The sequence below is a fragment of the Papaver somniferum genome, chromosome 10, assembly GCF_003573695.1.
Source record: "Papaver somniferum cultivar HN1 chromosome 10, ASM357369v1, whole genome shotgun sequence".
Lineage (NCBI taxonomy): Eukaryota > Viridiplantae > Streptophyta > Magnoliopsida > Ranunculales > Papaveraceae > Papaver > Papaver somniferum.
In genome coordinates, this window is record NC_039367.1 from 70,729,991 (window position 1) to 70,874,169 (window position 144,179).

The window sequence follows — 144,179 nt, forward strand, 5'->3', positions numbered from 1 at the left end:
AAAGTTGGTTTTCTGGTTTTTTTCTCGAAGCAATTGAACATGCTGTTAAGGTTAATAGATAAAATTGTGCACTGCTTTCCATAGTAGATTAGGTTAGCATAATTATGACACTCACCCTGGGATTTAAAATAAGACCAGTAGGTGATTTGGGTGTAATTTTCATTTCTTGTGCTGTAAGTGATGCTAGTGATTGGTAAACTTTTTAATTTGTCGTTGTATTTTTAGTAAATAGGATTCGAACTCTAAGACTTGTTAAGATTAATTTTAAAGGAATAAAAAAAAAAAGTTACTGGGTGTAGGATTCGGCCAAACTCATATCAATAGGTTCAATTATTCATTCTCAAACAATTATCGCTCGACAAATAAAACAACATCGACTCTTATTCTTTCCAAGGTAGATTCTCCAAACATTAGTTATAAATCGTAAGCATGGGACATCAAACATCTAAGCAAGCATGACCCATCTAATAAAATAATAACTAATTTTCTCAAATCATAATTCTATTTTAATTAAGTGCAAAAGTCAAATAGAAACTAAAACAAATTCACCCATGTATGAAGTCCGGCTTCCTCCGTCGACCCAATGTTGGGGTCTAGCTTCTCATGATAAAAACACACTCAAAAAATATGATTTATAGATCAAATGGTGTTTTCATTAATAAAACAATGAATCTGCAACGCTGTATAGGTGTTATAGAAATCACTGTTACAATATTTGTTGCAAACTGAAGGTACTTGTTACAATAGACTGTTACAAAATTTAAGACGCTAGGATGTTGGAAAAATAAGACACTAGAAATAACGACTGCAGTTTGCAGTCTTATTTTCTTCGTGGCTTATTTTTCCTGCAGGTGATGATTCACTCTCCAACCTCCTATTTTACACTCAGTCTCTGCCCCAAACTCTCGATGATCTTCTCTGCTCTCAGGAAACTCTATTTATACTCACAGTACTTCAAAATCTTCGTAATACTCCACAATATCTCGCAATAACTTTCATTATTCTTCACGGGAATAGTTCCTTTATCTCATTCTCACGTCTGTTGACAGACTACACACTCCAAAAACGAAGTTGCACGTATCTTGATTGAGTGTGACTAATTACAGCGCACGAAATCCTCCAAAAATATCTTAACTGATAAGTACACTCGATATATCCTCGAGAAAACAATATCTTCCCTGTTTTACTTCAAGCCGCGTGGAAATCCCAATATTTTCAATTCGAACACCATTACCACTCCTGTTTAGTCAAAACAGGATATTCCAAGTCAACCCCAGCGATTTAATCTCGCCAAAACTCCCTGTAATTCTTCACATACGCTCTCGGATTTTAAAAAGAAACCCGTAACTCCCTGTGTGATTCAAATTGAAGTTCCAGCCAATTCTAATCCAAAATAATGATCATATCATTCCTGTAAAGCTTAATCAAGACGTCCCATGAAATTTCAGCGATTGAGTCTCAGTACAGCAGCTTCAAAACATCAACCCTAATTCTGTTCCATTAAAACCCATTTTCCCGCCAAAACTATGATGCTTCATATCCATGATTCTAGCCAATTTAAATCAAAACAGAGACCCATACCAGCTCTGTTTAGGTACTAGGAACAAACCCATTTGATTTTATCCATTTAGTCTCACCCAAACACCTCCAAAACCGAAGCCATAATTTTGCTGCCAGTTTTCCCGCCAAAACCGAATTTGAAATGTTGAAGATGAAGTGCCCTTAACCAAATCGTGGGCGCCTTTAACAGATGGGATGCTCTGGGGTGAAAACAGTAATTTAGGTGCCCCTTAACCAACAGTGAGAGTCCGAATAACACGTGTCCTCTGGGGTCCAAAAACCACTTTTCGAGCAACTTTCTCCATAAGAGCTTATTTCACAAAAACACCTACAAACAAGTTTATTAGAGATAAAATGAGTCCCGGCTAATGTATTTATGGGTGAAAATGTGTCGCACTTTCGTGCTCATCAAATTCCCCCACACTTATATTTTGCTAGTCCTCGAGCAAAACAGAAAACCGACCCGCTACACAGCTGGTCATATAATAAGAGACATAGAGAGACCCGCTAAACAGTTGGTCATAATTTATTTATTTTTAAGACCCGCTACACAGTTGGTCATATAATGCAAGAACAAAAAAAAGACCCGCTACACAGCTGGTCATAACCCTAACAATCATTTTCTTTATATAGACCCGCTACACCGCTGATCATTATTATTATTTTTTTTTGAGACCCGCTACACAGCTGGTCATAACATGCAAGGAAATTCCTGAAAAAGAAAAGTAAAACGTTAACCACTCCCCCACACTTAAATATTACATTGTCCTCAATGTAATTGAGTCATCCAATGCAAAATTTAAGATGGGAAATCCATAAGATGAAAAAAAAAGTAGACGAAAATATAAAAATAAAAATAAAATAAAATACACCTACTGGAATGTACAAAAAAGGATCCCCAAAAATTAACAACCTGAAAAATTGGGGATCGACCCAAAATACAACATTTGTAAATGACAGCTTCACACTTATGTTATAACGATGCGGAGACACTGAAACTATCAAAAACAAAGATTTACCCCTAAACCATGTTTTTACTGCACAAGGAAGTGCGTAAAGAACAAAATATGGGGATTCTATTGAGACTGGTGAATTATCAATCAGCTCATGCACTGTATCAGGAATAGGCAAGTCCTCTGGGTACTTAGATGAAAAGTAATCCAACGACACTCTAGAAGCAAGCAATTCTAACCCTAAATTAGGCAACTTTTGGAAGTCTAGGGGTCAATAAACATCCTCTAAGTTGGGTGAATTATCTTGTGGTATGGATTCATCTATGGAATTAGGCAAATCATCAACACAATCATCCATAGGGTCATCTTCAAATTCTGTCTGGAACAGAGAGTCACTACAAGACTGATCATCATCATCATTAAATAATTTTTGGCATTCCAATAATCTCAGTCTTTGTTCCAAACTAGGTGGTGTGTGTTTATAATACTTCTCATATATCTGTAGAGGAGATTCTTCACTTACCTCATGCGGAGCAGAAACTCCATACCATTGCCTACGCTTATATTCATCAAGCGTCATCGTAGATGAGGTTTCCTGATAATTTGACTTTCTACGCTTATATTCTGCCAGCGTCATCGTAGGTGACGTCTCCTCATAAGAAGTCATCATCCTCAAAATGTCCCTGAAAAGAAATACAAAAAGAAACGCATAAAAAGGAAAAAATAAAATCTAAAAAAATGAAAATATTGTACAAAATTAAAAAAAAAAAACCTAAAAATTAATCTAAAAACAAATCCGCGTCGGCGGCGCCAAAATGGTAAACGTTTTAATTTGTCGTTGTATTTTTAGTAAATAGGATTCGAACTCTAAGACTTGTTAAGATTAATTTTAAAAAAATAAAATAGAGAGTTACTGGGTCTAGGATTCGGCCAAACTCATATCAATAGGTTCAATTATTCATTCTCAAACAATTATCGGTCGACAAATAAAACAACATCGACTCTTATTCTTGCCAAGGTAGATTCTCCAAACATTAGTTATAAATCGTAAGCATGGGACATCAAACATCTAAGCAAGCATGACCCATCTAATAAAATAATAACTAATTTTTTCAAATCATAATTCTGTTTTAATTAAGTGCAAAATGTAAGTGTGGGGGAATTTGATGAACCCGCGAGTGCGACGCATTTTCACCCATAATTACATGAGCTAGGACTCATTTTATCACTAATAATATTGTTTTAAGTCTTTTCAAGGAAATAAGCTCTTATGGAAAAGTTGCTCGAAAAGTGGTTTTTGGACCCCGGAGGACACTTGTTATTCGAACTCACAATTTTGGATAAGGGTTAACCTATTACTATGGGGAACTCCACTGGCTAAGAGGCTACCTGATTTGTTATATACACCCCCACCGCTATGGGCACCCTTCAAATTGTTACGGGGCACCCTTCTTCATCTCCAAGAACACAAGGTTTTGGCGGGAAAAATGAATCTGTTTCTGCGAATATTTTTGGGATTGATTTGAGGAGATATTGTGGGGATTTACTCTCGGATACGGATAGATACCATCCTGTTTCGAGTAAACAGGGGTGGTAATTGCATTTGAATCGAGAAAGGAAGGAAATTATCACCGGTTAGAATAAATTGAGGATGAAGATATTTCATAGATTCTGTTGAGTTATTGTGGAAGATTTTGTTGCAGATTTTTGGTAAGATTTTGTGTGATTTATTCGTGCAAATGGATTTGGATGAAGTTATAGCGGCATGACAGCATTGGTAAGGTGCATAATTCCGAAGAAGGAAAGATATATACACGATTTTTATAAAAGAGGGAAAAAATATCTTCGGATTTATGGTTGGGTTTCTGGTGAGTTTAATACAGAATTTAAATGCAGTTAAGAGAGGATATTCTCCTAGGATCCATATATTTATCATATCAACAGAGTTTGGGAAGTTTTCAAGACAGTTAACGCATGAAGAGAAAGAAATAATCTTCGTGTAATGGCAGTGAGAATAATGGATTAAAGAGAAAATATTCTGCATTAAACTGAGGATATTTGGATGCTGTGGAGTATAAAAAGGTAGTTGGTAAACAGAGAAATGATATCGAGAGTCTGGGGAAGAAAATAGAGAGTTGCATAGAAACTTCTCTGCTGCTGCAGAGAGAAGAAGAAGAAGAAGAAGAAGAAGAGCTTTGACGCCTACGGACTGTCGCAAGAAACTGTCGTTTATTGACAGTACTTGTAACAGTCTGTCTGGCACGCTTAATTTGTATTTGCAACATCTATTGTGACAGTGATTTCTGTAACGCCGACACAGCGTTGCAGATTCATTGTATTATTAGTTTTCTTTAATAAAAACACCATTTGAGCTATAAATTATATTTTTGAGTTTGTATTTATCATGAGAAGCTAAACCCCAACACTGGGTCGACGGAGGAAGACGAATTTCATACATGGGTAAAATTATTTAATTCTTTATAAGACTTTTGCATTAATTTTAATTGAAATATGATTTGAAAAAATTAGTTATCATTTTATTAGATGGGTCATGCTTGCTTAGATGTTTGATGTCCCATGCTTACGATTTATAACTAATGTTTGGAGAATCTACCTTGGCAAAAATAAGAGTCAATATTGTTTTATTTATTGAGCGATAATTGTTTGAGAATGAAAAATTGAACCTCTTGATATGAGTTTGGCCGAATCCTAGACCCAGTAACTCTCTATTTTATTCCTTTAAAATTAATCTTAACAAGTATTAGAGTTCGAATCCCTATTTACTACAATTACAACGACAATCAAAAAAAATCTTAATCATTACCTAACTCCTTCGAGGTCATGCGTTCGAATATGGGCAAAAGCTTTTTATTAATTTTTTCAAAACGAACTTTTTAGCCACGCTATAAAACCGGCGTGTTTATAGAACGCACACTATGGACACATATATACTAGCGTGTCCAAAAAAGGAACTTTTTGGCCACACTTTGAATTTGGCGTGTCTGTAAATCGTACACTATGGACACGCATATACTGGCGTGTCTATAAATCGTATACTATGGACACGCATATACTGGCGTGTCTATAAATCGTACACTATGGACACGCATATACTGGTGTGTCAATCAATCGTACACTATGGACACGCATATACTGGCGTGTCTAATGAACCAACTTTAAAACCACACCTTAAATGGCGTGACTAACCTTTTGGACACGCCACAACTACCTAATGTGGCCATAGACTGGTCTATAAACACGCCCAATCAAAAATTTAAAGTTAACGTGACTAAACGGTTGATATTTTGACACGTTACTAGCCCTGGCGTGGCTGAAAACACTTATATTAACACGCCCATTGAACATGGCGTGTCTATAGGGTAGAAGTATACCCTATAGACATGCCAAAACCAAAAAGGCGTGACAGGGAAATTTATATCTGGCGTGGCTAAAGGCCATTTCTGTACTAGTGGGACTAGGTCCTGGGTTTTTTCTGCATTTGCGGTTTCCTCGTTAACAAAATTTCTGATGTCTGTATTATTTCAGTTTCCGCATTATGTTGTTTATCTTTATAATTGAAAAAATACAGGTTGTGCGTGTAGATCATCAATTGGTATAATCCAACCTTTGGTTGTTTGATTGTCGTTGATTGATCCTTGGACATTGGTCTTTGGTACCATCCAAGTTATTCCTTGTGTTTGATTAGGACTCACTGATTTCTATTAGCTTTAGTAAATCTAAACAAGAGAGAGATATTAACTCCTTGAGATACTTTTACCTAGATTGAGTCTGACTGTCTAGTTGATTCTCTAGAAAGTATTTCGAAGTTAGTCCATACAGATTGCTAAGCGAAATATTGGGTGGTGTTGTTAGACCCCCGCTTTTTCAATTGGTATCAAAGCAGGCAAACACGTTCAAGACCTTACAAGTCTGTGTTTGCAGCGATCTGACTCTATGGACAATAGTGTTATCTCAATAAATGCACCACCAGATCCAGGGATTTCAGAATTCTCTTCCATGACTGATTTAATAAAATCTGTAGAAGAAATTCTATCTAAACCTCCACCAGGTTTAAAATCCCTTGAACTGTTTTCAGGGCTTTAAAAGAAACTTGAGAGCTTATCTCTTGATGTTGAGTTATACCTCCAGAAAGAGAAAGAATCTCTTGACAGGCTAAATCAAGTTATGATGAATAATATTCATGTTGAGGTTGATATTGATTTACTAATCAGTGAGAGCAATGCTCCTCCTCTGCGTTACCCAATTAGTTGTGATAAACTAAACGAATTACAAGAGGAGTTTAAATCTCAGTTATCTGAGTGTATCACCTTAAAGCATGAATTGATTCGTTGCTCAATTCCTGATACTTCCTATCAAGATAGTATTATTGTCTTCTTTTATGAAGAATATAGGACGTCTCTTTTTATCAAAAGAGTTTCCCCTCGCAGTACTAAAAACTATCTGCAGAAACTGTTTTTTATAAGTTGGAAAACAAGAAATCAGAAACATAAATCTTTTTGGGTTCTCTTGAAGTTCTTTGATAGACTTATAAAAACAGTTCCTTGGGTGTTTCTCAATACTACAAGATTTAAGATTTGTTGGAAAGAAACTCTTTCTTGGTGCCATGGTGAGCAAGACATTGTTCACCTCAACACAACTTGTTTGTGTTGAAAGTGCATCATCACCAAGAAATGTCCTGCTATGCATACGGTGAGGGAAGCACAACAACTGGGGCGCACAAATTATATTACGTAAGGTTGTATAATTCAATTGGACTTTTCTAAAAAGGTATGTCTATAAACTTGAGCAAGTTTTATGTTTGAGTACTTATAATGATCCATGTACCTTGCTTATCGTTCATTTCTACCTAACTTGATCTGTGTTTAAGGTTCTTAAATGTTTAGGTTTGAAAACTTTAGTTAGGGATGTTTGGACTTAATGATACACATACCAAGTATGCATAACATCATTTAAAACCAAAATCCAGGGGTTTAAGTTCGCAAACCCCGTTTGCATACTGCTCCAGGATACGAAAATTCGTTTGCAAACCCGTATGCATATTTGACGTCGATATTCGGTAAACTTGTTTTGGCCGTAACTTCTTCGTACGAACTCGGATTGACCTCATTCTTTTTGCACTCTCTTCCTCTTTGGATTCTATTCAAAATGGACATGAGAAACATTGAATTTGGATGAGTTAAGATTGGTATTTGTCCTGTCTCTTGTGTTTTGAGTATTTTGCTCCGTTTCGTTGCACTTGTTCCACTTCTCTTGAACTTGGGCACTTGGATTCTTGGAGTACTACTCTTCTAAGATAATTTGTAGCTTTTACAATAATGTTTTTGGTGAATCACAAAGAAGGAATTTCAAGAATGGAAATAGTACGCAGTGTTATGGAATTCTTGAATGTTCACAATCATCCTTTGTGAACTATGGTGCATAGTCGTTATTGACTTTGTATGTTATTCTTTGTTAATAAAATCTTTTTATACGCCTTTGGTAGCTATTATTGGTGTAAATCCATGCGAAAAAGATTGATTCTACCCTATAAGGACAAATCATCTTGTATGTGCATTACGAGTTTGTCTTGTTGCCTAGGAAACTTCTTATGAGAATTTATTCTTATTTTTGAGAAGGATTACTAGAGTTTGGAATAGCCATTATTGTGATTACACATTGCTATGTCTAACGGTTTCATCTTCATGTTTTTAGATTTTTTGGTTTAAAAATTCTAAAAATATTTGGAGGATGATGTTTTTGCAGTATTAATCTTTATGATTTGTGATATTGCAACTTGTTACGGGATATGTATGTTTGAGTCCGTGAACTTGAAGGTCCCATACTTTGTCAAAAGTAAAGTCGTTCGTGTTCGGTATTCACGTACTGGTAAAAGGATGAATGGACTTTTGACAAATACAAAAGTTAAGTCTATATTGTCAATGATTTTGATGGAAGATAGGTTAAAATCTTTTGTTTTCAAGGATTATGTCTATTATTGTTGTTATGCAAATAATGATTGAAGATATAATGAATCCTTGTGTATTCCGCAGTATTGATCATCCCTGATCCATATTCGTATGTATTACTGTGAGGCTTTGTAATGTGTCTTATGTTGAGCACGATACAACCAAGTTGATTATTTTTGATTAGCTTTGTTGGTTGTTCTGTAAGGTACTTTATGTTGAGCATTTTGAACTAAATTAATCATCTTGTTTGATTATTTAGTTATTGCTCCGTAAGTTTTCTTATGTCGAGCAAAATAATTAACAATTAAATTGATTACTTTCGTAATTAGTTTGGTTGTGTATTCCAAATAGATTAATTACGGGTTCTTGTAATTAATCTAGTTGTGTATTTTTGTGTCTCCATGAGTTTTCTTATGTTGAGCACAAACAATTGAATTGATCACTTTTTGTGTTTAATTTGATTGCGTATACCGATTAAATTAGTCACGGGTTTTACTTGTGATTAATTTAATTGAGTTTTTGGATATAAAAAATCATTCTTATGGTTTCTGGTGTCCAATAAAATCCTTATTTTCTTTCTAAATTAATGTTGCTCTTGTTGTTCTTTCGGGAATGACATCAAATGGGGGAGAGTTCTTTTGAACTTGTGCTTAATGGTCATATCTTGAGGGGTGTGCGGCTATGGAATTTTAGAGGGGTTATCTTGTATCTTTAAACTCCTTGATGAATGCATTTAGCTTCAGCTTTATGATTGCATCTAAATTAGTTGGTATGTATTTTCTCTTTTAGTCATGAAATGTCTCTTACGAAAATTTCATTACGATCCCGTTCTTGTACCTTTGCCAATTTTATTGACAAAAAGGGGGAGAATTAATATGTAGTTCAAACTACAAATACATATGGTTTTCGGATCATTGTGTAAGGGGGAATGGTTTCCATGTGAGATGGAGTATTGACTAAGGGGGAGTGATACATATCACCATAGTATTGTTGTTGAAGTTGTGATACAATTGAATTTTGACACTGTGTAATAATACTACGACAATGTATAACAATGATCGAGAATTATGTTTTCTCATTGTTATAGCTACGGATTTTCAACAATGGTGATGCTAAACTTACAACCTTTGGGATCATTGGAGTACTTGGAAATGACGAAGATTTCGAGGAACGTTGAAGATTAGACATGTGGAATAGGAGCTACTAAAGTTTCATTATCTTTTTTGTATTCCATAGGTATTGATAGTTTTGTCACTAAAATTGACAAAGGGGGAGATTGTTAGGTCAAACTCGCATGCGTTGCTATCTCAAGCATGTTTGTCAATGTTAGTGATCAAAACTATAAGTCTTGATTTCTAGTCTCTTATAGCTAAGTCTCGGACTAGGATAGTAAGTGTAGTTGAGCTCAAGGACTTCATGGAGATTCATCATACAAGTATAAGGACTACTCAAGGAACCGGTGGAACTTCTCGACAAAAAGGTATGTGGAGACTTGAACTTATCTGTCACTCAAATGTCAATCTATTCTATCTCCTACTCTTTGAGACAAAGGTCTTATGTTATATATATATACTAGATCATACACATTTGGTATTTTGAGCCGAGTATACATCGCCTATCTATATCTCGAAATATGTGTTGGTAAGCTTTTCGCTTCGACCAAGTTTATCTTTACCTAGTGACGAAAGTCATGAATGTTTCAATCACTTTGAAAATTGCTTTGAAGAGAAATGGTGTAACAACTGTATAACGTCCCCTAAGAATGTTTCAATGATTGGAATGAGAGTTTAGATTAGATAACCACTGTATTCCTTGAACCGAAGTTCTCAAATTTTGTTGATCAAGAGAACCGAAAGTATGGCAAGTGCCAAGTCCGTGAACTCAGTCCGCGAACTGCCGAAGTTCTCAAACCCGAGAATTTCTGCTGGAGTTGACAAACTACTTGTGTGAGCCAAGTCCGCGAACCGGCGAAGTTCTCAAACCCGAGAATTTCTGCTGGAGTTTGTAAACTCTGTCCGGTGTCTTAAGTCCGCGAACCTAGTCTGCGAACTTGAGAAGGTTATATATCTAAAGATGATCTCTAAACTTAATCTTAAAAGAGTAAGGAATGCTTTTGCAAACCATGGCTATTAAAGTTCATGAACCGATTCTTGTGAATCAAATCATCTTTGCTTCAATTGTGTCTTGTGTAGTTACATAAGATTTCTTATAATTGAACAACTCTCTTAACTAGTTCGTTTGAGTCATTTGAACTAGTTATGGTGAAGAAGAACATGGTTGGTATGAAATGCTCTTATGGTTAACCTTTTTGGTAAACTATTGTTGAACCAACAATGTACACGTTTGGGTGCGGTTTACAAACCTAGAAGCGTACAGTCATTTTTGTATGACAAGCTAAGTTTTTGATCTAACGATTGAGAAATATTAGCTTGAATCTAAATCAGGTTTTCATCTAACGGAGAATACTGGTTGCTTTGTAACTAAGGCAAAACCCTGATTTGAAAGACTATATAAGGGGCATCTAGCAACTCTGCAAAACTAATCCCCACACCTTACATGTGCTACTAGTTTGCGTGCTAGATTCGGTTCTCCTTTAACCTTTGGTTTTCTTCTTTTAAAACAAAGTTAACGACTTGAAGACTTCATTGGGATCGTGAAGCCAGACCGATACTACTTTCATCGTAGTTGTGTGATCTGATCTTGCATCTTCTATCGTAATAGTACAATCATATTGATTGGTTAGAGATTGTTTGATTTCTCCGATAGGCAAGATATAAAAATTAATCACAAACACCTTCGTCTCATTGTTTGTGATTCCACAACATCTTGTTTCGCTACCATACGATTAAGATTGTTGTGAGGTGATTGATTAATATAGGTTGTTCTTCGGGAATATAAGACCGGATTATCGATTGGTTCCTGTTCACCTTGATTATTATCAAAAGACGGAACAAAAACTTTAGGGTTTTTCTGTGGGAGACAGATTGATCCTTTGATAGACTTGTCTGTGTGAGACAGATTTGTCTATTGTTAAAGCCTGCGATTTTGGGTCGTAGCAACTCTAGTTGTGGGTGAGATCAGCTAAGGGAATCAAGTGCGCAGTATCCTGCTGGGATCAGAGGCGTAGGGAGTACAACTGTACCTTGGATCAGTGGGAGATTGATTGGGGTTCAACTATAGTCCAGTCCGAAGTTAGCTTGGAGTAGGCTAGTGTCTATAGCGGCTTAATACAATGTGTATTCAATCTGAACTAGGTCCCGGGGTTTTTCTGCATTTGCGGTTTCCTCATTAACAAAATTTCTGGTGTCTGTGTTATTTTAGTTTCCACATTATATTGTTTATCTTTATAATTGAAATAATACAGGTTGTGCGTGTAGATCATCAATTGGTATAATCCAACCTTTGGTTGTTTGACTGTCATTGATTGATTCTTGGACATTGGTCTTTGGTACCATCCAAGTTATTCCTTGTGATTTGATTAGGACTCCCTGATTTTTATTCGCTTGAGTAAATCAAAACGAGAGAGAGATATTAACTCCTTGAGATACTTTTACCTAGATTGAGTCTGACTGTCTAGTTGATTCTCTAGAAAGTATTTCAGAGTTAGTCCATACAGATTGCTAAGCGAAATATTGGGTGGTGTTGTTAGACCCCCGCTTTTTCAGTTATGATTCTGATTGTTATTGAGTATCCATGTAAACCTTAACTTTTTTTTATTGTAGTCCTTTGTGACTTGAAATGGAATCGTTAAGTTGTATACTTTTTTATGTTCAATTTTTTGACAACTTTAAAATGGTTATGCAGCTACATAATAAAGATTGCTTATGTTATTCACCGTGTTGCCATAGTTTGTTCAGATGGATACAAAGAAGTTTCTTTTTTAATTAAAAAAAAATCGAAAGCTTGTTTGGTAACATCAATTAAGAACAACTTCTATAAGAAGAAAAGCTACTACTTTTTGAGCCAATATTTTTGGCTTCTGAATTCTCTCAGAATTGCTTCTGCTTATCCTCGGGAATCGTATGATATTTTATCTTTTTTTTGTTTCCTAATAAAACACTTTATTTTTTCATTTTTCCTTTCCCATAGTTAGAAGCTCAATTGTGAGAAAAAAATATACAAAGTTGAGAGAAGAAGATATAAGCACCATAAAAAGGTTAGTAGAGATGATCATAAAAAGATTGATGGAGTTTCTATATGTTCTTCAGGGTTTTCTTTTTTTCTAATTAGTTATCATAAAAGTACAATTTGTTGTGTTTTTGTTTTTGTTCTTAAAGGATGTTGTTGGGTTTATGTAGATCCGATGATCATTGAGCTTTTGTTAGTTGTTAATGTGTCATCTTTCCCATCTTTTTTATTTTTCTTTATTGTTATAATTTTTGATGTTTTTTCCTAGTTTCTCTTCTGTGATATGAAATAAATTGGGGTATAACTGATATCTGTGCATGTTTAAATTTTGGAGATTTTTAAATTTTTCGCAATTTCACACGGGTGTTAGCTTTGTAAATATTTCTTTATTGGAGATTCGGTGGAGCTTATTTATGTTATTGATATATTTATAAAATTATTTTTCTGTATGTGCATCGACAATTGTCTTACACTTGATTATCACAGTGTAACCATTTTTTTGTGGTTCATATCATGTTGGTTGTCTTTTTACTCTCCTTTATGATGACATTAATAATTAACATGATTTTAAATTCATTTATGCCTATCGGGGATCTTTTTTTCAGCTGAAGAGCTTTAGTCTCCCACCATTGCCGTTTATCCAGGTAATTAGAGTAATGGCTTGAAATATCCTAGCAAATGCAAGCTACGTGTCACAAATATTTTTCCAACTTTCTGTTTTGGTTTTACTAGATTGGAACTTGCGGATATATAACCGACTGGTATTAAGAAATCAAAATAGGTGTTGCGTACCATTATAAGCCCTAAACTGTAATAACCGTCAGTGACACTAACACATTTCACAATGTAATCGTGAGCTTGATATAAATGTGGAATTTTTACGAATTTTTATCATGAATTGATTTGGTAATTTGGTTCTAGGCTTTGGGAAATAAATGGAAAGTTATATCTAAATTTCTGAGTATATAATTCATTAATTTAAACAACGTTTGCTAAATATTTTATACAAGTCTTATGTTCAGAAGTATATATGATTTTGTTCTTATGGTTTGTCAGTTGGATTTTGACTTCAAGTTCAAACTAATCTTTGTTGCCTTTGTTTGAAGATGCTAATGAAGTTCTTGTTAATTGGCATCAACTACATGAGTCATATCTAGAGTTGATGTTAGATAAGGTTCGCATATCTGGTGAGAATAAGCAAACATGAGAATTCTCACAGCATGACGGGACTGATATTAAGAAGCAATAACATATGATGTTTAGGTTGAGATATACATTGAAGGCATCCAAGAACAAATTCACCAAGTTGAAGGAAAAATATAAATATCATAAGAAACTTATGGAATATTACACCAGACTAGGATGGGATCGCATTTTATGTACAGTAGATGCCTCAAATGAATGGTGTGATGTGCAAGTGAATGTGGTGTTCTTTTTCTTTACTTTACATATTTTTTTATCTATGCAATAGAATATTTTTTCGCTCAAATACTACTTTTTTTTAATTAACTTGCAGCAATTTCGACGAACAAAAACGTTTCATGTCTCTGATTGTCCGGAATATCCGAAGTTAACGACAGGGAATCTTAGACAGACGCATAACGGTTGTTTTTTATTCTACTGAGAGCATATCCAATCTAAGGGGTCAAGGTTATCCTAGGGGGAACTCTTATTTAACACTTTTTTTTGTGGTTCATTGTTGACCAAAAAAAATTAAAGATAAAAATTTTCTCATAGAGTTCAAGGTGTGATGCTATTTTAAGACCTTTACCCCTTGTATTGGAGATGCTCTGATGGTGGAGATGAGATAAATATTGAAAATGCGGGCGTACCAAAATACACACCAACTATTTTCTTAGGCAACCTCTATGAACTAAACTCAAATACAATTCTGAAAGTTACAACTTAATGAATCTCAATCATGAATTATATTAAGAGTTTATATCTCTTTTTCTCACAATCAATATGTAAACGGAAACAAGTCCGTGAACCTGATTATACCGTGAGAGTACTTGGACGATTCCAAAGATAAATATCCAAGATCAATCAAGTCGTATCCAACAATTACGATGGACGTATCTACTTTGATTGATATACGTACAACCTACGATATTTCAATTATATATATAAACAATATAATGCGGAAAAAGAAATAACACAGACACCAAAATTTTTGTTAACGAGGAAACTACAATTGCAGAAAAATCCCGGGACCTTGTCCAGATTTGAACACCAAACTGTATTAAGCTGCTACAGACTATAACCTACTATCAAGACTTCGGACTGGAATATAGCTGAGACCGAATCCACCGTCACAGTAATTCAGTGACAGTCGCGCTCCTTACGCCTCTTGAATATCGCAAGACTCCGCGCAATTGATTCCCTTAGCTGACGTTCTTTACAGCCTAAGAGTTGCTTCAACTTAATTGAAGACTTTAAACCAATTTGCCTCCCACGGATAAGCCTATATGTGATTTCTGTTTTGATCAGAAGATCAAGGTGAGATAGGAAATCGTTTACAATAGAAAAGTCTAGCAAACCTCAAAATCCGGAACTTATAACTCTAAAGAGCAGTCTAGATTATTATTCACCTCACAAGTAAAACCTACTTCGATTTCAACAAAAAATCGTTATATAGGAATATACTTGTGGAATCACAAAATATGAGACGAAGAAACTTTGTGATTTCTATTTATCTTGCCTGATCGGAGTGAGACTCAACAATCAGTAGCAAGATCTGGATACACGAATTATCAAGATAAAGATGGTCGGACTTGGCCTCACGAATTCTTAAGAGAAGTCTTTTTAGTCGCTAAACCTAAAAAGGTTTAAAGGAAAGGACGACTCTAGTTTACAATTAAGACACACAAAAAAAGTTTCGGGGAAACACTAGAATATATACGATACAACGGTTAGAGATACGATCTTACGACTTATAAACCGCTAACTTATTAAATTGTCCCGCGTGACCGTGCGGGATAGCACTATCCTGTATAAAGGGTTATGAGCTAGCGGGGTTCTTACCGTTAGATTATATTATCTAACCAACAGGTTAGCTAAGATCAGAAAGATGAGATTTGAGTTATCAAATTAAATAATTAATTATATGCATCCCCTTCGAGCTTTTTCCTTAAGATTGCATCCCTGTAACAAAACCACTCATTATTCCTTTTTTAGCATCGAAGGTGTTAGAGCATAGCTCGGTTGAACCCACCAAGCGTTGGTATGTCAAGTTTGATTGTAATATTTTAGTAAATCAAAACTCATTTATAGAGTCGCTTGATTATTTACTAGAGTCAACTTCGTATAGGTTAGCTAGAAAGTTACTAGGATATGAGACTTACAAGTATTACGTGAAGACTTGAAGAATGTGAAGAAGTAAAGAGATACAACGACGACATCATCCTTCCACTTGAGGTTGGTAATATTTGACTTGAACTGTTTCATTCCTAACGTATCTTTCAAGTCGTGCATATTGAAAACATAACTGCGAAGCTGTGAATGATTATACTCTAGTTAGACATAGTATTAAGGAATTACAATACGAAGTATAACGTCTATCTTTTGAACTTCGTACATAAGACATCGACATAATCGTATGAATACTATTGTGATTATGTATGGGTATGGGTGAAGATTTCGTCCTAGGAAACGATGTTTTACATTCGTTTAAAGGAAGTACAACTCATAAACTTGTTTTGTGAATCGAATGGGAAATCGCTAGGCTTATTGGTATTGTTATTCATTGCAAATCTTTGGATTACCAATATGTGTATTTAGTATAACCGCTCATAACTTGTTTATATATCTTGATAAAACTATTCACAATGCCTGACTTTTGTATTTGTATGACTTTTATTAGTGAAACCGATCTTAAGTAATCATCTGAGATGGTATGATCGATATTTTGTAATTAGTATGACCAACTCTAAACATTGGGTAACCGATCCTAGTAAGAGGTGCAACCGATCACAAGTATGTGGAATCGATCCTTGTAAGAGGTGCAACAAGTCTTAGTAATTGGTAATTGATCCTATGACTTGTGCAACTGATCAAAAGTAAATACCATAATTATGTGGTAACCGATCCTAGTACCTAGTCAACCAATTTTTGGAAAGCTAGTGTGACCGATCCTAGTACCCACATGGAGGTAGAACCGAAGCTTTATGTTTTGGTAGAACCGTGAAACCCATTAATGGTGATTTGATAGGATAATCAATCACATAATTCTTGGAAGTCAGATAAACCAATTGTAAACTTGTTTGGAAGTGTGGCTGTAACATTCCGTGTCTTCCTTTTGGGTTTAACCAAAATCCATTAACCCAATTCTGCACTTTGGATGCCTAACACTCTTTTTTTGAAATTTTTAGGCTGCCATAAGAATAAATGTCAATGTCTAATAGAAAAGTCTGCCTTATGTTAAACCCTTGGGTACTATAATAGTGGCCCATGCATCTGGACACGTGTCACATTTTCTCTAAGACATAAAAAGAGAAACGGAGAGAACGAGGGGGATTTTTATTGGGAGGGGAATGAGAGAGATCTGCTTCTACTTTCTCTTCTTCATTCATTTTCTCTTTCCCTTTCTGTTCCTCATCAGTTCGCATCCTAATGGTAAGAAAAAAATTAGGAATTTGATATGAGAAAATTTCGTGGAGATAAAGTTAATGTAGTTGCTGTTGTTATTTGGGTTTAGAAAAGGGAAGAAATTTGGATTCATACTGATTACAGGTTTTTGACAGAATTAGAAGATTAAAGTTCAAGTTCAAATGATAGTAAAGCATTGGTTGTCTTTAATTATTGTCAATCCCAACTATCAATTTGAATTGGGAAATTTATTAAGGTTTACCAACTATAGGAACAGAGTTCTCCATGTAAAATTTGGGGCTCCTCCAAAGGTCTGTTTACAAATAGGTAAATGATTTCGTAAGGTTTCAGTGAAACAGAAAGGGTTTTCCATTTTTATCAAATGGGTATTTTTAGTTCATATTGTGCATGATTAAAATGTTTGAACATTTTTCTCATTACTTAGTTGTTCGAAAGCGATCTCTTGAAATCATATTTGTTCATTTTGTTGGTTGATTTTAATTGTGAAGTTTGAATCCTGGCAGTATTCTGGTAGATGGGTTGTGGTTCGCCTTGAATATGCAGATTAAAAGGCCATAAAAGGAGCTCAGTGCAATAAGAACAGATGGATCTCTGGACCACCGCAAAATCGTACCACAAGTATTTGATGAAAAGCCCGAGAGAAGAGGAAAGGCGGTAAAGGTTCTTACTGCTTTCTTTATATATACAATAATGGTATGGGTGGTTTAACCTTGTGTTGCTTAACCATGACTAGTGATTATTAGAAGAGAAAATGAAATCAAAATTTTCACTTCACATAGTTTTATTGTTTTCACTTGACTAAGCATTAAGTAGTTGATTATATACATCTGTATGTATGTGCGTGTATCGATACTGTGATTGATTTAGTACTCCATTAATTTGGTTATGTTTGAATTAATGAGCCATGAAGTTAAAAGAGAAAAAAAGGGAGATTGATAATTTCTGTCATGTACTGTACATAAGGACGTCATAGTATTAGCCACCAAGTGAATCATTTGCATGGAATCATCTGAGCATTACACTTACTCTTGGTGGAACTAACCATTATAATAGATATAGTAGTATGACTCACGATTTGATCCTATTAGCTATGGTGGTGGTGCAATAACAAGGCCTCCTCAGTTTAAAATGCGTGTGGCAGTAGCGGTCTTAAATTTACAAATAAGGTTCGCTGGCTTAGCCTCGATGTCCTTCTACACTAATTTATTTTGATGACATTTGTGCCGTGTTGGTATCGATAATAGATGGATTTTTCTGGAGTTTATTCAATGATTTTAATCCCAAAGCATAACTTGAGACTTGGTTCTTATAAACATTTTAGTTTGATGTTAGTATATCTCATCTTTATGGACTGTTGGATTGCAACATTTGTGCAAATCGGTGCATCGAATAAGCTACCTTGCATTCAACATCAAATCTGACCTTGAGTGGTTTCTTAGAAAATGAGTGATTACTGTAACTCTATTATTTTTCTTCTGCTAGTCTATGATTTGAAGTATATTGGTGTGTATATGCATTTGTGATTTTGTAATTATGCAGTGTGGTGTTAAGTGTACTGTATTTGGTATGCCAGTATACCCACTAGTTGAGTGTTATGAGCCTAATTTGCAAAAGGTTTATGTCCTTGGTCATCATATGCGGTCCAGCAACTCTTTAGTACATTCATTTGCATCTGTGGCATATTTACGGGCACGACTTACTTATCTGGAAAGGCCAGATGGAACTTTTGTTGATTGAAAATTCTACCAATGGATTAGGTACTTGTAAATGTTGTCATGGTGGAGTTTTACTATTTCTTTTCACGCCAAGCCATCGTTGGTCGAGTCCTAAATATCAATGGTCTTTTCTAACAGTGCAGAGACGGGTTTTTGGAGTGATAGGCTCTAAAAGAAGCCACTAAAGCTTGTTAAGGCAACCGGACTAGAGAACTCACTTCTGCCTTAGTGAGCTTGTGAAATAGGATGATGATTATTGTTGCATTTGAACTGGAACATTTCCTATATACGTCAGTGATTTGAATTTTCTTAAGTGTTTTCATTTATATGACTTTTGAACCATTTGGTTTCTGCATCAACTTATGCTATCATTATTGGAACCTGATCATCCATCTTTGATAGTTAACATATTAGGAACCAAGTTAGTGGTTACGACTGTGCTTGGCGAGTTATGGTATGTATATATGGTGTTGTAGGATCTTGGGCTCGTCATTCTTAGTAAGAAGAGTCTATAAATATGGTGCTTGTGGTTTCGTACAGTAACTTTCATTTTGGTTAATTCGAACATTTTATGGCTAGGCAGTATACATTAAATAAATATATTTTCATGTATACCATTTAATCGAACTATAGTAGCATGTTAGTCCAAAGGTTATAATGCTGATACTATCAAATTCCATCTGTGTCTAATTATTGAAAGTCTTTGGACACATGTACTGTAACTACTTGATCTAACTAGGCTGATATTTTGGATTTAACATAGTGGCACATGAATGGTGTCAGCATAGTAATGCTTGTTTGTCCATTTTCTTCCTTCAATTGTGAACCTCGTGCTGCAAAAGTATTAGTCTTGTTTCATTTTTGAGATTAGATTTTGTTTGAGAACTCCACAACACAGTAAAGAAACTTACAATTTGGGACACTGAAAAATACATAGTTCTAGTCATTTCTTTATAATTTCCGGTGGAGCCAAGTTCTGTTTTGTGAATGTAATTTATATTTATCATTAATTGTTTTCTTTTTACTAAGAAATTTAAATTGTGGGGGTTTACAAAATATTTTATTAAATGATAAAGTACTAATGGTATCAGTTTATTTGATAGTTAATAAGAGATAATTACTGCTGTAGGTAGTTCATACTATCTCTGTAAAAATGACGAACTACGGTCGCGCTTGATCCCTTCGAGCAACGGAGAGGGTACGTAGGCAGCCACTATGCGGTTCAGCACACTTCTACGAGGTTGTTCATATCGTCTGGAAAGAGTTGGTTGCTGCTTGGCAGTTCATACCATCCATTCGGAGATGATTGCAACCTTGACAATACATATACTTGGTAAGAGGTAGTTGCAGTACTGACTGTTCATACTACCTAGTGAAGAGGTGATAGTTGTCTTTCTGAGATAATTCATATCATTTGATAATTGTCCATCCTTGAGACAAGAGATGATTATTACCGTTCGAGATAATTCATATCATCTGTCTCGGCTTGTGAGTTAAGCAATGGTTATTATCATGAGAGACAACTTACGTGATATGAGAGGGATGATTGGTGCATATGATGGTAGTACATACCGTCGACCTAAAGATGATTGCTAGCTCTTTGAGCAGTTTATATCATCCGAGTAAGATAGTCGGTTGAGCTTGAAAGAGTACTGTGAATTGCCAGGCCAGAAATGGCACCCCACCTACGGGTGGCAACCCGGAAGACCGTTAGCTGTAACGGTGGCTGGTATCGGACTACCCTGACATTGAATTACCGTTTGTTTGATAACGGCGCGTTCTGTCAGGCCTTAATTGGCACCCCACCTACGGGTGGCAACCCAGAAGACCGTTTGTTTGATAACGGTGGCTGGTATCGGACTACTCTAACAAGAGACATTGTGTCTTCACAGTAAAGATAATGGAAATCCATTGTCGGTTTAAATGACCATTCGAAATTTTGGTTTCTTTAGTGGCGTATCGGGAAGTCGAAGTTTGCCAAGCGAGTCGTAACCCGACCCGTTGGAAGCAAAAATTTTCTGATCCGTCACAGTGGCAAATCGGTTCCAAGATTGTAAATATGAAAAAGGATTTACAAAGTAAATATGTCGACATACTTTGAACATGTGCAATAATTCTTATCTTTTATTGTTCAAAGATATTCCTTAATAACTAAATAACTAAAGGAGGATCTCGGATCGAAATAAATTGAGAATCTTTTAATTAAGGTTTTTAGTTTTGATATGCTTTTAATATCCAACAATTAAATGCGTATCTTTAGAAAATAAAAATTAGTAATATGCATTTACTAATTGGATATTTTCTACTGAGATTTCGGTCAATATTTGGACAGAACATTTCCAAGAATTATGAAAACCGATTTTGTCTTTATTGGAAAGTACCCTAATTATGCGAAATCTCTTACGACCGCTGGTTTTAAAGACTTCGTTGGTATTGGGAAGCTCTACGAGTACCGTTGGTGGGAAACTAGATAATTGCAGTTTATTATTAGTTTTCGATTGATTTGATTGACTAACGGTTGTTGAACTTTGATTGCACCTAGTTTGTTTATGCTTGAGAATCTTCTCTTTTGATATAAGATTCACTCAAATTAGAACGAAGTATCGACGTGGATCTTTGGAACTGTTTGTAGATCTAAAGACGTTGTGTGGTAATCCATCGTTAACAGACTTCGTTCTGTGTGTGATTGATCACAAGAGATTCAAGTTGTTTGTGTACAGGTGTTTATTGAAGATCTGAGAAGATTTGAAGACAAAGAATATTTCTTATTTGAGTTCATAATCTTTGGTTTGCACAAAACTTGATCGGCTGGGGATCTAATTATAATCGGTTTATCTTTGTGATAACCTTGATTAATTAGTTGAGTAGATCGGGATCAATACAATTCTTTGTGATTCAAAGTATTGATTGCATAGTCTAGACAATTACTTTGGTATTTGTTGAATATATAGATCTCAGAATCCGACAAAGGAGTTTATTGGGATAAACGGAAGAGCCTTTTGTCAAAATCATATCAAGTTGGATGGTATCAAAGACCAAATCCAAGTGTCAATCAATTTAAATCAACAACCAAAAGGTCGGATATTATAATTGATCGAACAACGCACAACCTGTGATATTTCAATTATATAAACAAATATAATGCGGAATAGAAATAACAAAGACACCAGAATTTTGTTAACAGGAAACCGCAAATGCAGAAAAACCCCGAGACCTAGTCCAGATTGAACACACACTGTATTAAGCCGGTACAGACACTAGCCTACTCCAAACTAACTTCGGTCTGGACTGTAGTTGAACCCCAATAAATCTCACACTGATCCAAGGTACAGTTATGCTCCTACGCCTCTGATCCCAGCAGGATGCTACGTACTTGATTCCCTTAGCTGATCTCACCCACAACTAAGAGTTGTTACGACCCAAAGTCGAAGACTTTAATGAACAAATCTGTATCACATAGAAAAGTCTACAGTAATAGATAAATCCGTCTCCCACGAATATACCTACGAGTTTTGTTCCGTCTTTTGATAAATCAAGGTGAACAGGAACCAATCAATAATCCGGACTTATATTCCAGAAGAACAGCCTAATATTATTGATCACCTCACAATAATCTTAATCGACGCAGCGAAAAAGATATTGCGGAATCACAAACGATGAGACGAAGTGTTTGTAACTTCTTTTCTATCTTGCCTATCGGAGATATAAATCTCAAGCCAATTATTTCAATTGTACTCATAACGATAGAAACAACAAGATCAGATCACACAACTACGATAAAAGTAGTATCGGTCTGGCTTCACAATCCCAATGAAGTCTTTAATTCGTTAACCTGGTTTAGAAGAAGAAACCAAAGGTTAAAGGAGAATTGACTCTAGATTACACAACTAGTATCACACGTACGGTGTGGGGATTAGGTTTCCCAGTTGCTAGAGTTCTCCCTTATATAGTCTTTCAAATTAGGGTTTGCAATCAATGTTAGCTTGGTAACAAAGCATTCAATATTCACTGTTAGATGAAAACCTGATTAGATTCAAGCTAATATTTCTCAACCGTAGGATCGAAAACTTAGCTTGTTACACACAAATGAAATATCCAATTTTGGGTTTATGAACCGTACCCAAACATTAATATTTGTTGGTTCAACAATAGTTAACCAATGGTTAGCCATATGATCACTTTCATATCAACCATATTCTTCTTCACCATAACTAGTTCAAATGACTCAAATGAACTAGTTAGAGAGTTGTTCAATTGCAAGGAAATCTTATGTAACTACACAAGACACAATCGAAGCAAAAACGGTTTGATTCACTCGAATCGCTTCATGAACTTTATAGCCACGGTTTGAAAAAGCATTCCTTAGTTTATTAAACATGAGTTCAAGAACAACCGGTTTTAGATATAACCACTCAAGTTCGTGGACTGGGTTCGCGGACTTAAGCTCATGGAAGGAGTACACAAACTCCAACAGAAATTCTCGGGTTTGAGAATCTCGCCAGTTCGCGGACTGATTTCGCGGACTTGGCTCACGCCACTTCCGTTTCTCTTGATCAACAAAGTTCGCAAACTTTGGTTCAAGGAATAAGGACTTATACATATATGTGTTTCCACAACAATGCTTATATCCTACCAATGGTTATGTAATCTAAACTCTCATTTCAATCATTTGAAACATTCTCAGAGAACGTTATATAGCCGTTATTCGCAGACCATTTTTCGTCAGAGCAATTTCCAAAGTGATTGAAACATAACATGACTTTCGTCACTAGGCAAATATGAAGTTGGCTAAAGTGAAAGCTTACCAACACACATTTCGAGCAATAGATAGACGAGATAAACTCGGCTCGAAATAGCAAATATGTATAATGAAAGTCTATACCAAAATGACTTTTGTCAAAAGTAGGAGACATAGTAAATAGACTTTTGAGTGATAGATAAGTTCAATTCTCCACATACCTTTTAGTCGATGAAGATCCACCAGTTCCTTGAGTAGTCCTTTGTCTTGTATGATGATTTCCATGGAGTCTTGAGATCAACTATACTTTCTATCCTAGTCCGAGACCTTTAGCTATATAGGCTAGAAATCAAGACTTATAGTTTTGATAACTAACATTGACAAACATGCTTGAGATAGCAACGCATGCGAGTTTGACCGAGCAATGCTCTAACAAGAAGTAAAATACACAAACGTTAATTCCTATTTACTTGATAGAAATCCTATTGTGTTTGGTTAACTCCGAACCTATTATCAAGTATTCATACTTCGTTGTTGTATTGTCTCAGTCTTGTATCCATAGTGAATCACACAAGTTATCTTGTTGTCGTATTGTCTCGATCTCGTATCCATAGACGATCACATGAAGTGTGTACCGATTAGTTGTATTGTCTCGACTCAGTCCATAGACAATCACTTTCGGAGAAAGGACTTATAGGTGGAAAAGTTTTAGATTGAGGTATATTTGGGTACCCTCGTCTTTTCAATTGGTATCAGAGCAGGCAAATACGAAAAGATCTAACAATCTGTGTTTGGTGCGATCCAACCTATAAGACATGAGTCAAAGTAGAGTTACGCGAGTGCGAAAACTAAAGAAAGACTTAGTTAACGTATCGCAAGAGGTTATTGAACCACCCTCAGAATCTATTTGTGAGCAATTGCTTACTTACAAAAAGATATTTGAGAAAAATCGGGATGATTTTAAAAGCATTAACTATTGAACGTGAAAGGATGTGTCAAAATCACAAAAAGTTTAGGGAAGATGCTTCTCAACAAATACAAGGTCTTGAGGAAAAAGCAAGAGATAGTCTATCTCAAACCGAATTGTTAAAAAGGGAGCATGATGCTGCTCTTAAACAAATTCACTTGTTGGAAGATAAACTTGTTGAATCTGATGCAAGGATTAACTCTCAACAAAAGAGTTTTGAAGAGAAGGAAAGTGAAAATCTTTCACGAGAAAAATGCCTTAAGGCTGATTTTACTGGTGCTCTTGATAAAATCAAGATGTTGGAAGAAGAAAATTTGAACCTAAAAAAGTTCAATAATAACTCAAATAATTTAACCTCAATGTTAGAATCAAGTAGAAATCATCGTGATACACGAGAATTGGGCTATAAGGGAATAAATGCTTCAAATATTAGCAAAGAAGTAAAATTTGTTAAATCTACTAATTTTTCTCAACCAGAGGCTTCCACTGATGTAAAAGATGCTCATATTTCTTGTAAAGAAGTGAAACCAGTCAAGCCAAAGAATCATATTCAACAAGACTCTTCAAGTGATGCAACCAAAGAAGGCACTAAAGCAACACCACCCAATATTTCGCTTAGCAATCTGTATGGACAAACTCCAATATACTTTTTATGAGAATCAACTAGACAGTAAGACTCAATCAATAAAAAGATATATCAAAGAGTTTATATCTCAATCTCTCGATTTGATCTTTACTCAAGCAAATAGAAATCTGCAAGTCTTTATCAAAGAGAGATAACTTGGACGGTACCAAAGACCAATATCCAAGGATCAATCAACTACAATCAACAACCAAAAGTTGGATTAGAAAAGTTGATGATCTTAACGCACAACCTGTATTATTTCAATTATATAAAATATAATGCGGAAAAGAAATAACACAGACACCAGAAATTTTGTTAACGAGGAAACCGCAAATGCAGAAAAACCCCGGGACCTAGTCCAGATTGAATACACACTGTATTAAGCCGCTACAGACACTAGTCTACTGCAAACTAACTTCAATCTGGACTATAGTTGAACCCCAATCAGTCTCCCACCGATCCAAGGTACAGTTGTACTCCTACGCCTCTGATCCCAGCAGGATATCGTTCACTTGATTCCCTTAGCTGATCTCACCCACAACCAAGAGTTGTTGTAACCCAAAATCACAGACTTGATAGTAAAAAGATATGTCTCACACATAAAAGTCTATAAAAGGATAAATTTGTCTCCCACAGATAAACCCTAGGTTTTGTTCCGTCTTTTGATATGAAATCAAGGTGAACAGGAACCGATTCATAATCCGGTCTTATATTCCCGAAGAACAGCCTAGATTACTCAATCACATTTCTATAATCCTTCCTGACTACACAAGCGGGTTGTCGAGGAATCACAAACAGTGAGACGAAGATGTTTGTGACTTCTTTATCTTGCCTATCGGATAACTCTCACGATCTCAAGCCAATCAATCGATTGTACTCATACGATAGAAGATGCAAGATCAGATCACACAACTACGATAAAGTAGTATCGGTCTGGCTTCACAATCCCAATGAAGTCTTTAAGTCGTTAACCTGATTTTAGAGAAGAAAATCAAAGGTTAATGGAGATCGACTCTAGCGGGCGCACTAGTAGCACACGGACGTGTGGGGATTAGTTTTGCACAATGCTAGATGTCTCCTTTATATAGCCTTCAAATCAGGGTTTTGCCTTAGTTACAAAGCAATCCTTATTCACCGTTAGATGAAAACCTGATTTAGATTCAATCTAATATTTCTCAACCGTTAGATCGAAAACTTAGCTTGTCACACACACTTGGGTAGACGTTTTCTGGGTTCGTGAAAACCATGCCCAAACGTGTACGTGTATGTTGGTTCAACATAGTAACTCAAAAATTTAACCATATGAGCATTTCATACTAACCTGGTTCTTCTTCACCATAACTAGTTCAATTGACTCACATGAACTAGTTAAAGAGTTGTTCAACTGCTATGAGATCTTGTGTAACTACACAAGACACAATTGAAACAAAGATGATTCGATTCGATAGAATCGACTCATGAACATTATATCCACGGTTTGCATAATGCATTCCTTAGTAATTTAATGTTTCATGTTCAGAGCACATCTTTAGATCATAACCTCTTAAGATTCACAAACAAGTTCGCGGACTTAAGTTAATCGGTTGAGTTTTCCAAACTCAGCAGAAATTCTCGGAAAGAGAACTTCCGCCAGTTCGCGGACTTATCACACAAACGAGTTTTGGAAAATCCAGCAGAAATTCTCGGTCGACAACTTCCGACAGTTCGCGGACTTGGCAAGCCAATTCCACAATCCTCCCGATTTCTCTTGATCAACAAAGTTCGAAAACTTCGGTTCAAGTAATACATGGTTATGTAATCTAAACTCTCATTTAAATCATTGAGACATTCTCAGAGGACGCTATGTAGCCATTATTCACAGACCGATTCACGTCAGAGCAATTCTCAAAGTGATTGAAACTTTTCATGACTTCCATCACTACGTGAAGATAAACTTGATCAAAGCGAAACGCTTTACCAACACAGGATTTCTAGATAAAAGATAAGCAATGAATGCTCAGCTCGAAATATCAAATATGGATGATCTAGTCTATATAGCATACGACTTTTGTCTCATAAGAAGTAGGAGATATAAGAGATAGACTTTTGAGTGATAGATAAGTTAAAGTCTCCACATACCTTTTTGTTGATGGAGTTCCACGGTTCCTTGTATAGATCTTCGTCATTGTATGATGAATCGCCATGAATTCCTTGAGCTCAACTACACTTTTCTATCCTAGTACGAGACTTAACTATGTAGGCTAGAAATCAAGACTTATAGTTGATCACTAACATTGACAAACATGCTTGAGATAGAAACGCATGCGAGGTTGACCGAACTATGCTCTAACAATCTCCCGCTTTGTCAATTTAAGTGACAAAACTATTAATACATATGGAATACAAAAAAGATAAACTTTATTGGCTCCTATTCCATAGTCTAATCTTCAACGTTCCTTGAAATCTTCGTCCTTCCAATTACTCCAATGATCCCAAAGGTTATAAGTTTAGCACCATCGTTGTTGAAGATCCGTAGCTATAACAATGAGAGAAATCGAGATTCTCGATCATTATTATACAGTGTCATTGTATTATTATATAACATCAAAGTCCAATTGTATCACGACTTTAACAATAATACTACGGTGATATGTATCACTCCCCCCTAGTCAATACTCCATCTCGATCATGGAAACCACTCCCCCTTACACAATGATCCGAAAACCATATTATTTGTAGTGTGAACTACAATATTTCTCCCCCTTTTTGTCAATAAAATTGACAAAGGTACAAGAATGGAATCATAATGAAATTTCCACAAGAGACATTTCATGTCCAAAAGAAAAATACATACCAACTTAATTTAGATGCAATCTAATAGCCGAATCTAACATCATTCATCAAGGAGATTTAAGATACAAGATAACCCCTATAAAATTCCACAGCCGCACTGCCCGCAAGATATTACCATTAAGCACAAGTTCAAAAGAACTCTCCCCCATTTGATGTCATTCGCGAGAGAACAAAAAGAGCGACCGTAATTTTGAAAGAAAAGAAGGATTTTTTATTGGACACCAAAAACCATAGGAATGATTTTCTATATCCAAAGCTCAACCAAATTAATCACAAGTAAACCCATGATTAATTCAATTGGAATACACAAGTAAAGCAAACCACAAAAGTGATCAATTTAATTGAAAGTGCTCAACATAAGTAAACTCACGGAGCTACGACTAAGTCAATCACACGGAGATGACTAACTTAACCGTTCAAATACTCTACATAAGGAAAACCTTACAGAATATATGACTACATTAACCAAAGAACATGATAGTGTAGCCTCTCATATACTCAACACAAGAATTTGTGGAATATATGAAAACTCAACTAGATTCATTACAAGAGAACCTATAATTAATCTAATTGGAATACAAACAACCAAACTAATCACCGAATTAATCAATTTAATTATTTTGGGCTCAACATAAAAGAACTTATGTAACCCCGACTAAGTTCATCATAGAATATGACAACCTTAACCGTACATGTACTCAACATAAGAAAGAAAACTTATGGAGTACTAACTAAATAACCAAACTAGTTGATTAATTTAGTTCCTAATGCTCGACATATAACATCTTATGGAACAACCAACAAAGCCAAGGTAAATCAACTTAGTTGTAAGGTGCTCAACATAGGACACACAATGGAGCCTTCACGGTAAAACATAATAAAATGGATCAATGAAGATCAATACCGGGGATAACATACAAGGATCTATTATATTTTCCATCATAACGACATAATAGACTTTATCCCTGATGCTTTGGACAAAGGCCTTTTCAAACGCAAGAACAGACCAGTGACTAGGTGGCTTGTCAAGTGGGTGGGCGTAGACCTAAGTGCTCATATTGGACCCTTGGGAACCATCACAAGGACGGCCGATCTATATATTTGAAGGAGAATGCCGTGTCGTCCGCATCAATCGAAGGAAGGCCCTCCCTGAGTCACTTCCGCCCCGTAACTCCCATGCCTTTCTTGGTCGGACCAACCCAACCGGCGATTTCCGACAAGTCTTTCTGCATTTGGAGAGCGGGGTTGGAAAGCAAAGTGCTCCTTCCTCGGTCGCTGGATTCGTGCGTTAAAGCCCATTCATTCCTTACGGATGGAGTAGACCGATGGCTCGCTTTCGATCGTTGAAGCGCGAAGCTATGTGTGATAGGATCCAATGTGAACAAAGGTAATGAGCCAATGCGCATTGCCAGTTGATGGGAATAGTGTCTCACGTCGACTTTGAGATCTGATCTCGGGGAAAAAGCTGGATCGGCTGAGCTCCTTTTTAAACAATTATGATCTTACTCGATATAGCTCCGTGCTTAAAAGCTTAGGTGGGGGGTCTTACTAGCTCACTTCATACTATTACAGAACTTGGCAGAAACAAGCTAAGTTCCAAGGTCGGTGGCTTCCATTGACCAAGGCAAGCATCTCTTCAACCGATCCATCTGACCTAAGAAACAGAATTCCACCATGAAATGTTGCATAAACAAGGTCGCTCACTAAGTTATCAAAAGAAAGAGTTTACACATTCAAATAAGGTCCAGCATCTCGCGGAATAGCAAACAATGAAATATTTCCCATCAAATACATGATTGCATAGGCATAACTTTTGTATATGTCAAAAGTCTATTCGTCCTTTCATCAATACGAATACCGATTCATGAACGACTTTACTTTTGACTGCAATGTGGGACCTTCAAGTTTACGTACGTAAACAATACATATCCCATAAAAATATTGCAATATCACAAACCATTAAAATACTGCAATAAACATCATCCTCCAAATATTTTTAGAATTTAATAACAATAAACCTAAAAAATAACATAAGAAAATGAAAACAAAGATAGCAATGTGTAGTCACAATCATCGCTATTCGCACTAGTTATTCTTCCAACAAATCCAAAAGGAAGACATCCTAGGCATTCATGAACTTTTCAAAAGTTTCTTTAGAGAACTCCTTCTCATTATTGAAGAGTTCATTAACAAAGGGATCATTCAACTCCTCCAAGTCTTTTGAAAACACTGTCAACTTACTGAGTTCTTTTTCTAGTTTTCGTACAGTGTTTGTAGATTGAGACAACATTCGTTCATAGTGAACAATATCTTCTAGGGATGCAGAATTCCGAGATTTTAAGTTGTTTCTTTTATTGATGAAATCTTTTACCAGGTTCCTGAAATTTTCATCACTATGATATGACGACAAGAACCAGTTTAAAGAAGGATTTTTACCATTAATTGTAGCCTTCACTTTCTTCAAACCTGTGGAGGGTATCCCAGTACACCGACGTACGTTAGCTTCCAGGGTTGCATTCTTGCTTGTGTTGCATCTAGTAACGGGTGCCATGGAACAGAATCTTTTGAGATACACCGTTCGTGAACAACTGAAACAACAAAATCTTTTGTATTTTTAGAGATTTATATAGGTAAAGACAAAAATAACCAAAAATACACTTCTTGAGCCAAAAGACGCAATTCCCCATTTTCTCAAGACAAACATGGGGATGCGAACGTCTAGGGTTAGGAAGACATGATGGGATCAAAAAGCTCCCCTTGTTTATCCCATAGTGACTTTATAAGGTAAGGCACATGTGCTGAGATTCTTCTTATTTTGTTCCCTGAAGCACTTGTCACGTAGGACCTGCGACAATGAGTAGGCCGAAAAGCTAAAAGACATTCCATAGGAACAATCGTTTCCTTAAGTTCAAATTCTTCAACACGTGAGTGTCCTTGAGAAATGAGCCTGAGATTATTTCTGAAGGTGTTTAAACAATCTCCCTCATTTCTGGATACCCATTTAGACCCTTCATTATAGACATTGGACTTGCATGATACAAGGTTCCACACGACTTGTTTATAAAGCTGATCTAACTCATCATTCATTGATTTTTTCCAAGAGAAGTTGCTCAGAGTTACATCAATGTTTCCTGGTTCTAAATGAGACGAAAAGCAACCAGTTGAAAGAAGTCCTTCTATCTTGGTTGTAGAGTCTTTTTCACGTTTGGAGACGATAGAAGATACACACACGGAGGAATCGCCTAACACATGTAGAAAAATCCCACAACGACTGTCATTATACCATCGAAGAGAGGAAGTAGGACAAGAAGTAAGACTGCCTATACCATTGGTACTTTTCTGTACAAAATTCCTTGATAGTATTGTACGTCCCTTTTGAGTAACATAAGGTTGCACAGTATTATTACAAGGATTACTTGCAGCCTTCAGACTCTTTAAGGACGACGTAAAAGTCCGTCGAGGATGATCGGATGAGCATCCATAAAAGCCATACCCTTGGCATTTTCCTGAATAGTTCCTAGTCACATCAGTTTTCTCAACAAATGATCGTTGAGCATTATCTGAAAGATGACAATTTTTTAGAAAGGAACAACTGGATTCTCTCATATTCAACGAGAGATTTTTACTGGATATCAAATCCTTAAGAGTTGCAATTTCTGCAACAAGACCAGAATAGATCCGGATTTGTTCTTCCAATCTCTTTTGAAGATTAACCAGTTTATCAGACCTTTTCCTACGTTATTTTTTAAACCTGGTGAGGCGTAAATTGAAACTTTACATTCCATATAGTCAGATTGCCACAAACACAGACTGATGAGGTATTAAACGTGTTGGTCTGATCTGGTACCAATTGAAAGCGGGGTCTAACAACACCACCCAATATTTCGCTTAGCAATCTGTATGGACAAACTCCAATATACTTTTTATGAGAATCAACTAGACAATCAGACTCAATCAATAAAAAGATATATCAAAGAGTTTATATCTCAATCTCTCGATTTGATCTTTACTCAAGCAAATAGAAATCTGCAAGTCTTTATCAAAGAGAGATAACTTGGACGGTACCAAAGACCAATATCCAAGGATCAATCAACTACAATCAACAACCAAAAGTTGGATTAGAGAAGTTAATGATCTTAACACACAACCTGTATTATTTCAATTATATAAAATATAATGCGGAAAATAAATAACACAGATACTAGAAATTTTGTTAACGAGGAAACCGCAAATGCAGAAAAACCCCGAGACCTAGTCCAGATTGAATACACAATGTATTAAGCCGCTACAGACACTAGATTACTGCAAACTAACTTCGGACTGGACTATAGTTGAACCCCAATCAATCTCCCACCAATCCAAGGTACAGTTGTACTCCTACGCCTCTGATCCCAGCAGGATACTGCGCACTTGATTCCCTTAGCTAATCTCACCCACAACCAAGAGTTGCTGTAACCCAAAATCACAGACTTGATAATAAACAGATCTGTCTCACACAGAAAAGTCTATAAAAGGATAAATTTGTCTCCCACAGATAAACCCTAGGTTTTGTTCCGTCTTTTGATATGAAATCAAGGTGAACAGGAACCAATTGATAATCCGATCTTATATTCCCGAAGAACATCCTAGATTAATCAATCACCTCTCTACGATCCTTCCAGACTACACAAGCGGATTATCGAGGAATCACAAACAGTGATGTTTGTGACTTCTTTATCTTTCCTATCGGAGAACTCTCACGATCTCAATCCAATCAATCGATTGTACTCGTACGATAGAAGATGCAAGATCATATCACACAACCACGATAAAGTAGTATCGGTCTGGATTCACAATCCCAATGAAGTCTTTAAGTCGTTAACCTGATTTTAGAGAAGAATATCAAAGGTTAATGGAGATCGACTCTAGCGGGCGCACTAGTAGCACACAGACGTGTGGGGATTAGTTTTGCACAATGCTATATGTCTCCTTTATATATCCTTCAAATCAGGGTTTTGCCTTAGTTACAAAGAAATCCTTATTCACCGTTAGATGAAAACCTGATTTAGATTCAAGCTAACATTTCTCAACCGTTAGATCGAAAACTTAGCTTGTCACACACACTTGGGTAGACATTTACTGGGTTCGTGAAAACCATGCCCAAACGTATACGTGTATGTTGGTTCAACATAGTAACTCAAAAAGTTAACCATATGAGCATTTCATATTAACCTTGTTCTTCTTCACCATAACTAGTTCAATTGACTCAAATGAACTAGTTAAAGAGTTGTTCAACTGCTATGAGATCTTATGTAACTACACAAGACACAATTGAAACAAAGATGATTCGATTCGATAGAATCGGCTCATGAACATTATAGCCACGGTTTGCATAATGCATTCCTTAGTAATTTAATATTTCATGTTCAGAGCACATCTTTAGATCATAACCTCTTAAGTTCACAAACAAGTTCGCGGACTTAAGTTAATCGGTTGAGTTTTCCAAACTCAGCAGAAATTCTCGGAAAGAGAAATTTCGCCAGTTCGCGGACTGAGTTCGCGGAATTAGCACACAAACGAGTTTTGGAAAATCCAGCAGAAATTCTCGGTCAACAACTTCCGACAGTTCGCGGACTTGGCAAGCCAATTCCACAATCCTCCCGATTTCTCTTGATCAACAAAGTTCGAAAACTTCGGTTCAAGGAATACATGGTTATGTAATCTAAACTCTCATTTCAATCATTGAGACATTCTCAGAGGACGCTATGTATCCGTTATTCACAGACCGATTCACGTCAGAGCAATTCTCAAAGTGATTGAAACTTTTCATGACTTTCGTCACTACGTGAAGATAAACTTGATCAAAGCGAAACGCTTTACCAACACACGATTTCGAGATAAAAGATAAGCAATGAATCCTTAGCTCGAAATATCAAATGTGTATGATCTAGTCTATATTGCATACGACTTTTGTCTCATAAGAAGTAGGAGATAGACTTTTGAGTGATAGATAAGTTCAAGTCTCCACATACCTTTTTGTTGATGAAGTTCCACGGTTCCTTGTATAGATCTTCGTCGTTGTATGATGAGTCGCCATGAAGTCCTTGAGCTCAACTACACTTTTCTATCCTAGTCCGAGACTTAGGTTTGTAGGCTAGAAATCAAGACTTGTAGTTTTGATCACTAACATTGACAAACATGCTTGAGATACCAAAGCATGCGAGGTTGGCCTATATATGCTCTAACATATGGGATGTCTGATTTCGGTTTTTATAACCTCAATATTCGATCTCATATGGTGTGAACCCTTATGGTTTGGGTGACTTTTGGTTTAGCAAGATTAAGTTCTAGCCCATGTTGGTAGGCTTTATCAAAGGTTCATAAGGGGTTCTGATTGAAACTAATATGTGAAAAAGTCATAATATGTTGAATCATTTGGTTTAGCATAAAAGTATATGAGTTTCGGGGTTTCGACTTTTTCATCGTCTTAGTTAAAACCGGTTTTCAACCTTTCTCTGGTAAAATTGCCTTTTTGTTGTTGTTCTTTTGTCTTGCGAGAGGATGAAAACATAACGGGGGAGAGTTCTATGTGAACTTGCGCTTAATGATATATCTCTCTGGGGAGAAGGGGATGCGGAACTTGAGGTAATGAATTTGTTAGTTAATTGTTTTCCTGTTTAAGAAAAGCCTGATTTTATTGCATATATTTATTGCTTTTGCTTAACAAAATATCGGTACAATTGATGTTTATTTCATTATTTGTGTATGGATGTGTGTGTGATTCAATTGTTTCCGGTTTAAAAAAACTATTGCTATCTTTCTTTATGGTTTGGTATCAATTGTATAGGCTTACGAATTTCGGTGCAATTGCAGTACTATAATTTCTATGTTTGTTTCAATTGCTTCTGGTAGAGGTAAATAATTATGCAAGTTGATTTATTTGGTTTGTATGAATTGTTTATGGATAAAAAAAGGTTTTCGGGATCAATTGTTTAGTCCAATTCGATTCTGGATAAGAGAAACTAAGTTAATTCTGATCTTAGTTAGAATTATCAAAGTGGAGGTTTCGATTATTCAAGTCTAATCGAATGCCTTAACAAGATATGCTAGTTAACTAACCTAGTACTTGTCTTGTTTAAGAGTGAAAGGTATAAGTTATTATTTGAATAATTACAACCTGATGAGAAAAATAGAGTTAATTCTGATCTTTATTTTGGTCTTATCGAACAAGCGATTGTACTTGTACAATCGGTTTGGCAAAAGAACTAAGGTGCTTGGTGAATTTTTGATTTGCTAAACTATTAGGGAAAATTGCTTCGGGCAATTATTTCCTTGGTAACATATCAAAACCAAATTACTTTGTAGTTTCGGTTTTGATATTGGTTATCTAAAATGGTGTGTGGAACCCTCGTGCTTAACTCTTATAGGTTTTGCAAGTCTTTTAAGATCCTTTCGGTTTGTCCTTTATTTGCTCGTACCTTTGTCATTTTGTGACAAAAAGGGGGAGAAATATATGGAGTAAACAAGTGATTTGGTATCACTAAGGAAAGGACAATGGTGCTTAAACGTTATATCTAACGAAAGAGTAAAGCATAGACTAAGGGGGAGTAACATATCATATTGATACTTGTGGTTATCTTAACCACAAAGGGAATAACAAAGACGTGCGGATTGAAAATATACCTATCTTACCTTTAGGGGGAGTATTAGCTTTGTTATTATAATGTCAACAACGGCATTTATGGATTGAATGTATATAGGTTATTGTGCTGTTGAAACTTGGAATCAAGCGTATGTGTAATGAATTCTTGTAATTTGTTTATCCATATGATGTAAGAGTTTTGTCATCAAAATTGACAAAGGGGGAGATTTTTAGAGCATAGCTCGGTTGATCCCACCAAGCGTTGGTATGTCAAGTTTGGTTGTCATATTTTAGTGAATCAAAACTCATTTAAAGAGTCGCTTGATTATTCACTAGAGTCAACTTCGTATAGGTTAGCTAGAAAGTTACTAGGATATGAGACTTACAAGTATTACGTGAAGACTTGAAGAATGTGAAGAAGTAAAGAGCTACAACGACGACATCATCCTTCCACTTCAGGTTAGTAATATTTGACTTGAACTGTTTCATTCCTAACGTATCTTTCAAGTCGTGCATATTGAAAACATAACTGCGAAGCTGTGAATGATTATACTCTAGTTAGACATAGTATTAAGGAATTACAATACGAAGTATAACTTGTATATTTTGAACTTCGTATATAAGACATCGACATAATCGTATGAATTCTATTGTGATTATGTATGGGTATGGGTGAAGATTTCATCCTAGGAAACAATATTTTACATTCGTTTAAAGTAAGTACAATTCATAAACTTGTTTTGTGAATCGAACGGGAAATCGCTAGGCTTATTGGTATTGTCATTCATTCCAAATCTTTGGATTACCAATATGTGTGTTTAGTATAACCGCTCATAACTTGTTTATGTATCTTGGTAAAACTATTCACAATGCCTGACTTTTGTATTGGTATGACTTTTATTAGTGAAACCGATCTTAAGTAATCATCTGAGATGGTATGATCGATATTTTGTAATTGGTATGACCAACTCTAGAATGCCTGACTTTTTTATTGGAAAGTACCCTAATTAGGCGAAATCTCTTACGACCGCTGGTTTTAAAGACTTAGTTGGTATTGGGAAGCTCTACGAGTACCGTTGGTGGGAAACTAGATAATTGTAGTTTATTATTAGTTTTCGATTGATTTGATTGACTAACGGTTGTTGAACTTTGATTGCACCTAGTTTGTTTATGCTTGAGAATCTTCTCTTCTGATATAAGATTCACTCAAATTAGAACGAAGTATCGACGTGGATCTTTGGAACTGTTTGTAGATCTAAAGACGTTGTGTGGTAATCCATCGTTAACAGACTTCGTTCTGTGTGTGATTGATCACAAGAGATTCAAGTTGTTTGTGTACAGGTGTTTATTGAAGATCTGAGAAGATTTGAAGACAAAGAATATTTCTTATTTGAGTTCATAATCTTTGGTTTGCACAAAACTTGATCGGCTGGGGATCTAACTATAATCGGTTTATCTTTGTGATGACCTTGATTAATTAGTTGAGTAGATCGGGATCAATACAATTCTTTGTGATTCAAAGTATTGATTGCATAGTCTAGACAATTACTTTGGTATTTGTTGAATATATAGATCTAAGAATCCGACAAAGGAGTTTATTGGGATAAACGGAAGAGCCTTTTGTCAAAATCATATCAAGTTGTTTGAAAAGAGTTGATGCCGAACAGATTTGTTGTTCCTTTACATTTTGGAATACGAACAAAAGGAATTGTTCCAAGTGCGTGACTTATTACAAGTTGGAGGCGCATGGATACTGAGGGAACTAGGTGAACTATAGGTTTAGTTGCTTGGTCTCAACTATACGAAGTTGTTTTAGATTTTGTATAACGGCTTATTTCTGAGAGTATTCAATTCTTGACAAGGTCCCGGGGTTTTTCTGCATTTGCAGTTTCCTCGAAATCTTGTTGTGTCTTTTACTTTTCTATTTCCGCAATTATAATTATTTTATTATAATTGGAAGTAAAATACACAAACATTAATTCCTATTTACTTGATAGCAATCCTATTGTGTTTAGTTAAGTCCGAACATATTATCAAGTAATCATACTTCGTTGTTGTATTATCTCGATCTTGTTTTCATAGTCAATCACACAAGTTATCTTGTTGTCGTATTGTCTCGATCTCGTATCCATAGACGATCACACGAAGTGTGTACCAATTAGTTGTATTGTCTCGACTCAGTCCATAGACAATCACTTTCGGAGAAATGACTTATAGGTGGAAAAGTTTTAGATTGAGGTATATTTGGGTACCCTCGTCTTTTCAATTGGTATCAGAGCAGGCAATCACGAAAATATCTAACAATTTGTGTTTGGTGCGATCCAACCTATAATACATGAGTCAAAGTAGAGTTAAGCGAGAGAGAAAACTAAAAAAAGACTCAGTTAACGTATCACAAGAGGTTATTGAACCACCCCCAGAATCTGTTTGTGAGCAATTGCTTACTTACAAAAAGATATTTGAGAAAAATTGGGATGATTTTAAAGCATTAACTATTGAATGTGAAAGGATGTGTCAAAATCTAAAGATGGGGTACAACACAAAAGTGATACTTTCGTCTTGTATCATTTTTCCTGAAACGGAATGTGAAAGTATCACTTTTCCTAAAACGAAGTGAATGTATCATTTTTCCTGAAACGGAATGTGAAAGTATCACTTTTCCTAAAACGGAGTGAATGTATCATTTTCCCTGAAATGGAATGTGAAAGTATCACTTTTCCAGAAACGTAAAATTAGTCGATCCATAAACCAAAATTTGGTTGCATGATGTGTTATGCATCCTTTGTGGTGGTTTGCGTAATGGTTATGCATTCAATTTTCGAGAATTATGCCTAAAGTGAAAGTATCACTTTTCTTGAAACGAAGGGAGTACATCATTTTATTAGTTGCAACGGAAAATTAGTTAATGCATAAACCAAAATATGGCTACATAAAGTATTATGTATTCTTTGTGGTGGTTGCATAATGGATATACATTTGGTTTTCTAAAATTGTGCCTAAAATGATAAATACCTCCGAATTTTTCGTAAAAACTCTAAATTTGATATTGTTGTTTGTGTCGTTGCGTAGACTTTTTTATAACCTTTCCAACGAGATAAAATTTGTAAAATTTCAAGGTACAGATTTTTAGATATGTTATATTTAAGTTTGCTTTCCAATTATACCCCTAAAAAATAAGATACATAAGAAGTTATAGTAATTGAAATAAAAGGAAGGGACAATTTTTTCTAGTGAAAAAACGACCACTAAAAGTTTGGTTACACCAAATCCAATCTTTTTGTGTCAATTGATCACTTACAATTTACAAAAAAGTGGCCATATAAAGGTCCTCCCTCGCTTCGCTCGCTCGGCCCAATAACAAAGACGTGAAGCTTCTAGAAGTTGATATGGGTACTGGGTAGCCATGAAAGAACCAACAACTAAGGATGTGCAATGGACGGACGATTGCGAATTAGGGGTCACCCGCGTCCAAACCGTCAAAATTGCGGATATGGAAAATCCAACCGTGTCCGATCCAATCACCCGCAAATTTGACATCTACGGATCCGCAGATAATACGGACCGGATACGGATTAACCGCGGATGTAATAAAAAAAAAAGTTTCTTAAGCCTAAAATCTTATGGGCAAGTTATATTTATTTAATCAAAGTACCATGTTGCCTTGTATGTGCATAAATATTTATTTGCGTTAGCCTGTACGAATGATGTGTTGGCTCTTTGAATCATTAGGTGTTATTTCGTCTAGGTTTTGCAGAGCTGACACGCGCAACTTTGGGATGTCGAAATCCAAAGCAATATAGAAGAGCTATATACATGTACTTTCGTCCTTTTCCCACTATATTTAACACGGTTTTGGTCACCTCATGCGAAAGTGTGACTGACTGAGGTTTTGATGCACTCCCGTTTAGCTAAGGAGGAGTACTAAACTAAACTTTGTTGCCATATTACAAGAGTAATTTAGCATCATGACTAGTCGAGAAATCACGCAATCTCTTAAGAAAGTCGATAGTCTCGTCACTCATTCCACTAAAAGTAGTGAAAGCTAAGGTGCCAAAACCGAAACCCTGAGCATTACACTTTTACGCCTCACCCATTCTCACTTTTTTTTTTTTTTTTTTTGCTTCAATTCAAGCTTCCCCACCAAAAAGAATTGGGAGGATTTTTTTTCTTTTATTCGAAGGAAAATGGGGAAAGAAAAGGTAGAATGAATAGCTAAAGAAAAGACAGATTAGAAGGTGTTTATTTCTAAAGCTAACAAAGAAAAAGGACTTCGCAAATCATATTTTTGTTTTATAGTTGTACCGTGAGAGATGACATGGTCTCCTGATCCATCGGGCGAAAGGTTGCTAGCTTACCATACTTGCCCACGGTGTCGTGCGGGATATCATTAGCCATAAGAATAACCAAATGCTGGAGAGTGGAGACTGGTTGTTCCCCACTAAGGGGTAACCTAAACTGTTTGTTATCCCCCATGTAAAAAAGAAGACTGTAACAAGACATCTTCTTTGTTTGGTAAAGTTCCCAACTTTCCCATGGTCTTGAGAAAAACCCTCTCATTTTCTTATAGAAATCAAATTCCCTTCTAAGTATACCCAGTTACTGGTCTCTTGATCAGGGTTTATGAATTCTTGTAGTTGTTATTTATGATAACTTTATAAAATCATGAGTAGTTTGAGGGAAGGCAAAATTAGCCATTAATACAATCCGTAATCTGGGTTCTAAAATTTTAACCCGAAGCTGCAAGAACCCAGTGTGTTAAGCTAAGCATCAGTTGAAGCAACAATGTGTTTCTGTGAATTCACCATCAACTACTAATACCTGGAGAGTTTCTTGGCATTCAAAGTTTACTTCTTTTCACGTATTTGGAAAACAAACTCATCAAGGTGCACATCAAAATTTCATTCCCCTTAGTCCCAGAAATAGACTGATTAGATTTTTGGTTATTGGTGGAGTAGTTATTACTGTATGGGGATTAGAAAGAATTCCTTATTCAAAAAGATTTCATTTAATTCTTGTATCAATAGATTTGGAAAGAGAAATTGGAGAACGCAGGTTTAATGATCTAATGAAAACTTATGAAGGGAAAATTCTTCCTGAAACACATCCGGAAAGTGTCAGGGTTAGATCAATAGGCACTGAGATAATTGAATCTTTACTAAGGGGATTAAGGTATGGGAAAGTAGGGAGTGGTCTTGGATACAACAACCAAGTTCAGGATGATATGAGGAGGGTGAAAAAAAGTAGAGAAAAAGGTTTTAGAGTTGCTACTTATCATTTGGAAGGACTAAATTGGGAGATTTTGGTTGTTGATAAACCAGAGGTTAATGCCCTATGTATCCCCGGTGGAAAGATTGTTGTTTTCACTGGTTTGCTTGATGCTTTTAGAACAGATGCTGAGATAGCTACAATAATCGCACATGAGGTATTTGATTTTATGCTTCTTCCGTTGGCTTCTTAGAATTTTTTTGGTGAAATAAGGAGATAGGCCTTCAACCAGGACATGTAGGGGTTTCTTTTGGCAATGAAGTTGTGGTTGACATGGGAAACATGTATATTTGGCCCTGTAGTTTTTTGAGTTTCTTTTGTTTGGACTTTGGATGATGTTTTCCTTTGATAGTGATGGAATCTAATATTGCCTTCTGATATCAGGTTGGGCATCTTGTGGCAAGACATAAAGCAGAATTCATCTCACAGATTATGTGGCTTATAATTCTGAAACTAGTTCTGGACCCGTTCGTTGCCATTAGTGATAAGATGACTAAACAAATAATTGAGGCATGTAAATATCTCTATCTGCTGCCTTCCTCTCGAAGGTATTTATTGTGGTTTAGACAGAATTCTATTTTTTACACACCGGCATCAAGTTTGTGCTTATGTTTCTTGCTAGTGGAGGTGTTTTATTCTTCCTGCATGTTTTCTCTTATTAGGAATGAAATGGAGGCAGACTGTATTGGGTTACTCTTGCTTGCCTCAGCTGGATACGATCCTCGGATGGCGCCCCAAGTGTATGAGAAGCTTGGGGATTTTAGTGGAGATTCACCATTAGATGATATTCTTGCTACACATCCATCTGGAAAAAAGAGAGCAGAAGTACTGTCCCGAGCCAGAGTTATGGGAGAAGCCCACATTTTAGTTTCTCTGAATAAATACATAGTTTCAATCTCTATAACAGAATACCCACATTTTAGTTTCTCTGAAGATGTTAAGGAATCAAGGTCAGGCATCCTTTTGGAGATGTTAAGAATGTGGGTTATATAAATACATAGTTTCAATCTCTATAACAGAATACTCACATTTTAGTTTCTCTGAATCACACAAAATTTGGTCGAGACAATTTAGATATCTGATGGAATTTTGATTGGAACCTGGTGTTGGCTTGAAATCCGTTGGACACCCACATCCATTAACTAGTGGTACAGTATAATTCCTAGAGTAAATATGTCTTACCCACAGGCACTTTTCCTTGTTTGTTTATGTTATCTAGTCATTCCCTGAGTCTATCACCTAACAAGTGCTAAAGATTCAAATCAAGCAAGCTATCAACCTTGGCGAAAGAGCAGTTCCACTGGTCCCGGAAGTAATATCAATCAGAGCTTAATTGCAAGTGGTTAAAATAATATTAAAAAGTGCTCGAAAGAAATAAGATCTTAGTTTATTTTTAATACATTGCAAGTGCTTGCTCTTTGTAAAAAAAAAAAACTGTGCAAGTGTTTACCATGGCAGCAGAGAAAAATACAATACTATTTTAGGCATAATGCAGCATGGGTTTCGACCTTAGTCTACTACTTCTAATATGGTGAGACGGTTGTGACATAAAAACCACCCTTCAAGTTACCAGCGATATTTACAACGCATCTTCAAAAGCCGATGAAACTCATCATCCTGTTCATCTTCACCAGTATACTACAAGAAAAGAAAAGCCTCGGTCAACGTCAAGTTGTGAAAATGTTAAATCAATATGCCCTTATTCAGACTCTAGTGAAAAAAAGATTCACTTCTTTGGGCAGTACTGTTGCCACCCGAACCATATGCATTCCCTCTTCTGAAAATTCTTCCGGAAGTTGATAATTCTTGATGCTCTGCAGGTTAAGATGTATTAATCAGTTACAAATTTGCAACTACAAAATACTGGTTCAAATATGGCAGCGTGTATTAGTATTCTCGAAGCCTAACAGCACAAGAGGGAAAAACGAAACTGATGATGCATGTATCGAATGAAATCTCCTGGAATAGAACTAACTTGAATTCTGGTTTGAAGAAAATTATATCGAAAGAAACGATAAATTACCTCCAAAAACTCCTTGTTTTCAGGATCGTCTGCCTGCCGATCATCGCCATCATCAACAGTGAAAGTTTGACCCACAACTATAACCTTGTGCCAATGGATTTTGCTGCAATCAAACCCCTAAAAAGTAAGCCACCTTGATACATTCAGGGGTTTTTAATCAGTACTAACTAACAACACATTAACGAAATTAAATAACCGAAGTTGAAAGATACACCTGTCTGTTCCCCTACTCCCGATGGGGAACGATATTGAAGAACCGAGAAATCTTCCGAATATGTCAAGTGGTCCTAATTCGGTAAGAAGCGATGAAGATGGTTTAGAAACAGATAATCGAGAAAAGTCGCGAGCAGTAGATGCCACAGACGCCATTTAAATCAACTGAGCAGGAGAGGAGAAGAAGGAGATGCCCAGATCGATCGCTATTCTCTCAATCTTCTGGTTTATGTAGAAAAGAAAAGAAAAACTACGGAATTTCGGATAGTTCTAAGGCCAGGCACCGACCCAGAAAGAGCTGTGATAGGGTGCACACTAGCTGCACACAATCATGGCCTAGCGTCCCTCCTTCTACATTAATACAGCCTTGTGATCTGTGAAGCATTTGACAAGGATATACAACATTACCGAACCACTGAGCGCGATAATATCTCAAAAAATAAACGCGCAGTATGTCAGGATAATTCCTACGATCCAATTATGGGATGAACAGACAAGGAATAGACCGGCATTGATAAACTAGGGTGGTATGTTTTGCACTATGTTTAGCTTATGACCCCCCCACCAGAAACAATTACTACGAGATAGTTTTAGTCCCACATCGCATATGTCAGAGTGCATAGGGGTTAGTGCTTGTGTATAACTATAGGAGAAATGAGCAGAGTGAAATCTAACCCGTTCTGTCAGGGGTGAAAGGCGTCCCGTTAATGATCGAATAGTGACGACGGGTCGTGCCGACACCCACCAAAGCGAACACATCTCTTTGGAGGCGAGCGAGGCTAGCCCTACTTTAGGCTAGGCTTGTCCGTCAATTTTTGGAAGCCCCCAATATTTTGTTGGAGGCTATCATCAAACTCAATTTTTTTTCAAATATTTCTGCCGAAAGTTTTTGACTTACAGAGCAAATAATTTACTACTAAAGCAAACATTTACCAAACGAAAATTGAATGTGTACTACGATTGTTAATGAAATGGGTTCATGGGATGCGAAAAATTGAATTTGCTAATAAAGAGCTAACAAACACTGCATCTACATGATAATATTTATATATCTATTATTATACTTGTAAATTAGTAACTATGTTTCTTTTTTTTCTTTCTTTTCACATTGTATGTGTACAGCAATCTTCATCCTTTTCTAGTTCACTAATCAACTGTTCCATCATTTTCCTATACATGGGCATAAAATGATCATTAATCATAGTTCTTGAAAGTCGAAGCTTGCTATACAGTTCTCGAGGTGTTTCGTAAATGCCCACACGTTCTTCAATATTGGCGGTGATTGGGTTATTATCATCATCATCGTCATCAGAAGAAGAAGAGGAAGACGAGGTGGAGTTTCTTGTCTCAACTGGTACAGTGACTATATGCATTATACTGCCAGGAGGGTAAAATGGCTGGACCTCTGAAGAAGCATCAAAGGATGAGGCTCCAGATGTTTTATTTTCTACTACTCCTACATCGACTAGCAGAGTATTTTCCTCTTCAGTGATTTCTTTGGCAGCAGCTTCTTCTTCTTCCCGAACTTCTTGAACATTTGCTTCATCATCACCCCCTTGCCTCTGAAGCTCTTTCTCTAGCTCATACCACAGTTCACCTGCTGTCATGTCTTCAGCCGCTGACGTACTGACGTGATCAACCGGGATTAGTTCCTCTTCTTCCTCTGTATCACTGTCCCCTGGAACACCTCTCCAGCAGCCATAACCTAGTTCATCTACCTCTGAGTCTCCCACCAACATGGTCCCTTGAGAGGCTTGATCAGGCCTGTCGTCTTCATCATTAACATTTGAAAATGGACCCACACTACGGCGACGGGCACCCATGCAAGACCATGCTGAGAAAGATGAACGGGTCCTGACAACTGCCTGAGCAACATTCTGAGCCCTCTTCATTACAAGCTGACGCAACCCATCATGCAAGAGGTACATAAACAATCACCACGGATACCGATAAAGAAATATGAAGGTGTTATCTACAATGGAATGCTTAGGTGTAATATACAGTTACTCTTGTTGTGAAACAAAGCGACTCCTTTTTTCCTATTGGTTCTACCTGTTCCTATAAGCTTTCTCTACCAATTTCACTAAGACAAACCTGAGTACTGCTGGAAACTGGTCGCAGAAGAGCACCTGCACCAGCAACCCTTGCCTTTGCTGTAGCTATAGACGGTAGACGAGATCCAAGAGCAGAAGCTGAACGATAAACAACATTCAAGATTCTCGTCTGCTCAACTTGATCTCGCAGGTCATTTAACCAAGATGATGCTGTGACCTGCTTTGCAGACACAGTAACATTATGTTCACGGCTTCATGCATTACAAAAAAAATAACTGTTTAGATCGTAACAAACTATTTAATCAAGGAATAAACTTGTACTGCACCTCTGAACGAAGATCATCGATGGAAGCAGTTGAAAAAGTGGGAACCAGGTCAGAGCCATTGACAATAGTAGTAATGAAGTGTTTGCCCGATTCTGCTAAATCCCATGTCATACAAGCAGCTGGATAATACAAGTGTCAATTAATATCGAGCAACCTTCCAAAAGGCAACACTTTCGTACAAATACAACAAACAAACTATAAAGTTGAGATCCTTTGAATTCCATGCCCACTAATTAATCATTGGAATATAAATATCCACAACAGTGGTTCACTTGAAACAACTTCTGATGAAACTACACTAAAGAAGCATTCAATGGGTACATACCAGGAGCAAATGTAACGCAGGTGCTCGAAGAGAACTCCTTTCGTTCGCGAAGAATATATGTCAGGAGTGCAGCAGTACCTCCACCCAATGAATGCCCAACAACCTGGAGAGGAGTAATAAAAAGGATGGATAACACCGTCTAATGTACAACGACGGTAGCCAGCAGCACCATGAAATTTATACCAACTTGTGCAAAGAACAAATCCATGGGTCCATAAAGAAGGAATTGAACACTTTCACATGGACAGTGACATTTGATAATTTCTTCATATAAAAGTAAGAAAAGAATACAATAGAACCTTTATTAAGACACGGTAGCCTCTCGACAGTAGAACCGCATGATACATGAGCTTCAAGCAAGGTTACCTTCTCCTTCTAGTCACTCAAGAAATATTCTGGTGTGCATCTTAACTAGTGAGTTCAAGCAAGGTTACCTTCTCCTTCTAGTCACTTAAGAAATATTCTTGCGTCCATCTTAACTAGTAAGTTTGAATTATAGCACACGGACACCTAAGGTATATTCACATTTAGCTTTAAAACGTAACCAAATCCTATACTTCCATTGTAGGGAATACAGTAAGGAATTGAAATTACTCCTGATTTTCACTCATATATCATATTTAAAACTATAACAAAATCCTTTGAGGTGGTAATCTGGGTTGGGATCAGAGGTATAATGAATAGAAATCAGGAAAGCACACACACACATATGTATATATACATGATTCGGCTAAGATTAGTATATTAGATTCACCTTAATTTTGTAATCTGGATGTTCATCAAGTGCCTTTAAAAGGCTTGGGGTACTGAGTTTTGCAATCCACCGAGCTGCAGCAACCATCCCACAATGTGCATACCCTAAAACTAAATTACTAATACCACCTTCATGTATAACTGAATGATGAAATGGGACTACAGCCCCAGTTACCGCTGTAAGTGTGTCTTTAATACTATGAGTCCCCCGAATCAATAAGAGGAAAACTCTTGAACTTCTATCACACAAAATTGTGAAAGCAGGCTTCAAAAGCTGCAAAAGACAAAATAATTTAAGTACTATAAGCATCAGAAGCTCTTATTGTCACACTTGAATCAGATTTCAACTAGAAAATTCAAAAACCAAAGAATGGTAGGAACAAAATGACTATGTACCCCTGCTTTAGGCTCTTGAAGGAGAACATCCTCTTGAGAATACCCCCCAGATTCTAAAAACACTGGGAAAGGCTTCTTCGAGAAAAGCATGCAAAGAGTCAACAGCCTCAGAAAATATACCAACTCCGCTTTGATCTCAGGACCTTTAAGCTGAACAGAACTACTCCCAGCATAAACACTTGCAACATGCAAATTACCCTGCAACAACATAAGCTCACATAATTCAATAATAATATTTTCCAGTAGAACCATTAGTTATGACTATTTCAGGTATATCTTAGTGAAATTGGCAGAGAAAGCTTATAGGAATGTAGGAATTACCAATAGGTACTAATATAGTAGTCTTAGTTAGTGGCAGGTCCACCCACTAAAGCCCAGTAACCAGAGGTCCATAATTAAAACAAAAAAAGAAAATGGACCCAATTTTTTAAGCTTAGGTCCTGTACACGTGCGGAACACATGAAACGTATTATTATAATTCCCAAAACACCCTCGAGTATATAAAACACAATAATGTGATTCATTTATGTAAAACACTAAAATAATCAAAACCCTCTTTTCATTTTCCTTTAAACCTTTTCTTTCAGAAACATCTCCTCCTCCTTCTCGAGGATTTTCCTTCCCAGTTCTCAGATTTTCTCTTTAATGACGGCCCGTTAAACATTGTGATTCCAGATATAAGCTGTTTCTACACTAAACAAGTCTCTCGATCTTCACTGCTGCTTTTCTTTCTACTAGTGCTTCCAATTAATCGCTCTGTCTCGGTAAGTCAACGCTTCAGTTTAGTAATCTTTGCTTGAATGTACAATTTTTACATAATCACTTGAATTATCTTGATCTTGAATTGTTTGGTGATTTTTTCGATCTGTACACATATATGGTCCTTTTTGATGTTTGATTTTTCGATCTCCATGCTTTATTAGTTTATTTTCATGAAAATAGGTCAGATCTAGATGGATCCTCACATATTTTGTTTATTTCGTTATGAGATTTGCCTATACTAGTTTCTTTTTGTTAGTTTTAGATTTTTTTCACTTTGTTTTTCTTTATGAACCATCAATACATATATGATGTACTGGTAGTTTTTGATCAAAATAGTTCAGATCATGCTTGTTTTGTTGTTACAAATTGTTTGGATCAGCAGTACATATATGGAATACTGATAAAAATTGCTTTAATTTTGTTGTATTTATAGTTTTTTAATTTTTTTTTTTGCTTGATCTAGAAGTACATATATGCAATACTGAGATATAACTGTTTTGATTTTGTTGTATTTGTAGATTTATAATTTTTTTTTGACATGCAGTTGATTTTAACTTATGAATCATAGGTACATATATGGAATACTGAAAAGAACTTCCTTAATTTGATTATCTTTTTGTTTTTCGCTTCAAAACCACGCTTGTTTGTAGATTCAGATGTTATTATCCACAAGTACATATGTCAGATACTGATATGAAGTGCTCTTTGTTGTGTTTGATTCATAGTTTTGTCACCTTTTTAGTCTTATCCTTCAGTAAGTATGTTAAATACAGTAATATGTCTTTCGATTCTCTTATTTTTCATAGATCTGTCACCTATTCTTGTCATGCAGTTGATTTGTAATTCAAGAATCTTTAGTACATATGTCACATAGTGATAGTAAGTGCTTTTTGTTGTGTTTGATTCAGTACGTGTGTGAAATACTGAAATAGATTCTAGTTTTGTTGATGTGTTTTACGCGGTACGTATTCATATACAGGTTTGTACTCGCCATTTTGCAGGTACAACCATGGTTTAATTTCTCTCCTTTTGGTATTGCTTCTTTTTCTCCCGCTGATGTACCTATGAAATCCATGAAAAGTAGATTACTGTGTAGAATAGGCTTTCATTGGTGTTTCCTTTTGCCGTGTGTTTTTTTTGCTGCTCAAAACCACCGTTACTCCATTGGTACTGCCTTTATAGTTCAGACATCAAATGATTCAAATTCTTGGTAGTGCTGAATGATCTGATAAAACTAATGTAGTGATCAACTTTTGGTGCTTTTAGGCAATTTAGATCTTCCTTTATAGTTCGTTATTATTAACCCATACTATTTAACTTCTCTGTAAGATATCATCATGTTGGTTAACTTGCAACTTTCGTTTCTTGGACATCAGGAAAATCCATATATGATCTTGTTTCTCCATAAAAATGACGTCTTTCTTCCTTCAGGAAAGTGATAAAATGACGTCTATTTGATATTTATTTGGTACCGTACCTATATACTGTATATGGTTTGTCCACACGTTTATTCGGATTACCAGCAAAGAGTCAGCCGAAGAGGTACATTTCTGGAGTTGAAGCATGTGCATACATGTTTAATTCGAAAGCTAGCAGGCTCTTGCTACCTTGCTTGGCATCACATTACATCCATGGATGATGGATATGGGAACAAATTACTAAGCATACAAACTACAGTGTTTGGACCGGAAAGTTAAGTTCGTTGTTGGAACAGATGTGTACTTTTCTCAGTAACACTCAAGGTTGGGGTTCCTTCATTGATCCACCGAATTGCAATCCCTGTGCTTGCTTAGAACCATTTTTATTTTAGATGTTAAATTAATGTCTCATGCGTTTCAGGTTCGGCTCTTCTTAGATTTGATTAAGCTACTGCTGATAAAAAATTTCTCATTATGTGGTAACAATCGACAGGTAAAATCATTGATAACCTCCCATGGTAATTTGAATTTAATTACACCCCTTTTAAATTCTTTATGGCTATGATTGAGGAAAACTATTAATGTTAGCTTCGGGGTAAAGCGCAGCTTATGCTGTAAATGTCTTCTCATTGTTGATACTAATGTTTTTTTTTTCTTTTTCTTAATGTATTAACTGTTGTGTATTAGATGCTTTGGATTAATGGAAGGGGCATCAACAATGCCAATTATGTGCTTCCAGTTTAGTTTTTTGGTTGTCGATTAACTGTAAGAAACTAGCAAAAACAAAAAACATCGTTGCACGACTTATTTCAGCAGAAGTAATATAGTTTTTCAGTTATATTATGACTGGATTTCTATGAGATTGCTGCTTTTGTTGACCAGACTTCGATGTATTTCTGCAGGATTTATTGGTGGAGACCGCAACAGAGCAGGATGGCTCAGTCAGTAATATCACCGTGCAGCCCACAGTTTTTCAGGTTCATTAAATTCTGGATTTATTGGTGGAGACCATTTTTCGTGCATTATGAGTTTTATTTGCATTGGTTTGTATGATTCCTCAAATTAGACTCTGTATGTTTGGGCATAAGTTATGGCCCCTATGATGAACGTTTTAATTTTTGTGTGTCTGCAGGCATTGACACTAGCAGTACGTAAAGCGAGTCAATCTATATGCAGTTAAGAAGAAAACGATAATAGAAGATCCTTGCTTTGCCCCCAGAAGCATGGCAATACAGTCGAAGAAAAATTATAATCATCACAATGTATGTGATGTAATACGTTTTCTAATTTATTTATCATTGATTCTTACAGATTTGTACTCTACCTGGAAGCAGTGCAGCAAATATGTACTCGAATTTGTAAGCATTCAAATATATAATCGGATTTGTAAGCAGTACGACAGATATGTACTCAGATTTCTAAGCAGTGCGACAGATATGTACTCAAATTTGTAAGCAGTGTAGCAAATATGTACTCGAATTTTTAAGCAGTGTAGCAAATATGTACTCGAATTTTTAAACAGTGTACCAGATATGTACTCAAATTTGTAAGTTGTGTAGACACACACGTTTGGTAGTAATGGGCATTATAGACATTTCCATGTTTTAATTAATTTTGGACCTCCGGATAAAAAAAAAATCCGGTTGGACCCTACTATAAATAACTATATGGGCCTAGGATCAAACAAGAAATTTTCCTTATGAAATTATTTGTACAGTAAGAGATCATTACCGTTGTAAAAGACTATCAGTGCGCGTCTCGTGCACAATGGGGAGATTTGTGCCGCAATCACGCTCTCTCCCGTCTCCGTCTAGGGGCACATTTTCCCGGTCTGTGCATGTCTTAACAGGAGGGATAGTTATTTCTAGTTCTCTTTTTAAAGTCTAGAGATGGCGTACGACTTCTCCCTTATTATTTATTTGTTTCAATTGTTAATAATTTATCGATGAAAATGATTTAATAGGGTTGTTGTTGATACAGGTGCAACCCATACCTAGACTCTCCCCCCTCTAGTTTTCTTTTCGATAAGCTAAAATACTGATAGAATGTTGGCCAACTGCCAACACCTATATGAGAAGGCCGGAACTGAACAACGAATTTTCTCATCCTACAAAAAAGAAAATATATATATATATATATATATATATATATTAAAGAGGTTTTATTTTACGAGCTCCCTAATTTAATATAAAACCTGGCTAGCTATCTAAGGTGGAAAAAGCATTTAATAATAAAGGAAAACCTGGCTCGTAAATAATATATAAGTTCTAACATTTTATATTAAATAAAATTTTCTCATCCGACCATAGATAATTCTGGTCGGAACGAGCTATATTAAATAATTTTACGAGCCATTTAAAAGGGGAGAAAATTATTGTCTTTTCTACAGAATTATTTATTGTGTCTGTTTCTTTATATTAAAACCTGGCTCTGATACCAAAACGTTCCCAGGTTTTATATAATGTTTATATTGAAACAGAATATATATATATATATAACTTCAAAACAGAATATATTATTAAGACTAATAAATAGAAATAGTGATTGAAAGATAATTTAGAAAATAATTAATAGAAAATTAAAAGGAATCTTCATAATTAAAAGAAAATTAAAACATAGATAACGGGTAGAGATACTTACAAAGTAGTCTTTTATTCCTTAATAGATAGCACACCAAACAACTTCAAACTCACACTTAGAACATGAAAACACTCACAAACTATCACTCTCAATGCAGGAAACACTCAGAAACTTTCACTCTCAAACTTATAGACAATGACTCTTGAGAACTAAAAACTTGCTCTTTCCCTTTCCCTTAACGGGTATTTATATAGGGGAAAATTTGCAAGAAACAAAAGAGATAAGATTTTCTTTTTTGAGAATCCTATCTATAATTACAACAACCTATAAGTGGTAGACAAGTGGAAGACATATCTAAGGTGGAAATCTTAGATAAGATTTACCTTTTTTCTTTTTTGGAAAATATTAAACCTTTTCACTTTTACTATTTTGAATCAAATACGTGTCCTTGGTGAATAGTGGAGTCGATCCTGCTTCCTGTTGATGAAAAGTTGACCAATTTTTTGCCGGAAAATAATTAGAATTTTTCTATCTTCTTCGAACCATTTAAACCCTAAATCATTCCAAAGCAATCATCACCATTTGCATTTAGGTCTTCTGTATTTTCCGATTTTATCTCTTCTTCCTCAAAGGTTTTTGACGAGGACGGTTGGGAACCCAAATCTTCGTTATCAAGTGCCTCCAAAATATGCTTCTTAAATTCTTCCTTTGACAAGTCCCCGTGCCTATGCTTTAGTGCGAGTATGTGGGTTGAGAATTCCATCGGCATTGAGGTGGTTGATGCCGATACCATAAGCTGAGCTGCAATAAACTGCATGTTAAATGTAGATGGTTGTAGATGTGCTGCATTATATCTATCCCACCATTTGATATATAATTGCCTTTCTAAATAAGGGATATAATCCCAATCAGGATCATTGTCTTGTGGAATCGAATAATTCCATCTTAGAATCCATGGGATTTCATACAGTATAAAGAACCACTGCATTAATCTTCTTATATCATAAGATTGGCTATTAGCCTTGATAAACTTATTTAACATATCTACAATATATGCAGGTAAAATCTTCAGGCATGGCCCCCAGCTACTTATCCATGCTCTGAACCAATTTGGTAGCTCTTTGATTGTATTGAGTTTAAAACCAATATACCAGGAATGAGAGAATCTCTGAGTTTGATAGCAAAAATATGTGTCCATGCTTTAATATAATCAGTATAAGAAATATGATCTCGGTTTGATATGGGGGTGATCATTGAATTTTTTTAACCCATGAGGGTTCATTCCCCAATCTCGATATGATAATACCTTAAGAATAACAAGCTTGGAGAACGCAGGAGGACCATTACCATTACTGTTGGCCGTGTTATGTGTTAAAAGGATAGATCCTGTCTCTATGAGTATTGTTTCATAAAACTCTCTAGTTTTACCATAATGTGGTAAAATATGATCTTTTAAGTACATGCTTGCATCTTCTGCAGGATCTCTGTTAGCATGTTCTGTTTCCACCGCTAAAAGCGTTATTGATGTGGACATTATAAATGCCGACTTTTCTTCTGAAGAAGAATATTGTTTTCCCTTATTTGGGTTTCCTTTAAAAATTCACGAGTCAAGAAATCAGGTAGATAATTAGTTTCACCTTTTATATATTCAATTTTAAAATCAAACGCTGATAAAATGGCTTGCCATCTTGCAAAAATTTGCCAAGAGGCTAAATTTTTAACATCCTTTACCAATACTTCCTTAGCTACCTGACAATCCACTCTAATAAGAAATTCCTGGTTTAACAAATCACTTTCAAATTTAGTAACACAATGAATTATTGCCAATATTTCTTTTTTAATGGTTGAGTAATTTTGTTGTACCGATTTCCATACGCCTGAGGTATATCTTACTAATTTCTCTTTATTATGAATCCTTTGTTTAAGGATTCCTCCATATCCGACATCTGAAGCATCAGTCTCAACTATTTTGTAGGCTGTTGGATTCGCTATAGTTAGGCATGGCAATTCTTTAGCTTTAGCTTTGATTTTTATAACATCAGTTGTATGCTCACTGCTCCAATTAGCAGGGTTTTTCCGTAATCTTGCATATAGAGGTTTGCTATCCTTAGCTAAATCCTTATAAAAATCTGCTATATAATTTAAGCTTCCTAAGAATCTTTGTAATTGTTTTTTATCCTTGATTTCATCAGGAAATTTATCAGCAAAGGATATAGCCCGTTCTATAGGTATTATAGTACCTTTATTAATATTGTGACCAAGGAATCTAACCTGGGTTTGAAATATTTTCATCTTTTTTACAGATACCACTAATCCGGCCTGTTTTACTATTTTGAGGAATATTGATAAGTGTTTAAAATGTAGCTCAATTCATTCAGAATATATTAATACATCATCAATGTATACAATTGTAAAAGTTGAATAAGAATTAAATATGTTATTCATAATATGTTGAAATTCTGATGGAGCATTTTTTAAACCAAATGGCATAACATTCCATTCATAATGTCCAAGGGGAACCGTAAATGCAGTTTTATACTTGTCTTTTTCTGCGATTTGAATTTGCCAATATCCTGACTTTAAGTCAAATTTTGAAAATATGACAACATTATGTAATCTATCTAAAAGATCTTTTTTATTAGGAATTGTATACCTAATCCATCTTAATGCTTTATTCAAAGGCTTATAGTTGATGACTAATCTCGGAACTCCTCTTTCTAATTCAGCTGGTTTTTCTACATAAAATGCAGGACAACTCCAAGGAGAGTAACTTTTTCTAATCAAACCTTTATCTAGTAAATCTTGAATTTCAGATTTACATATTTCTAATAATCTATTGTTCATTTGAATTGGTCTGGCTTTTGTTGGAATCATTTTTTCAGAAAAATCTGGTTCATAAGGTAATTCTACTATATGTTGTTTTCTTACCAAGAATGCATTTGGGATTTCAGCACAAACTTCTTTCACTAGAAGATCATTAAAATCATTGATTTGTTTTTGGAGTTTTGGGCAATTTAGTTTCTCTTCTATTTGCTTATATTGAATCTCCTCTTTTAAGAAGAACAAAAAATTTTCTTTGTGCTTGATTTTTTCTTGAACCTGGTTAATAAATTTTTGCCTAGGTTCAGAGACAAATTCAAATAATATTTTATGTCCCTGAATGAGGGCTTCAATGCCCGTATTGTTAATACTTAACGGGTATAACATATTCAAGAATGGAGTCCCTAATATGCAGGATTGAGATAAATTCTTTACCATGATAAATGGTGTCGCTAGACAAATACCATTATTACACACCGCAGCATCAGATAATTTGTAATTAATTATCAATTTGTTTCCATCTGCAGTATTAAGAACTTGGGTTGTTTTGCTAAAACTTTGTGGGAACTAATCCTTCATTTAAGCAGTTTAGATCTGCACCCGAATCTATGAGTGCCATAGTTTCAAAACGGTATTCTTTTCCTATGATTAGGGTGACTAAGGTGTACCACTTTTGAGTGATTACTTTATCTATTATATTAATGAATTGCATGTTTTCGATATCCTTTATTAGTAGGTGATTCTGGTTTATCTATATGTGTAGTAATATGAGCCTGGTAGTTTTGTAAAATTTCATCAAAAGAGTTTTCTTCTTGTGAGTCATACTCACAGTCTACTGGTTTATGAAGTTCCAATATCTGGACTCTTTGCTTAAGACTTCTTAATTCTTCTTTAACCTGATTAACTTCTGCCCTAAGATCATTGACTGATGGTTCTTTTTTAATGTGATGATTTTCTACTCTTGCCATTATTTCCTTAAAACTATAAGGTTTGTAAGAAGTTTCGATTTTCTCTTGTTTTGGTGCTCTTTTAGCTACTTCAATATATTTTTCTAAAGCTTCGCTTTGATTCTGGATTTTCAATTTTATCAATTAACTCTAATATAAAATTTTCTTCATTGGTGAGGACATTAATTCCTAGACTAGATATTTGTTTATGAAAACAATTTTTACAAGAACAACCATCTGTACATTCATCATCCTCCAATCCTGAAATTGTCCCTGAATCATTTTCTGAGGAGGATGATTCATCCTCTTCAGATAGATCGGAGTCCATTAAGAGGACTTGTTCTAATTGACGTTTGAGACCTTCGTCTAGATTAAGCTCATTTATTTTTTGTTTTGTACGACACTTATTACTATAATGCCCAATTTTTCCACACTTGTAACAGACCGGAAGTGACTTATTAGTCTTTTTATTTAATTGTTGTGTCTTATTGTTGTTTTTCCTAAAATTGGGTCGTTTAGATTTCAATGGATACCTATTAGGATATCTAGTAGTTTAGGATTGTTATGGGAAGGTGGTCGAGTACCTTTCTTCCTAGATAATAACGCGGATGGTGTATTAGTGTATCCAAATTGCTCACAAAAATCACCTAACTCTTGCTTGTTAGATAATTTATTCTTTTGTATTTGTCTATGTAGCTTTATGTCTGAGCATAAAGCTAAACCTTCACATACAATTTCGGAAGATAGTTGGCCAAAAGTATATTCGCCATACTCAATACGTTGTTGAATATTTTTTGATTTTAGTCTATTTCTAACCCTTTCAGCAAACAGAGGGGGTAACCTGAGACGAATTTCTCTTTCCAAAAATCAGAATTAGAGGAACAATCTTCTCTGCTAAACAATTTTGAGAAGAATACATCCTTGTACCATCTATAATGGGAGAGGGTAGGACATTTAAGATTAATAAGTAATTCCCTAGATCTTTCCATTTGTTGGCTATTACTTCCTACAAAGTGCAGGCCAATGGTATAAAGTAGGGTACTAACAATATCTTCCTGAGAGTATTCAGTACCATCTTCTAGCTTGATTGGTTTCTTTGCCATATAAATGCTATATTTTGCCTGGTCGGACATATGGAAATCCCACCATCCTTTAAGTTGGCCAGTAAAGCCAGTAACTATGGATTCAACAATTTGTTTTTCTGGGTTTTTAATGAGTCTAGAAGCAGAAGCATACATCGACATTTGTCTTATGATATTTACTATTTGGTATTCTGTCATACCATCTATGTTCCACTCAACTATGGATCTTCCATCAAACGAAGTCTGATTCCAATTATAATCCTCTTCCAGTTGTAAATCTACCGGTGTTGGTCTAGGGTAATAATTTCTAGTAGGAACTGTCGGTGTATATTTATTTTTTCCAAAAGATATTTTATTAATGTCATCAGAATTGTTGTTAATATTACCAGAATTTGATGAATGAAAAATTTCTTCCAGTTCTTCTATATCTATATCACTGTATTCTTCGTGTTTGGACAGAACATTTATTCCTTCTTTTGATTGTTTGGATGCTTTAGATGGGCCTGAAGCAGATAAGCTTAATTTTCCTAGCTTTTCTACTAGTGCATCTACAAAGCTATTATCTGGGTTGGACAACCTGAAGACATTTGGATCTATTATTGGGTTTGGTTTAAATAATAATCCACTAGATGGTGCCGGATTAAGTTTAAGCTCATTAGGTTGTATATGTTGGATTTTATCCTTGTTTAACAAGCCTTCAATTCTTGTCGTTTGTTTTCCTATTGAATGTAAATATAAATTGGTGTAGTTATTTTGTTGTATTAACTGACCAATATCTTTATGGTTAGCTACTGAATCAGTTCCCTTATGTTCTAATTTGTATGGGGCTGCTATAGCACCTTTGATATCAAGGACTACTTCTGGTGGATGGATTGACTGAATAACATTTCCATCTTTTGTCGTATAAGATTGAAACTGGGTTTCCAACATATTAAGCGATCTCTTATATTTATTTAAATTGTAAGTTTTGGTAAAATCTTCAAACCAGGTGAAAAATGGGTTTGGATTTCTATTATGACTTAAGTATAGAGCATAAGTTTTATATATTCTTGTTCTTCTATTAGAACTAAAGTTGGATTCAAACCAAGCCCTTTTATTTGTATTTTCTAAACTATGATACTCTTTTCGAAGTTCTTGTAAATCCAATGATGGTTTTTGGATCACATTTATCTCAAATTCTAGATCGGAGAATGTCGGTTCTACTTGTTCAGGAATATTTCTAACCGTAGATTTTGGCGTTTCTACTTTATAATAAGGTTTATTAACCTGATGCGCGGTTTGTTTAACTCCTTCTATAATAATATCATTTGGGTCATTTATAAAATTATGAATAGGATCTGTATAAGAAGAAGATGCTACAGATGGCCTTGGTGCACTTCCCTCGCCTTCTGATATCTTAAGCCTAGTTTTCCTGAAAGATGTAAACTGTATTTCCACATCTCCATCTTCATATTCAATTATTTGTTGGAGATTTTGGTTTTGGCAAGGCTTTGCTGGAACTTCTACCTGTAAAGTCCACTTTTCAGGGAGGGTAACCTGATCCCACTTTATGGTTCTGGGAATAACTGTATGGGCTTTACCAATATTGGTATGAAAAAGAGTAGTCTGACCTTTTGTGTCATAAACTTGAGCATTAGGACATAAGGTATTCATAACCTTATAATATATTCTATACACAACGGCTAAGTTCTGCGACCCTGCGACCATATCAAACCCCTGAGTTCTAACATTTAAAGTTAGAGTTTTAAGGAGTCCTGGATCAGACAGAGACACCGAAAAATTTGGGAAACAATTAAAATAAATTGGACCTTCACATAAGGTGGACTCAATAATTCCTAATAATGAATCAGTGAATTTATTGTGTCTACAATCCCTGACACATAAGAGTACAGAATTATTTAATCCTGTCCTTGTCAATGGTTTTACGGCTATTTGGATTAAGCCTATATGAAGATAATTAAATCTTTTTTGTTTATGATCTTCTATCATTCTAGGAGAGAAAAGCTCAAAATTATCATTCGAATCAATTATAGATATGGTCTTTTCTACAGTTTTAATTGCGTAATCGCTTCTGAATTGAAAAGATCCTTTCTTATATACTTCATTAACTGGAACTTTAGGAATATTCCAATTTTGTAATTGTTTTTCAATGTCATGCATTATGACCTCTTCTGAATTAAGGGTTATTTTATTTTTCAAACTATTTTTCTTTGAAAACGATCTGACAAAGCTAGCCATAATTAGGGTTTATAAAGCTGTAAACGGTCAACAGGAATCAATGCTCTAATTTTTTAAAGAGGTTTTATTTTACGAGCTCACTGCGACTAATATTTAGCACTTTATCTCCCCTTTTAAATGGCTCTGATACCAAAACGTTCCCAGGTTTTATATAATCTTTATATTGAAACAGAATATATATATATATATAAAACTTCAAAACAGAATATATTATTAAAACTAATAAATAGAAATAGTGATTGAAAGATAATTTAGAAAATGATTAATAGAAAATTAAAAGGAATCTTCATAATTAAAAGAAATTTAAAACATAGATAACGGGTAGAGATACTTACAAAGTAGTCTTTTATTCCTTAATAGATAGCACACCAAACAACTTCAAACTCACACTTAGAACATGAAAACACTCACAAACTATCACTCTCAAAGCAGGAAACACTCAGAAACTTTCACTCTCAAACTTATAGACAATGACTCTTGAGAACTAAAAACTTGCTCTTTCCCTTTCCCTTAACGGGTATTTATATAGGGGAAAGTTTGCAAGAAACAAAAGAGATAAGATTTCTTTTTTGAGAATCCTATCTATAATTACAACAACCTATAAGTGGTAGACAAGTGGAAGACATATCTAAGGTGGAAATCTTAGATAAGATTTACCTTTTTTCTTTTTTGGAAAATATTAAACCTTTTCACTTTTACTATTTTGAAGCAAATACGTGTCCTTGGTGAATAGTGGAGTCGATCCTGCTTCTGTTGATGAAAAGTTGACCAATTTTTTGCCGGAAAATAATTAGAATTTTCTATCTTCTTCGAACCATTTAAACCCTAAATCATTCCAAAGCAATCATCACCATTTGCATTTAGGTCTTCTGTATTTTCCGATTTTATCTCTTCTTCCTCAAAGGTTTTTGACGAGGACGGTTGGGAACCCAAATCTTCGTTATCAAGTGCCTCCAAAATCTGCTTCTTAAATTCTTCCTTTGACAAGTCCCCGTGCCTATGCTTTAGTGCGAGTATGTGGGTTGAGAATTCCATCGGCATTGAGGTGGTTGATGCCGATACCATAAGCTGAGCTGCAACAAACTGCATGTTAAATGTAGATGGTTGTAGATGTGCTGCATTATATCTATCCCACCATTTGATATATAATTGCCTTTCTAAATAAGGGATATAATCCCAATCAGGATCATTATCTTGTGGAATCGAATAATTCCATCTTAGAATCCATGGGATTTCATACAGTATAAAGAACTGCATTAATCTTCTTATATCATAAGATTGGCTATTAGCCTTGATAAACTTATTTAACATATCTACAATATATGCAGGTAAAATCTCCGGGCATGGCCCCCAGCTACTTAGCCATGCTCTGAACCAATTTGGTAGCTCTTTGATTGTATTGAGTTTAAAACCAATATACCAGGAATGAGAGAATCTCTGAGTTTGATAGCAAAAAATATGTGTCCATGCTTTAATATAATCAGTATAAGAATATGATCTCGGTTTGATATGGGGGTGATCATTGAATTTTTTTAACCCATGAGGGTTCATTCCCAATCTCGGTATGATAATACCTTAAGAATAACAAGCTTGGAGAACGCAGGAGGACCATTACCATTACTGTTGGCCGTGTTATGTGTTAAAAGGATAGATCCTGTCTCTATGAGTATTGTTTCATAAAACTCTCTAGTTTTACCATAATGTGGTAAAATATGCTCTTTTAAGTACATGCTTGCAACTTCTGCAGGATCTCTGTTAGCATGTTCTGTTTCCACCGCTAAAAGCGGTATTGATGTGGACATTATAAATGCCGACTTTTCTTCTGAAGAAGAATATTTTTTTCCCTTATTTGGGTTTCCCTTTAATCATAATAGGATTACTTTTGTTCCTTTTATTATGAGTGGGTAAGAAAATTGAGGAGCCTTTCCCCTAGTTATCTGGCAGTCCATGCTTCCCCTGCAAAAATTCACGAGTCAAGAAATCAGGTAGAGAGACTTAGTTTCACCTTTTATATATTCAATTTTAAAATCAAACGCTGATAAAATGGCTTGCCATCTTGCAAAAATTTGCCGAGAGGCTAAATTTTTAACATCCTTTACCAATACTTCCTTAGCTTCCTGACAATCCACTCTAATAAGAAATTCCTGGTTTTAACAAATCACTTTCAAATTTAGTAACACAATGAATTATTGCCAATATTTCTTTTAATGGTTTGAGTATTTATTGTGCCGATTTTCCATACACCTGAGGTATATCTTACTAATTGCTCTTTATTATGATCCTTTGTTTAAGGATTCCTCCATATACGACATCTGAAGCATCAGTCTCAACTATTTTGTAGGCTGTTGGATTCACTATAGTTAGGCATGGAAATTCTTTAGCTTTAGCTTTGATTTTTATAACAACAGTTGTATGCTCACTGCTCCAATTAGCAGGGTTTTTCCGTAATCTTGCATATAGAGGTTTGCTATCCTTAGCTAAATCCTTATAAAAATCTGCTATATAATTTAAGCTTCCTAAGAATCTTTGTAATTGTTTTTTATTCTTGATTTCATCAGGAAATTTATCAGCAAAGGATATAGCCCGTTCTATAGGTATTATAGTACCTTTATTAATATTGTGACCAAGGAATCTAACCTGGGTTTGAAATATTTTCATCTTTTTTGCAGATACCACTAATCCGGCCTGTTTTACTATTTTGAGGAATATTGATAAGTGTTTTTGTTCCTTTTATTAGGAGATGGGTAAGAAAATTGAGGAGCCTTTCCCCTAGTTATCTGGCAGTCCATGCTTCCTCTGCAAAAATTCACGAGTCAAGAAATCAGGTAGAGAATTAGTTTCACCTTTTATATATTCAATTTTAAAATCAAACGCTGATAAAATGGCTTGCCATCTTGCAAAAATTTGCCGAGAGGCTAAATTTTTAACATCCTTTACCAATACTTCCTTAGCTGCCTGACAATCCACTCTAATAAGAAATTCCTGGTTTAACAAATCACTTTCAAATTTAGTAACACAATGAATTATTGCCAATATTTCTTTTTTAATGGTTGAGTAATTTTGTTGTGCCGATTTCCATACACCTGAGGTATATCTTACTAATTGCTCTTTATTATGAATCCTTTGTTTAAGGATTCCTCCATATCCGACATCTGAAGCATCAGTCTCAACTATTTTGTAGGCTGTTGGATTCGCTATAGTTAGGCATGGCAATTCTTTAGCTTTAGCTTTGATTTTTATAACAGCAGTTGTATGCTCACTGCTCCAATTAGCAGGGTTTTTCCGTAATCTTGCATATAGAGGTTTGCTATCCTTAGCTAAATCCTTATAAAAATCTGCTATATAATTTAAGCTTCCTAAGAATCTTTGTAATTGTTTTTTATCCTTGATTTCATCAGGAAATTTATCAGCAAAGGATATAGCCCGTTCTATAGGTATTATAGTACCTTTATTAATATTGTGACCAAGGAATCTAACCTGGGTTTGAAATATTTTCATCTTTTTTGCAGATACCACTAATCCGGCCTGTTTTACTATTTTGAGGAATATTGATAAGTGTTTAAAATGTTGCTCAATTGATTCAGAATATATTAATACATCATCAATGTATACAATTGTAAAAGTTGAATAAGAATTAAATATGTTATTCATAATATGTTGAAATTCTGATGGAGCATTTTTTAAACCAAATGGCATAACATTCCATTCATAATGTCCAAAGGGAACCGTAAATGCAGTTTTATACTTGTCTTTTTCTGCGATTTGAATTTGCCAATATCCTGACTTTAAGTCAAATTTTGAAAATATGACAGCATTATGTAATCTATCTAAAAGATCTTTTTATTAGGAATTGGATACCTAATCCATCTTAATGCTTTATTCAAAGGCTTATAGTTGATGACTAATCTCGGAACTCCTCTTTCTAATTCAGCTGCTTTTTCTACATAAAATGCAGGACAACTCCAAGGAGAGTAACTTTTTCTAATCAAACCTTTATCTAGTAAATCTTGAATTTCAGATTTACATATTTCTAATAATCTATTGTTCATTTGAATTGGTCTGGCTTTTGTTGGAATCATTTTTTCAGAAAAATCTGGTTCATAAGGTAATTCTACTATATGTTGTTTTCTTTCCCAGAATGCATTTGGGATTTCAGCACAAACTTCTTTCACTAGAAGATCATTAAAATCATTGATTTGTTTTTGGAGTTTTGGGCAATTTAGTTTCTCTTCTATTTGCTTATATTGAATCTCCTCTTTTAAGAAGAACAAAAAATTTCTTTGTGCTTGATTTTTTCTTGAACCTGGTTAATAAATTTTTGCCTAGGTTCAGAGACAAATTCAAATAATATTTTATGTCCCTGAATGAGGGCTTCAATGCCCGTATTGTTAATACTTAACGGGTATAACATATTCAAGAATGGAGTCCCTAATATGCAGGATTGAGATAAATTCTTTACCATGATAAATGGTGTCGCTAGACAAATACCATTATTACACACCGCAGCATCAGATAATTTGTAATTAATTATCAATTTGTTTCCATCTGCAGTATTAAGAACTTGGGTTGTTTTGCTAAAATACTTTGTGGGAACTAATCCTTCATTTAAGCAGTTTAGATCTGCACCCGAATCTATGAGTGCCATAGTTTCAAAACGGTATTCTTTTCCTATGATTAGGGTGACTAAGGTGTACCACTTTTGAGTGATTACTTTATCTATTATATTAATGAATTGCATGTTTTCGATATCCTGGTTATTAGTAGGTGATTCTGGTTTATCTATATGTGTAGTAATATGAGCCTGGTAGTTTTGTAAAATTTCATCAAAAGAGTTTTCTTCTTGTGAGTCATACTCACAGTCTACTGGTTTATGAAGTTCCAATATCTGGACTCTTTGCTTAAGACTTCTTAATTCTTCTTTAACCTGATTAACTTCTGCCCTAAGATCATTGACTGATGGTTCTTTTTTAATGTGATGATTTTCTACTCTTGCCATTATTTCCTTAAAACTATAAGGTTTGTAAGAAGTTTCGATTTTCTCTTGTTTTGGTGCTCTTTTAGCTACTTCAATATATTTTTCTAAAGCTATTCGCTTTGATTCTGGATTTTCAATTTTATCAATTAACTCTAATATAAAATTTTCTTCATTGGTGAGGACATTAATTCCTAGACTAGATATTTGTTTATGAAAACAATTTTTACAAGAACAACCATCTGTACATTCATCATCCTCCAATCCTGAAATTGTCCCTGAATCATTTTCTGAGGAGGATGATTCATCCTCTTCAGATAGATCGGAGTCCATTAAGAGGACTTGTTCTAATTGACGTTTGAGACCTTCGTCTAGATTAAGCTCATTTATTTTTTGTTTTGTACGACACTTATTACTATAATGCCCAATTTTTCCACACTTGTAACAGACCGGAAGTGACTTATTAGTCTTTTTATTTAATTGTTGTGTCTTATTGTTGTTTTTCCTAAAATTGGGTCGTTTAGATTTCAATGGATACCTATTAGGATATCTAGTAGTTTAGGATTGTTATGGGAAGGTGGTCGAGTACCTTTCTTCCTAGATAATAACGCGGATGGTGTATTAGTGTATCCAAATTGCTCACAAAAATCACCTAACTCTTGCTTGTTAGATAATTTATTCTTTTGTATTTGTCTATGTAGCTTTATGTCTGAGCATAAAGCTAAACCTTCACATACAATTTCGGAAGATAGTTGGCCAAAAGTATATTCGCCATACTCAATACGTTGTTGAATATTTTTTGATTTTAGTCTATTTCTAACCCTTTCAGCAAACAGAGGGGGTAACCTGAGACGAATTTCTCTTTCCAAAAATCAGAATTAGAGGAACAATCTTCTCTGCTAAACAATTTTGAGAAGAATACATCCTTGTACCATCTATAATGGGAGAGGGTAGGACATTTAAGATTAATAAGTAATTCCCTAGATCTTTCCATTTGTTGGCTATTACTTCCTACAAAGTGCAGGCCAATGGTATAAAGTAGGGTACTAACAATATCTTCCTGAGAGTATTCAGTACCATCTTCTAGCTTGATTGGTTTCTTTGCCATATAAATGCTATATTTTGCCTGGTCGGACATATGGAAATCCCACCATCCTTTAAGTTGGCCAGTAAAGCCAGTAACTATGGATTCAACAATTTGTTTTTCTGGGTTTTTAATGAGTCTAGAAGCAGAAGCATACATCGACATTTGTCTTATGATATTTACTATTTGGTATTCTGTCATACCATCTATGTTCCACTCAACTATGGATCTTCCATCAAACGAAGTCTGATTCCAATTATAATCCTCTTCCAGTTGTAAATCTACCGGTGTTGGTCTAGGGTAATAATTTCTAGTAGGAACTGTCGGTGTATATTTATTTTTTCCAAAAGATATTTTATTAATGTCATCAGAATTGTTGTTAATATTACCAGAATTTGATGAATGAAAAATTTCTTCCAGTTCTTCTATATCTATATCACTGTATTCTTCGTGTTTGGACAGAACATTTATTCCTTCTTTTGATTGTTTGGATGCTTTAGATGGGCCTGAAGCAGATAAGCTTAATTTTCCTAGCTTTTACTAGTGCATCTACAAAGCTATTATCTGGGTTGGACAACCTGAAGACATTTGGATCTATTATTGGGTTTGGTTTAAATAATAATCCACTAGATGGTGCCGGATTAAGTTTAAGCTCATTAGGTTGTATATGTTGGATTTTATCCTTGTTTAACAAGCCTTCAATTCTTGTCGTTTGTTTTCCTATTGAATGTAAATATAAATTGGTGTAGTTATTTTGTTGTATTAACTGACCAATATCTTTATGGTTAGCTACTGAATCAGTTCCCTTATGTTCTAATTTGTATGGGGCTGCTATAGCACCTTTGATATCAAGGACTACTTCTGGTGGATGGATTGACTGAATAACATTTCCATCTTTTGTCGTATAAGATTGAAACTGGGTTTCCAACATATTAAGCGATCTCTTATATTTATTTAAATTGTAAGTTTTGGTAAAATCTTCAAACCAGGTGAAAAATGGGTTTGGATTTATTATGACTTAAGTATAGAGCATAAGTTTTATATATTCTTGTTCTTCTATTAGAACTAAAGTTGGATTCAAACCAAGCCCTTTTATTTGTATTTTCTAAACTATGATACTCTTTTCGAAGTTCTTGTAAATCCAATGATGGTTTTTGGATCACATTTATCTCAAATTCTAGATCGGAGAATGTCGGTTCTACTTGTTCAGGAATATTTCTAACCGTAGATTTGGCGTTTCTACTTTATAATAAGGTTATTAACCTGATGCGCGGTTTGTTTAACTCCTTCTATAATATCATTTGGGTCATTATAAAATTATGAATAGGATCTGTATAAGAAGAAGATGCTACAGATGGCCTTGGTGCACTTCCCTCGCCTTCTGATATCTTAAGCCTAGTTTTCCTGAAAGATGTAAACTGTATTTCCACATCTCCATCTTCATATTCAATTATTTGTTGGAGATTTTGGTTTTGGCAAGGCTTTGCTGGAACTTCTACATGTAAAGTCCACTTTTCAGGGAGGGTAACCTGATCCCACTTTATGGTTCTGGGAATAACTGTATGGGCTTTACCAATATTGGTATGAAAAAGAGTAGTCTGACCTTTTGTGTCATAAACTTGAGCATTAGTACATAAGGTATTCATAACCTTATAATATATTCTATACACAACGGCTAAGTTCTGCGACCCTGCGACCATATCAAACCCCTGAGTTCTAACATTTAAAGTTAGAGTTTTAAGGAGTCCTGGATCAGACAAAGACACCGAAAAATTTGGGAAACAATTAAAATAAATTGGACCTTCACATAAGGTGGACTCAATAATTCCTAATAATGAATCAGTGAATTTATTGTGTCTACAATCCCTGACACATAAGAGTACATAATTATTTAATATAAAACCTGGGAACTTAGCTAGCTCGTACCCAGGATTATTTAATATAAAACAGACTAATATAAAATTAAATAATTCCCATGGCTAGCTCGGAACTGACCAGATGGCTAATTCATAAGGAAAATTTTATATATATATATATGTAGTGGGTCTGTCTGATCGCAGGTTTTACCAGGTTTTCCCAGGTTTTATATTCTCACTAATTTAATATAAAACCTGGCTCGTAAAACCAGGGAACGAGCTAGCTAAGGTGGAAATTATCATTGATTAAAATTAAAGTACAGAATTATGCTCCATCATAATTATTTAATGTTCCCAGCTCAACAACCTATAATTCTCTACCTCCTATAACAAAAAAGATATAATTTTACGAGCTCACTGCGACTAAGATATGACTAATATTTAGCACTTTATCTCCCCTTTTAAATGGCTCTGATACCAAAACGTTCCCAGGTTTTATATAATCTTTATATTGAAACAGAATATATATAAAACTTCAAAACAGAATATATTATTAAAACTAATAAATAGAAATAGTGATTGAAAGATAATTTAGAAATGATTAATAGAAAATTAAAAGTAATCTTCATAATTAAAAGAAATTTAAAACATAGATAACGGGTAGAGATACTTAAAAAGTAGTCTTTTATTCCTTAATAGATAGCACACCAAACAACTTCAAACTCACACTTAGAACATGAAAACACTCACAAACTATCACTCTCAAAGCAGGAAACACTCAGAAACTTTCACTCTCAAACTTATAGACAATGACTCTTGAGAACTAAAAACTTGCTCTTTCCTTTTCCCTTAACGGGTATTTATATAGGGGAAAGTTTGCAAGAAACAAAAGAGATAAGATTTTCTTTTTTGAGAATCATATCTATAATTACAACAACCTATAAGTGGTAGACAAGTGGAAGACATATCTAAGGTGGAAATATTAGATAAGATTTACCTTTTTTCTTTTTTGGAAAATATTAAACCTTTTCACTTTTACTATTTTGAAGCAAATACGTGTCCTTGATGAATAGTGGAGTCGATCCTGCTTCCTGTTGATGAAAAGACCATTTTTTTGCCGGAAAATAATTAGAATTTTCTATCTTCTTCGAACCATTTAAACCCTAAATCATTCCAAAGCAATCATCACCATTTGCATTTAGGTCTTCTGTATTTTCCGATTTTATCTCTTCTTCCTCAAAGGTTTTTGACGAGGACGGTTGGGAACCCAAATCTTCGTTATCAAGTGCCTCCAAAATCTGCTTCTTAAATTCTTCCTTTGACAAGTCCCCGTGCCTATGCTTTAGTGCGAGTATGTGGGTTGAGAATTCCATCGGCATTGAGGTGGTTGATGCCGATACCATAAGCTGAGCTGCAACAAACTGCATGTTAAATGTAGATGGTTGTAGATGTGCTGCATTATATCTATCCCACCATTTGATATATAATTGCCTTTCTAAATAAGGGATATAATCCCAATCAGGATCATTATCTTGTGGAATCGAATAATTCCATCTTAGAATCCATGGGATTTCATACAGTATAAAGAACCACTGCATTAATCTTCTTATATCATAAGATTGGCTATTAGCCTTGATAAACTTATTTAACATATCTACAATATATGCAGGTAAAATCTCCGGGCATGGCCCCCAGCTACTTAGCCATGCTCTGAACCAATTTGGTAGCTCTTTGATTGTATTGAGTTTAAAACCAATATACCAGGAATGAGAGAATCTCTGAGTTTGATAGCAAAAAATATGTGTCCATGCTTTAATATAATCAGTATAAGAATATGATCTCGGTTTGATATGGGGGTGATCATTGAATTTTTTTAACCCATGAGGGTTCATTCCCCAATCTCGGTATGATAATACCTTAAGAATAACAAGCTTGGAGAACGCAGGAGGACCATTACCATTACTGTTGGCCGTGTTATGTGTTAAAAGGATAGATCCTGTCTCTATGAGTATTGTTTCATAAAACTCTCTAGTTTTACCATAATGTGGTAAAATATGCTCTTTTAAGTACATGCTTGCAACTTCTGCAGGATCTCTGTTAGCATGTTCTGTTTCACCGCTAAAAGCGGTATTGATGTGGACATTATAAATGCCGACTTTTCTTCTGAAGAAGAATATTGTTTTCCCTTATTTGGGTTTCCTTTAATCATAATAGGATTACTTTTGTTCCTTTTATTAGGAGATGGGTAAGAAAATTGAGGAGCCTTTCCCCTAGTTATCTGGCAGTCCATGCTTCCCCTGCAAAAATTCACGAGTCAAGAAATCAGGTAGAGAATTAGTTTCACCTTTTATATATTCAATTTTGAAATCAAACGCTGATAAAATGGCTTGCCATCTTGCAAAAATTTGCCGAGAGGCTAAATTTTTAACATCCTTTACCAATACTTCCTTAGCTGCCTGACAATCCACTCTAATAAGAAATTCCTGGTTTAACAAATCACTTTCAAATTTAGTAACACAATGAATTATTGCCAATATTTCTTTTTTAATGGTTGAGTAATTTTGTTGTGCCGATTTCCATACACCTGAGGTATATCTTACTAATTGCTCTTTATTATGAATCCTTTGTTTAAGGATTCCTCCATATCCGACATCTGAAGCATCAGTCTCAACTATTTTGTAGGCTGTTGGATTCGCTATAGTTAGGCATGGCAATTCTTTAGCTTTAGCTTTGATTTTTATAACAGCAGTTGTATGCTCACTGCTCCAATTAGCAGGGTTTTTCCGTAATCTTGCATATAGAGGTTTGCTATCCTTAGCTAAATCCTTATAAAAATCTGCTATATAATTTAAGCTTCCTAAGAATCTTTGTAATTGTTTTTTATCCTTGATTTCATCAGGAAATTTATCAGCAAAGGATATAGCCCGTTCTATAGGTATTATAGTACCTTTATTAATATTGTGACCAAGGAATCTAACCTGGGTTTGAAATATTTTCATCTTTTTTGCAGATACCACTAATCCGGCCTGTTTTACTATTTTGAGGAATATTGATAAGTGTTTAAAATGTTGCTCAATTGATTCAGAAATATTAATACATCATCAATGTATACAATTGTAAAAGTTGAATAAGAATTAAATATGTTATTCATAATATGTTGAAATTCTGATGGAGCATTTTTTAAACCAAATGGCATAACATTCCATTCATAATGTCCAAAGGGAACCGTAAATGCAGTTTTATACTTGTCTTTTTCTGCGATTTGAATTTGCCAATATCCTGACTTTAAGTCAAATTTTGAAAATATGACAGCATTATGTAATCTATCTAAAAGATCTTTTTTATTAGGAATTGGATACCTAATCCATCTTAATGCTTTATTCAAAGGCTTATAGTTGATGACTAATCTCGGAACTCCTCTTTCTAATTCAGCTGCTTTTTCTACATAAAATGCAGGACAACTCCAAGGAGAGTAACTTTTTCTAATCAAACCTTTATCTAGTAAATCTTGAATTTCAGATTTACATATTTCTAATAATCTATTGTTCATTTGAATTGGTCTGGCTTTTGTTGGAATCATTTTTTCAGAAAAATCTGGTTCATAAGGTAATTCTACTATATGTTGTTTTCTTTCCCAGAATGCATTTGGGATTTCAGCACAAACTTCTTTCACTAGAAGATCATTAAAATCATTGATTTGTTTTTGGAGTTTTGGGCAATTTAGTTTCTCTTCTATTTGCTTATATTGAATCTCCTCTTTTAAGAAGAAAAAAAATTTTCTTTGTGCTTGATTTTTTCTTGAACCTGGTTAATAAATTTTTGCCTAGGTTCAGAGACAAATTCAAATAATATTTTATGTCCCTGAATGAGGGCTTCAATGCCCGTATTGTTAATACTTAACGGGTATAACATATTCAAGAATGGAGTCCCTAATATGCAGGATTGAGATAAATTCTTTACCATGATAAATGGTGTCGCTAGACAAATACCATTATTACACACCGCAGCATCAGATAATTTGTAATTAATTATCAATTTGTTTCCATCTGCAGTATTAAGAACTTGGGTTGTTTTGCTAAAATACTTTGTGGGAACTAATCCTTCATTTAAGCAGTTTAGATCTGCACCCGAATCTATGAGTGCCATAGTTTCAAAACGGTATTCTTTTCCTATGATTAGGGTGACTAAGGTGTACCACTTTTGAGTGATTACTTTATCTATTATATTAATGAATTGCATGTTTTCGATATCCTGGTTATTAGTAGGTGATTCTGGTTTATCTATATGTGTAGTAATATGAGCCTGGTAGTTTTGTAAAATTTCATCAAAAGAGTTTTCTTCTTGTGAGTCATACTCACAGTCTACTGGTTTATGAAGTTCCAATATCTGGACTCTTTGCTTAAGACTTCTTAATTCTTCTTTAACCTGATTAACTTCTGCCCTAAGATCATTGACTGATGGTTCTTTTTTAATGTGATGATTTTCTACTCTTGCCATTATTTCCTTAAAACTATAAGGTTTGTAAGAAGTTTCGATTTTCTCTTGTTTTGGTGCTCTTTTAGCTACTTCAATATATTTTTCTAAAGCATTCGCTTTGATTCTGGATTTTCAATTTTATCAATTAACTCTAATATAAAATTTTCTTCATTGGTGAGGACATTAATTCCTAGACTAGATATTTGTTTATGAAAACAATTTTTACAAGAACAACCATCTGTACATTCATCATCCTCCAATCCTGAAATTGTCCCTGAATCATTTTCTGAGGAGGATGATTCATCCTCTTCAGATAGATCGGAGTCCATTAAGAGGACTTGTTCTAATTGACGTTTGAGACCTTCGTCTAGATTAAGCTCATTTATTTTTTGTTTTGTACGACACTTATTACTATAATGCCCAATTTTTCCACACTTGTAACAGACCGGAAGTGACTTATTAGTCTTTTTATTTAATTGTTGTGTCTTATTGTTGTTTTTCCTAAAATTGGGTCGTTTAGATTTCAATGGATACCTATTAGGATATCTAGTAGTTTAGGATTGTTATGGGAAGGTGGTCGAGTACCTTTCTTCCTAGATAATAACGCGGATGGTGTATTAGTGTATCCAAATTGCTCACAAAAATCACCTAACTCTTGCTTGTTAGATAATTTATTCTTTTGTATTTGTCTATGTAGCTTTATGTCTGAGCATAAAGCTAAACCTTCACATACAATTTCGGAAGATAGTTGGCCAAAAGTATATTCGCCATACTCAATACGTTGTTGAATATTTTTTGATTTTAGTCTATTTCTAACCCTTTCAGCAAACAGAGGGGGTAATCCTGAGACGAATTTCTCTTTCCAAAAATCAGAATTAGAGGAACAATCTTCTCTGCTAAACAATTTTGAGAAGAATACATCCTTGTACCATCTATAATGGGAGAGGGTAGGACATTTAAGATTAATAAGTAATTCCCTAGATCTTTCCATTTGTTGGCTATTACTTCCTACAAAGTGCAGGCCAATGGTATAAAGTAGGGTACTAACAATATCTTCCTGAGAGTATTCAGTACCATCTTCTAGCTTGATTGGTTTCTTTGCCATATAAATGCTATATTTTGCCTGGTCGGACATATGGAAATCCCACCATCCTTTAAGTTGGCCAGTAAAGCCAGTAACTATGGATTCAGCAATTTGTTTTTCTGGGTTTTTAATGAGTCTAGAAGCAGAAGCATACATCGACATTTGTCTTATGATATTTACTATTTGGTATTCTGTCATACCATCTATGTTCCACTCAACTATGGATCTTCCATCAAACGAAGTCTGATTCCAATTATAATCCTCTTCCAGTTGTAAATCTACCGGTGTTGGTCTAGGGTAATAATTTCTAGTAGGAACTGTCGGTGTATATTTATTTTTTCCAAAAGATATTTTATTAATGTCATCAGAATTGTTGTTAATATTACCAGAATTTGATGAATGAAAAATTTCTTCCAGTTCTTCTATATCTATATCACTGTATTCTTCGTGTTTGGACAGAACATTTATTCCTTCTTTTGATTGTTTGGATGCTTTAGATGGGCCTGAAGCAGATAAGCTTAATTTTCCTAGCTTTTCTACTAGTGCATCTACAAAGCTATTATCTGGGTTGGACAACCTGAAGACATTTGGATCTATTATTGGGTTTGGTTTAAATAATAATCCACTAGATGGTGCCGGATTAAGTTTAAGCTCATTAGGTTGTATATGTTGGATTTTATCCTTGTTTAACAAGCCTTCAATTCTTGTCGTTTTTTTCCTATTGAATGTAAATATAAATTGGTGTAGTTATTTTGTTGTATTAACTGACCAATATCTTTATGGTTAGCTACTGAATCAGTTCCCTTATGTTCTAATTTGTATGGGGCTGCTATAGCACCTTTGATATCAAGGACTACTTCTGGTGGATGGATTGACTGAATAACATTTCCATCTTTTGTCGTATAAGATTGAAACTGGGTTTCCAACATATTAAGCGATCTCTTATATTTATTTAAATTGTAAGTTTTGGTTAAAATCTTCAAACCAGGTGAAAAATGGGTTTGGATTTTATTATGACTTAAGTATAGAGCATAAGTTTTATATATTCTTGTTCTTCTATTAACTAAAGTTGGATTCAAACCAAGCCCTTTTATTTGTATTTTCTAAACTATGATACTCTTTTCGAAGTTCTTGTAAATCCAATGATGGTTTTTGGATCACATTTATCTCAAATTCTAGATCGGAGAATGTCGGTTCTACTTGTTCAGGAATATTTCTAACCGTAGATTTTGGCGTTTCTACTTTATAATAAGGTTTATTAACCTGATGCGCGGTTTGTTTAACTCCTTCTATAATAATATCATTTGGGTCATTTATAAAATTATGAATAGGATCTGTATAAGAAGAAGATGCTACAGATGGCCTTGGTGCACTTCCCTCGCCTTCTGATATCTTAAGCCTAGTTTTCCTGAAAGATGTAAACTGTATTTCCACATCTCCATCTTCATATTCAATTATTTGTTGGAGATTTTGGTTTTGGCAAGGCTTTGCTGGAACTTCTACCTGTAAAGTCCACTTTTCAGGGAGGGTAACCTGATCCCACTTTATGGTTCTGGGAATAACTGTATAGGATTTACCAATATTGGTATGAAAAAGAGTAGTCTGACCTTTTGTGTCATAAACTTGAGCATTAGGACATAAGGTATTCATAACCTTATAATATATTCTATACACAACGCCTAAGTTCTGCGACCCTGCGACCATATCAAACCCCTCAGTTCTAACATTTAAAGTGCCGGCCTATGAAGGGGAGCATAATTCTGTACTTTAATTTAATATATATATATATATATATATAATATATATATATATATATATATATATGTTTTTCTAAGGCAATGTGTTTCCAACCATACAGATATTTATAGATGAAAAATGATAACGGTTGGTTTGGTGTTACATTAGGATATATATTTAAAAACATAGTTTTGTAATATTGTACCAAAAACTTAGAGAGATAGTGTGGTGGTATTATTTTGGGCTCCCACATTATAGATTTGGGTTCAAGTCTCACCCCATGCATTTGACTAGATATATGTAGAGCGGGGCCTTGGGAGATCTGCTGATCCAGAAACTTAATTTTTTGTTGTTTTAAATATTGATTTCCAAAACGGTTTTTGAACTTAATATTCCCTAATTAATTCTATTAATTTTGGTAATTATATTGTTGCCGTTTTATGGCTGTAACGGAAGATTTCCAGCGGACACTTATTGCAAATTTATTTTCATTAAAACCATATTGATTATCTTTGGGTTATAAAAGAAAAGTTTTTGGAGAAGATGAAAATATAACATTTTCATCTATTTGTATTCTGAGCAAGTGTTAGAAAGAGTAAGAGTTGGTTTGATTTCTCAAGGTGTAGAGAAATCGAACAAGAAAGTTATCAGCTATTTTATCCCATAGGGTTTTCGACAAGAATTGACTGCTAGCACAATCAAGAGGCAGAGTCGCGAAACACCTTAAAGATAGCGACTTAGTCCGCGACTCAGCTGTTTGAGATTCATTGTTGTGTAATCTGTTTTTTTGTGCTTTGTTTCCAACATGTTATCATAACAATCATTTTTATACAATGGTTACTACAATCATTGGACCAAATAAAGTAACAATGCTTCAAAAGAAAAGAAAAGAAAAAGAAAAGATAAAGTAACAAATATAAACTATGTTTTGAGAACGACATTGACATGGTCGTGGTATTTAGTGTCACCATATTTTTTTTTATATATTCAGCTACTTTTGATTTAAAAACAGAGAAATTGGGTCAATTACCCAAATATTTTTAAAACATGGTTCTAATGGACGATTAAAAAATTAGTATGGGTGAAACGGACACTAAAAAAATAGTAAGAATGAATCTGGATTCATCATGGCTTAAACTTAAAAAATAACGATGGTGAAACTGGATGAATCCTGATGTAAACTAAAAATAAGAAAAAGTATATGAAAACAGGTAGGATGCTACTGTTTACATCCTGGCTATTTTTACATTCTCGTCCATTTAAACAATATCAAATTTTACATGTCTTTTTCACTCAGGAATTGTCGTTATTGGGTTAATTGACCGATTTTGTGTTAAAAAAATGTAACTAGCTAAAAGCACTTTAAAGCGCCCAAGGAAATAATTAGCAGTTATTTTTTGTAACCAGTGAACATGTTTTGTTTTCGTTACTTGGTCACTCGCGGAAATTTTATCAAAATTGAGAGAAAAATTAGACTTTTAGTTTGACCCTGATTTTTCATGACCGTCAAGAGTCAATTTGTGAATATGTTGATTACGAGGTGAAATTGAAATATCGGGTAGTTATTTTTTTGTATGTAGCGCAAATGATCTAGTTAGGTTAAATGTCAATGATCAAGTGACACTGCAAAAAAAACTAACATGACTTTTCCTAAGTTGAAATATGCCTAGAATCGGTGAGCAAGTTCCTCCCAAAGTTCCCATTTTAGAGTTGGACAATTTTTTAAAATTTTGCTCATAACTTATTCGTCTGACGTCGGAATGATCTCAGTCTTTTTTTTTTTTTTTTTTTTTTTTGCGTTAGCTTTGTAATTTCGTTCTCTACAAGATGATGGTAAGGATACCCCGATATTAATAATTTTTGTTTTACTTAGTCTTTGATTCTTCTATATCAGTAAATTCCACTTCCTTCAACCTTTTATAGTTATTTCTACTTCTTTTGGTTGGTTCGTTCTATTAAATCTACAAAATGGAAAACAAACTTATTAACAAGTTATATATAAAAATTATATCAAATATGAGCAAGGAGTTAGACATTAAGAATAAGTATTATATGAACTTATCAAACTCCCCCACACTTGCCTTTTGCTAGTCCTCGAGAAAACTACCTACCTAAACTAACTTAACTCACTTTCCTAGATCAAAGTTATACTTAGCATGTACAACAAGACTTTTAACCCCTAGTTGTCTTCAGTGGACGAGTTATAGTTTTGTGAGGTTTACTGAGCTGACGGTAGCAGACCCCCTTACCAAACTTATACCTAAAGATGTTTTCTTGACTTATGTTAAGGCATTAGGTCTACTTAGGTGGTGATGGGATGAGTTTCGATTTGATTTCTAAGACATGATGATTGATATGTTGTATGGATATTGTTAATAATTGATATATTGTGCTTTCGGTTATATTTGTTTTTTACTAATTAATTATTAAGTTGTTATGTCACCAGGTAAAAACTGCCTTACTTACATTAGCAGTCACTTTTAGCGCTAGCGAAGGAAGATGCATATTTTCATGTCCTGGGAATACGTGTCTACACAGAGTTGTTCTTTGTTGATTCAATTGATTGATGACATATTACGATCAATTACCGTCCTTTGTTGGTGATTATCTCGATTCTCACTAGTTAGGGTTCGTGGTTATCTTATCAATCGATTCAACGATCAGTACAACGAGATCACAGAAGAGAGAAAATAACTTAAAGTATAACTTTATTGATCAATGTGAGTTGTGTACATTGTACTGGCTTGTACTTGGTTTACAATATTAGCCTATTTGGCTATTTATACTAGCGTAGCTATCACGCCGGAAGCATGTCTAATCAGGAACCGCCTTGATCTAGCTGGGTATGACTTCATAATCTACTCAGACATTGCTTCCTTTCCAAGTAGATTCTTGACCTGGGCGTAGCCCTCTTCTCTAGTGTAGTCCCTTCTCCAGGTATCGAGCTCTTGGTTTCGACTTCCAACCGTGTCTTCAGTCTAGTCTTCTTTGTTGGATCCAGAACTCAGATCGTGTACGTGGCTTAGTCTTCGTCTTCAAGTCGTGGACGGGGAAATGTAATGACCTTCAGGTCTTGCACGTACTAGATACTTTTTACCTAGTCTTGACCTAGGTTTTATCTCAGCACTCGGCTTTCATGACCTTTACAGCTGTCAATACTTGGTAGATGTTATATTTTGTCATCAACATATTTTCCCCAGTTTATTTAAAGTTTAGCCTTTGATTGTATTTTATTTAAACTTTGGTTATATATCTCTGCTTATAGAAGATCAGATCGTTTTTCACAACTGGTTGAGATTTGACTTTTTACTTGGATGTAAATATTATATGTGTAGCTCAACTTTATCAACTTAGATATGAGATAAAAGAATTGTTGTATTTGAGCGGTAGTACTTAATTCTCAGGTCTTTGAGATCTCTTCTTTGATCTGGTACTCCTCTCTCTCCCCTCAAAAAAGAGGGTATCTTTTGGAAAATATATTGGTTTATCAGTAGCGATCAAGGTAGCATTTATTCATATTCTGATTATTTAACAAGTGTCGATTTTTGGGCATTTACTTTTATTCCTTTGCGGAATATTAACCGCTAATATTTGTTAATTTCAAGAGTTATTGTTGCTTCATTAGGAACACTTTTTTTTATGTTGGTTATATCTAATAACCTTTCACAGAAGTCGAAAACTTAGGGTCGATGTTCTACATTTCTTTTCGGAAGCTGAAGAGTTAAATTGGGTTTCTTCACCTCTTGAGATCATGAGTTATTATGACTTGAGATAGCGGGTTTTAATGCCACTTGTCATAATTATGTATAGTTTTAGTGGGGAGGTGTACCAGCGGAGTTGGTTGTCCCTCTCTCTCTCATTTTCTTCTTTTTATAAAGGATTTTCATATTTGTAAGTTTCTTTTATATTCTTTCTTCTTCTCAGATCAGAGCTCAAATTTTTACAACTTTTCAAACATTTTTGGCGGTTCCAAATTTTTCATAAGACCTTTTATCTCTTTTTCTTTCTTTATGGTGATGGACGACTAAGTTATTGCTCCTCATTGTGTTCATCTCTATGTCGAATACAAGTTCTTGCAGAATCCAGTATTTTTAATCCTTCGTCCCTTTCCATACTTTCATCATGTATCTCGAGTTAAAAATTATATTTTAGATGATTTGTTGATATCGGATTCTCATCTCAGATATTTGACTCTACCAATTCATCCTTTGATCCGAGAGTATTTCATGTTGATAGATTGCGCTAGTCCTGGGAAAGTATGTAATTGTTAGAGCATTTCTCGGTTGAACCCACCAAGTGTTGGTATGTCAAGGCTGGTTGTGATATTTTACTATCAAATCTCGTAAACCGCATGACTAGATTCAACTTCGTTAGGTTAGACTAGGAAGCCTAGAAATTTTGAGACATACAAGTATTACTCTGAAGACCTGAAGATTCGGAAGACGTATCGATAACGACGATAACATCATACTTCCACTTGAGGTTAGTAATACATGACTTGACTTGTTTCCATTTCAATATCGTTAGCTTTCAAGTCGTTTCTGATTGGAAACATAACATGCGAAGTTATATATGTGAAACTCTAGTATAATATACTTTGATCATCATATTTTGATTTACGAAGTATAATGCTTATCTTTTGAACTTTGTAATTGCGACATTGACATAATATTTGTAACTCGTTACTAGATTGTGTAGTGAACATAGGTTAGATTTCATACCTAGAAAACTATGTTTAGTCACATAAGTTCAAGAAAGTAGACGTACTAACTTGTTTCGTAGTCGAAAGGAAATCAAAAGGATTATGGTCTCGGTTTTCATTGAAGATTTTAAGTATGGACCGATCCTAACCTATATAGGGAATTAAGGTGGAATCGATCGTCGCTTATGTTGGGAGTCAAGGTAGAACTGATCCCTACCTATATTGGGAGTCAAGAGAGAACTGATCCTTACTTGCTTTAGGTATCATGGTAGAACCGGTGCCAATAGGAAAAACCGATTTCTATAAGTCACGTACATTTTAGGGTTTGTGTGATTTAGAAATTCGGTTTGCAAAATAGGAAAGTTCAATATGTCGACATACCGAGTAATTTGAACATGTCCTGAAATCTTATTTCTTAATTATTCAAAGATATTCCTTGATACTTAAGGTGAGATCCCAAACCGAAATAGTAGAGAATGTTTTTGAGATTTTCGAAATTAATATGTTTTGTTTTACCATCAGGCAAAACATTTTTCTTGAAATATATATTAGTTAATTGCTAGATAATATTGAGTTGTCCATTGAGATTTCGGTTATACAGTTGGATATTGGTTGGAATTGGAATTCATAAAGCCGAATTTATGTGCTTTATTGCATATCTTTTGAATATCTTCGGTTATGGAAATTCTTGGTGTCCAAACTACCTCGGTCTATAAATAGTGAAGTTTTTTCGTCTTATAAACTTATCCCGAGCCAGGAAAACTTCATCTTTGTTATTCTTGTAATACTATCTTAGAGAGAAGAGTAACCTAATCATGCGAAATATCTTACGTCCACTAGTTTAAAGACTTCTTTGGGACCAAGAAGTGTCTACTAGTACTGTTGGTGGGAAACTAGAATCATATTGTTATTTTAGTTTAATTATTGATTTGATTAACTAATGGTAGTTTTATCTTGATTTGCACCTAGTTTGATTATTATTTAGAGCCTTTTCTTCTAACATAAGGTCACTCAAACTATATCAAGAGTATAACATTGAGTTGTGATCATCCATTGTTAACAGACTTCGTTCTACGCATGATCGATCATAAGTCATGAATCAAGTTTGTTATTGTGCAGGTACAAAAGACTATTGAAGACTGAAGACAAAAAAAAATTTCTTATTGGTTTTGTATCTTCGTGATTTGCTTCGGTCACAAACTTGATCGACTGGGATCCGACTAGATCCTATTTGTTTTTTGAAAGACTGATTATTGACTAGTCGCATTTAGATCGACAAGATATCATTTGGTAGTACTCTTCAATATCCAAATATGGTAGTTCTGTTTGACTTGATCTGGTTAACTTGTTTAATCCAGATCTTGGAATATCTAAAACCTGACAAAGGAGTTTAATATATTTTAAACAGTTTAGCCTTTGTCACTCTGATCATTATATATCTCTGATTAAATTATTGAGATAGAAGAGTGGTTACCAAATAGATTAATCCTTTAGTGTTCGAAAGAAGATCCAAAGGGTTGAGTGCTTCAAGTCTTCAGAGAGGCTAAAGCAACTTAAGATAGTGTACTCTATCTTAGGATTCACGTGCGTTGGCCAGATTGGTTGTAGGTGAAGGGATACTGAGGAAACTAGGTAAATAGGGGTAGTTTACTTGTCATAAACTATACAAAGTTGGTAATGTCGTTGCATAGCGGTTTAATTATAAGAGTATTCAAAACTGGACAAGGTCTCGGCGTTTTTCTGCATTTGTGTTTCCCTTGTTAACAAAATATTGTTGTGTCTTTAATTTTACTTTCATAATTATAATCATTGGTTTAGTTATAATTAAAAGTAAATATATTGTACGTTAATCAAAAATCACTTGATATTGATCCTATAGTATATCGGTCTTATACCGTAACTATTATCAAGTGATTATCTTGTTATTGTATTGACTCGACTTTTTCCATAGACGATCACACAAGGTATCAAACTTATAGGTTGATATCGAAAATATTATGGTGTACTTGGTACCCTCATCATTTCAATTGGTATCATAGCAGGAAAACACGAAAAGATCTAACAATTTGTGTTTGGTGCAATCCAACCTATAAGATATGAGTTCGAGTGATCCGAGTTCAGTTAACGTACCACCAAGATTTGATAGTTCTAATTATCTGTGGTGGAAGTCTGCTATGAGATATTTTCTTCGGTCACATGACTTTAATACTTGGTTATTAGTCGTTGAAGAGTATGAATGTGCGAAATTGGAAAATTCAGATACTGAGTTTAAACGCTTAGTGTTCTATACCAATGAAGAAAAGGCTCTGGCCAAGACGAATTCAGATGGTTTGAATGTCATAATTCATGCAGTGGTTCGAGATCTTCAGCATCATGTCTCCACATTTGAAACTTCCAAGGAATCCTTGGATACTCTTGAGACTGTATTTAAAGGTAACATATCAGAAAAGGAAGCTAGACTTCAGTCTCTCACCTCTGAGTGGAAAAAAATTTGAATGGATTATAACGATTATTTTAAGGAATTTCATGTAAAAATCTCTGAGATTGTCAATACCTCTTTCTCTCTTGGAAAGACTAATTCTGAAAAGGATATAGTGTGTAAGATTCTCAAATCGTTACCATCCAGATACGAGTCTAATAAATATGCTATCATGATTGCAAATGATCTTTCGACACTTTCTCGAATCTCCCTTGTTGAAAAGTTAAAGATATTTGATCAAGAGGTTCTGCTAAAAGACAAGAATGTTGGATTTAATGGTCAAATAATACTGATTAATATTCAGAGTAAATTAGTATTAATTGGGTTGATCAATGTTACAAAGAAGACAAATTACTTGTTGAAGATGAGCTTGATTCAACAATTTCTCTTTTAACGCCACATGTTAAAGATTTTTTAAAAAGGAGAGATAAACATATCTTTAAAAAATCATCATATATACAATCTCCTTCACTTAATATGAAAGATGTTGTAATGACCCGTCCCTCCACCGATACTGTTCCCACTTAGCCAATGCGGTCATCCGACAGTGTGGGATTTTCAACGGGCATCGCTGTGGTTATCCAACAACAACTTCCTGGGTGGTCACCCATCCCTGGATTGCTCCCCCTCCCCCCCGAACACGCTTAACTGCGGAGTTTTCTGCCAACTCTGGAGCCAGCTGTGCCGAAAAGGCCTTGGTGTTAGGAAAAGACAAACCATTACTCATATTCCATTCAACCAAACACTGCCGAATATCGGGGTATTACAATACCACCACCTTAAATTGGAGTTGTCCTCGGCTCCGGAATATGTATAAACCCAGATCTCCGACGTTTCATGCCCCTCATGAGAAGCACCTGGACCAACCCCGTCCAGCGTACTTTCCCACCCTCGGCAGGTAAACCATCGTCGGTCTGATACCATTTGTAATGACCCATCCCTCCACCGATACTGTCCCCACTTAGGCACTGCGATAATCCGGCATTTTGGGGTTTTCAACGAGCATCGCTGCGGTTATCTAACAACAACTTCCCGGGTGGTCACCCATTCCTGGATTACTCCCGCCTGAGCACGCTTAACTGCAGAGTTTTTCTGTCAACTCTGGAGCCAACTGTGCCGAAAATGCCTTGGTGCTAGGAAATGACAAACCATTACTTATATTTCATTCGGCCAACCACTGCCGAATATAGGGGTATTACAGATGTTGTATCAAAATATGATGAAATCCAATGCTTCAAATGTCCCGGTTTTGGACATATGGCCAAACAGTATCCCAGCAAAAGAACCTATAAAAATGACAGAGCATTTCACACTACCCTTGATGATATTCCTGAGGATAAATACTATGAAGGGAAATCATACTGCAATGCCTTTTTTGTCGAAGCTAACGGTAACCCTGTTGACTTAAGACTGTCTAGCCAATAACGAGCGACTGGTGTTTCCTCTCAATGTTTTGTTATTTATAGCAACGTAGGGTATTTAAAGTTGGAGATAAGCACTTGTTTTGCTAAGTTGGTTGCAGTTAATGCCCAAAATAAATAGTTGGAGAACGAGCTTAGTTCTTTGATCATCTCTCTTGCTTCTTCTCGTTCCCGTATCAATGAGTGCACGTTTGTGTTGTTTTGGCTACTTAACCCCCCACCCCACCCCCACCCCACCCCCTTTTTGGGGAATATTTTAGTTTTAGATTATCAATATTCTTATTCAGATTTTGGTCATAGTAATTTGCTAATATGATTGAGCTTTTAATTAAGCTTCAAATTTTCATGCCCTAGTTTTTACCTGGAATTGGTATTTAAACTTGGTCGAATTTATAGATAGATCAAATTCTTAGATTTTTGATGACCTGCTTTTTGACTTTAAGATTTTTTTTTATCGGATTTAGATGATGAGATTAGGTTAATCTATTTTCCCAAATTCTCTTTGTGTGGGATTGACTCTTTGATTCTACCGACTTGAAATATTTTGATTCTTCGACCTCTGTTGTGGTCTAATATCTTTGACTTCCGTCTTTGACTGACTTAGTCTTAGTTTTATGAGGTTGTAGTCGTACTTTGACCTTCAACCGTAGTTTATCGATCTGATTTTTTCTAAGACCGAGCTATACCTTGGGTGTTCGTTGACCTTTTAGTTTGGCAAATATTTTATTTCTTCGCTAACGATCTAATCTTTCTGACCAAATTTCAGGTCATTTTTTTTTAATGTTATTCATTTTGTCTTATTTAGACTGTAACTTTTTATGATCTGAATTATACTTTTAGATTGATATATATCTTTGGTCTCTCTGACCCATGTGCTAGGATATATATTATCCTTACGATCTTTCTATTCGATCGCATTCGACCTGAGATAGGTCCTTCATCTATTTTCTTTATGAACTTTGCCGATGTGACTCATTTCTAGATCTCGAGCTGTGTCTATGGTCTTATTTTTGGCCTTCTGGTTTTATTTATACGTGTTAAGATTACTTTGACTTTATTGAAGTCGATTATTATATATCCACCCTTTGTCTTTTACAAACATAGGATTTTGTCGATCTGAGTTAGGGCTGCACATCGGTCGGTCGGTGCGATTTTCAGGCAAAACCGCCGACCGAACTGTAACTACATCGGGTTTAACTTCTGAAACTGCCACCGAGCCGTTCAGTATTCGGTGCGGTTTTTAACCGATCCGACTCGGCTCTGTTATTGCCGGTTGTTTACGGTTTTTAACCGTTCCTAAATTGTGTAAATGATAATTGCAGATTAATTAGAAAAAAGAAATCAAAAAAAAAAAATCATAGAATAGAATCTATATTTCACCACTACCATACAAGAATTCAACCATGTCTCTAACAAATTTTAACATTCAATCTGCAATCTCAAGTTGGGAATAAAGTTTATCAAACAAAGGTCTAGTTGCTGCCCTCCGCTTCCATCTCCAACTTTTGTTTTTCTCCCAATCCATCTCTGAATTGAAGACCTATAATTTGGGAAACCCCCAAATTTCTCGTAGCATCTATTGACGGTGATTATTCAGTGGAACCCCTCCTTTTGGTGATTATTCATCATCTTCTTAATTTCTTTAAATTAACATTACAAACAATACCAACATCATCTGAACCATGCAACTGATAGGTGTCTAAAACACCATAATATTGATCTATTGTTTATGCTTTCTCTGCTAAGTTTACTTATAAATTATGTATCTTATGTTTGTTTTTGAGTGTTTAGGTACTTTGGAGTCATTTGGAACAAAAGAAGAAGAAACGTCGCTTAAAAGGCAAAAAGGTGCAATTGTTGTTGGAGGCGGATTATTTCTCATTATTTGCTTTTATTTCTTCATTTCTGTCTGAAAAGTATGTCGGCTTTAGTGATGCAAATTTATGTCTGAAAAGCACGACTACTTTAATGATGAAGAGACATTGAAGAGAATAAGTGAATCTGAGAAATAAGGAACGGTTGTTTTTGTTGGAGGAAATCAAAAGAAGGAGAAAGTGTTCAATTGGAGCATAAGAGAGCAGGCGAGTGACATGGGAGTCGAGCAAAGTTAATATAAGGGTTGCCATTTGGTTGACCCTTATCTTATTTATGGGTGCCTTAAGTCATCCTAGATACCCCTTATATACTCCACCTTGGTGGCTGTATCCACTCCCATTCTTACACAAACCCTAAAATTCAGAGAGATCAATTATTTTCTCTCATTAATTTTGGCTGCGTTTTCATGGTGGTCTAAAGCAGCAAGTTGCTGAACCAGTTCGAGGAGATGATGCTTCTAAATCAAGACAGAGAGAAAGAGAGAGATTGTTGTGTTGGTAGAAGAATTCGTGAAGATTTAGATGATGAAAATTAGGTTTAAATCGAGAGGAGATTTCAGGTGTTGGGTCTACTGTTGCTCAATTGACGATGGTTTATCTCAGATTTGAGTCTCAATCGAAGTGGTGATGTTGGTATTCATGGGTTTTCAGTGGTATATGGAATTTGGTGGTTGCACCTGAGATCTGAGATTTGAATCGAGAATGGGTTTTGGTCGAATCTGAGAAGCTATGCCATGGAACTGAAATGGGTAGCTTTTGGTTTGAAGGTTGAGATAAATTCAAGGACAAGAGAAGGAACTGATGGTGTTCCTGAGATGGAGAATGAGAGAACAAGATACTGAAGAAGGAGATTGGCTCAGTGGTGATGTTGCAGGTGCAGTGGCAGTTGGGAATGTGCAGAATAGTATGTGGAGCTGTTAAGATATTGCAATGGACTGATTATGTTGAGCAGCTACAGATGGCATTGTAGCTTGAATTGTATTGCAGTTGCAGGCTGAGGATGGATGAATTATGTTGATTGTCATGTGTCTGTAATGGATTTGAATATGAGATGTACGAGAAGAATGTGATGTATTGAGTTGAGCTGCAGGATTGAACTGCAGTGGATGAATGAGGGTTGTTGGCTGATGTTGCAGCTGCGGAAGATGGCATTGATGTGCGCTTTGTGACAGATTTGTAGATGTATGTAAGCTGCAAACAGGGAAGAAGAAATGTTTTGAACTGAGATGAAGTCTGCGCTCCATGTAAGAGATGGGTTATGAACTGAGTTGGTCTTGCTGAGAGAATGGGACTGCAAGTAAGAAGAAGTGGTGACTGCAATGAGGTTGAAGTAAATGAGAGTGTGGCAGTAGTATGGCATGTTGGTGATGGTAACAGATGGGACTGAACTGGGTTCGCAATTGCAATAGATGCAAATGGGTCTGGTTGTGTATGGCAGTGGCAGTTGAATGACTGAAACTTAAAGGAAAGAATGTGAGCTGAACTGATGATGCTGAGAAGAGTATGGAAAGGATGCAGCTGCAATCTTTTGCTGATACAGTGAAGCCATAGAGATGGTCATAATGGATGTGATAGTGTTGCAGCTGTATGGAGATAGAATGCGGAGTTTGTGGCCTGAGCATGAACTGGTTATGGAATTGCAACATTGGTTTGGCCTTTGCAACAGTTCTGGCCTAGAACCCATTCAGCCAAGTCAGTTCACTGATTCACCTTCTGACTCGTGACATTACTAAATTGAGTCTACTAACTCGGTCTGTTTGACCCGAGTTGACTCAGTTGACTATCCGAGTTAACGCGTTTGACCGGTGACCGGGCGGACTTTGCCGAACACTTGAGATGTTTCCCAACTGATTTTCGGCCAACTTCCGGCGGTGAACCCAGTTTTCCGGAGACTACTTTTTGGCAAGAATTTTATTGGGTTATTTCTACACATTGTTTTATGGGCTTGGTGGACTTTTTGGTAATGGACTTTTGGAGGATTGACCTAGTTTTGGAAAGAGAAAAAAGCTACAAAAAGAAAAAGTTCTTCTCTTTTAGAAGACGTATTATTCTTGGAGCTTTGGAGAACGACGACTAGGGTTTGCTTTCATTTATTTTTCATCTTCTTTGATTATTGATTATGATGAACTCCATAGTTATGAGTAGCTAATTTATTCATTATTGGTTAAGGATGTAGTCCTATATCTACAACTTGTGCTTGATTAATGCATTAGTTTTCTCTCTTGATTATCGTTCAAATCTCTATTGTTTTTAATAATCACATGATTGATGTATTGTGATAGGATTTAGGTGTTCCTTTAGTTAAGTGGCCAATTAATTGAACTTGCATCCTTGTCCATAGCTATTTTAGGGTTTTTCATCGAGCGATAACCCCGAATGCAAGTAGCATGATATGATTACGGTTTGTAGTGATACACTCTCGTCATCATATGTAGAGTTTGACCATTGTACGAATTGTCATGCGCAATGTATGACAATTGCATTGATTAGCCTATTTCCAAAACTTAATGCTCCTAGGAATTGAACTTAATTAGCGCAAGGCGTTAGGTTATTCTTTAGGTAGAATTCATATACGCAGCTCTAATGTGTGTGTTGATGAACTTAGGAAATTAATGGAATATCTTGCTCTCTTGATACTCTAGGCTTTTGATGATGAAGAGATTAAATTGTAATTCTAATCATAAATGCAAGCACTTGTTTAATATAGAAGATGAATTCCTTGACCAATATCTCTCTCTACCGATTATTTTCAACTATTTTCATTACTTTATTGCTTTGTTTATTTTGATAAAACCAAAATCCCCCATTGGTTACTAAGAAACTAGAATTTTTATAACAACAATTGCCTCTCTGTGGAAACGAACTCTTCCTTACCTTGTACTTCATTTATATTTTGTGGAGTAAGAAAGTGAATTATTTTTGACGCATACGACTGTGATCAAATTTTGACGCCGCTGTCGGGGAGGCATACGGCTAGTTATTAAGTTTTTAGTTTCTTATCATCATTTCTTCTTCCATATTTGCTTTTTGTTTATTGTTTCGTTTTCTTACTTGTTTGTGAGAATTGTTTTTCAGGTACCTAATCCATGGCTTCTAAAGATTGGAACTATCCAAGGTGCAGGATAGCTACTCGAAGAGGCACAATACTCCAATCAAGTCAAGACACGACGGAAGAACAAGAGTTAAAAGTGGAAGAAGAGTTACAACTAGAAGAAGAAAAAGAGGTTACGGTTGAACAAGAACCACCTTTTGAAGAAGAAGAAGCAGCAATGGTTGATGCAAATCGTACACTCAAGGACTTGGTTTCTCACAAGTTGGATACACAACAATGGTGTATTCAAACAAACTCTACTTTCAAGATCAAGCCGGGGTTGCTTAGAGAATTACCGAAGTTCTATGGCATGGTGAATGAAGACCCAAAAAAGCATCTTATGGACTTCCACACTATTGTCATGGACATGCTTCCAGCGGATACTGATGCGGATGGTGCAATGTTGAAAGTTTTCTGATTCTCTTTGGCGGATATTGCTAAGGATTGGTTGTATTATTTTCCTTCCGGAAGTGTCACAACATGGAATGGGTTGAAGAAACTTTTTTTAGAGAGATATTTTCCAGCATCAAAGGCTACTCAAATTCGCAAGGAGATTTGCGGGATGAAGCAAAATGTGGGAGAATCTTTATATGAATGTTGGGAACGATACAAGAGATTGGTGGAAAGTTGTCTTCACCACCAATTCAGTGACGCTATGATAATCCAATACTACTATGAAGGACTCCAAACAAGTGATAGGAATCTTCTTGACGCTGCAGGTGGTGGTGCACTAGTGAACAAGACGATGACACAAGCTAGAGAGTTGATTGAGAACATGGCAGCGAACTCGCAACAATTCTTGAATCGTGGTTCGGATGTGCTTATTAGGAGAGTAAATGAAGTGAGCGAGGTCGAGGAACTTCGTCAACAAATTGGTAACATGACAACAATGATGCAACAAGTTGCAGCCGCGGTGATACCAAGTTCTCTTCAAGGGTATGAAGACGCCAATGAACAAGTTAATGCAGTCTTTCCAAATCAACAAAGACGGTATGATCCCTACTCCAACAGTTACAATCCGGGATGGAGAGATCACCCTAATTTTAGCTATTCCAACAATCAAGGAGCGGTTCATCAACCTACTTTCAACCGTACGAGTGGATTTCAACCACAGCAACAACAATTTCCACAACAACAACAACCTCAAAATCAGGGGTCAAGTATGGAAGAGTTGCTGAAATCTTCGGAGAGTACGTTTAAGGAGTTACAAACCCAATTTGGTTCTATGGCTATTGAGTTGAACCAGTTAAAGGAACAAAATGGTGGAAAACTCCCTTCTCAACCTATCAACCCAAAAGAGGGTGTCAATGCAATTACTTTGAGAAGTGGTACACAACTTGTGCAACCCGAAGTTACTGATTCGGGCAAGGTGGAAACAGCAAAGGAACCTGTTTTGGAGGAGAAAAATGAGGATTTTCCCCAAACTTCTGAAGTACCTATTTCTAACTCTAAAACTCCGGTTGCTACTTATGTTCCTCCTATACCTTTTCCTCGTAGATTTGCAAATTCCAAGAAGGCGGAACTAGAAAAGGAGATTTTAGACGTTCTCAAGAAGATCCATGTGAACATACCACTCATAGATGCAATCAAGCAAGTTCCAAAGTATGCAAAGGTGATGAATGACTTGTGTACCAACAAGCAAAGGCTCAAAGGTAATGAAGTGCTAAGTGTAGGGGAGAATGCTTCGGCAATCTTACAACACAAACTCCCACTTAAGTGCAAGGATCCCGGTAGCTTTGACATTCCCGTCACAATTGGTAACACCACATTTAACAAAGCTATGTTGGACTTAGGTGCATCCGTTAATGTTATGCCTGCATCTATGTATAACTCACTCGATCTTGGTCCTCTTAAAAAGGCTGGAATTGTATTGCAATTAGCCGATCGCTCTAATATCTACCCAATGGGTATTGTTGAGGATGTTCTTGTGCAGGTTAATCAACTAGTATTTCCAGCTGACTTTTGCGTGTTAGAGATGGATGAAGGTTCACCGGACTCGTCTCTTCCATTGCTACTTGGGCGTCCCGGCGAAAACCATTATCGATGTTGACAAGGGAACACTAACTATGGAGTTTGATGGAGAAATAATACGTTTCAACATTTTCGAGACGATGAGATATCCTAGTGATGTCCACTCTTGCTTCTCCATTGATGTTATGGACACATTGGCGCAACAAATGTTTGAGTTGAATGGTGTTGATACTTTGGAAACCGTGCTCACTACACCCATTGATGATGGTTTGGAGTATGGTGATGAGATTAAACAAACCATTGGTTCTCTTGACTCATTACCGGAAAAATCAGCAATTAAGAATATTTCTTATGCTTCTTTACCTTGCAATAATGAAAAACTTGTACCATCAATTGTTAAATCTCCAAAGTTAGAATTGAAACCTCTTCCAAGTCACTTAAAGTACTTGTACTTGGGTGACAACGAAGACTTACCTGTAATTGTTTCTAATAAGCTTAGTGAATTACAGGAGCAAAAACTTCTAAGGGTGCTAAGGACGTACAAGACAGTCATAGGATGGACAATCGCCGATATCAAGGGTATAAGCCCTGCCATTTGTATGCACAAGATCCGATTGGAAGACGATGCAAAGCCTACAAGGGAAGCCCAACGTCGTTTGAACCCTCCTATGATGGAAGTTGTGAAAAAGGAGATACTCAAGCTTTTGGATGTGGGTGTTATCTACCCCATATCCGATAGCAAGTGGGTAAGCCCAGTACAAGTGGTACCAAAGAAATCAGGTGTGGCGGTGGTGGAGAATGATAAGAATGAACTTGTCCCAACTCGTGTGCAAACCGGTTGGAGGGTTTGTATTGATTATAGAAAATTTAATGCCACCACTAGGAAGGATCACTTTCCATTACCATTTATTAATCAAATGCTTGAACGTTTAGCTGGACATTCTTACTATTGCTTCCTTGATGGCTATTCAGGTTACAATCAGATTGTCATAGCACCGGAGGATCAAGAGAAAACCACTTTCACTTGTCCTTTCGGTACTTTTGCTTATAGAAGGATGCCTTTTGGCTTGTGCAATGCTCCAGCTACCTTTCAAAGGTGTATGGTAAGTATTTTCTCAGAATATGTTGAAAACATAATCGAAGTGTTTATGGATGACTTTAGCGTCTTTGGTGATTCATTTGACTTTTTCTTGCACAATTTATCATTAATCCTTGAATGATGTGTTGAAACAAACCTTGTGCTGAATTGGGAGAAGTGTCATTTCATGGTAACTCATGACATTTTTTTAGGCCATATAATATCTTCTAAAGGCTTGGAAGTCGATAAATCTAAGATAGACCTTATTCGTGCTCTAAACCCTCCCACTACGGTGAGGGAGATACGCTCTTTTCTTGGTCATGCAGGTTTTTATCGTAGATTCATCAAGGACTTTTCCAAGATAGCATCACCACTTTGCAATTTATTGCAAAAAGATGTGGTTTATAACTTTGATGAAAAGTGTGTGGCGGCATTCAATCGTTTGAAAGAACTTTTGATTTCAGCCCCTATCATTAAACAACCGGATTGGAGCAAGCCTTTTGAGCTCATGTGTGATGCAAGTGATTATGCAGTTGGAGCGGTGCTTGGGCTGCGTGTGGGGAAGATACCTCATGCCATTTATTATGCTTCTAGGACACTCAATGAAGCCCAACAAAACTACACAACCACTGAAAAGGAGTTGTTAGCTATTATTTTTGCTTTGGAAAAGTTTCGCTCTTATCTAATTGGTACAAAAGTTGTTGTCTTTTCTGATCATGTAGCACTTAGGTACTTGCTAATGAAGATAGAGGTGAAACCGAGGCTTATACGATGGATTTTACTCTTGCAAGAGTTTGACATAGAGATCAAAGACAAGAAAGGAATTGAGAACACCGTTGCGGATCACTTGAGCCGTCTTGCTGTGGACAAGGAAGCTATCCCATTGCGTAAGTTTCCCGGATGAGCAACTAGTCTCAATTGCCTTTGGAGAACCATGGTACGCTGATATTGTTAATTACTTAGTTTCTAAACAAATCTCAAAGAACTTGTCTCGTGCTGAGAGGGACAAACTTAAGAAGTTAGGAAACCAATACATATGGGATGATCCATACTTATGGAAACATTGTAGTGACCAAGTAATAAGAAGGTGCGTGCCCGAATCAGAATTAAATTCTATCTTGTCTTTTTTCCACTCATATGCTTGTAGATGACACTTTGGGAGCAAGAGAACCGCTCTCAAGGTACTAGAATGTGGTTTCTTTTGGCCAACTTTGTTTAAGGATGCACATGCAGTTTGTACCACATGAGATAGGTGCCAAAGAACAGGCAATCTAGGTGCCCGAAATCAAATGCTACAAACTATTATTCAATTTGTTGAGGTTTTTAATATATGGGGAATTGATTTTATGGGACCCTTTTGTCAATTCTAGTGGGAATTATTATATCTTGCTTGTTGTTGATTATGTCTCGAAATGGGTAGAAGCTAAGGCCACCCCAACTAATGATTCTAAAGTTGTTTCAGATTTTGTGCAAGCAAATATATTTGCAAGGTTTGGAATTCCAAGGGCTATAATTAGCGATGGAGGCTCACACTTCAAAAACAGGTTCTTGCAAATCTTGTTAAGGAATTACAATGTGTCGCATAGGATTGCAACACCCTACCACCCACAAACAAATGGACAATCCGAGGTTTCCAACCGGGAGGTGAAATCCATTCTTGAGAAGACGGTGAATCCAACAAGGAAAGATTGGATTTTGAGACTCAATGATGCTTTGTGGGCGTATAGAACCGCATACAAGACACCTATTGGGATGTCTCCCTTTAGGCTTGTGTATGGTAAACCTTGTCACTTACCCGTGGAAATTGAGCATAAGGCGTTTTGGGCTATTAAGCAATGTAATATGGAGTTGGATAGTGCTGGAAAGCAAAGGAAGTTGCAACTCCAAGAGTTAGAGGAGATTCGCAATGATGCATTTGAAAGCTCACGAATTTACAAGGAAAAGACGAAGGCGTTTCATGATAGTATGATTACAAAGAAACAACTTTGCATTGGGAAGAAAGTGCTTTTGTTTAATTCTCGTTTGCAATTATTTCAAGGTAAATTAAGGTCACGTTGGATTGGACCTTTTATTGTGACTAATGTGTTTTCTCATGGTGCAGTGGAAATTCGTAGTTTAGCTACAGGAAATGAACTTAAAGTAAATGGGCACCGGTTGAAACCATATTATGAGAACTTCTCTTCGGAAGTCGTGGAAGGAGTTAACCTTGTGGAAGTACTCCCTCTGGAGGAGCCTTAGCATGCAAGGAGATAGTCGGGCTGACGACTTTAAACCAAACGCTAAATGGGAGGCAACCCATCAGTTTTATATCTTTATCTTTATATTTTTATTTTTAAGCATTTTATCTTTGTTTTTGCATATCATTTTGCGGAATTTCCCACCTTGAACTCTACTTTGAATGACTAAATTTTACATTGAGGACAATGTAAAGTTTAAGTGTGGGGAGCATTTATATGTTTGTATAGTTAGTTGATTTGATGCCTTTAGTGAAAAAAAAATTAAAAAAAATAGAAAAAGAAAGAAAAAAAATTGATTTATAAACTCCGAAATCTAGCAACTTGTGCCTTACACTAATAAAAACATAGGAGTCGAGGAACCCATTAGTAGAGCCTATTCATATGAAAACGAACAAAATATAAGAATAAATAACATGTTAGTTGTCACCATATTTCGGAGTCGTCACCATATCACGTTCTATTTTTACTTTTCCATATTTATCTATTGTTTCTTTAAGTGATTTGGTGGGGCACCAACATCGAATTGTTATCACTGCTAGGATGAAATAGAGTGATTGAGTTACTACAAAACAAAAAAAAAGAGACTAGACCAATTTGACCAAACAGTGTACTTAAAAAAAAATTGACACTTGGATAACAATATGTGTGTGTTCTCCCTGTCTCCGTCGCCTAAGCAAGCGTGGAATGCAGGATCCACGGGAATTACCATGTAATTTGATGACAAGAATCATGCGCTTGGATTCAAAAAGATCCAATCATGTTGTCGATTAAAAAAAAAAGATTTTATTATTGTGTTGAATAAAATCGATCACTGGTTCCCTTGTATATGCCAGTGACTTGATCTAGAATTAAGTTTGTCGACCGCTGGTTCCCTTGTATATGTCAGCTGTGTTGATATTAGAATTCAAACCAGTAGCTCAGTCCAATAAGATTTTTAGGTTTGTTTTGGCAGTGACCTTCAGACAGATATGGGAAACACCGTTCACCTTAGTCAACAGTATGCCACCATCTAGTTTCTATATCCATCTTCTTAATCTTTTCATGTGATTGTGGTTGATTCGATTCCGAGTATTGTGGTTGTGTTCAACTTTCTGATAAAACTATATTACTAATTTATGAATTGGATTTGAAAGTGGGTACTTCCTCCTGTGATCATTGATAGTATGCCAATTACAAAATGTTTAGTGTCATTTTTAGATTCTTCACAGGTAGTTGGAATTTGGAGTAAAAGGTTTGGTAGGTATACCTCTTGTAAACCTTCACGAGACTATAACTCGTCCACTAGGGACACCTAGAGGTTCAAAGGCCTGTTATTCATGCTAAGAGTAACCTTATCCTCAGTGACACGGAGTTGTATGTATGTTTTATAATTATTTTGTTTGATTTGCTCGAGGACTAGCAAAGTCTAAGTGTGGGGGAATTTGATAGGTGTCTAAAACACCTTAATATTTATCTATTGTTTATGCTTTCTCTGCTAAGTTTTCTTGTAAATTATGTATCTTATGTTTGTTTTTGAGTGTTTAGGTACTTTGGAGTCATTTGGAACAAAAGAAGAAGAAACGTCGCTTAAAAGGCAAAAAGGTGCAACTGTTGTTGGAGGCGTATTATTTCTCATTATTTGCTTTTATTTCTTCATTTCTGTCTGAAAAGTATGTCGGCTTTAGTGATGCAAATTTCTGTCTGAAAAGCACGACTACTTTAATGATGAAGAGACATTGAAGAGAAGAAGTGAATATGAAAAATAAGGAACAATTGTTGTTGTTGGAGGAACTCAAAAGAAGGAGAAAGGTTCAATTGGAGCATAAGAGAGCAGGCGAGTGGCATGGGAGTCGAGCAAAGTTAATATAAGGTTGCCATTTGGTTGACCCTTATCTTATCTATGGGTGCCTTAAGTCATCTTAGATACCCCTTATCTACTCCACCTTGGTGGCTATATCCACTCCCATTCCTACACAAACCCTAAAATTCAGAGAGATCAATTATTTTCTCTCATTAATTTTGGCTGCGTTTTCATGGTGGTCTAAAGCAGCAAGTTGCTGAACCAGTTCGAGGAGATGATGCTTCTAAATCAAGACAAAGAGAAAGAGAGAGACTGTTGTGTTGGTAGAAGAATTCGTGAAGATTTAGATGATGAAAATTAGGGTTTAAATCGAGAGGAGATTTCAGGTGCTGGGTCTACTGTTGCTCAATTGACGATGGTTTATCTCAGATTTGAGTCTCAATCGAAGTGGTGATGTTGATATTCATGGGTTTTCAGTGGTATATGGAATTTGGTGGTTGCATCTGAGATCTGAGATTTGAATCGAGAATGGGTTTTGGTCGAATCTGAGAAGCTATGCCATGGAACTGAAATGGGTAGCTTTTGGTTTGAAGGTTGAGATAAATTCAGGAACAAGAGAAGGAACTGATGGTGTTCCTGAGATGGAGAATGAGAGAACAAGATACTGAAGAAGGAGATTGGCTCAGCGGTGATGTTGCAGGTGCAGTGGCAGTTGGGAATGTGCAGAATAGTATGTGGAGCTGTTAAGCTATTGCAATGGACTGATTATGTTGAGCAGCTACAGATGGCATTGTGGCTTGAATTGTATTGCAGTTGCAGGCTGAGGATGGATGAATTATGTTGATTGTCATGAGTCTGTAATGGATTTGAATATGAGATGTACGAGAAGAATGTGCTGTATTGAGTTGAGCTGCAGGATTGAACTGCAGTGGATGAATGAGGGTTGTTGGCTGATGTTGCAGCTGCGGAAGATGGCATTGATGTGCGCTTTGTGACAGATTTGTAGATGTAAGCTGCAGACAGGGAAGAAGAAATGCTTTGAACTGAGATGAAGTCTGCGCTCCATGTAAGAGATGGGTTATGAACTGAGTTGGTCTTGCTGAGAGAATGGGACTGCAAGTAAGAAGCAGTGGTGACTGCAATGAGGTTGAAGTAAATGGGAGTGTGGCAGTAGTATGGCATGTTGGTGATGGTAACGGATGGGACTGAACTGGGTTTGCAATTGCAATAGATGCAAATGGGTCTGGTTGTGTATGGCAGTGGCAGTTGAATGACTGAAACTTACAGGGAAGAATGTGAGCTGAACTGATGATGCTGAGAAGAGTATGGAAAGGATGCAGCTGCAATCTGTTGCTGATACAGTGAAGCCATAGAGATGGTCATAATGGCTGTGACAGTGTTGCAGCTGTATGGAGATAGAATGCGGAGTTTGTGGCCTGAGCATAAACTGGTTATGGAATTGTAATGCACCAGGATGGTGCAACATTGGTTTGGCCTTTGCAACAGTTCTGGCCTAGAACCCATTCAGCCAAGTCAGTTCACTGATTCACTTTCTGACTCGTGACATTACTAAATTGAGTCTACTAACTCGGTCTGTTTGAGCCGAGTTGGCTCAGTTGACTATCCGAGTTAACGCGTTTGACCGGTGACCGGGCGGACTTTACCGGTCACCTGAGATGTTTCCCAACTGATTTTCGGCCAACTTCCGGCGGTGAACCCAGTTTTCCGGCGACTACTTTTTTGCTAGAATTTTATTGGGTTATTTCTACACATTGTTTTATGGACTTGGTGGACTTTTTGGTAATGGACTTTTGGAGGATTGACCTAGTTTTGGAAAGAGAAAAAAGCTACAAAAAGAAAAAGTTCTTCTCTTTTAGAAGACGTATTATTCTTGGAGCTTTGGAGAACGACGACTAGGGTTTGCTTTCATTTGTTTTTCATCTTTTTCATCTTCTTTATTTGATTATTGATTATGATGAACTCCATAGCTATGAGTAGCTAATTTATTCATTATTGGTTAAGGATGTAGTCCTATATTTACAACTTGTGCTTGATTAATGCATTAGTTTTCTCTCTTGATTATCGTTCAAATCTCTACTGTTTTTAATAATCACATGATTGATGTATTGTGATAGGATTTAGGTGTTCGTTTAGTTAAGTGGTCAATTAATTGAACTTGCATCCTTGTCCATAGCTATTTTAGGGTTTTTCATCGAGCGATATCCCCGAATGCAAGTAGCATGATATGATTACAGTTTGTAGTGATACACTCTCGTCATCATATGTAGAGTTTGACCATTGTCCGAATTGTCATGCGCAATGTATGACAATTGCATTGATTAACCTATTTCCAAAACTTAATGCTCCTAGGAATTGAACTTAATTAGCGCAAGGCGTTAGGTTATTCTTTAGGTAGAATTCACATACGCAGCTCTAATATGTGTGTTGATGAACTTAAGAAATTAATGGGATATCTTGCTCTCTTGATACTCTAGGCTTTTGATGATGAGGAGATTAAATTGTAATTCTAATCATAAATGCAAGTACTTGTTTAAGATAGAAGATGAACTCCTTGACCAATATCTCTCTCTATTGATTATTTTCAACTATTTTCATTACTTTATTGCTTTGGTTATTTTGATAAAACAAAAATCCCCCCGTTGGTTACTAAGAAACTAGAATTTTTATAACAACAATTGCCTCTCTGTGGAAACGAACTCTTCCTTACCTTGTACTTCATTTATATTTTGTGGAGTAAGAAAGTGAATTATTTTTGACGCATACGACTGCGATCAGCAAAAATCATCAATTCAATCCTACGGTTAACATTACAAACAATACCAACATTCAAAAAACAAATCAAAAATTGACAGAAAAAACATTCAATTGAAAAGAGGCTTCATACAGAAGATTACATTTATCAACATATAATAGATTCAACATATGATTGTCTGAAAGAAGAAGAAGAGGTAGTAGTTGTGTTATGTGGCTAGAAGAGAAGACGAACAAGAGAATGAGAAATAGAAGAAGACGGGTGACATCCTTATCCTTTAGGGTTTAGATTTATTTTGCATATATAAGTAAGATACACGGCTAAGATTAGTTTATAAGTTATATCAATGGCTAAAAGTATCCCGTTTCAATCGGTTCGGCTCGGCCGGTTTGTATGGTCAAACCGTAGACTGAGCTGGGAGATCAACGGTTCTCATTTTAAAAACCGCGATCGACCGTTGGATGAACGGTCTGATTCGTTTTTTTATCGATTCAGTTCGGTTTACTCGGTTCGGCTCGGTTCTGTGCAGCCCTAATATGAGTTATACTCTTAGATCGAGTTTTTTCTTTGGTCATTTTGACCTTTGATATTTTTTAAATTTATTTTCCCGACCTGACTTAGGAGGGGTTCATAGATCTCGTAGGTTGCTTTCTATAACCGATTTTTTCTTTTATATACAATTCAGCTGATTGTTTATCTTATATTTATCTTTTTGGATGTTTTTGAGCTATTTTAAACTTATTTTATGATTTTTCTTGTAAGCTAGCGATGACAACTCCATCGAACTACAACATGTGATGGACAATTTTTACTTCGAGATACCTGGCCAGCGTCCATTATGTGTTGTCATCTGCTGGTTCGGAGTTAAAGCATTTGGTCTTATTTTTCGGATGCTCTCTCACCAGGATGGGTCCTTTTGCTCTTTATAACGTGTCTTTGGTTTGAATACCCATACAACTGGGAAAACCAAATGTTTCCTTTTGGAGTTATCAACCAACTTTTTCGAGATATAAGATTTTGATCATTGTGAAATATAATTTAATTTTCACTTATGATCTTTCTGGGAACATTTTGTGTTTCACCAGGTTTTTAGTGAGTATTAAATACTTCACTTTGGTTTTTTATGAGTATTCATTTTGGAGATAGAGTGAGTTTCTTGTACTTCACCACCTTCAATGTGTATCAAATACTTCATTTTTTGTCTTCTAAGATTTAGTGAGTATCATTATACTTCATTTTCTCTTGTATTATAGTTCAATGAACATCTTGTGATTCATTGGTTTTTCTGTGAGTGTCTACGCACTTCACCATTTCCCTTTTACGAGCTTAAATTTTGTTCCAGGATAACTGTTCTGAGAAAATTTGCAGGTAGAAAATATCTTTATTTTTGAGCATTAAAGAATGTAAAATTCAAGTAGTACACCTATCTACAGAAGTTGTTAATATAGTATTTCAAGTATGATATCTGACTAAATAGCTACAAATACTTGTTTCAAGTAATATCTCGAGATATTTAGAGCTTTTAAAATCTCATTGTTATGAGTGTTCAGACCATCACTTACAAAGTACAGTTTTCCTGACATTGTCAGTTCAGTTTTTCAGATAAAAGATGTGCACTTTTTGCATTCAACAAATATATCTATTGGTAATATTTCATCAAATGAGAAACATTGTATCGGCAACTCAGTTCTTCTCCCAATAGATTGTTCAACCTATAGGATCCATGACCTGTCTTTCTTGAGATCACGTATGCACCTTCCCAAGTTGATGCAAGCTTTCCAAGCTTATACTTTGGTCTGCTTGGCAGTACTTCTCTGAGCGAAAAGTCTCAAGGCTGAAACTCTTTAGGTTTTGTATCTTTTTGGTATTTTCTCATATTCCTATGATGCTTTTCCAGTTGGATCAGAGCATTTCCCCCTTTTTGGTCGATTTTTTCTATGCTTTTAAGTATAAGCTCATCATTCATTTCATAGTTTACTGCCAATGTTCTCATAGTTGGAAATTTCAGCTCGGCGACTAGAACTGCTTACATACTGAATGCTTGTGAGAAAGGAGACTCGAGTGTGGAGGTCATTTTTGTTGATTTGTAGGCCCACGACACCTCATGAGAAATATCAACCTACATTCCTTTTGCATAATCTATATTTTTCTTTATGTTGTCTAACAGAGTTTTGCTGGATATTTCTGCTTTCCCATTACCTTGTGCGTAATATGGTGTACGAAACATGTGTTTTCATATTACAATTCAGAGATACCGTTAACAGATAAAGCTCAGAGAAATGTGATAAGAGCTAACATTTCTAAAACTTTTTAAAAGATTTGTCGTTAAAAGATATGAGATATAGAGGAATCTCTAAAAAATATTTTTAATTCAGAATTTTACTTTTCTTGGATATTTTCTCTTCGGTAGAAAGCCTCCAAATCTCATGGTTTGAATTGTGGGCCATTGTCTGCCACTACTGTCATAGGCATTCCAAATCTGCAGATTATGTGCTCCAAGATAAACTTTAGAACATCCTTTTTAGTAGTTGTGGCTACAACTTTCGCTTAAACCCACTTTAAAAAGTAGTTTGTAGCGACTATCAGAAATCTTCTCCCACTTGGGGGATGTTTTATTTAGGTGAGTTAGTTCCCAAATGTTGTTTTTTTAGCAGGAGATTTAACTCATTACTCATTTAGAACTGAGCTATGAGTGATTTTTGAACAATAATAGATCCATTATTCATTTAACATTGAGATATGAGTACAGATGCTTTACCATTGTGAATGGTCCCATAATTTCTAGCGTTTATTAGACTAACAGCCACTGGCTAAGCACATTGTGTTGTAGCTCAGATAGTGCGTTGTATTTTGCTAGCATATCTGCACATCATTATTTTTCATATAATTTTACACTTGAACTTTGTAAATACTGCAACAAGCTGCCAAAGTTCGTTACTATGAGCTCAGGTTCTTAGAGCTTTTCTGGGATATCAAATGCATGTTATTGACATCATTTATATAAGATAAGCACTTCTCATATGTGATGTAGATTCAAAATGCATGTTTTATCCAAGCTAAAGTTACACTAAGAAGTTGTAGTTACATGCTTTTATTTAAGCTATGAGCCGAGGTGCTATAAATGCGTGTTTCTATTTGGGTTAATAGATGAGCTGAGAAGCTAAAGATGTATTCTTTTATTTTAAGCTAAGAGATAAGAAGCTATAGATATATGATTTGCATATTATTTTGGAGACTAGGCTTACCTATGGTATTTTTCGCATGTTTTATTTATCAGGTTAGTTATATCTGCCATGCTCGGCCAGAAGTAACCCTAAGATCGAGGTTTGTCTGTTGAGACCTTTTCCCAGCATTTTTTCCGAAGTCACCTGAGTGCATATCCTTCATTATGAACTTTCTTTGATCTTCGGTTACATATCTCAGGAGCGGGTCCATGTATGTTTTTATGTATATGTCGTGGCCTATCGGTTGGTACCTTGCGGCTCTGACCATAAATTTCTTTGCCTCTAGTGAGTTAGATGGAATTTTTCCAAACTTCAGGTAATTTAAAATGTCTTTCATCCATTATTCATCTGCTTCTTTTTGTGTCAGATTTGAAGTCTGGACTTGCATTCCAACCACCCCTGTTTCGGCTAAGTTAATGGCAGGAACTTTTAGTACTACCATATATCACAGTTATTGTACATGCTCCTGGTATTACAGTTCCAAGAAGAACTAGTGCATCTTTCTGACTTTGTTCCTTTCCACTTGCCTTATGATTACTTTCTCAACGCTTTCAATTAGCTTAATAACTAGGTCCTTGCACCGGACCATCTTGGTGTTCTTAGCTTCAAATTGTGCCCCCATTTTCTATGAATTTAACTGAGAATTAGTATAGAGAAAAAATTCTATGAGATGAAGGCTTTTGGAAGCTTGAAGCCCCTGTATCAGCGCCTCGTATTCGACTTCATTATTAGTTGGTGTGAAAGCCAAGATATAGGAGTATTTAATGAAGCTATTTTCTGGGGTGATAATGATCACTTCGGCTCCTCCGCCTCTTTCATTTGAACCTCCGTCTATATATATTTTTCAAACCTCAAGTGTTTTGAGTGATCAATCTTCATTTACAGACGACACTTCTGGTTTAGGTCCAGGTGGATTTATAGCTACTCTTCACAGAATTTGAGATCAAAGTTGGGATCTTCAACTGGGAAGTCAACTATAAAATATGCTAGTGCCTACACTTTTATTTCCCTTATGGTCGTGTAGTTCAGTCCGAACTGACTCAGATGATTTCCCCACTTAGAATGCCTTTCTATTTTATTCTCTTCTGATAACACGTTCTCAATCGGATATTTTGTGATAACATTTATATTCCAGCTCGATAAGTATGGTCTCAGCTTGATAGATTCAAAATAGATAGAGAAGATTAGGTCATGTTTGGTATAGTTTTCAAAAACAGTTTTCTTTTTTAAAAACAGAGAAAACAGAAAACAGGAGAAAACGCGTTTGGTAAGGACATTTTCAGAAAATGTTTTCTATCTGTTTTCTGTTTTTAAAAACAAAAAAATGAAAACAACAAATTATTGTTTTCTGTGTTTTCTCTTTTTTTCTTTTCTTTATTCTTTTCTTCTTTTCAGAACAAAGTAAGAGATGGGGAATGACTGCAAGTGAGTCATGGCTAATATCACTATCTCTTAGACGAATCTTTACATTTGATCCGATTTAGTTGGTTTTCCTTGTTTTCAAAAACAGTTTACCAAACAATTTTTAGAAAATGAAAACAAAGAAAAAAGGGTATGTTTTTAAAACAGTGGAAAACTATTTTTGAAAACTTTTTTTTCAAAACTGTACCAAACAGGCCCTTACTTTCTCGAGCTATGAGCACCCAGTTTTTGGATTCGTGAGAGTCTTGTTAATGAAGTATATTGGCCTTTACCGTTCTTACATCAGTTGGAGTATTGGGTATGTACATGTATAGTTCTTCACCTGGTACTGGGGACGAGAGAATCGACATGGATGATAGATAGGATTTGATCTGCTCAAAGGCTGTCAACATTTAACATCTCAGTCAAATCCTTGTTTCTTATGTAACAGGTTGAAGAGAGGCTTGCGCTTGTCATACAGTGTGTAGATGAACCTATATAGTGCAACTAGTTTCCCATTGAGCATCTATATATATTTCTTGCAGGTCGGTGGTGGCATATAAAGTATGGATCTGCTCTTTGTAGGATCGATCTTAATACCATTTCTGGTAATTATGAAGCCAAGGAATTTTCCGCTTTGGACTCCAAATGCACACTTGGATGGATTTACCTTCATTTTATACCGTTTCAGGATAAGAAAACGTTTTTAGTAGATGTTGATTAACTTCTCTTAATATTTTGACAACCATGTCATTTACGTAGCATTACATTGTGTCTTAAATCATACCCTTAAACATCTTGTTTACCAGTCTTTGACAAGTGTTGCCTGCATTTGTCATACCGAATGACATGGCTCTGAAGCAGTACAACCCTTTATTTATGATAAACGTTGTGTGCTCTTCATCTGCTGGGTTCATTGGGATATGTTTGTAACCAGAATAACCATTCATGAAGGACAACCTTTTATACATTGTCATAGCTTTTAACCATTTTATCCATGTTTGGAAGGAAGAGGTTAGCTATATTTAGGGAACGCCTTATTAAGATTCATAAAGTCGATGCAGACCCTGATTTTATCGTTTTTCTTCATTACTATAACTATATTTGAGATCCAGGTGGGTGTTGACATTCCCTGATGATGTTGGCCTTTAACATTATTTCAACGTCTGCATTGATTGTATTGACAACTTGTCTGTAATCTTCCGTTTTTTTTTTTGCTTCACTGACTTAACATTTGGGTCAACACTTAATGAGTAACAAGAAATGGATGGGTCAATACCTGGCATATCTCATATCTTTCATGCGAAGATATCGATGTTCTGTTTTAGTAGCTCGACTGTAACACCCCGTGTTTTTAGCATGGCGCATGCTAAAAGATGCGCCATGGCATGAGATGAAGCTTCATCTCAAGTTCAGTTGCGTTGCAAAAGGAACATTGGCCTAGGCCAATACGGTGCCAAAATGGCTCATTACGTTGGGCATATTGGTCAAGGCCAATATGGTACCAAGAGGGCCAGTTATGAGGATGGCCTAGAACAAAGGCCAATCTCGCATCAAAAGAATGCATTAGGCCAGTTATGAGGATGGCCTAGAACAAAGTGACGCCAAAATGGCGCAATACGCAGGTCATTGGCCTATGGAAAATATCGCACCACAATAGTGCAACAGGCCAGAGCAGGCTGGCCTTTGAAATGTACAGCCATCACGGATGGACATTGGAGTGACCTATTGGCCAAAGTCAAAAATACAGCCATCACGGCCCTTCAGTGGACCTGGCTCAGGAGATGTTCGGCCATCATGGCCGGACATCGACACTGTCCTACGAGCTAGAACTGAATGTACAACCATCTTGGCCGGTTATTCATAAATATATGGCAACGACCATGAATAGTAAACGTGGGACTTGGTGAATGATTTTTCCTCCCCTAATCAAAGTTGTAAAAGTGTCATGTTAACATATATAGGGAGGGGTACTTGGTTGAAGGTGCATATGCGGACTATGCACCAAGTAAGCTTTATAGCTTCGCCGGAACGGTATAAATGATGCTGATACGAGACGTATTAGGAAAGTAAAGAGTATATTCCAAGATATGGATATATCTTGGATATTTATCAATTTGGTATTTTATTTATTAGGATCATTATTTGTTTTATTAGATTTATCTTCTTTTATGAGAATAATATATTCTCTTAGGCTAGTAAGGAATGTTCTAGATTTCTAGGTTTATTTCTACAGGCTATAAATAGCCATTTCCCTTTCATTGTAAGATAGTTGCGGCTCTCCTTTTATCGTTGAATGAAACTCTTAAGTTTGTTTGGTTAAACACCATTATTGTTTGTCTTTTTAACTCTTGGATTAGAGCCTTGCTCCTGGATTGGAGTCTTCTATCATCACCATTAGGAGTGGATTATCCTTGTCATTTTATCGCTTCCGCTTGTGCCATACCAGGTGGTATCAAGAGCAGGTTTTCCTGTGATGTTCATCTGTGAGGCCGCCTAGAAGAATCAGTCGAGGATTCCTGTGATCTCTAGGTTTTTATCATAAACTAAGCCCATTTAAGCATTTCACTAAACTTCTTTTAAGTCGATCCCACTACTTATGTCTTCACCAAAATCAAATCTCATATTCTTCCATGTTATTACACGATCTCGTTTAAGATAAATTAGTCATTCAAATAACCAGACTTCAGAACGATGGGATAACTTCACGTTCAATTACCCAAGTTTGTTGGAGCAGTTAATGGTAGAGGTTGTTATTTTGTAATAGACTGTAGTTGCGAAGAACATCTGGTGTCGAAAAGAATGGTAGAATTATTTGGTCTCGATATGGATTGGTATTCTTATGGTGATCCGATTGAGTGGTTTAACAACCGAGAAATAATTACCCGGATTGGTGGTTGAATATTTTCATTGTCTATCGGTAACTATTATTCTAACTCAAATTTTCATGAAGTTGTAGACATGGATTTTTGCTATATCGTGTTGGAAAGACCTTGGCTAGCTGATGTTTACGCCATTCGCAATCGTCATGACAATGTTTATGAATTTATGTGGGAAGAAACAAAAATCATGCTAATACCTGGAAAACGACTTCCAAGTGAATCGAAGGATGTAGCTTTTAAAAGCGCACTAATTGCAACATGTGAGGTTGGGTGCCACGACAATCTTGGAGAGGTTGAACACGATATCGACACTAATGTTCAGTCAAATAATCAAGTGTCTGATAGCGATGAAATGTTTAAGAGTAATTCTTTCCATAAGGATGTCGATGAGGTGGTAGTTCTCGGAATCTACTACGAAGACCTGTTCGCCAATTTTTGTTATAGTTCATATATCTCTTGTGGAGTTCGACTCGACAACGCATGGAAGTGCTCATGGGAGTTTTTATATTATGGTCGCAGGGTCACTAGAAATTTATTATCTGGTTGTTCCGTATTTGTGAAGAAGACGTTGATGAAAAAATTGTGTTCTGAATGGTTAGTAATTCCAATGCATAATTCAAGATCAAGTTGTGCTGCTAGTGGAAGCTCTAAAGTGCTTTCTTCGACTCGCCATTTTCAATATAAACTCGAGACAAGTTTTGTCGCAGTGGGGGAGTCTGATACGGGACATATTAGGAAAGTAAAGAGTATATTCCAAGATATGGCTATATCTTGGATATTTATCAATTTGGTATTTTATTTATTAGGATCATTATTTGTTTTATTAGATTTATCTTCTTTTATGAGAATAACATATTCTCTTAGGCTAGTAAGGAATGTTCTAGATTTCTAGGTTTATTTCTACAGGCTATAAATAGCCATTTCCCTTTCATTGTAAGATAGCTGCGGCTCGCCTTTTATCGTTGAATGAAACTCTTACGTTTGTTTGGTTAAACACCATTATTGTTTGTCTTTTTAACTCTTGGATTAGAGTCTTGCTCCTGGATTAGAGTCTTCTATCATCACTATTAGGAGTGGATTCTCCTTGTCATTTTATAGCTTCCGCTTGTGCCATACCAGATGCTTAAGCCTCATTTATAGTTATATAAACTTTCTAATCGAGCATGCTAAGCATGGGCATTACTATGCTATGCCACATACTCGATGATGCATATTCCTTATGCATTTTGACGAAACGGCCTGCTCGGACTAGGCCATCACCATTATTGCTTGGCCACGGCCTCGCAAACGAGTTGGTTTAAGTTTCTATCCCTTTGCAGATGAACTACGGTCTGTGCTTGATCCCTTTAGAGTAGGGAAGGTTATGTAGGCATATGCAATGAGTTGATCCATTTACAGTCCAGCACTTTGGACCCTCATATCATCTAAGCTCGGTAGCTCAATGCAAGAGATGATTGTGGCCAGACTTGATGAGGCAAGTTGCATGCCAGCCATTGGATGCTCATACTTCCTATCAAGCCGTTTGACTTAGGCATGTACCAATGACGCATTGGGCATGGCCTCGGAGGTAAGTTACATCGGTATGCAAGTTAGCGGAGCTTGCATGAGCCTAAGGGAGATGGAATTAGGCTGTCAATGGCCTATGTGCAAGTCCAAGCATATATTATGCCTGGACACTCGGGAGCCAGGGATGCATTCAAGAATGCATTGGCCATGGCCTTATATCCTTACACCCTTTCTACAGACAAGGGTAAGCTTGGAACTGTGTGGAAGGTAAGTTAGCCGCGTCATGCTCCACGAGCATACTTGAAAGGGCAAATGGACATGCATTTTCCTAGCCTTAAGTCCCGGATCGTAGCTTCATCATGGCGCACCGGGGGTGTTACGGCCTGCGGGGCAACGCGCCAAAGGCTTAATTTTTCGGTCCGTCACAGTTGGTATCAGAGAAAGTTCCGAGAAAACTATGGGGACTGTGCGGAGTGGACTCGTCAAACGAGTATTGTTTCCTTCTAAAGGAAATAAAGTTGGAGAGTAGGCCAACTTTTACGCGGATGTCGGAAACTGGCCGATAGTGGGTTGGCAACTGGCCATCCTTTAACCTTTTTGATGTCGGCAATTGGCCGACTATTGTCTGTTTTGCAATTAGACATTTTTGGTGCTGGCAATTGGCCAACTATTATATTCGGCAATTGGTCGTTTCTGATGTTGGAAACTGGCCGACTGTTACTTAAGGATTCTTGAGTGGTGGTGTGGGACGCCCCTTAGGAAACCTGTGCGAGATATCGTTTGGCAACTGGCCAACACGATATTCTCGGTAACGTGTGGGCACTTTTGGATCCCTGGGCGGGCGGTATGAGACGTTTTCTCAGAAGGTTTAAATTGATGTTCACGACGACCTGAACAAGCGTGATTTCTGGGTATCTTGTATGGGACTTTTGCTTAGGAATCCAAACCGAAGAGTTTATCCAAAATAGTTTTTGTTTTGAATTTTGGGGATGAAATTCTTTAAAGGGGTAAATATTGTAACACCTCGTGTTTTTAGCATGGCGCATGCTAAAAGATGCGTCATGGCATGAGATGAAGCTTCATCTCAAGTTCAGTTGTGTTGCAAAAGGAACATTGGCCTAGGCCAATACGGTGCCAAAATGGAGCATTACGTTGGGCATATTGGTCAAGGACAATATGGCACCAAGAGGGTGTAAGTTGTAAGCTATATTGGTCAAAGGCCAATGTCGCATCAAAAGAATGCATTAGGCCAGTTGGGAGGATGTCCTAGAACAAAGTAACGCCAAAATGGCGCAATACGCAGGTCATTGTCTTATGGCCAATATCGCACCACAATAGTGCAACAGGCCAGAGCAGGTTGACCTTTGAAATGTACACCCGTCACGGCTGGACATTGGAGTGACCTATTGGCCAAAGTGGAAAATACAGCCATCACCCCATAGAAAATTGTCTCTTACACTCAGAATACTGAGCCAAAAATAAAAGTACATAAGGCTCGTCTTCATATATCGACATTATTAAAAATATAAAGAGAAGGTTATCCCTGTATCCGTCGCCTAAATAAGCGTGGAATGCAGGATCCATGGGAAGTAATCATGTAGTCGATAAAATGAGTGAAACATATCATCATTATATAGCAAGTCAAAACTCGATGAGGTTGTCGACACTTGGATAGCAATATGTGTGCGTTTTTCCTGTCTCCTTCGCCTAAAAAAGCGTGGGACGCAGGATCCATAGGAACTATCACATATTTGCTAAAGGGAAACATGCGCTTAGAGTATCTAATCATGTTGCCGAGTTGAATGAGTGCTTATCTCAACTATTGCACTAAATATATATAAAAAATCCTTTGACGACATTCATACAAGTATTGTGGGTAACATCGTTCACCTTAGTCAACATTTGCACACTTCACTATTATATTTCCATTTTATTATCTATCCATGTGATTTCAGTACGCGAGTGTTGCGGCAAAAATGTTGAGAAACATTGCAACAAGTTTTCAATGACTATCTGAGTAGAGTTATGCAATCAGGTTGAACGCGCCACACGAAAGTAATTGCTTTCATGTGATGATTGGAATTCATGTGGGATATGTTTGCAGCTAAAGAACTTAAGCAGACAAATTATTTGGCTTTCTGCTTTGTGTCTATCCTTAGTGGTTCTTCCAAGGCTAGAAATTGGAGTAGGTTTTGTGGTTATACCTCTTGTAAACCGTCACGAGACTATAACTCGTCCACTAAAGACACCTAGGGGTTTAAAGGCATGTTGCATTATCTAAGTGTAACCGTATTATAAAGGAAATGGAGTTGTTGTATAGTTTAGTTTAGTTTGCTTGAAGACTAGCAAAAGCTAAGTCTGGGTGAATTTGATAATTGCATAATTCATTTGATTTTAGTGTTCATTTCATACTTGTTTTAGTTATTATTCTTGTTATTACTCTTGTTTTATCTTATTTGTCACTATTAGGTGAATCATCCAAAAAGGATCTACAAAGTGCTAAAAAGAGCTAATAAGAGAAGTATTCCAAGTATCCAAGTGCCCAAGTCGAAGAAAAGTGGAAGAAGTGCGACGAAAAGGAGCAAAGGTGCTCAAAATCAAGAGACGGGGCAAAGACCAAGCTTAACTCATTCAAATTAAGGATTTATCATCACCAACTTGAAGAGAATTCAATTACAAAAATAACGCATATATAATTAAGTCATCCTGAGTTCGTACCAAGAAGTTATTGGCTAAACAAGTTTATCGAATACCGAAGACAGGAGGGTAAGCATACTGGTACGCGTATAACTCAAGAATTTCGTGGACAGAGGGGTATTCATACCTGGTACACATACCAAAAAGTTCTTGGACACTTTTCTAAAGGAGGGTATGCATACTGGTACGTGTACCATGAAGGCCAAAGTTCACGAACTATTTTCTAGGTCTTTCTTTCGTAGTTTAGGTTTGGTTTCCTTAACCAACTAGGATACTTGAAGGCCAAGCAATGTAAACCTATATAAATAGGTATTAGGCCTTCCAAATATGAGAATTATTCCATCACATAAGCTACGGTTTATTCTACATCAAAAACCTAGGGTTTACACCTTTAGGGGGAAAACCACCATTATTCATCTTCTTCATATTCTTCGTAATATGAGTAGCTAAATCCTTTGTTGATTTAGGACGAATTCAATATTCTAAGCGTGAAACTTTATTATTAATACAAATATATTGAGAGTTTTTATCATCATCATTTGTCTTTACCATATTTATTGTTTATGAGTGATTCTTAGATTGATTTGGGATGCATACTAGATTAATCTTTTGATTGTTCTATCGCTTGTAAAAGTTATGAGATAAGTAATCGTCGATTAAGTATCTATACAAGTAGCAATCGCGAGACCTTGCAGTGGGATTCAGTGGAGCAATTGCGAGTGAAGATAACATCAGCAAGTGGACCTTGATCTAAGAGTTCAACTACTGGGATCAACCTAAATTCACAAAGATTGAAGCGTTCGATTGAGTGATCTACTACTTGGTGGTTCGGTTGAATAGAATCTGGTAGTCGAGAACTTCTGTATCCAGTGATAAAAGGAGTTTTGGGATAACACTGATCTAGTTGTTAATCTATGGTTGGTGATGAATGGTTCTAGCGAAAGATAGATAAGTATATGTTCCTGTTAACGCTTGGTAACGGCGAAGGATTTTTTGATCATCTCTTTTCTTTACTATTGCCTTTTTATTTTATATCTTATAATCCAACCCTCCTTCGTATTTTACTTTAATTTAATGATTCAAATAACATATCAATTACACAACTCTCTGTGGGAACTGAAAAGACGAGGGTACCCAAATATACCATAAAGTGATTGTCTATGGAATGAGTCGAGACAATACAACGAATCGGTATTCACACTTTGTCTGACCGTCTATGGATACGAGATCGAGACAATACAACAATAAAAGTGTGATTACTTGATAATAGGTTCGGACTTAACCAAACTCTATAGGATCACTATCAAGTAATACGGAGTTAAAATTTGTGTAGTTTACTTTAAATTATAATAACAACAATTATAATTGCGGAAAACAAAAGCAAACGACACAGCAAGATTTTGTTAACGAGGAAACCGCAAATGCAGAAAAACCCTGGGACCTAGTCCAGAATTGAATACTCTCATAATTAAGCCGTTATAAAAAATCAAACCAACTTCGTATAGTTGAGACCAAGCAACTAAACCTATAGTTCACCTAGTTTCTTCAGTATACCTGCGCTTCCGACATTCAATAAGTGCACGCACTGGAACAATTCCTTTGGTTCGTATTCCAAACAGTAAAGGACCAACAAATCTGTTCGATAACAAATCTATTCAATCTCAGTGATATGAGTTAGACAAAGGCTCTTCTGTTTAATCCAATAAACTCCTTTGTCGGTTTAGATCTATCTATCCAAACAACTACCAAAGTAGCCGATTTTAGATTTTGCAATAAAAAATAGGATCTATCAAGATACTATATAATGATGCCGATCTACATAACTAATCAATCAAATCTATCAAAGATAAACCGATTATAGTCGGATCCCAGCCGATCAAGTTTTGTGCACACCAAATATTATGAACCCAAATAAGAAATCTTCTTTGTATTCAAATCTTCAATAAACACCTGCACACTGCAACTTGAATCTCTTGTGATTAATCACGCACAGAACGGAGTCTGTTAACAATGGATTATCACAAGATGTCTTTAGATTTACAAACATTTCTAAAGATTCCATCGACACTTCGATCTAGTTTGAGTGAATATTATATCAGAAGAGAAGATTCTCAAGAATAAATGAACTAGGTGCAATCAAAGTTCAACAACCGTTAGTCAATCAAATCAAATTCAAAACTAATAATACTGCAATTATCTAATTTCCCACCAACAGTACTCGTAGAGCTTCTTGATCCCACAAAAGTCTTTAAACAAGCGGTCGTAAGAGATTTCGCCTAATTAGGGTAATTTCCTCTCCGAATAGACGGCTCCACCAGTAACAACACAACAAGGTAGTTTTGCTGGCTCTTAGGATAGTTTGCTTGAAATGCAAACTTGGGTATTTATAGACCAAAGAATTTTGGACACCAAGGAATTTTCAAAACCGAAATATTCTTAAGATATGCAATATTTCCAAATCGGTTTTCATAATTCCTGGAAATGCTCTGTCCAATATTAACCGAAATCTCGCTAGAAAATCTCCAATTAGTAAATGCACATTACCAATTTTTATTTTCCAGAGATATGCATTTTAAATTGATGGTAATTAGAAGCATATAAAATTAACAACCTTAATTAAAAGATTCTCAACTTATTCCGGTTTGGGGTCTCCTTTAGTTATTAAGGAATATATTTGAACAATAAAAGATAAGAGTTACAGAACATGTTCAAAGTATATCGACATCTTATTCTTTGTAAATCCTTTTTCATATTTATAATCTTGGAACCGATTGTACCCCACTTCTAAACAAGTAGAACCGGTTCATCTGATTTCCAATAACTATGTGATTGATCAAATATCAATACACTAATCATGGGTTTACGGTTCTACCAAACACAAGAATCGGTTCTACCTTAATATGGTTACTGGGAAAGGTTACATCAGTTACCAGGATCAGTTACGACAATTACCAGGACCGGTTACCATATTCTCATGGTATTACTAGTGATCGGTTACACTAGTCACTAGGATCGGTTACACCAATTACCAGGACCGGTTACGCCAATTACAAGGATCGACTACAACTCTTTTGTGATCGGTCATACCAATTACTAGGATCGGTTACATCAATTACAAATACCGATCATACCATCTAAGGTGATTACTTAGGATCAGTTACACTAATAAAATTCATACCAAACATAAGTCAGGCATTCTGACTAGTTTTACCAAGATACATAATAAGTTATGATCGGTTCTAATAACTCACACATATTGGTAATTCAAAGATATGCAATGAATAACAATACCAATAAGCCTAGCGATTTACCTTTCGATTCATAAAAAAAGTTCATGAATGTACTTCCTTTAAACGAATGTAAACATTGTTTCCTAGTGTTGATGGTGGTTTTTAGCTTAGGGTTAAAATCGTAAAACCGTATATCTGACATGACATCACTATGACCAATAGCGCATTTATTGAATCAATCAGCGTGCTTGCGTAAGAATTACCAGGGTACCTTTTTTTTATACATGTGTCATTTTCCACGGCAGAACCCTTCAGTATTAACTGACATCACCTCTGTATATGCCTAACCCTAATTCTCCCACCGTGCCAGCCACGTCTCTACGCCAAGGCATGCCAGCCGCACCACCGTGCCAATGGAAAACCATGCCATCCACGTCTCTGCGCCAAGGCATGCCAACCATGCCAGCCGCACCACCGTGCCAATGGAAAACCATGCCAGCCACGTCTCCGCGCCAAGGCATGCCAGCCGCACCACCGTGCCAGTGGCAAACCATGTCATCCACGTCTCCGCGCCAAGGCATGCCAACCATGCCAGCCGCACCACCTTGCCAATGGTAAACCATGCCAGCCACGTCTCCACGCCAAGGCATGCCAACCATGCCAGCCGCACCACGTGCCAATGGAAAACCATGCCAGCCACGTCTCCGCGCCTAGGCATGCCAACCATGCCTGCCGCATCACATGTGCCAATGGCATGCCGTGCCAGCTACATCTCCACGCTAAAACGAAGGGTTGCAATAATCAAAGACTGTCATTCCTTTTGGGATGTAAATCTCAGCCACACAAGTTCGCCACCTAACACATGGAAACTTGCGGCCCAAATCCAAACATCACGGTTTGCACCAAACCCTAATTTTGGCCGCGCCTACTCCATGTCAAAGCCATGCCGGCCTTAAACTATGTCGCTGGCTTCCAAACGAAGGGTTGCAACGATCAGTGGTCACCCTTTCATCTGAGATGCAGATCTCGGCCCTCCAAGTTCGCCACCAAACGCATGACAACTTGCGGCCCGAGGCCAAACACCACGGTTTCCCAAAAACCCTAATTTTGGCCGCGCCTACTCTATGCCAAAGCCATGCCGGCCTTAAACTATGGTGTTGGCTTCCAAATGAAGGGTTGCAACGATCAACGACCACCCTTCCTTATGGGATGCAAATATCAGCCACACAAGTTCGCCACCTAACGCATGGCAACTTGCGGCCCAAAGACAAACATCACAGTTTGCACCAAACCCTAATTTTGGTCGCGCCTACTCTATGCCAAATCCATGCCGACCTTAAACTATGTCGTCGGCTGCCAAACGAAGGGTTGTAACGATCAACGAGTACCCTTCCATGTGAGATGTAGATCTCGACCCTCCAAGTTCGCCACCAGACGCATGGCAACTTGCAGCCCGAGGCCAAACACCACAGTTTTCCCAAAACCCTAATTTTGGTCGTGCCTACTCTATGCCAAAGCCATGCTGTCCTTAAACTATGCCGCTGGCTGCCAAACGAAGGGTTGCAACGATTAACGACCACCCTTCCATCTGAAATGCAGATCTCGGACCTCCAAGTTCGCCACCAAACGCATGGAAACTTGCGGCCCGAGGCCAAACACCACGGTTTTCCCAAAACCCTAATTTTGGCCGCGCCTACTTTATGCAAAAACCATGTCGCCTTTCCTTCGTACCACTAGATATCAAAACGAAGGGCCGCAACAATCAACAGCCATCCTACCATCTGGGACACAAATATTAGCCGTACAAAGTCACCATCTAACACGCAGCAACCTTTGGCCCAACGCCAAGCCCCAATTTTGGTCGCGCCCAAACTATGCCAAAACCCGACTTTTGGTCGCGCCTAAACCACGCCAAAATCCTAGCTTGGCCACGCCTAACTCTGTCAAAGTCATGCCGGCCATGCTTTCATGCTGCTGGATACAAAGCGAAGGGTTGCAATAATCAACGGCTATCCTTCCTCTCAAGATGAAAAATCTCGACCGCCGAGGGTCACCACCGAGCCGGCAAATCTCCCAAGCTCAACTTGCCAAACAACAACAACATGCTACACGTTTTCCACAAAAACACTCGAGACATCAACACATGTCACAAACTGGGGGATGCTCATTAGGGTTTTGGTTTGGCGGTTTACAGCGTGCGGCGAACACTACGCCCGTTACAAGAAAGTGTCATAAGAATGAGTCGTTAGTAAATGCAAGGAATAATGGTGAAACGTTTCTTTCATTATGGAACATCAATTCCAGACGTTACCCGTTACCACCTCCTTCCACTTTACTCAGCCGTTTTTATTTCTTGCGAGACCAGAGTACGTTTGGGTTATGACTTGTATAAATAGGTCTTACCTATTTCCACAAAACAACAAGTCTTGGTCAGGAGCATACAACACTCAGAAATCACTTGCTAGTTTTCCCATCTGTTAGGTTTCACTTTCTGATACAAGTCAAACAACTACTCTTCCAGAATCAACTATTTTGGTCTCAACACTTTCTTCGCTTCCCTCCCTAAAACCAACCCTTCTCCTTCACTTTGTGACCGAAACAAGTCTGGAACGGTCATTTCTTGGTGTAGATGGTGGATTTTTAACAAAGGGTAGAATTGTAAAACTATACTCCAAATTCGGCAACCGGATGAGTATTGAGACTCATGTCTCTCATTAAAGCATGAAAGCTCATGTCATAAATCTCTGACTGAGAAGGCTGTCTCTCAGAGTACGTGTAGATGTGTAGTCTCTCAGCTGAGTCCACGACACATCTCATGAATACTGAGCAATTTCAGTAATTACTCCGGATCCGGCAATCGGATGAGTATCGAGACTCATGTCTTTGTGCATGAAAGCTCATGCCACCTCTGATGGAGAAAGTCTCTCAGAGAAGTTGAAGCTGTGCAGTCTCTCAGCTGAGGCCACGACACATCTCATACTGTATAGAATCAAAAGATTGGGCGGCTCCTAGACAGCATGTCTGCTAGTATAGAGCGACAACGTCTTCGGGATGTAACCAGATTTTCCCCGACTATGCAAGAGGAATATGACACTCCAGCAAGTTCATATTGCTCAACCCTCAGATAATTAATGCTCCTAGACAGGAAGCCCTTCTAGTATAAAGCCAGCAATTAATTATCTTAAATTGTCTGAATATCCAGCAATATTCTACGAGCCATCGTCTGAATATCCAGCAATATTTTATGAGTTGTCAATTAATCGCCTGAATATTCGGCAATATTCTACGATTCCTCGTTATATTTCGTTACTTCAATTTGTGGTTCTTCCCAGCAGAATTCCACAGGTTAGTAATAAATATTCGGCGAAACAGGCATCTGGGCATCGAATAAGCCCTGACAAAATGGTGCAAGTGTAATTAGCAGATAATACACAGACCAGCACTCTGAATGCACGAACGAGCATTTTAAAAATACGAACGAACGAGGAACCTATGCAAAATAGGAAGGGAAAATAATAATAATAAAATATTAAACAAAAGCGCCAGGGGACTAGGCTCACCAGCCGGCCAGTCATGCCGTGACTAGTCCTGCACCCAATTTTATATTTTACCATATTTTTACTATTTTCACGATCTCATGAAAATCCTCTCGTTCGAGCAAATTTCCTTTATTTCAAAGAAATTATCTAAATCACATGATTTTATCAAAAAATAATAAAATTAGGGAAAGGTGTCGCGGGACCGAGCACCAGCCGGCCATGTCTTGGCCGTGGCCGGTCCCACACCTCAAGTCTCCATTATTTTATTATTTCTCTCAAATTATGAAAATTCCTTGATTTTATGAATTTTCCCTAAAATCATGAAAATTACCTAATTTCATGTATTTTTATCTAAATCACATGATTTTATCAAAAAATAATAAAATTAGGGAAAGGTGTCGCAGGACCGCCGTCCGGCCGGTCATGCCTTGGCTGTGGCCGGTCCTACACCTCACGTCCCATTATTTTATTATTCCTTCTCAAATTATGAAAATTCCTTGATTTTATGAATTTTCCCTAAAATTACCTAATTTCATGTATTTTCTCTAAAATCATGGAAAATATTAAAAAAAAATTAGGAAAACTTGTGGGACCGGGCTCTAGCCGGCCGGTCATGCCCTAGCCGGTCCCACGCGCCCATTATTTTATTATTATTTGGTGTTTGGTTTCCTGATTTCATGAAAACTCCCTGATATCAACAAAATATCTTGGTTTTCAACAAATCCCTTTGATTTTATGAAAAATTATCTAAAATCATCAAAATTACATAAAATTGGGAAGAGTGCCTTGGGGCCCGCGCCCATTGGCCGGCCGGCCATGCCACGGCCATTGCCGGTCCCACACTCCCGTTCCCTATTTTATATTTTTATTTATGTCTCTCATCTCATGGAAGTTCCCTAATTTCGCCAAACTCTCCAGTTTCATGGAATTTCTCTTAAATCAGAGAAAAATACATAAAATCATATAAAACTGGGAAAAGCATGTGGGACCGCGTGTCAGCCGACTGGCCATGCCCTAGCCGTGGTCGGTCCCACACCTTGTGATTCCTTGTTTATTTATTATTTTCATCATCTCATGTATTTTTGTCGGTTTCAGCAAAACCATGGATTTTGCATATTTTCTCCAAATGTTGCTCAAACGTGCATCAGAAAATATCAAAATTCTCAGGACTGAAGCACGGACACTATGGTAACACGGGCACATCACCTTGACCGACCAAGGGTGACCCTGATGCTTGCAAACAGCTGGTCCCGTATGTTTTAATGATTTTAACCTAATTTGCTCAGTTGCTCATATTAGGTTCGAACTCTTTCCAAACAATTGGAAGTTCGCTCAAACGACCATCTACTGGTCCCAAGACCATCAAGACCCGGTCTCATGACCTCTTGGTCGTCCCCTCATATTTTCTACATCAGGTTTTATGATTTGTTGCTCACACGAGCATTATTCCAGTAAATGATTAAACCAGCATTTAATCATTCTTTCACCAACTGGTCCTCAAGAGACTTTGGTATTTTTTGCTCATTCGAGCATCTGGGCGTTATATGGTGAACTCGTCATCCCATGTAGCCGGTCCCGTATTGATTTGCAATAAATCATCATTTCGGTAAAATTAGGGTTTTGAATCCAGAACTCTGCAGAAACGTGATTCTGTGCAGATTCGAACACTCTGATAATTTTATGTTGATTCCATGATTGATATTCATATTTATTTTGCTCGAACCAGCAGTCAATAACTTAAATTAATATTTTATTTGGTCCAGCTACCAACAATTCATCAAAAGAACAATATTTGCTCGAACTAGCAATATTCGCTCGAACCGGCAATATTTATTCAATTAGCAATATTCGCTCAGACTAGCAATATTTGCTCAAATCAAAGAATATTGGCTCAACTACCAATAATCAACAATTTAGCAACATAGTTTTGCTCTCTTAGGTTATAATGATACCTCGTCTCAGCAGACACATTAAATTCATGAGTTTCGAAACATTTGCTAATCATGTTCAACTCAGCGCTACATGGACTCATCGTCCCATAAAGTTAGCAACTGACTCCACAATCACGAGATTTCAATTGTGTCACATGGGGGGATATTAACTAGGGTTTTGGTCTGGCGGTCTACGGCACGTGTGTTCACCCACGACGAGAATGTGAGCAAGTCGTGCAATCAGTTGGAAGAGTCGGCAAAGTAGTGGGTGGAAAGTTAACCAAGTCTCCGCAGGATGAGTAATTGGTTTTAACACGATTTCCCCATTTCCCACTCTCTGATTCCAGCAACAGTCACACTTCATGGGATCATGGTGTTTTCAAATCCGACATTATAAAATGTCTCTGAATCCTGATTGAAAAGAGGAGGTTTTTCGAACAATCGAACAACATTCGCCAAAACGAGCAATTTCTCATCAAAGTTCATACAGACAATCTTTCGTCTACACGAACTCACACTCTCAATTGAGCAAAATTCAGTCATTTAGAGCATTTTCACGCTGAATTCACAACACACCTACAATCTCAGATCACCATTGATCTCATGCATTTCTCTGCTTCCCTCCTACAGATCAACCCGTCCTCTCTTGTGACCGAATTGACTCTGGAACGGCCATTGTTCTTGGTTTAGGCCGGGGTCTTACAGATTAATATCTCGAACTTAAAGCACTCCCTTCTTGCAGTGCATCTGTGTGAGGTTCAAAATTTCGCTTGTTTTAAGGAGTCTCCACACGGTCGACTCTTCAATTCCGTAAAAACCAGCAAATCGTTTTTCCCCTCTCACAGATTGGCGACCACAGTGGGAGATTAATCTCTCGGTTGCAATCTCATTTTCACAAGATGGTTGGTCTTAGGACTAATTCAACTGATCCAGACCCAATCCAGAATCTTTCAAATGGCAGGATTCCTCATGTTACACCTGACGACACGGAAGGCAGAGGAACCCTGACTCTGACAGAGCTATCTCAAATTCTGGAATTCCACACCAGGAACATGGATCTGATGAAGAACACGATAGATCACATACTCAATTTTCTCATCAAGCTGACATCTGAGTTGGGTGGCGTCTCTGCTTCGGAATTCCCAACACTGGGGACTGGTTCAACGCCTGACCCTCAAATCAACAGTTTCACTACTTATGAAAAGCCGGTGGATCAAGAGGTTGCACAATTGATTGAAAATTTATGTGAATTTTTACACTTTTCCAGGGAACAGCGTACGGACACGTTTGCCACAGTTAACCAGATATCATCTGACGTACAAATAACTTTACCAACCCCAGCAGTTGAAGAGATATCCCTGGTATCTGAACATTCAATCGACAACATCACTTTTGGAGAGGAAGATCGCATCGCAGACGAAGGGCATAATCGCGCGTTGTATGTGACTGGATTCATCAAAGGAACCGAATTTAGAAGGGCTCTTGTCGACACCGGTGCTTCCAGCAATATTGTCACTATGAAGACTCTTAGAATGGCCAGATTCCCACGAGGTAAAATCATTCGCCATCCCATCCTAATGACAGGATTTGAAGGAAGACAAAACCACACATATGGATACGCGTACATAGATTTGAGGGTAGGACCAATTCAATCAAAGGTGAAATTCCACGTGATCGAGCAAGAGCCTGACTACCACCTGATACTTGGGCGACCTTGGCTCCATGACAACAAGGTGGTTCCATCAACCTACCATCAATGCATGAAGGCCTTACTCAATAACAAGATCGTCCGCATAGCTGCTTCATCATCTCCTTATGCTCTGTCTTACGATGCTGAATTCATCGAATCCCAGAGCGCCCCTGAACCTCCTAAGAAAATCTATACTACTCCACTTCCAAGTTGGAAGGCTATTGAGGCATCCGCATCATCACCATCTTCGGAAGCGGAACCAGTCGAATCGCCTGCTACATCGTTCAAACGCCGAAAAGATGAAACTACGATCTCAGGATCCAATTTTATGACCACTCATGACGCAGAAGGAAGGGTCATTTACCGGCGACGCAAAGATTAGCAATTAATAGGGGAGATTGATCAAGAGTCTCCCCGCACTGGTGAATCGTGTCAGAATGAACAACTACCCGAGGATGAAGTTCAGGAAGCTCCACAACAGTTGCAAGATGGCACGAATTCTACCACTGATGATCTTGAGACGGTTAACATCGGCACAGAGGAAGATCCAAGACCGATCTTGGTCAGTTCTGCGCTATCACCGGAAGAGCGTGCAGGTCTGGTAGAGCTACTGAAGGAGTATCGGGATATATTTGCTTGGACGTATGAAGAAATGCCTGGCCTGGATGACAAACTGGTCACTCACCGTCTACATATCATTCCCGGCTCCAAGGCTGTCAAACAACCACCCAGGCAGTTCAGGCATGAGGTCGAGGACAAATCAAGGCCGAAATTCAAAAATTGCTGGTAGCAGGATTTATCAAGCCTATTCAGCATCCAACCTGGCTGGCTAATGTCGTCCCAGTTAAGAAGAAAAATGGCCAAATCAGATGTTGTGTAGATTTCAGAAACCTAAATAAATGCTGCCCGAAGGATGACTTTCCTTTACCCAACATTGATATGCTCGTTGATGCGACCAGCGGCCACGGTATGTTCTCATTCATGGATGGTTACAGTGGGTACAACCAAATCAAAATGTTCGAACATGATGCCGCCAAGACCGCGTTTCGCACTCCCATTGGGAATTTTCATTACACTGTGATGCCCTTTGGGTTGAAGAATGCTGGCGCCACCTACCAACGAGCCATGACAGCAATATTTCATGATATGATGCACAAGCAAGTAGAAGATTATGTTGACGATGTCGTGGTGAAATCGAAAGCTCGAACATCCCATCTAGAAGTTCTGAGACAAGTCTTTGAAAGATGCAGAGAATACAAGTTGAAGATGAATCCTCTAAAATGCGCTTTTGGAGTTTCTTCTGGAAAGTTTCTGGGATTCTTGGTCACTGCCGAAGGGATCAAAGTCGATCCGGACAAAGCGAAATCCATCCACCATGCCTCCTCCACGCACTGTGAAGGAACTGCAGAGCTTCATGGGTAAGGTGAATTACATCAGACGCTTCATACCAGGATTGGCTCAACTTATTGCTTCGTTCACCCCTCTGCTGAAGAAGGGAGCGAGTTTCACGTGGACGGATGTTCAGCAGGAAGCATTTCAGAAAATACAACAGATACTTTTATCACCTGCAGTCATGAGGTCTCCAGTGCAGGGTCGACCGTTGATATTATACACAGCCTCCAGTGATGTTGCTATTGGAGCACTACTGGCTCAAGAAGACGAAGAAGGCGTCGAGCATCCAATTTACTATTTCAGCCGAACCATGAAGGATGCTCAACTCAGATACCCGAAAGCTGAAAGAGCATGCCTGGCGTTAGCTCATGCAATGCAAAGATTCAGGCATTATTTACTATCCAACAGAGTTGTGCTTGTATCCAAAGCTGATCCCATAAAGTTTTTACTCTCAAAGCCCGCTCTGATAGGAAGACCTGGAAAGTGGCTGCTTCAGATGTCGGAATTCGACATAGTATGTGTTTCCCCCAAAGCAATCAAAGGTCAAGCAAGCAGTAGCAGATTTACTAGCAGCGTTCCCAGGAGAAGATTCCGCGACATTACCAGATGATGTACCAGGAGAACTTCCAGGAATCTCAGTCGTTAAAGAAGAAACATGGTTGTTGTACTTTGATGGATCCACTCCTAGTAATGATACTGGAGGAGCGGGCATAGTCTTGGTCTGCCATCAGGAGAGGTATTCTCACACTCATTCAAGCTGGATTTCCACTGTACAAATAATTCAGCAGAGTATGAGGCCTTCTTGCTAGGATTATCCTTAGCTAAACAAGCAGGAGCAATGCATCTGGAGATCAGAGGAGATTCAAAACTACTAGTCAATCAAATGAATGGGGTGTACTCTCTCAAAGAGATAACACTTGCTCCATTCAGGGCTGAAGCACAGCGACTCCTGACTCATTTCGCCGACGCGACCATCACCCATACTGGCCGAACCAACAATAGGCATGTGATTGCTTAGCAACTCTTGCCTCCAAGTTGCAATTCGAAGGATCAGAGAAATCCATCATAGTGCAAAGACGAGCTGTGTCATCCACGTGGCTTAATCAAACTGAAGAAGCTCAAGCAAATGACTGGAGAGCACCTATCATTCATGAACTGAAGCTCCATTACAGAAGGGACGATCAGCCTTAAAGAACTGAAGAACTTCTTCTTGCTTCATGGAGCCTTATACCATCGTAACCCGGATGCCTCTCTATCACGATGCCTGGGTGATGAAGAAGCGAAAGAAAAACTCGAAAGTGTGCATCAAGAAGTGTGCGGACAGACGCTGGTGATAACACTTTATAGAAGACTCCAGAGACTCGGGTACTATTGGCCTTCCATGGAAGCACAGTCGAGGACTTTGCAGGGAGCTTGTCCTAATTGTCAGACACCTCCTCATCATTTGGAGGTGCTAACACTCCTTCACACCGCGGACTGGAGGCAGCCTTACATCGAATATCTTCGAGACAACAAATCGCCACCAAAAAGAAAGATGCAATCAAACTCATACAGAGAGCTAAGAGATTTGTTTTCTTGACGGAATCTTATACCGCAAAAGCTTTGGAGGAGACTTGTTGAGATGCCTAGCCGAAGATGAAATCCTGACAGTCCTGAAAGAAACTCATGAAGGAGAACATCAGGGGAAAAAGAAGTTGTTTCTCCAAATCCACGAGAAATACTACTGGCCGACTATGGAAGATGATGCAGCCGCATACGTTCAGAAGTGCCATAAATGCCAGATTCACGGTAATCTCATTCATACCCTTGTCTTCCATTACACTCTGTGAATAGTCCATGGCCTTTCTATAGCTGGGGACTTGATATCATCGGGAAGATCAATCCAGCATCCTCAAAGCAGCATGAATACATCATCACAGCTACTGAGTATTTCACTAAGTGGGTCGAAGCAATCCCGCTCAGAGGTACCACAGGGGTAACTATTGCAGCCTTCATCAAGGAGCATATTATATGTAGATTCGGCGTCCCTAAACATATCATCACAGATAATGGGACTCCTTTCGCCAATCAAGATGTCGAGAAATTACTCAAGGAGTACGGGATTAAACAGATCTTCTCCACACCATACTACCCCCAAGGAAACGGCCAAGCGGAGAGTACCAACAAAACTTTGATCCGGATTATCAGTCGAACAATTCATGACAATCCACGATCGTGGCATGAGCAACTTCCCATGGCTTTGTGGGCTTACAGAACTGCACCAAGGAGCTCAATTGGGACGTCACCGTATTCGCTCGTCTATGGGGCTGATGCTATACTCCCAGCCGAGATAAAAATTCCTTCAGCAAGGATTGCAGCGGCTAGCGGAATACAATGGGATGAAGCTGAAGTGTCCAAGTCAAGAGTTGTTGAACTAGACATGCTTGAATCAAGGAGAGCTAAAGTAGAAAAGTACGTGGAGGCTTATAAACAGAGGGTATCCAGGGCTTACAACAAAATGGTAAAACCCCGAACTTTTCAAGTAGGAGATTTGGTATTAAAGACAGCAAAGCACATTCAACAAGACATGTCTGCTCCCAAATTCTCTCCGAAATGGGAAGGGCCGTATGTTATCATCAAAGCGGTGTCTAGTGGATACTACAAAATTTTAGCACTCAGTGGAGGAAAGGAAGGAAATATTATCAACGCAAATGGCTCAAAGCCTATTACGCTTGATCAAACAGATAATTAACCTTTATTTCAAATACATCTCAAATGTAATTTATTTCCTTCAAAGAGCATGCAAGATGCTCATTCGTTCATCAAATATTCATCAATTGAACAAAAACTCCTCATGCTATCAGATTATTCTACCTTGTCAGAAACCTACATTACAACTCTCCTGAATATTCACTCAGAGCAAACCATCCAGCAATGGATAATCCCTATAGGAAACCCTGTCGAGTTTCTTCTGGAAGATCCTAGTCTTTGCCTTCAAATCCTCAACCGCCTTCTCAACCCTCGCTGACTCCAAAGCCAGTATCTTTTCCTCCTCCAGTAAAGCAGTGGTCATGGAAATCGCATCAGCAGCCTCCGCCGCCTTATGGATCTTAATTATCTCAAGACGACGGCGAAGCCAGCTCACATTGAATCGCAATATCTCACAATTGGAAATCATCTCATCCCACTTGTGCAGTTCCTGATTCTTGACGTCTCGCAGGTGCATTTGGTTCATTTCTTCAATGATCGGTAGCAGCCCTGCAACTGTAGTCAAGAGAGTGGGTAGAAAACCTTCCACACTTCCGTAGTAGCAATATGCCCATACTTTTTCCAGATCTTGGTATACAGAGGTGCATGGCACTTGGGAATGACAAATCCACCAACCATCTCATTGTCTGGGAAAGTGTTAACCAATGGAGCTTCAAACGAGAGTCCAGCTGTCGGGTATTCACAGGCGTGAACACTGTCTTCTGTCTCCACGGATTCTGCAGAATCTTCACATGCTCGATTGCCACTGTCTTCAACCTCGACCACAGTCACGGACTTTCCACTCCTTCTTTCTAGCATCAACAACGACACGAACATCCGCCTGTGATGAACGGGAAGTGTTTAATTTCGCCTGAATTAGACATGGTAAAATTTCAAGGATTATAAGATTGCTTACAGATGATCCAGTCTCAGCAGAGCCGACCTATACCGGGCAGGAGTTCTAGCAGTCCGCTTGGGCCTTGAATTGTGAGAAGAAAGATTCTTATGGTTATCCTGCAACACATCATCTTCTACGATCAGTAACCTCAACTGAACGGGATGGAAAAGATGTGAAACTTACCAAGATGGGAGCTTCTACTCCATGTTTCGACTGAAGTCCGTTCTGAGAAGAAGTATTATCAGCAGACATGATATGAGAGGTATGCTGATCGAAATTTCTTCTGTGATGAAACTAACTTAGGAATGAAGGAAATATTGGCGCAAGTGATAAACCCTAAATCTACGAAGATATATACAAGATACGGCAGGCACTTATCTCCGATTCAGTTACGAGTTTTACTGAAACCCTAAGTCTTGAACAAGGTCAAACTGGAGATGCGGAAGTAAAATAGTGCACTGGGGACTGACCAAGGTTAATTGTGATCGGCAAGTCACACGGCCCCATGTACTATACAGCTTATGTTTGGATATTTTCATAAGATGAAGAACCACAAGGGTTAAGGGAGATTACAATGAGTTCGACATGAAGAGTGGCTCGGTTTGCTTAATTCAATCAAGAAGAAGTTGCATTAATAAAATCTCTCGTTCAAAAGGAAGACCTAAATACTTCAATAAAGTTGTTCGAATGAAGACATCTACTACGAAGATTGAGAGTGTACAAATACTAAAAAAAAGAAAAAAAAGATCGAAAGTAAAGCTACTCGTCAGATCTATCTAAGTTGTCAGATTCGTCATCACTGTCTTTCTCAGAGTTTTTATCACTATCCTTCTCGGAATCCTCTTCTTCGGAATCACTGTCATGACTATTGGTGACGTCTGGATGAGCATAAAAATCATCATCTGAATCTGAATCCGCTTCAGCTGCAATGTTCATGGGACTTTCGAAGTCTCTGGAAAAATGATCAGGCAAACCCCAGGCGGTTTCTTCTTCGGAAGCATCAGCATCAGAATCAGAGGGTAGCCCGTCCAAGAATTGGCGTTTTTCCTCAGCTCTCTGTATTTTGCACCGGATTCGATCCTTTGTGCACTGACGAGAATCTTTCTCATCGTCTTCGGCTTTTCTTTTCATGAGTTCGGCGAAAGTAACTCTCCGCTCATTCGAGGGTACGCTGGGCTTTGCTCCCTCATCGCGAATTACCTTGGCTCTCGACTTAGGGATCTTCGTTAGAACCGGAGGAATAACTACGAATGCTGGAAGTCGGCATTTTCTGAAACCAGGAGCATGGAGTTATCGACATGCAGATAAATTCATCCACAAAATGGTAATTCTTGAATCTTACCTCTTTCAATTTCACTAACAATAGTGGTTGCAATACAAGAGTTAACACACGAAATCAATTCGTTTCTTGAAATCTGCAATAACGAACAACGCTTCATTAGTGCATAAAAAATGATTTTCTCATAAAATCATATACATAATTTTCATAATGTGAACATTCACACAACTGAACTATGATATTTACAATAAGACATGACTTCATCACAAATAAGTTGTATAGTTTAAAGGTTACTCAAAACCCATGTCTCGATTTTACAAAACAATAATTAATGCAATTTGTTCATATAAATTTTCAGAATTTATCTAATAAGAACAAATCCATATGAATAAAATATGTCATCATGTTTCACATAAAATATGTCACGGCTACATATATATATAAAAAAAAATCTATTTTCCTTCGTATTAGCGTTTTATTAAAAACGAAGGTTTATGCTAGTTTTGTGAAAGCTCACACCCATTGTGATAAAATACTAATTCTCATGAAAGCTCATAAATAAAGTTTTATCACTGGACATAAGTTTACATACATAAAATATATATGTATATTTTCCTCGAATAAACATTATCCTTTAAAACGGAGTTTATTTCGGTTTTGTGAAAGCTCACATCTATTAAGGTAAAATCTTGGTTCACATGAAAGATCATACACTAAGTTTTATCACTGGACCTAAGTCCACATATATAAAAAAAAAAAAATCTCTCATAAATCAGGGATTTTTATTAGTTTTCAAAACTAACGATCGAACGAACATACGTTTGATAAAACAAGGGTTTTCTACAAAACCCACATCAACATATACACATGTATAGGATTTTGATATGGTGAAAGCATGAAACACTCATGGAATCATCAAACATCTAAAAGAAAATTGGACGCACCTGGTCGGCGCCGACCGGAAGTTGGCCGGACGGTGCTAGCTTCGGTCGGACGGACAGTGACGCTCCGGCGAAAACCCTTCCTGCTCCTGTCAAGCTCGGACGTGAAGGTGATGAAGAGGATGGTGGTCATGGGAAGGAGAATAAAAAACAAAAGAGAATTAATCCCTTTTATACCTAATTTTATTTCCAAAACCTAATTCCATAAGGATTTCCCTTTTGGGCCCGACCCGTGAACCCTAAACCAACCAAGGTTCCACCATCGAACCAGCGGTTCTACACGGTTTTATGTTCACTGGATGACGCTCTATTATTCCACAAAGGTTTCCGCTTAAACCATGGTTTGCTCATTCAGTCAAAATCCGGTAATATCTTATCTTATGACTAAGTTCAATTACTTATTTTTATTTATACCTGGAAAATCACCATTAAATGCTGACTGAGGAACATGACTGTTCCTCACTAAGTAGGGGACTTAATGTAGATGGTTGATTTTCGACAAAGGGTAGAATTGTAAAACTATACTCCAAATTCGGCAACCGGATGAGTATTGAGACTCATGTCTCTCATTAAAGCATGAAAGCTCATGTCATAAATCTCTGACTGAGAAGGCTGTCTCTCAGAGTACGTGTAGATGTGTAGTCTCTCAGCTGAGGCCACGGCACATCTCATGAATACTGAGCAATTTCAGTAATTACTCCGGATCCGGCAATCGGATAAGTATCGAGACTCATGTCTTTGTGCATGAAAGCTCATGCCACCTCTGATGGAGAAAGTCTCTCAGAGAAGATGAAGATGTGCAGTCTCTCAGCTGAGGCCACGACACATCTCATACTGTATAGAATCGAAAGACTAGGCGGCTCCTAGACAGCATGTCTGCTAGTATAGAGCGACAACGTCTTCGGGATGTAACCAGATTTTCCCCGACTATGCAATAGGAATATGACGCTCCAGCAAGTTCATATTGTTCAACCCTCAGATAATTAATGCTCCTAGACAGGAAGCCCTTCTAGTATAAAGCAAGCAATTAATTATCTTAAATCGTCTGAATATCCAGCAATATTCTACGAGCGATCGTCTGAATATCCAGCAATACTCTACGAGTCGTCAATTAATCGCCTGAATATTCGGCAATATTCTACGATTCCTCGTTATATTTCGTTACTTCAATCTGTGGTTCTTCCCAGCAGAATTCCACAGGTTAGTAATAAATATTCAGCGAAACAGGCATCTAGGCATCGAATAAGCCCTGACAAAATGGTGCAAGTGTAATTAGCAGATAATACACAGACCAGCACTCTGAATGCACGAACGAGCATTTTAAAAATACGAACGAACGAGGAACCTATGCAAAATAGGAAGGGAAAATAATAATAATAAAATATTAAACAAAAGCGCCAGGGGACTAGGCTCACCAGCCGGCCAGTCATGTCGTGACTAGTCCCGCGCCCAATTTTATATTTTACCATATTTTTACTATTTTCACGATCTCATGAAAATCCCCTCGTTCGAGCAAATTTCCTTTATTTCAAAGAAATTATCTAAATCACATGATTTTATCAAAAAATAATAAAATTAGGGAAAGGTGTCGCGGGACCGAGCACCAGCCGGACATGTCTTGGCCGTGGCCGGTCCACACCTAACGTCTCCATTATTTTATTATTTCTCTCAAATTATGAAAATTCCTTGATTTTATGAATTTTCCCTAAAATCATGAAAATTACCTAATTTCATGTATTTTTATCTAAATCACATGATTTTATCAAAAAATAATAAAATTAGGGAAAGGTGTCGCAGGACCGCCGTCCGGCCGGTCATGCCTTGGCCGTGGCCGGTCCCACACCTCACGTCCCATTATTTTATTATTCCTTCTCAAATTATGAAAATTCCTTGATTTTATGAATTTTCCCTAAAATTACCTAATTTCATGTATTTTCTCTAAAATCATGGAAAATATTTAAAAAAAAAATAGGAAAACTTGTGGGACCGGGCTCTAGCCGGCCGGCCATGCCCTAGCCGGTCCCACACGCCCATTATTTTATTATTATTTGGTGTTTGGTTTCCTGATTTCAACAAAATATCTTGGTTTTCAACAAATCCCTTTGCTTTCATGAAAAATTATCTAAAATCATCAAGATTACATAAAATTGGGAAGAGTGCCTTGGGGCCCGCGCCCATTGGTCGGTCGGCCATGCCACGGCCATTGCTGGTCCCACACTCCCATTCCCTATTTTATATTTTAATTTATGTCTCTCATCTCATGGAAGTTCCCTAATTTTGCCGAACTCTCCAGTTTCATGGAATTTCCCTTAAATCAGAGAAAAATACATAAAATCACATAAAACTGGGAAAAGCATGTGGGACCGCGTGTCAGCCGGCCGGCCGTCCGTCCATGCCCTAGCCGTGTCCGGTCCCACACCTTGTGATTCCTTGTTTATTTATTATTTTCATCATCTCATGTATTTTTGCCGGTTTCAGCAAAACCATGGATTTTGCATATTTTCTCCAAATGTTGCTCAAACGTGCATCAGAAAATATCAAAATTCTCAGGACTGAAGCACGAACACTATGGTGACACGGGCACATCCCCTTGACCGACCAAGGGTGACCTTGAGGCTTGCAAACAACTGGTCCCGTATGTTTTAATGATTTTAACCTAATTTGCTCAGTTGCTCATATTAGGTTCGAACTCTTTCCAAACAATTGGAAGTTCGCTCAAACGACCATCTACTGGTCCCACGACCATCAAGACCCGGTCTCATGACCTCTTGGTCATCCCCTCATATTTTCTACATCATGTTTTGTGATTTGTTGCTCACACGAGCATTATTCCCGTAAATGATTAAACCAGCATTTAATCATTCTTTCACCAACTGGTCCTCAAGAGACTTTGGTATTTTTTGCTCATTCGAGCATCTGGGCATTATATGGTGAACCCGTCATCCCATGTATCCGTTCCCGTGTTGATTTGCAATAAATCATCATTTCGGTAAAATTAGGGTTTTGAATCCAGAGCTCTGCAGAAACGTGATTTTGTGTAGATTCGAGCACTCTGATAATTTTATGTTGATTCCATGATTGATATTCATATTTATTTTGCTTGACCCAGCAGTCAGTAACTTAAATTAATATTTTATTTGGTCCAGCTACCAACAATTCATCAAAAGAACAATATTTGCTCGAACTAGCAATATTCGCTCGAACCGGCAATATTTATTCAATTAGAAATATTCGCTCAGACTAGCAATACTTTCTCAAATCAAAGAATATTGGTTCAACTACCAATATTCAACAATTTAGCAACACAGTTTTGCTCGTCTTAGGTTATAATGATACCTCGTCTCAGCAGACACATTAAATTCATGAGTTTCGAAACATTTGCTAATCATGTTCAACTCAGTGTTACATGGACTCATCGTCCCATAAAGTCAGCAACTGACTCCACATTCACGAGATTTCAATCGTGCCACATGGGGGGATATTAACTAGGGTTTTGGTCTGGCGGTCTATGGCACGTGTGTTCACCCACGACGAGAATGTGAGAAAGTCGTGCAATCAGTTGGAAGAGTCAGCAAAGTAGTGGGTGGAAAGTTAACCAAGTCTCTGCACGATGAGTAATTGGTTTTAACACGATTTCCCCATTTCCCAATCTCTGATTCCAGCAACTGTCACACTTCATGGGATCATGGTGTTTTCAACTCCGGCATTATAAAATGTCTCTGAATCCTGATTGAAAAGAGGAGGTTTTTCGAACAATCGAACAACATTCGCCAAAACGAGCAATTTCTCATCAAAGTTCATACAGACAATCTTTCGTCTACACGAATTCACAGAAATTACTCTCAATTGAGCAAAATTCAGTCATTCAGAGCATTTTTACGATGAATTCACAACACACCTACAATCTCAGATCACCATTGATCTCACGCATTTCTCAGCTTCCCTCCTACAGATCAACCCATTCTCTCTTGTGACCGAATTGACTCTGGAACGACCATTGTTCTTGGTTTAGGCCGGGGTCTTACAGATTGATCTCTCGAACTTAATGCACTCCCTTCTTGCAGTGCATCTGGGTGAGGTTCAACATTTCGCTCGGTTCAAGGAATCTCCACATGGTCGACTCTTCAATTCCGTAAAAACCAGCAAATCGTTTTTCCCCATTCACACTTGGTTTAGGCCGGATTTGTACAGATTGATCTCTCGAATCTAAAGTACTCCCTTGCAGTACATTGTTTAGGGTTTAGACTCGTTTCTCACCCACTCACGCGAAATTACCGAAATTTTTCACCCTCAAACACCTTGGATGAAATCTTCACCTTTACCCATACACATAATCATAATAGCATTCATATGATTATGTCGATGTCTTATATACGAAGTTTAAAAGATAAGCGTTATACTTCATATTCTAATTCCTTAACACTATGTTTACTAGAGTATATCATTCACAGATTCGCAGTTATGTTTTCAATATAGCACGACTTGAAAGATACGTTCGGCATGAAACAGTTCAAGTCAAAATATTACTAACCTCAAGAGGAAGGATGATGTCGTCGACGTAGCTTGTTATTTATTCACATTCTTCAAGTCTTCGAGTAATTCTTGTATGTCTCATTATCCTAATCTTTCTAGCCTAACCTATACGAAGTTGTCTCTAGTGTATAATCAATCGACTCTTTAATTGAGTTTTGATTCACTAAAATATGATAACCAAACTTGACATACCAACGCTTGGTGGGTCCAACCGAGTTACGCTCTAACAGGAATGATCCTTACTACTGCTATATTACTAGTTAACTAGTGGAATATATCTTGATTAATTTGTTGCGCTTACGACATGCATCAATCATTAGTTGGACCGACGAGCTCCATTGATAATTGAACCGACGAGTTTAACTTTTGGATGTATGGATTTACATCGTTGGGGGATTGTTTAGTAATTGATGGACCAAGGGAGCATGTGTGATCAAGTAACGCTAGAATTGGAGTAGAGATATATTGATGATGTTTTCCACTGATTTGTTGTGGGTATACAACTTGAGATAACTGAATATTCGCGAGGATGCTAAGAGAGAGTGTATTACTATTGATGACTAATATCCTCACACGTTTGCGGTGCATATGTGTCTTCCTTTATCTATCATCGAAAGATCGCATCCATAGCGAGATACATTGGAGATTATTCCCATATACGACATCCATGGAAATTGGCTCCTATTTGCAGACGAAACTTTCCATTTTTTTCTCCATAATACGCCTTCTGTTTACGCTTGTCGAAGTATTGCACCCGAATCCGCTCGTCGAGGTACTTCTCTCGCTCACGCCTGTTGTTCTGATAATGACTAGGTTCCGTTAACATGTTTGTTTGATGCTGATATAAATCTCTTTTGGATTTGTTCAGATTGTTACCTCAAGTTAACGGGAAAGTTACAATACGTATCTAGAGATTTCCTCTACTTACCCCAATGGCCATAAGTTCTCGCAGAGGGACATCCATATGATGTCGTTGTAAGTGAGGTTTCAACTCCTTCTCGAAATGGGTGATTAACATCGCGAGTTTGTCGTATTTTTGCATCTGCATTACTGCTCATATTGCTCCAACTTGCTTGTGATGTAGCACTGGATATTGATTTGTTTTTTTGGAGGTTCCTTCTCGGCCCCATGGTAGGCGCCAAAAGATGTTGTAGCAAATGTATTCCTACAACACTCCTCGAGATTTACACTTGATTATGAGATTTTAGCCGTTGGATGATTATGAAATATCCTCGAAATGTGTTCTTGGTAGAAGTTGTGATTTCTGATGATGAAATATGAATCATTGGATGATTCATTAGTATTTATCGTGATTCCCAATTGCTTGATTAATCAACTCTCCTAAAGTTTTGGCTCTCCAAGATTTGTTGATGAATGAAAGTGGTGGGATGGGGGGAGGGGGTAGAGAAGGATTAGAAATGTGTACATTTCCAGGTGGAATTTCACCTCTATTTATAGGGTGTGGAGGAATTGTATCCATTCTGATATTCTTTTCGATACATTTCAACTACATATCAGGACCAAATGCTCATCAGGTTCATCCTGGTCCGAACCAATTTACCTTTTTTAAGGGTCACGTGTGGGTAACCAATAGTTGGAATTTTTAAAGATAAACATCTCTTTCAATAGTAATGAAAAAAAGAATTCCACCAGGGATCAAAAATCTTATTGGCTTATTTCTTCGGGAGTAAATGAATAATTTCATATATCCTAACTTAATTACCAATTCTCTGTTTTGAAATCATTGTATTTTAGGATAGAATAATATATGAGCTCTTGAGATTTATTTTGAGTTAAAAAAAACAATTTAATAAATATTTAACCAACTAGGATAAATTAGTTATTTAGTTTCGTGCACACTCCTTAAGGTTTAAGGTAGTGTATACAAAATTGGACTCTGACGCACAACGATTCAAAAAATGGCAAAAGTGATCACCCCTAAGCAACAACATAATCTCGAATATTTCCTCTAAAAAGACCTAATTAATTTAAACCCCGAAATTGGAACAAGAACATAATTGAAATTAGAAAGAGGGAACATATTTACTGACCTGGGTTATGAATACAGTGTAACTTAAACATTTCTTTTCTTTTCTTTTTGGAAGCCTTTAAGACTTTCCGCCAATTCTTTTGCATATTCTTTTCTTTTCAAAATTGCAAATAGGATTGGTTTAACACGTTGCACTCTCATCTCTCAACAATTAAGTGTGAGAATAATTTTTTTTTGTTCTTCCAACTTATTATTATTTGTGTACAGAAACTTCATGTCCTCATTGCACTTTGGATGCTTCTAGCTTGGAATACTTAGAAGTTGGAGAAAAGATTTTATGGGTATACCTCTTTTAAACCCGGCACGAGGCTATAACTCGTCCGCTAACGACACCTAGGGGTTGAAAGCAAGGTTGTGAAAATGTGAATCATGAAGCGGCTTGTTTTTCGTTTTAAAGACTCGAATCGTATAGTGAAACGTGAATTGCCGATTCATGATCGAGAGTATTATTTGTAACATATAAATTTATTATACCTCCATACTTAACCTAGGTGACATGTTTTATTGATTGTTCATTAGATATCAGTAACTGACAACCATCCCATTGGTTAAGGCGTCTGTTTAGGATACATGAGGTCTGAAGTCCGATTCCTGCAAAACAAAAAGTATCATAGGTGACTCATACGAGTCCCAAAATAAGTGTAAATGGCTACATAAGTGATAAGAAGTGAAGTACTCCAAGTATCCAAGTGTCTAGATCCAAGAAAAGCGTAAAAAATACGACGAAAAGGAGTAAAGAACGTCGATAAAAAACAACAACAAAAGAACGACCAGTAATCCAAGAGGAACTCATTCAAATCCAGGGTTTTTTTTATCACCATCTTGAATATAATGATAATAAGAAGCCATCGCAGAAAGAATGAGCTCATTTCGGTGTTGCATGAAAAATTTAAGGAACGATTTTTTGGGCACTACTCAAAAATGGAGGGGGACTACTCTTCGATTTTTTTGGGTGGATATTAGAAGTAATAATGAGTCACTCCTTATCTAAGTTATTTTTTATTACCAAACTTGCCCTTGGTAATTAAATTAGTTAGTGTAATGATTAATTAGTGTTAGTGTAATGATTTATTAGTGTTAGTTGGGTGTTTTTAAAAGAATCATTTTTGAGAAGAAGGTTTTTTTTTTTATTATTATTATTTTTAAGATGGTTGATTTCTAAATGAGGGTTTTGGGTACTTAGGTATACTTCAAATTTAATTAATGTTGCTTGAATTAGCATAAACTTTCGAAAAAATGAAAAATTTATAAACTGATTTCGACCATGGAAATAAAGTTCGGCTACGACATTTGAAGAACAGGTAGCCGAACTCATCTGCAAGTGTAGTTCGGCTAATGGTTCTGAAGACACGGGTAGCCGAACTCAGCTTTAATGGAGTTTTTGCTTTCACAGAAAAATTCAGCTAGGAAAAATAATTGCGATGTAACCGAACTAAAAGTCCGGCTGGGAAAAAAATCGACGTAACCGAACTCAATATATAGGTTTTCAGAGAAAAGTTCGGCTAGGAGAAAAAAAATGCGACGTAACCGAACTAAAAGTTCGGCTAGGAAAAAAAGTTACGACGTAACCGAACTAAAAGTTCGTCTGGGAAAAAAAATTGCGAGGTAAAGCGTATTTTTCTCTGAAAGAAAAAACTCCATTAAAACTGAGTTCGGCTAGTTCGACAAACTGTTTCACATAATTCCTAGCCGAACTTCTCTCTAAAACTTCCATTTTCAACTCATTGATTACTACTCATTTTTTCAACCAAGTAATGGGTTTGTGGAATTTTTTTGAATCGAGACGATGATGGGGAAAGAAGAGAAGAAAATGAACCCTCTAATAGTAACGAATTTGTGAAACATTAAAAGTAATGGATTTGTTATAATTTTGATATTGATTTTGTTAATGATTTAGATTAGGTTATATATGTATACATATATATATATATATATATATATATATATATATATATATACATATTAGATTAGATTAGATTAGATTAATTTTAATTTTAATTAGGTTAAGGGTAGGCTCGTCATTTCCACACTTTAGGACACCCCTTATAAGTATAGGGTAGATATTCTCACAAAGTAGTTCCATTTTTGATTAGTCCCCAAAAAAATTATTCAATTTAAGAGCAAAAAGGTGAAACCAATTTGGATTTGGTTTCTGTTGGGCTTATATTTGGGCTTGTCTTGGGTGTGAAAATAAGGGTTTTTGTTGGATTTTGTGGAGGTTAAGTCTCACTCAATCCTAATAACGAGAATCATCTTCCGGTGACCCCGATTGAGTCATGTTTTATTTATTACTTGCCTTTGTTTCTTCTTTTTCTTTTAAAGGGATTCTGTTTCATTACTTGAACTGAGAGTGATTACAAAATCTTATGTCTGAGAGTAAGCTTTGCTGTCGATTTTTGGTTCTTTCCATCTTAAACCCCATCGGAGCTTAACAGGCACCCCATCCTAAAATAATATCATTTTGATCCTCTTTCTCTCTTTCTCATCCATGTCATAAGGAAGTGTAGAAACCTTTCAGAAAGAAAATACTGCTACTGCTACAGGCCGTTTGTGAAAGAGAGTAAAAATGAAAATGAACATCATCAAAGCACAATCAGCAGAACAATCACAACATGAATGGGAGAGAACAGAATGGTAATAATAACAATTACTTAATAGGTTTTCTGGGAACTAGGGACAAACTCTTTGAGCAACAACAATTCTTACATTAATACTGGTGACGACAATAACAATAATACACCCAGGGCCTGGACTACTGCAGTGTTGATGACAAAAACATTTCTACTCTAATGATGATTTATAAATATATCCGAGACTCGATGAGAAACACCAGAAAACGCCGTGGAATGTCACAATGCCGACGGAGCAGATACTATTTCGCCTTATCACCATTGGACTCGATCCTGCTAGCAGCAAGTAATAGGATATATTAGTAATAGAATATCAAGTAATAGGATGAAACTGAAAAATGTCGTAGCAGATGAAACTTTCACCCAAATAATCAAGTAACAGAATATTTTCCAGTTTTAACTTTATCTCTCAAAATATGCTTGAATGAGTGAAAATGCAGATAGATGATCATCACAGATAAAATTAGTCATAGCCCCCAACTAGAGGATTTGGGACGCAAGGAGTTCAAAATGACGGCAACACATTAGATTCCAGCCCAAGGTATTGACAATTCAAATGAACTTAAAAACAAAAAAGAGCCATCTTGGCAGATGCACTGGCAATATGATCTGAACTGGTAACAGTTTTAAATGTCGATACCCGATGCGGAGAAAATAGAAAACTATACTAGGGAACCCTGTTGAAAGACGACAAAAATTTCAAATAGGGAACCAAACAGGCTCTAATACAATCATTCTAAAAACCAAGTAAAACTGGGAACTTCACCAGACCCAAAATCCAAAAATCAATACACTCGTACATTACTTCAAGGAACAGTTCCGGCAATAGAAAAAAGGTCTAAATTCTTATCGCATCTCATCTCGTCCCTTCTCATTCTTTTTCGAAAGGATCAAGTTTTGCTCTAAAAGTTGCATGTAAAGAAACTTCGGTTTGAAACACGCTATACCATCGATTTCCTAATGAAACCCACTCTCCAGTTATCGGATTATCAATGTATGATTTTGGTTTCTTCAGTATTATCATCATTTGGTCAATCTACTCTGGATCTTAAAATCTTAATGAAAACTCATCTAAGCAGAAAAACTCTGTGAATGAAAAAACAAGAATTACAAACCAAAACATTTTTTTTAACAGGGCAACCACTACAATTCTATAGTGTCTGTGAGGCTGACTTCCAATCCCCTATTTATATAGTATGAAATTATGGTTGGAGAAAACTGAAAACCATTACTGAGAAATAGAGAGAATAAGTAGTGAAGCCTACACCAAAAAGTCAACATCACGGATCTTAATGGAGCAAAAATAAAAAAGAACGGAAAAAAAACTACTGACCTTGATCGTAACACCTCCTATCCATTTGGGTTGTACTGATCATAATCAAAGCTGAATGAATGAAATTCCCAAAGATTGGAGAGCAAACTAACAAGTGAGCCTGATAAAGCTGCAAGTGACACTGTAAAGCACACTGCAGTAAGAAATTGAAGGAATATCCACTGTTTACTCCACTTTGGTATTTTCTTCTGTGATAAGTAGATTTTCACGGGGATGTAAAATGTAGACGGCCAAAAGCCAATGGAACCGAGGATACCCACGACCTCGTTGAAGAAAGGGAGGAACATGGATAAGATTGTACTCAGGATTACAAAGATTGACCTATAGACAATCCTGAACGAGTTCAGCTTGAAATTCCGCAGTCCTGGAATTGGCAAAACAAATTCCTTGTTGATGAATTCATTTTGGGGCCATCTTGTCGATGCCCATTGCTCAACGAAAGTGAATAGTGGTTGGCAGAATACTTGAAAAGCCGTGAACAAGTGAATGGCAATTAAGATGTTGGCCAGGTCCAGCAGCCAGTACGGATCTTCAAATCTGAATACGAATAATAGGTTATCTGGGGTTGCATCTCCAAGAGCTGCATACCCCAAGCAACCAGCAAGGAGATAGAAGGTAGAGGTCAGAGAAACAGTTATCCTACTAGCTTTTTTCATTGTTTCAGCTTCTGCTGGTGGACTTCTCAGAGTGTCCTGACAATAAAAAAATAAATTGATTAGACATTGAAAATATTATCGATTAGTTCCAAGTAATAAAATATATATTTTTACCTGGATTTCTAAGAAAGATGATGAAAATGAATATGCGAACGCTATATTCCCGACTGCTTGCAACATCTTCCATATCTTTTCGCTTTGCGAAACGCTAATTCCGGTCATAGTCCCTGCAATTGTCCCACTGCCTGAAAGGATTTCATTTCAGCAATCTTACAAAAAAACAAGAAACCAAGTACTAGAAAAAATATGAATCACATTGCGGCTTACCTGCCACTTTTATGATGGCAAGTGAGACTCCAGCAATAGAATAGATGAGGGAAGAGAGCATCGCGATGACTGGCAGACATGAGATTTGGTCCGCTAGCTGCGCAAATAAGATTTCTGCCGCGCCAAATATCACCAAGTATGGGATACTGGACTCAAGGCAGGGGTGTTCATGGACTTTATAGTGCGAATAGAAACAAGTTCGCCTCCTGATGGCACTGTTGTATTCAATAAGAAATTAGAACAATTATATTTTCTCGTTTTACAAGAACTAAAGTATGGATAAGTATTAAAAACAAAGTAAACCAAAATAGCACCTTTCGAGAAAAAAATTATCAACACCAGAATTCCAATATCTGGAAATGATAGAGGCCAGATCTGGCACCTTTTCTGTCAAATCTTGCTATAAGATTCTGACAAGTCAAACTAGCACCAATTCTACCAATAATGATAGACTGATGAGCACTAGGAAAGAAAAAACAAACAGATGTGGACTTACATCATGCTGGTGGAGGCGATAGTACATCCAATGGCGACACCAAAGAGGTCGATGTAGCGTGTAATTCTATAAAACTTGACACTATAAGGACCTAGACTTTGAACTGCTTCTTCGTAGCTGTAAATCCTTGAGTTGTCAAGAGTCCGATAACATTCAGCGAGTAAGCAAGACGTATAATAGATGATTCCAGCGAACAACAGCAACACAGCTGGACCACCAAACCAGCCGAGTTGGGCAATGGCCTATGGCAATGATAGGATCCCTGATCCCATGATTGCCGCCATAAGCTGCCCAACCGCTGTCCACATAGAACCTGCATATCAAAATCAATATTTATCCCATCAAAACAAAAACAAAAATTCAACCATTGTAGAGTAATAACAAGATGGCCACAACACTTGACTGTTCAAAAAAATCATCAAAATGATATGAACTATCACTAGATACATAAATAAACAAGCAATTCCACCACGACTGTTTCAAAAAATCATCAAAATGATATGAACTATCACTAGATACATAACCAAGCAATTCCACCACAATGATAGCAAAAACACACAAAAACCCCGAAGTAAAACAAGCAACAACATGTCTTAAGCATTTGGGGTCTTACTTACTCATCTGCATATTCCATAGAAATTGATATATGAACTAAACCTAAATGATATTAAGGTCTAACAACAAATAGCTGGCCAGCAATGAAGAAACAACCATGCTCCACAGCAGTAATTCTGCCTTCAGCAGAATCAAACTCAAAAACAAATGAAGTATCACCATGAAGAGTCATAGTTATGTCTCCCTTCAACTTCCAAACTCTTTTAACAATACTCCTCACCGTAGGAAATGGTAGCCTTTTACCAACAAAGCAACCAACAACCAGATGTTCACAACTACAAACATCATCTGAAAACACTGTCAATTTCTCATCCTCAACAATACCAGCGGGTTCAAACAACAAAGGTTCATGGAGAACCTCATCCTTCTCCTTAATCAGTACACCGGACCATCTAAGCTTACCAGAATTAACCCTAGAACTCGAAAAAACACTACCTCCTACCCCAATTGAGGAGTAAACCCCAATTGCAGAGAAGAATCCGTAATCAAACCGAAGAAATAATCAGAGAAAAAGGAATCTAAAGACTAACAAGCAAGAAAAACATAAGAAATTCATGGATCCGGAGAAGCAAAGAGGACAGATATTTTCAAAGTGAAAAATACTATACCCCTATGGTATGGGTTGAAGTCCCACAAAATGGATCTTTCATTGTCAATTCTATACTTTCCGATTTTTATTATTCTTAGGCACAAAACTTCATAATTCAGGGCCTATCAATAAGTCTGTACTTTTATAATACCTAAAACACCCACTTATAATGTAAAGAAATGAATCGTCGTTTATGTTCAGTTTCATTTTCTATTTCATTTTCTTTCTCCGTCTAAAATCAGAGCTGCTCTCATTAGATTCATTTTCTAGGGTTTTATTGATTCGGTTGTACAAGATTTAATTCTTCTGATTTGATTAGCAAGCAAATCGATATATGATTAGAAAGAATCAATTATGTATAGTGATTTTTGTCTTGCTCTATCTTCTGCTAATTTTTTTAAGGGTTTTCTGATCAAGAGCTATGTCATCTACGGTTGTCGATGTACGACGAAGAGGAAAAAATGATAAGCTTCATCGATCTCTACTTCTGTATCTACTGACGATGTTTCTAGATCTTCATTCGTTTCTGAGTAAGTCGAAATCGAGATACAAAGACAATGGAAATCGTCATCAACAATTAAATCTGAAGATTCAACAACAAAAAGATGAGAAAGATAAGTTTCTCCCTTTTAATCCTATTTAATTCAATTGAAATTCCTAATTATGTGATTCAGAAATAAATTCAGAAGAAAATAATTCTTACATCTCTTGCAAACCTAATTAACTTTTATTTTAATTGAAATTGCTTGATCAATTCATGATTAGAGTTAAGATCTGTTATCATCTTATCCTAATCTTTCTCTTGAGTTAAAAAAAATTGAAAAATATTTGTCGAAACTGTTTCTTGGGCTTACTGCTTAAAACTGATTTGTCTCTTAAATTGTAATCTCGATCGACAATTGAACATGAGATTCGTGATTATAGCATCTTAATCCTTATTACCCGTTGAATCGATTTGAATATTTACTTACTTTTGATTTTCAATCTGATCTGAACTCACATGTAGTCATGTTCAATTGCTTTAGAACTGTATTATATATGTTGGTGATGTTAAGAGGGTATATGAACTGTTACAGGTGTGCAGATTGTTGGTGGTATTGAACTGGAGTGAGGTTACCATTTAGGAGATGTTAGTGTTGGGAGTTCAAGGTGGTTGTGTTGTTCAAGATGAGATGTTGAACCTCAGATGTGGAAGGTGAATCATATAGTGGTGGTTTGAGTCTTAACAGGGGTTGAGCTGAATGCAGGTTGGAATTAGTAGTGAATGTGAAGAATTTTGCTATAGTTACTGGTGCAGGCAGTGTGTGTATAAGATATGGAATTGATTAGTTGCAAATGAAGGCTGAGTTGGTATCGCAGTTGAAGTAAGTGGCATGACTTGTTTGAAATACGACAACAAATAAAGTATGATTACAGGATATAACTTATATATTTCTAATTGACAACTTCAATTTCGATTATGATTTATATCCTCAACAGGTAATCCATTATAGTGGTGATGAAGTTGTTGATGAGAATATCCACTGAGTAGAGGTTGTACTAATGGAGATGGTATCTGCCTTACTGCAATCGTTTCTATGCCAACAAACCTGAACATGTTGCTCATAAGGGTGCACACGGTACGGTTCGGTCGGTTCTTGACGAGACCGAGTACCTGTACCTCCCTAGACTCGGTTCCAAAATTTTGGACCGATACCTGTACCTTGTACCTCGGTTCCGGTACCATTCGGTTCACATACGGTACCAGGTACGGTTCCGGTACCAGTCGGTACTTTTCCAGACATATATTTTTGTCATTTTCCTAGACAATCTAAGTACTTGTTTTACCTGTTTTTCAATATATTAAGCAATATCTCAATCAAAGAACAAACCAATAACTAATAAGTAGCAATAGTATTAGCAAACCAAAGTGCCAAACAACCAAAGTCCTGAAATTCTGAAAAAAAGAACAAGTAGCACTGTAGCAGTAGGCAGTAGCACACACAAACACACACACTAAGTCTTGAAAATCTGGAAAAAAAAAGAACAAGTAGCAGTAGCAGTAGGCAGCAGTAGCACACAAACACACACACACTAAGTCTTGAAAATCTGAAAAAAGAACAAGTAGCAGTGCAGCAGCACTTGTGGTGGCATTGCAATGACTGGACAGTGGTGGCAATGACAAATACAAAGTCTTGAATCTTGATCTTCTAATCCATGTCAGCAGCAGCACTTGTGGTGGCATTATTGTTGATAGGACCAAGTAACGCTGCAAAAACAAGTAATAGCAGTTAGTAACCTTCAGCACAATTAGATGCCCAATAGGAAAAAAATCTAAAGAACACAAACAACATGCATTGCTGGACACTACACTCTTGCTTGCTTATCCCCTAAGCTCCCTTCATATGTACAAACAAGCTCTTGTCAACTGGCCAACTATGGCTTCGAACAGGGAAGACACAACAAAATTCCATTTAGTATATTTCACATGGAGTAATTTTAGGCAGAACAAATTCAATTTTAGGATGAATTGGAGACTTTAAGGAACTGTGTAATTAATCGATAAAAACAAGTATATGCGTTCATCCAAAGTAATAAAAAAAGAACAATGACCCCAAGTATCAAAGCCACATTCAGAAGCAGCAACAAAAACCATAAATCCAAAAGTGTGAAGGACTTTAATCTGTATTGAGTGAGGGTTGATATAACTGAACCTAGAGGCACACATAGAGTGGAAAGAAACTAGCACACACGTCAGAATTCAAAACACCAAGCAGAATCCATAAATCCAAAATCTAATTGGTACCCACTGTCTGTTGAAACTAGATGTTACCAAGATTTTTAACTTGGACCAAATCAGCAAAACAATTGGAATAAAGAAGAGAGTCTTACCTTATAAGACCGGATCTCAACGATTTTTGTCAGTGAAGGAGCAGCACATCGGTATTGCTAAGCAGAACAGCCTACAATGAGATACTTCTAAACCAAATTTGATAAACTATGCTCGATTAATTCAAACCCGTTTTTAGGCAGAACAAATTCAATTGAACAAGGTAAGATTTTTCATTCCTTTTCCAACAAATCTAGATTGCATCTTACCAAATCGAGATTTAATGAACCCAGTAGTCAAAATCGAGAGGTGGTGTAATGAAGATCGTGGAGTTGAAGTCTTGATACAGCAGAATTCTGCACATATTGTAAATCCGTCAATCACAGGCATAAAAAAATTAAAAACAAATTAAACAAAAAAGATGAAACAAATCAAAAGAAATGACGAACCTGGTTTCTAAGAGTGAGAAATTAAGAGATGATTGAAAATTTGAAACAAAGAAGATGGATTTAGTAATGGAGTTCTTCACTTCTTCTCCGAGGAGACGAAAAAAAAGAAAGAAAGGAAACTGATGAGAGAAAGTGAGAAACCCTAACCCTGTAATGTTCGTTTATATACCCCCTTTAATCTAACGGCTATTACTCATCTTTTATCCCCTAAATCTAATGGCTCTTACTATTCGGTACTTTCGGTCTGGTACGAAACGGTACTTGTATTGGACCGTGTACCTGTACCTCCCAGACCCCGGTTCCTATTTTTCGGACCGGTACTTATACCCGTTCCTGGGTTCGGTCCAAAACCAGGTACGGTTCCACCGGTTCCGGGGCGGTCCGGCTCGGATCCTGTGCACCCTTAGTTGCTCATGTAAATTAGCTGATTTCAGTTATTGAATTGCCGAGTGTTGAATCTATTTGTAGAGTCTATAACTGTGTAGTAACGTGTATGGGTATATAGGTGAGGATATATGTCTGGGATGGTTTGTTCACTCAACTCATTTTCCATTTTACGTCACTTAACTAGGATGTAGTAAGTCTTTATTGCTTAACCACCTTGTCAAGGATGCGATAGTTCATGAATTGACCTCATCTTTCTACGTTCACTGTGATAGACACATTTTTGTGTCTAATTTGTCTCGATTCTATATATTGATAGTGCTCATTTTTGTACTTATTATGGTGTTTTATGTGTGTGTAGGTATTTTTGGCCAACAAACATTTTTGGAAAATCGGCTTGAAAAGTTGCGCGGGGAACCCCCGGAGGACACTTGCTATTCG

The 144,179-nt window shown here is 36.7% G+C and overlaps 4 protein-coding genes and 1 long non-coding RNA gene across 11 annotated transcripts; 2 read left to right on the forward strand and 3 right to left on the reverse strand.

Moving 5' to 3' along the window:
• Positions 1–17,140: 17,140 nt before the first annotated feature.
• Positions 17,141–21,012, forward strand: LOC113317325. Of its 3 annotated transcripts, none has more exons than XR_003343432.1 (3): positions 17,141–17,521; positions 17,719–17,869; positions 20,060–21,012. It is a non-coding gene; the product is annotated as an uncharacterized LOC113317325 (long non-coding RNA). The 3 variants fall into 3 exon arrangements; XR_003343433.1 differs by lacking the exon at positions 20,060–21,012 and adding an exon at positions 19,069–19,466; XR_003343431.1 differs by lacking the exon at positions 20,060–21,012 and having other exon boundaries at positions 17,719–18,109.
• Positions 21,013–39,116: 18,104 nt separating this feature from the next.
• Positions 39,117–42,042, forward strand: LOC113315764 (mitochondrial metalloendopeptidase OMA1-like). Its single transcript, XM_026564023.1, has 4 exons — positions 39,117–39,297; positions 40,474–41,135; positions 41,363–41,526; positions 41,641–42,042. The coding sequence occupies exons 1-4, from the start codon at positions 39,117–39,119 to the stop codon at positions 41,969–41,971; spliced, it is 1,338 nt and encodes a 445-aa protein (XP_026419808.1). The 3' UTR covers positions 41,972–42,042.
• Positions 42,043–42,544: 502 nt separating this feature from the next.
• On the reverse strand, positions 42,545–43,423 carry LOC113315765. The gene is made up of 4 exons (XM_026564024.1): positions 43,216–43,423; positions 43,002–43,104; positions 42,724–42,792; positions 42,545–42,616 (listed from the first exon to the last, which is right to left on the reverse strand). The coding sequence occupies exons 1-4, from the start codon at positions 43,368–43,370 to the stop codon at positions 42,545–42,547; spliced, it is 399 nt and encodes a 132-aa protein (XP_026419809.1). The 5' UTR covers positions 43,371–43,423.
• Positions 43,424–44,245: 822 nt separating this feature from the next.
• On the reverse strand, positions 44,246–51,900 carry LOC113317403 (the record flags this gene model as incomplete). Its single annotated transcript, XM_026565519.1, has 7 exons — positions 44,246–45,112; positions 45,309–45,485; positions 45,595–45,713; positions 45,920–46,022; positions 46,674–46,946; positions 47,069–47,266; positions 51,889–51,900. Coding segments are annotated over 7 exons (1,677 nt in total), but the record flags the coding sequence as incomplete, so codon positions are not given.
• Positions 51,901–136,067: 84,167 nt separating this feature from the next.
• On the reverse strand, positions 136,068–140,155 carry LOC113318614 (amino acid permease 3-like). 5 transcript variants are annotated; one of them, XM_026566800.1, is made up of 6 exons: positions 140,116–140,155; positions 138,893–139,205; positions 138,397–138,611; positions 138,184–138,314; positions 137,414–138,105; positions 136,068–136,353 (listed from the first exon to the last, which is right to left on the reverse strand). In XM_026566800.1, the coding sequence occupies exons 2-5, from the start codon at positions 138,895–138,897 to the stop codon at positions 137,431–137,433; spliced, it is 1,026 nt and encodes a 341-aa protein (XP_026422585.1). In that variant the 5' UTR covers positions 138,898–139,205; positions 140,116–140,155; the 3' UTR covers positions 136,068–136,353; positions 137,414–137,430. The 5 variants fall into 5 exon arrangements, with proteins under 5 accessions (XP_026422585.1, XP_026422586.1, XP_026422584.1 ...); XM_026566801.1 differs by lacking the exon at positions 140,116–140,155 and adding an exon at positions 139,667–140,093; XM_026566799.1 differs by lacking the exon at positions 140,116–140,155 and adding an exon at positions 139,510–140,093.
• Positions 140,156–144,179: the final 4,024 nt, after the last annotated feature.

Excerpts from the sequence above, each read along its gene's own strand:
- LOC113315765 (XM_026564024.1), bottom strand. The coding sequence starts at position 43,370 with ATGGCGTCTGTGGCATCTACTGCTCGCGACTTTTCTCGATTATCTGTT. Across the intron at positions 43,105-43,215 it reads GGGAGTAGGGGAACAGACAG|CAAAATCCATTGGCACAAGG; the intron begins GTGTATCTTTCA and ends GTTTGATTGCAG. Across the intron at positions 42,617-42,723 it reads ATATGGTTCGGGTGGCAACA|TATACTGGTGAAGATGAACA; the intron begins GTACTGCCCAAA and ends CTTTTCTTGTAG.
- LOC113318614 (XM_026566800.1), bottom strand. Across the intron at positions 138,315-138,396 it reads TGCCATCATAAAAGTGGCAG|GCAGTGGGACAATTGCAGGG; the intron begins GTAAGCCGCAAT and ends AAATCCTTTCAG. Across the intron at positions 138,106-138,183 it reads CATCTTTCTTAGAAATCCAG|GACACTCTGAGAAGTCCACC; the intron begins GTAAAAATATAT and ends TTTTATTGTCAG.
- LOC113315764 (XM_026564023.1), top strand. The coding sequence starts at position 39,117 with ATGAAAGAACCAACAACTAAGGATGTGCAATGGACGGACGATTGCGAA. Across the intron at positions 39,298-40,473 it reads GATACGGATTAACCGCGGAT|CTAAGCATCAGTTGAAGCAA; the intron begins GTAATAAAAAAA and ends CAGTGTGTTAAG. Across the intron at positions 41,527-41,640 it reads CTGCTGCCTTCCTCTCGAAG|GAATGAAATGGAGGCAGACT; the intron begins GTATTTATTGTG and ends TTCTCTTATTAG.